Genomic DNA, 144179 nt, shown 5'->3' with positions numbered 1-144179 from the left:
GAGCCGGGTCAGGATAGGAGAGATGAGAGGAGTCAGACAAGCCGGGTTCTGTGTTCAAATCAGGTTTCAGGTAGAGTGGTCAAACAAGCCGGGTTCAGTGTTCAAATCAGGTTTCAGATAGCAAACAGGTCTCAGATAGTATCCACGTCAGAACTGCAGATCAGGCAGCAAAGACCCTGTGCTGCTGAAGTGTTTAAATAGGGCAGCCTGCTGTTAATCACTGAAATCAGTCTGCACCGTTAACCCTTAAGTGGCAGATCCATGACATTGCCCCCCCCCAAGGGGCAGCCTCCGGATGCCCAGTCGGGCTTTTTTGTCAGGATGAGCAAGGAAAAAAGCACGCAACAACCTCTTGGCATGTATATTACCTTCTGGCTCCCAAGAATTATCCTCTGGGCCGTACCCCTTCCATTTGACTAGGAATTGATTCTGGCCTTGTCGCTTCCTACAGTCCAAAATAGCTTCCACCACGTATTCTTCCCAGCCGTCAACCTGAATGGGTTCAGGAGGTCTGGACCCTCTGTTAGGAAAAGGATCAGCAACTGCGGGCTTGAGTAAAGAAACGTGAAATACAGGATGTATTTTTAACGAATCAGGTAAAGACAGTTCATAAGAAGCTAAGTTTATCTTTTTCTTGACCGGAAAAGGACCCAAAAACCTAGGTGCCAATTTTTTAGAAGGGTAAGGTAATCTGAGGTTACTTGTAGACAGCCATACCTGATCATCTGGTTTTAGATCCAGGTCACCTCTTCTTTTTCTGTCGAAATTTTTTTTGTTGTCGGCTTGAGCCTTGGTTATTGCGTCGTGCAGTAGTTGATTGTTGCGTTTGAGAAAGTCCATGGTACTCTGCACAGCTGGAACTGATGAATCTGAAAAGAAATCTGGTAAAAATGTTAAATTAAAACCATAATTAGCGAAAAAAGGAGATTGTCCGGTAGCTGAGTGATTGGCATTATTGTATGCAAATTCTGCCAGGGGTAGCAGAGAGGCCCAGTCGTCTTGAGAGATGGTAGTGAAACATCTGATATATTGTTCCAGCGTTTGATTCGTCCTCTCCGTTTGCCCATTAGATTGAGGATGGTAGGCTGAGGATAACGAAAGCTGAATTTGAAGTGTTTCACAGAGGGCTCTCCAGAATCGAGAAGTAAATTGTACCCCTCTGTCGGAGACAATGTTGGAAGGTACCCCATGTAATCTAATAATTTCTTTGATGAACACGCGAGCTGTTTCTGCGGCAGAGGGTGTGTTTTTCAAGGGCAGGAAGTGAGCCATTTTGGTGAACCGATCTACAACAACAAAAATTGCAGAATATCCTTCGGAGCGAGGAAGTTCTACGATAAAGTCCATCGCGATCATCTCCCATGGTCGGTTGGGTACTGGTAAAGGCTTTAATAAGCCCCAGACTTGATTTCGGGGTGTCTTATTTCGATTGCAAATTGGACAAGAGTTGATATATGACTTGCAGAAGTCCTCCAAATTGGGCCACCAGAAGGTGCGTCGTACCAATTCCAGGGTTTTATTGACTCCAAAGTGACCTGCAAGTGGGTGGTCGTGCAGAAGTTTCAGAACTTCTATTCTGATGTTTTCGGGTACAAAAACTTGACTTCCCCTCCAAAATAATCCGTCTCTGGACGTTAGGGAAATGTTAGAGGGTTTGGAAGAGTCGGAGGATGCTTCTCGGATCATGGAGAGTAGATCTGCATGTAATAACAGGAAGTTGCCATCCGGTAGGATGGTATCAGTGGTAGATGTGTCCTTTGGATCGTCGTGCATTCGAGATAATGCGTCTGGCTTAATGTTTTTGGATCCAGGACGGTACGTAATGTGAAAACAAAAACGAGAAAAGAAAAGAGCCCAACGAGCTTGTCGAGGTTTAAGGCGTCTGGCAGATTTCAGATACTCCAAATTTTTATGATCTGTGTAGATCAGTACAGGATGTGTAGCGCCTTCTAACAAATACCTCCATTCCTCTAGAGCGGTTTTAATGGCCAACAATTCCCGGTCTCCCACGTCGTAATTTCTTTCTGTAGGAGAAAGTTTTCGAGAGAAGAATCCCACTGGATGGATTAGATCCTTGTCCCCCAGACGTTGAGAGAGAACGGCTCCCACGGCAACTTCGGAGGCATCCACCTCAAGAAGAAAAGGTAACGCTGGATTGGGGTGTCGGAGGATTGGAGCTGACGTAAAGAGTCTTTTTAGGGTATCAAAGGCCTTCTGAGCTTCAGGGTTCCAATGAAAACGGAGGTTTTGTTTCGTAAGTTGTGTGATGGGGGCCACAATAGCAGAAAAACCTCTAATGAATTTTCTATAGAAGTTGGCAAACCCTATAAAACGTTGAACCCCCTTCTTGTCCAAGGGCGTGGGCCAATCTAAAATTGCAGATACCTTTTTTTGATCCATTTCAATTCCTGTTGGAGAAATTACTAGGCCTAGGAATTGGATAGTTTGTTGTTCGAACTCGCACTTTTCTGCTTTTGCATACAAACTGTGCTGGCGGAGGCGGTTCAGAACCTTACAGACATGTCCTCGATGCTCTTCAAGAGAACGGGAAAAAATCAATATGTCGTCCAAATAAACGATAACAAAAATGTCCAAAAAATCTCTGAATACGTCATTGACGAAATGTTGGAATGTGGCGGGCGCGTTGCATAGCCCGAAGGGCATGACCAAGTATTCATAGTGACCATAACGGGTACGAAATGCTGTTTTCCACTCATGTCCCTCTTTGATGCGTATCAAGTTGTACGCTCCCCTCAGGTCTAATTTAGTAAAAATGACAGCAAATCTCAATTTTTGGAAAAGTTCAGGTATTAACGGTAGGGGATAACGGTTTTTGACTGTGACGTTGTTGAGTTCCCTATAATCGATACAGGGACGGAGTGTTTGGTCCTTTTTTGAAACAAAGAACATACCGGCACCTGCTGGAGACGTGGACGGGCGGATAAATCCTTTATCCAGGTTTTCATCGAGGTAAATTTTTAATGCATCTTGTTCTTTTTCAGAGAGAGGGAAAATTCGCCCGAATGGAATCTCGGCTCCTGGGAGAAGTTCGATCGGGCAATCATATGGCCGATGAGGTGGAAGAGAATCAGCCCCTTTCTTACTGAAAACGTCCAAGTATTCATGGTAAGGTTTCGGAACAGATTGGAGCAGGCTCGGATCAGAGTTTAGACACAGCAAGGTAGATGATGGTTTAGGGTGTCTGGGGAAGCAATGTACTTGACAGTAGTGGGATGAAAACGAGATTTCTTTGGATATCCAGTCGATCTGAGGGTTATGTACTTTGAGCCAAGGTATCCCCAGGATCACCGGGAACAAAGGAGACGAAATAACGTCCAAAATCAAAAGTTCTTTATGATTGGAGGCAGAGATGGCAGGTAAAGGAAAGGTTTCCTGGGTGACTTGCCCGGACTTGATGTGTGAGCCATCAGCCAAAAAAACAGAAAGAGTAAAGTTCTTTGGGCGGACAGGGATGTTGTGCATATCAGCAAATGAAGAGTCAATGAAGCAGCTGCACGCACCTGAATCAACGATGGCTTTGACCGACACCGTCTTTCCTGGAAGCTGTAACAAAAGGGAGATATCGAGAAGGTTGGTATTGGTAGAGATAGCAGAAATATTACCAGGAACTGATGATCGGGACTTACGTAGTTTAACAGGGCAATTGTGTACGTAGTGCCCGGCCTCACCGCAATACAGGCATAAGTTCAGCTGGCAGCGGCGAATGCGTTCTTCTGGCGGTAAGGTAGGTCGCATCACGCCTAACTGCATGGGTTCAGAGGTATCCAAGGAAGTAGAGTTGGAAGAGACTGGTGGCTGATAACGAGAGGGAGGCAGAGGAGCTCGGGTAGTGACCCAGACTGGGCGACTTGGCTGAGAAGAACGTTCTGCTCGGCGCTCCCTTAATCGTCGGTCGATCTGCACAGCCTTATCGATCAGGTCATTCAGAGTGTCAGGTACTCCAATGCGGGCCAGTTCATCTTTTAAGGCTTCGGACAGACCTAAACGAAACTGATGACGCAAGGCTGCGCTATTCCACTGAGTGTCCGCACTCCAGCGGCGGAAATCTGTAACATAGTCCTCCACTGCCCTTCGCCCCTGTTGGAGAGCAAGTAAAGCTGCTTCAGCTGTGGCAGTTCTCTGAGGGTCGTCGTAAAGTTGCGACATGGCTTGGAAAAAGAACGGCAAAGTTTCGGTTTGGACACTGTTCTCCTCCAGCAATCGATGTGCCCAATTTAAAGGTTCCCCTTGAAGCAAAGAAACAACGAATCCTACTTTGGTGGCTTCCAAAGAAAATGTGCGAGGTTGCAAGGCAAAATACAACTGACAGGAGTTGCGAAAGTCCCGGAATTTGGTTCGATCTCCAGAAAATCGTTCGGGCATGGGAACCCTGGGTTCGGGCGGCAACATCACTACTGACGGACCAGAAGAGGATGAAGATGTAGATGGTCTAGCAGCAGATGCTGAAGTGGCGTCCCCAGATGCTGTTAAATTCTGAACTTGTCCTTCCAACCTTAAGTAGCCATCTTGCAGATTTTTCACGGCTTGGGTAAGAGATGCTAGATGTTTACACACCTCTTCCATGGCTGGGACTACACCTGCAGACTCTGTCATGGCTGCCTGATACTGTCACGTACCTGGTCTTGTAGAGTCTGATGCAGGGTAGCCTCTCTTACGACTCTGGTTCGCGAGCCACTGGATATGAGACAGCGGGCTTGGAGCACAGAGGGGTAGGAGTGCCGGGTGGTGAAGTGTAGAAGCAGGTGGGCGAATTCCTCTGGCAAGAAGATGCTGAACGCTCAGCGGAGGAAGGGTCAGCGACCCGCACAGAAGCTGCGACTACAGCGGCACAAGTTTAGTACAGTTCAGGTATACCGGGAAAGCAGGGTCAGACAAGCCGGGTCATAACAGGTGATCGTGCAGAAAGATGGCTGAAGAATAGTCGGTAAACAAGCAGGTGGATCTGGCAGCAGTGAAGTCAAGCAGGCGGATGGTCAAACGGAGCCGGGTCAGGATAGGAGAGATGAGAGGAGTCAGACAAGCCGGGTTCTGTGTTCAAATCAGGTTTCAGGTAGAGTGGTCAAACAAGCCGGGTTCAGTGTTCAAATCAGGTTTCAGATAGCAAACAGGTCTCAGATAGTATCCACGTCAGAACTGCAGATCAGGCAGCAAAGACCCTGTGCTGCTGAAGTGTTTAAATAGGGCAGCCTACTGTTAATCACTGAAATCAGTCTGCACCGTTAACCCTTAAGTGGCAGATCCATGACAAAAGGCTTCAGAAGGGAAACATGGAAGGAGTTAGTGATTTTGAGGCTTTTGGGAATCTGAAGTTTGAAATAAACTGGATTCAGCTTAGACGTTTGTTATACCTGAAGGGTTCAACATGTACTGGCACTTTAAGGCTGGCTCCACCCAGCAGTGATGACAAGGGTCAAGGGGTATAGTAGCCATCTTGGAGAGAGCACATGTAGATAACCTGTAATGTCCTGAGATGCATGTTGCAGTGTACAGCCTGTACTGAATAAACATCCATTGTTCCAGACCAGTCTTGTGTCCCTCACAACACAGAGGATATAACAACGTTATAGTGTATGGACCAATGAATCTTGGAGCAAACTTCAGAGAAGGAACTCGGAGCTTGATGTTCCTGGTGGAGAGCCAAACTTTGTCCCCTGGTTAAAGAGAAGGCGGTTTACGCCTGCGGCGGTCAGCCAAGCCTTTGAATTTGTCGGCAGCTGCCCGGAGGGAATCATGAACATCACTCCAGATGGAATTGAAGGACTCCTGAGCTGAAGCCAAAGCTGGGATATCTGGTGAACAGGTCATGGGAAGCGGAAGTTGAGGATGTCTTCCATAAACTGAGAAAAAGGGTGTTCTCTGCGAACTGGTCTTTACATTGTTATGAGAAAATTCTGCCCATGGAAGTAGAGAGGACCAATCGTCATGATGAGCGGAGACTAAGATGCGAAGAAAAAACTCTAACTCCTGAATAACCCTCTCCGTCTGCCCATTGGATTGAGGATGGTAAGAAGAGGAAAAATCCAAGGCAATATTGAGGGATTTGCAAAAGGCTCTCCAGAAGCGAGACGTAAATTGAACACCCCTGTCGGTAACAATATGAGAAGGAACCCCATGGCGACGGAAAATTTCTCGAACAAAAATCGGGACCAATGCAGGAGCAGAAGGAAGGCCGGGAAGGGGAACCAAATGAGCCATCTTGGAGAACCAATCGACTACCACTCAAATGACCGTATTACCGTCAGACAGTGGGAGATCGGTGATAAAATCCATGGCAATATGAGCCCAGGGCTCCTTTGGAATGGGCAAGGGCATGAGGAGACCAGCAGGAGCTTGTGTGGAGGATTTAGACTGAGCACAGACATGACAAGCCTTGACAAAGTCTTTGACCTCAGAGCAGAGATTAGGCCACCAATAGTGACGACTGCTGAGTAAGAAGGACTGGAGGAATCCAGCGTGGCCCGCCACCTTGGAATCATGTCTCCAACTAAGGATCTTAGCTCTTAGCTCAGTGGGGACAAACGTCTTACCAGTAGGAATTTTTGAGTCCAGGGTGGTAGAATGGGCAACAATGCATGAAGTTGGAAGAATCGGTTCAGGTTCAAGAGTGGGCTCCTCGTCCAAAGTGTCAAAGGACCTAGAGAGCGCGTCAGCCCAACCGTTGCAGGAACCAGGTTTGTACGTAATCGTGAAATTAAAACGGGAAAAGAAGAGACTCCACCTGACCTGTCTGGGATTCAGACGTTTAGCATTCTGTAAGTACTGTAGATTCTTGTGATCGGTGAAGATCGTTATGGAGTGAGGGGAACCCTCCAAAAGATGACGCCACTCTTGTAGCACCAATTTGATTGCGAGAAGTTCCCGGTCGCCGATGGCATAATTTCTCTCTGCCTGGGATTTTTTTTTGGAAAAGAACGCACATGGTTGACGTCTCTTCTCAAAGAGTTGAAGAAGCACCACTCCCACCCCCACTGAAGAAGTGTCCACTTCAATAAAGAATGCCTCCCCAGGATTTTGTCTCCTCAAGAGAGGTCCAGAGACAAAGGCCTGCTTCAGATCGTGAAACGCAGAGACAGCTTCGGAGGGCCAGTCTTTGGCATTAGCACCCTTCTTGGTGAATGCGATAATAGGCGCCGCAATGGAAGAGTAATTCCTTATGAACTGCCTATAATAATTTGTGAAGCCAAGAGAGCGCTATATGGCCTTGAGGCAAGCAGGAAGAGGCCAGTTGGTATTGGCTAAGACCTTCCCAGGATCCATACGAAGACCCAAGCTTGAGACAAAGCATCCAAGAAACAGGACCTCAGAACATTCAAAGGAAAATTTCTCCAGCTTGGCATAGATATTATTCTCTCTAAGGCGCTGGAGTACAGTGCGGACATGGTTTCTGTGGACACGCAGATTTTCTGAAAAGATAAGAATGTCATCCAGATAGATGACAACAAACTGGTACAGCAGGTCCCTGAAGATTTCATTGACAACGTTTTGAAACACGGCTGGGGCATTACACAACCCAAAAGGCATGACCAGGTATTCGTAATGGCCGCCTCGAGTGTTAAACGCAGTCTTCCATTCATCACCTTCTCGTATTCGAATGAGGTTGTATGTCCCTCTGAGATCCAACTTAGTGAAAATGGAGGCACCCCTCAACCTATCGAATAGCTCAAATATTAAGGGTAAGGGGGAAACAATTTTTAATAGTAACAGTGTTTAAGCCTCGATAATCAATGCAGGGTCTCAAGGTACCATCCTTCTTGGCAACAAAAAAGAACCCTGCTCCTGCAGGCGATGACGATTTCCGGATGAAACCTCTCTCAAGATTTTCTGCGACATACTCAGACATGGCCTGGGTCTCCGGAATGTACAAAGGGTATGTAAAGGGCACTTCGTTTTTTTTTTTTATAAATAATTACAGTGCCATTATTCACATACAGAAATGCCGTGTGGACCTTGCTCCAGGAACAAGGTCAATGGCACAGTCAAAAGACCTATGGGGAGGAAGCACCTCAGCCGATTTCTTACAGAACACTTCACGGTTATCGCTGTATGCAGTGGGAAGATCAGAAGATACCGATGTGGTAGCAACCGGAAGACTCTCCCTGGGAGTCACCTAGGAAAGACATGACGAGAAACATGAAGGACCCCAAGCCAGGATCTGCCCAGAGACCCAGTCCACATGGGGAGAGTGGAGCTGTAGCCAATGAAGGCCCAATACAATGGGGGTAGAGGCTTTGGGTAAAATGAAAAAGGATATCCACTCCCGGTGGAGAATCCCTATCGACATCCTAATAGGTAGTGTCTGGAAGCGAATAGGGCCCCCTGGGAGAACAGTGCCATCAATTGCCGAGACTACCAGCGACGTAGTGAGGGGTGAAAGGGTGAGCTTCATAGAAGAAGCAGTTCTCCAGTCCATAAAGTTGCCGGAGGCCCCGGAATCCAGATATGCAAGGATTGATTGGGGAGAAGTGCTTACATGAAGGCACACCGGAAGAAGCATATGGGAAGGTGATGTTTGTGGGTCCAATACTCCACCTTCTAAAAATATTAGACCCGAGCGTTTCCTAGGCGAAGCAAGCAGGAGTCACGAAAGTGGCCCTTGCCTCCACAATAGAGGCACAAGCCCAGAGTTCTGCGCCTAGCACGTTCTTCTAGGGTTAGTCTGGTCCAGCCCAGCTGCATAGGTTCCTCAGCAGGCAGAGGATGGTCCACGGGACGAAGTAGGGGGAGCTCAGACTGGCTAAGACCTAGGGAGTGTTGGCGTCTTTTTTCTATGGACCTCTCCTGAAAACGAATATCGATCTGGTTGCATAGGGAGATGACATCGTCCAGACCGACGGGGATGGTTCTTCCCGCTAATTCGTCCTTCACTTGGTCAGAGAGGCCATGTAAAAAGGTAGCGACCAGGGCCTCATTGCTCCAGCTCAATTCAGTTGAGAGAATACGGAACTGAAGAGCATATTGTCCCACTGAACGGGATTCTTGGCGGAGACGTAGAAGACCACTAGCCGCTGAAGAGGCCAGAGCCGGCTCCTCGAAGATGTTATGGAAGAGCTTCAGGAAGTCGGACAGGCTGGAAACTACCGGATCATTCTTCTCCCACATGGGGGCAGCCGCCCAGGCTAGAGCTTCACCGGAAAGGAGGGAAATAATATAGGCTACCTTTGCCCGATCAGACAAGAAGTTTTGAGGCTGAAGTTCAAAATGGATGGTGCACTGGCTAAGAAACCCCCTGCAGGCCTTGGAGTCTCCAGAAAAACGGATTGGAGGTGGTAGCTTCAGTGAATGTGACTGGTGAGACAGGCGCAGCCGCTGGTTGTACTTGCGGTAGCAGATTTGGGGTTCCCAACGAGGTCTGAAGCTGATCAAAGCGGGGAAGCCAGATCCTGAAGGAAACGCATCACCTGAGCCTGATTAGCTTCATGCGTCTCGAGTCTGCGAACAATGCCCTGTAATGTATCGTCTGTGGGGAGCGGCACGTCGGCCGGATTTATGGCTGTTCAAACTGTCAAGTCACCTGTGGCCAGGTGACAAATGCACCCCGTTGGGGTCAGGGATGCACCACAGGGGAGTGAACCCTATAGCCGACTGCTGCAATCAGAGAGGAAGCGTGAACGCAAGATTCACCAGGGCGCGGAGTCTAAGACCCAGCTTTGTGTTCACCAGAGCCTTTAGTGGTGAGGATGGCCTTCGCCACAGCTGGATCCAGGTCGCGACCCCTGGGATCCCCTAGGTCACGCTCCGCAGGGAGAGAGGGGAAGCAGCAACCAGGACAGGCGATAGTGATGGGTAAGTCGAGGTCAGGGCAACAGGCAAATAAGGGTAACCGAGGGACATGCAAAAGGTCAGGGTCACAGGCAAACAGGAGAAGTCAGGGACGAGCCAAAAACGGTACACAGGAAGGTAAACGTAGCACACTGCAGACAGGAAGTTAAGCTAACAACACGGTTGAACAGCAAAGCAGACCTGCAGTGCAACAGTTAATATAGACTTCCTGAGATTGCCTGGGGTGGGGCAATACAGGAAGGAGAGGTGATAAAAAGGCAGCCAGAAGAGAGTCAGGCCTCTGATGGAGACATGAGAAGAAGGTAAGCTGCCAGACATTATTGCATATCCATGACACGCAGTGTGTGTTTAGTATCACTTTAACCCCTGGGCACGGATAGTACTCAAAAATGGCACCTCTCGGCAAGTTGGTTAATTAGCCGACACAGCTGTGCAGAGAGCGCGTGCCCTGAGTGCTCCCAGGCAGAGTTAACAGCGGCTAACAGAATGCTCCCAATCGAAAGGCGCTTCCAATCATGTGATTGGTGTGACAGCCAATCATGGTGGTCTCGTGAACATGAGCCCAGTCCTGCCTCTCGGCATCTGAAACCTCTTAAAGGGCCGGTGTAAAGGGATTAAGGTCAGCACAATAAAGAATTATGTATCCTACTAATCAGTTTCTTAGTAAACTTATAGCTAACTTTACCATAAAATATTTGCTAGCTCCTGTTCAGCTGCTGGCATGTACTGTGTTAACCATGTCATTGGGTCCCGCAGCAGTCATATGGTCTGTAGTTGAATCCTGGTATGACCACACAGCAATGTAAAAAAATTACCCCATTGAATTCTCTGAAGAAGAATTTCACTATACTATCTAGGGGCTCACTTATTGTTTGTGAAAGAATCTTTATAAAGAACCAGATTTTCTCCAATTTATAACTGCCCATTATGCGTTTGCACATAATAAAGGAATAATTAATAAAGTATTATTTATTTTAGATTGTATTACCTTGCTTTGACTTTTTCCAGGTAAAGCTCGCAAAAGAGAAACCAAGCCATACTTCACAAGCCACACTCTGCTTGTCTACGGGGAGTGAAATGTAATTCAGAAAGGTCCAGGTTCCATCAAGCTCATTGGTAGAGCTCATCTTGCCCATATAGTATGCACCAGAAATGTTCCATCTTATGTAAATTCTATGATAAGCCTTTTTCACCAAACAAGCTAGCTGGACAGTAGTTGCATTATCATGCAGTATCTGAGCAGGAGCCAGGAGTTGGACTGAAACAGGGGACCTGCAGTTGCCTAAAATAACACAGATATAATTCAAAGTTTATACATTTTTTCCTCATGTGAATAAAGTTTTGAGAAAAGTAAAGCATTGTGTTAACAGCAAAATAGGCAAATGAAGTATGCATATGTCCAATTTGTGTTTACAGCACAAATGCATGGTGTCTGTTTTCTTCCTGAGCTTACCCCAAACACGTCAGAAATATTTATTACAAAGAGCAAACCACTAATTACTAATTTTCTTGCTATAAACCTGAAAACCTTTACTTTCCTCTCCCTCTCCTCCCTCTAATGCTTTCTATTGAATAAACAACAACACCTAAAAGCGGTGGTTCCCCCTTAAAACACATTTCTAACAATACATTTGGAAGACTGCTTACACTGCGGGTAGGCTGGCTTTTTTTTTTTTTTTTCCGTACATACCTCGATATCGCCGTTTCATCCCTTGACTTCCGGGTATGAATCTTGTGGCGGTGGGCGTTCCTAGTTGATTGACGTTCCTCCGACCGACGCATACTTGACGTCACGACTTTCCAAAAGAAGCCGAACGTCGCTGCGCAGGCGCCGTATAGAGCCGACTCTATACGGCGCCTGCGCAATGACGTTCGGCTTCTGTCGGAAAGTCATGACGCGCAGTATGCGCCGGTCGGAGGAACGTCAATCAACTAGGTCCAGCAAGACTCGTATCCGGAAGCCGAGGGATGAAACGGCGATATGCGATATGATCGAGGTATGTACGGAAAAAAAAACAAAAAAGCCAGCCTACCCGCAGTATAAGCAGTCTTCCGAATGTATTGTTAGAAATTTGTTTTAGGGGGAACCACCCCTTTAAGCTGTAAAACGCTTGTAATGTGCTTCTAGAATGCTTTAATAAAAGCTTGTAAAAAGCTTTAAAAAATGCCCAAAAAACACCAGTAAATCTATACGCTTAGGTGTGAAAAAAGCCTAAAAAACTCCCTTTCATCAAATTTTCATTGTCAAAGGTATTCAAAAGTAGATTAGCCTTGCTATCTTATCATAACTGTACAGTACAGCGAAAAAAGTATTTTACCCCCTGCTGATTTTGCACGTTTGCCCACTGACAAAGAAATGATCAGTCTATAATTTTAATGGTAGGTTTATTTTAACAGTGAGAGACAGAATAACAACATTTATAAATTGATTTGTATTTTAAAGCTGAGGTCCAGCTGTTTAAAAAAATAAAGTCAACAGCTACAAACACTGTGGCTGCTGACTTTTAATAAGCACACTTACCTGTCCAGGGTGCCCGCAATGTCAGCCGCCCGAGGCCGACCCATCCTTCGGATCGGGTATCAGCACCGCCATCTTTACTAAGGGGAACAGGCAGTGAAGCCTTGCGGCTTTACAGCCCGTTTCCTACTGCGCATTCGCGAGTCGCGTGGTGCTTTGTCAATGGGCGGCTGACACATAGGTCCCAGAAGACATCATTCTCCATTTCCCAGGAGGCAACACGAGGAGGAGAAGAGAGACAATCACAGCGGAATAGGAAGTGGCAAATTAGGACGATCTGCCTAGCAACAGGCATTTCTGGTAAGTATACATATTTTTTTTTCAATTTTTTTGTAGCCTTTTTGTCTATTTTTTTATTTTTTTAGGGTGGACCTCCGCTTTAATGAGTGAAATAAGTATTTTATCCCCTATCAATCAGCAAGATTTTTGGTTCCCAGGTAATGAGCTGAGATTAGGAGCATTCTGTTAAAGGGTGTGCTCCTAATCTCAGTGTCTTGGATATGCAGTAATGTTTGTGTGTCAGCTTACCTCCTCCATGTTCACCTTAGAGGGCAGTCACTCTCACCTGGCTGCTTAAATAATCTCTCCTCTAAGCATGGCTCCACCCCAGGTCCTATCAGGGAACTCTATATTAACCTGTGCACTGCAAGCCAGCCGTGGTGATCAACAGTGTTTGTTAAGCTATTGAGTGTTTGGTTTCCTGTTTGCCGTGTACTCTACATTTGTCTCTGTTACCGATCTTGGCCTGTTCCCGACCGTCCCCGCTTGCTTGTGATCCTGACCGTTGGCGCGTTCTCGACTATCCATGCCTGCTTGTGACCCTTGACCTTTGGCTTGTTCACCGTTTATCCTTGTCTGCTTGTAGCCTGACCTTTAGCTTATCCTCCTATAGCCTACCGTGAGCGTGAGCTGGGAGGCCCCAGGGGTCGCGACCTGGAGCAGCTGCAGCTAAGTCCATCCTCTCCACTAGAGGCTCTGGTGAACACCAGCTGGCTCTTAGACTCCACGCCCTGGGGAATCTCACGTTCTAGCTCCCTGTGGAATCCGTGTTGGTGCTCCAGTGGACCTGCCTTTCTGCACCACACAGGGTTCCAACCGCAGCAGTCAGCCGTAGGGTCCACTATCATAGCGGTGCACTCCTGACCCAACGGTGTGCATCTGTCACCTGACCGCAGGTGACCTGACACTCAGTTTGTTACCCGCATAAAGGACACCTGTCCACAGAAGCAATCAACCAATCAATCAGATTCCAATCTCTCCACCATGACCAAGACCAGAGAGCTGCCTAAGGATGTCAGGGACAAGATTGTAGACCTAAACAAGGCTGGAATGGTAAGAGGGTAAAAACAGTTGGTGTGATTATTTGCAAATGGAAGAAACACAAAATAACTATGAGACCGGTAAGGAATCAGCCCAGAACTCAGGGCTCAAGTCTTGCGGGAACGCGTGGGAACGGAGTTCCTGCACTTTTTTCACAGCAGGAACTCAGTTCCCTTTGCAGGACTAGAGCAGCCGAGCCGCCCGAGCCAATCCTTCACTAAGCGGTGATGCCCAGCTCAAGTCACTGTCAGGGGCAGGCGAACCTTAGTAATCCTTTATGTTACTGGCCGCTTCCTGTATATGGATTCATCGGGTAGTGTACGGGTATTCCGTCACTTCCTTGATCCCGCAATGTCTCCTGGGAGCTTTTGTCATTGTTCCCAGGAGACATTGTGGAGGTCTGCGCGAGTTATCGTGGGATTTAGAAAGATTTAGAAAAAAAAACATGCAGTTTAGTAATTATGCATATGAGCGTATCATTTTTTTTTTTTTTTGGTGGGGGAGAGGATCTTGGGTGGGAGTTTCCACACTTTTTCCCCCAGGACTTGACCCCTGCCAGAACTAGAGATACACAGGAGAATCTTGTCAATGATCTCAGGGCAGCCGGGACCATATTCACCAATAAAACAATTGGTAACACACTACACCTTAAAGGACTGAAATCCAAGGTCCCTCTGCTCAAGAAAGCACATGTACTGGCCCGTCTGAAGCTTGCTAATGAACATCTGAATAATACAAAGGAGAACTGGGTAAAGTGTTGTGGTCAGATGAGACCAAAATTAAGCTCTTTGGCATCAACTTAACTCGTTTAGAGGAGGAGGAGGAATGCTGCCTATTACCCCAAGAACAACATCCCCACCATCAAACATAGAGGTAGAAACATTATGTTTTGGTTTTTTTTCTGATAAGGGGACAGGACAACTTCACCGCATCAAAGGGACAATAGACGGAGCCATGTACTGTCAAATCTTGGGTGAGAACCTCCTTCCCTCAGCCAGGGCATTGGAAATGGGTCATGGATGGGTTATTCCAGCATGACAATGACCCAAAACACAAGGCCAAGACAACAAAGGAGTGGCTCAAGAAGAAGCACATTAAGGTCCTGGTGTGGCCTAGCCAGTCTCCAGACCTTAATTCCATAGAAAATATGTGGAGAGAGCTGAAGGTTCCAGTTACTAAACGTCAGCCTCGAAACCTTAAAGCGGTGGTTCACCCATAAAAACGACTTCCCCCTATTACACTGCCCCCCCGCATTACAATACGAATATGCCATTAATTTTTTTTTGGCTGCTGTACATACCTGGGTACAGCTATTCACCCCTGTCCTCCGGGTTGCGAGTCCCGCGGGAGTGGGCGTTCCTACCATGGCGGTGATTGACGTTTTGACTAAAAAATGAGCTCCCCCCCGCCCGTAAGCCGCGTCACGACTGGCGAAAGGAGCCGAACTGCGATGCGCAGGCACAGTATAGCGCCGACTCGCCGTTCGGCTCCTTCCGCCAATCGTGACGCTGCTTACGCGACGGGGGGAGCTCGTTTTTTAGTCAAAACGTCAATCACCGCCATGGTAGGAACACCCACTCCCGCGGGACTCGCAACCCGGAGGACACGGGTGAATAGCTGTACCCAGGTATGTACAGCAGCCAAAAAAAAATTTATGGCATATTCGTATTGTAATGCGGGGGGGCAGTGTAATAGGGGGAAGTCGTTTTTATGGGTGAACCACCGCTTTAATGACGATCTGCAAATAGGATCTGCAAAGAGGAGTGGGACAAAATCCCTCCTGAGATGTGTGCAAACCTGGTGGCCAACTACAAGAAATGTCTGGCCTCTGTGATTATCAACAAGGGTTTTGCCACCAAGTACTAAATCATGTTTTGTGAAAGGGTCAAATACTTATTTCACTCATTAAAATGCAAATCAATTTATAACTTTTTGGAAAAAAAAAAATCTCGATTATTTTGTTGTTATTTTGTCTCTAACTGTTAAAATAAACCTACCATTAAAATATAGACTGAGCATTTCTTTGTCAGTGGGCAAACATACAAAATCAGCAGGGGATCAAATACATTTTTCCCTCACTGTATATGAAATGACCTTGGCCCAGATTCACATACATTTGGGTGTAGCGTAATCCATTTACACCACGCCGCCGCAAATTACTCGAGCAAGTGCCGTATTCGCAAAGCACTTGCTCCGTAATTTGCGGCGGCGTAGTGTAAATGGCCCGGCGTATGGCCGCGTAATTCAAAGGGGGCGGCTTGTATTCAAATTAAGCGCGCCCCCACGCCGATTGAACTGCGCATGCGCCGGGCTGAAAAATAGCCCAGTGCGCATGCTCCAGCTCACGATGGGAAAACGTCAATGACGCCGACGTGAGCGTCATTGACGTAAAGTCGTATTCAAGAACGACTTAGTAAAACGACGTAACCGACGGAAAAAGACAACGCGGACCCGACGCCATACTTAACATGGCATACGGCAGACTGTCGTAAGGTTACCCCTCATATAGCAGGGGTAACCTTACGCTTACGGAAACGACGTAAACGACGACGACGCGGCACAAATTTGTTCGGGAATCGGCGTATCAGGCTCATTTGCATAGTCAAATGAGACCTGAACGTAAACGCCACCTAGCGGTCAGCGTTGTATTGCATTTAGGATCCGACGGTGTAAGGGACTTACACCAGTCGGATCCTAGCCTAATTCCGGCGTATCTTGTTTTGCGAATGGGGGGGGGGGGGGGGGGTGATCCCTACAGCTGGGAGGATGGTCCCGTGTACATGGAGCCTAAAAAAAATAAAAAAAATACAGAAGAGCGGAACTTTTTACTTTTTGGGTAACGTTTCATTTCAAAGTTAAATCAAACCTAAAGTTCCACTTTAAACTGTCCTATTGAAATGAGTAATAAAATGGAAATTTGTTTGTTGGTCAGGTATTCAGAAGCTCTCCACCTAAATACCCATTTTCTTGACAGTCTTTAATATTGCGCACACCAAAACAATGTAACATTTTATTATACATGGGTGATGTTTTAAAAGCCTCCGCCCGCCCACCCGAGTCTATGTTTTTTACGGACCTCAAGAAGCCTCTGCTTTAGGGACGGGGCTGGAGAAAATGTAATTTAGAATGTTGCTCCGCCTCCGCCCGCCCACCCGAGTCTATATTTTTTACGGACCTCAAGAAGCCTCTGCTTTAGGGACGGGGCTGGAGGCATCCTGGAGAATCCTGCTCCGCCTCCGCCCGCCCACCCGAGTCGAGGATTTTCATGGACGAAAAAAGCGTCTGCGCATGCGCTCCGATTTCTGCATAGGTCCGATGATTTTTTAGATCACCGGCAGGAATTTCGAATTACACCGGTGTATCTGTAGATACACCGGCGTTAACTCTTTTGAGAATCTGGCCGCTTATTTGTAATTACCTTATTAATTCATATGCGTATTGAGTCATATTTCATGTTAGTCATTAACGTATTACGTTTAGGAGCCCCAATATTTTACTCGGAGTGGTAAAATATTAAACAAATCCTTTACTAGACAGAGTAAGACTGAAAATGATTGTGTGACATTGCAAAACAGAAAGACAGAATTCAAAGAGTCGTGGTTAATGATTCTTACTCTGAATGGTCTAAGGTTATCAGTGGTGTACTGCAAGTTTCATGTCTGGGACCCTTACTTTTCAATATATTTATAAATGATATTGGGTCTGAAATCAAAAGTAACATTTCTGTCTTTGCAGATGACACCAAGCTATGCAGTGGAATAACGTCTTTACAGGATGTCTCCAATTTACAAGCCGACCTCAATGCTCTGTCTAATTGGGCGACTAAGTGGCAGATGAGGTTTAATGTAGATAAATGTAAAGTTATGCACTTGGGGGCTAAGAATATGCATGCATCATACATGCTAGGGGGAGTACAACTGGGGGGATCTGTAGTGGAGAAGGAACACAGGGTTTTAGTTGATCATAAGCTCAATAATGGCATGCAATGCCAAGCTGCGGTTTCCAAAGCAAGCAACGTCCTTTCTTGTATTAAGAGAGGTATGGACTCCAGAGATATCATTTTGCTCCTGTACAAATCATTAGTAAGACCTCATCTGGAATATGCAGTTCAGTTTTGGGCCCCAGTTCTCAAAAAGGATATCGGGGAACTGGAGAAAGTGCAGAGAAGGGCAACCAAACTGATAAGAGGAATTGAGGAGCTCAGCTATGAGGAAAGATTAGAAGAACTAAATTTATTCACTCTTGAGAAGAGGAGAATTAGGGGGGATATGATCAACATGTACAAATATATAAGGGGTCCATATAGTGAACTTGGTGTTGAGTTATTCACTTTACGGTCAACACTGAGGACACGGGGGCACTCTTTACGTCTAGAGGAAAAGAGATTTCATCTCCAAATACGGAAAGTTTTTTTCACAGTAAGAGCTGTGAAAATGTGGAACAGACTCCCTCCAGAGGTGGTTCTGGCCAGCTTAGTAGATTGCTTTAACAAAGGCCTGGATTATTTCCTAAATGTTCATAATATAACTGAGTACTAAGATTTGTAGGTAAAGTTGATCCAGGGTAAATCCGATTGCCTCTCGGGGGATCAGGAAGGAATTTTTCCCCCTGCTGTAGCAAATTGGATCATGCTCTGCTGTTTTTTTTTGCCTTCCTCTGGATCAACTGTGGGTATGGAGTTGGGTGTATGGGATTGTATTGTGTTCTTTATTTTGTTTGTTTATTTTTTTGTGGTTGAACTGGATGGACTTTTTTCAACCTGACTAACTATGTATGTAACTATGTAAAACACCCTGAACCCTCAGAAACCATACTTTTGAAAAGAACGGACGAGTACAAACCACAGTCCTGAAAAGGAGGGCCTTAAAAACATTACTTTCGTTTACTGTGAAGTAAGACTATTTCACTGTTAATTCCACACCAGCAAGAAATCTCTACCTCCATCTATGAAGGCTGTTCTGAGAAAAGATTGAGATGGAACTATAGAGGTCTTGAAGATCAGAAAAGGCTGCTAAGGGTTAGAACTGGAACAAGTATAAAAATTAGAAAAGGGCTGGTAAGGATTAGAACCAGAACAAGTAGAATGATTAGAAAGGGCTGGTAAGCAATAGCGTACTAAGTAGGGGGCGGGGGGGGGGAATGCCGCACCGGGTGCCACACACTCCGCTCCGAAGAGGACTTATCGGGCTCTGGGCGGCATGGCGTGGTTACAGGGAGGCAGCGGCAGTCTAGGTAACACACACAGCAGGCTGAAGCCTGGCTTTGCGGGGGGGGGGGGGTGCGAGTAGGGTTGCCACCTGTCCAGGATTCACCCGGACAGTTCGGGTTTGGGATCTTGTGTCCTGGTTTCAGTCTGCCTGAAACCCGGACACATGGGCTGTGGCTCCCCAAGTAACTGAGGTAGTCACACAAAAATCTGTTGCCATTCGGGAGATGCGGGCCGCTGTCTGGGGGCAGGTTTGGCATCACTGAGGGGGAGCCACGATGTCAGCAAGAGCAGTTTGGCCACACCCACTGTTTGCTGCAGCGCGCTGCATTACCACTGTCCTTGAGGCACCCAAAGGTGCCCCAGGTCTTTTATTATCCTATTGTGTATACTATGAAAAAAAACGTGCCTTGTGCCGCTAAAGTGTTTGGGTTTGGCTTGAAGAAAAGGTGGCAACCCTAGGTGCGAGCCACACCCGAGTGATACCCGTCGGCTCACCCGGGAGTCGGGACCCGGCCGCAATGATCCCCTTCTCTGTGGCAGCGCCGTGGCTTCACTCTGCTCGGCTGCGTGACTGTGACACCCCCCCAGTGAAGCCGCCTTTTCCTCCTCTGTACAAGTGCTTTGTGTGCGTCACACGGTGCGCTGATCATCTGAGCCTGGTGCATTAAGGGCTGAATGTAACATTGAAATTGTGCTGCTTTATTTGAAGTAGCACAATTTCAAAGCTGCAGGTCAGTGCGACTTCAGGTGCGACTTGCCTGACATCTGTGCGACTTCATGCACAGATGTCTATGCAAGTTGCACCTGAAATCACTAAAAATAGCGCATGAACCTTTTTTTAAATCAGTGCGGCACTGCAAAGTCGGAGCCGCACAGATTTGAACAGTTCCATTTCCGACAGCAGGGTGTGACTTATCATGCCATTTAAAACTGTCATTACAAGTCGCACCGGTGTCAACGGAGGCAAAGTATATGAAGTTTCCTTTTTCAAAATGGCTCCTTTCTCTTCCAGCTTCCCATGGAAGTATTCCTGCACGCAAGGACAATAGTTGCGTATTTCTACACTTTTGTGCATTAAAGTGGTTGTAAACCCACTTTTTTCACTTTTACCTACAGGTAAGCCTATAATAAGGCTTACCTGTAGGTATAAAGAATATCTCCTAAACCTGTGCGGTTTAGGAGATATTCCCCTTGCAATGCGCCGCTGATTACAGCGGCGCATGTGCAGGGGGGATCAACGGCGAAAGGACCGGCAGCCGCCGGACCTTGCCGAATTTAAATCTCTCGCACACGCGCGGGAGTGACGTCATCGCCACTCCAGCCGATCACAGCGCTGGAGCGGCGATACCCGGAAGACACGCCGGAGCAAGATGACATCTCGCTCGGCGTGGACCAGGTAAGTGTTCTTCACCTCGTTCCGAGGTAAGTATTTCATAATCAGCCAGTATGCGGTGCATACTAGCTGATTATGCCTTTTGCCTTGCAAGTTTAAAAAAAAAAAAAGTTTGCGCGGTTTACAACCGCTTTAAGCACTTAAGGACCGCCTCCTGCACATATACGTCGGCAGAATGGCACGGCTGGGAACAAGCACGTACAGGTACATCCTCTTTAAGTGCCAAGCCGTGGGTCGCGGGTTCGTGCCCACGACCCGGTCCGAAGCTCCGTGACCGCGTGACCAGCGGACCTGATCGCCACTGGAGTCCAGCGATCGGTCCCCGGAGCTGAAGAACGGGGAGAGCTGTGTGTAAACACAGCTTCCCCATTCTTCACTGTGGCGCCGTCATTGATCGTGTGTTCCCTTTTATAGGGAAACGCAATCAATGACGTCACACCTACAGCCACACCCCCCTACAGTTATAAAGACAAATGAGGTCACACTTAACCCTTTCAGCGCCCCCTTGTGGTTAACTCCCAAACTGCAATTGTCATTTTCACAGTAAACAATGCATTTTTAATGCATTTTTTGCTGTGAATATGACAATGGTCCCAAAAATGTGTCAAAATTGTCCAAAGTGTCCACCATAATGTTGCAGTCACGAAAAAAAACAAAAAAATGGCTGATCGCCACCATTAGTAGTAAAAAATAATTTTTTTTATAAAAATGCAATAAAACTATCCCCTATTTTGTAAACGCTATAAATTTGGCGCAAACCAATCGATAAACGCTTATTGCGATTTTTTTCATCAAAAATAGGTAGAAGAATATGTATTGACCTAAACTGAGGAAAAACATTTTTTTTTATATATTTTTGGGGGATATTTATTATAGCAAAAAGTAAAAAATATAGAATTTTTCTCAAAATTGTCGCTCTATTTTTGTTTATAGCGCAAAAAATAAAAACCGCAGAGGTGATCAAATACCACCAAAAGAAAGCTCTATTTGTGGGGAAAAAAGGACGTCAATTTTGTTTGGGAGCCACGTCGCACGACCGCGCAATTGTCAGTTAAAGCAACGCAGTGCAGAATCGCAAAAACTGGCCAGGTCCTTTAGCTGCCTAAAGGTCCAGGTCTTAAGTGGTTAAAGTGGTTCTAAAGGCTCAAGGTTTCTACCTACATGCATTCTATGCATGAAGGTAAAATACTTCTTCTGTGCAGCAGCCCCCCTCCCATACTTACCTGAGCCCTATTGGCTGGGAGACAGCAGCGAGTGCCATTGGCTCCAGCTGCTGTCAATCACTGCCAGTGAGCCAATGAAGAGAGAGAGGGTGTGGCGCCAAGCCATGGCTCTGTGTGTGTGTGTATATGACATGTTTGTTTTTTTTTAAAACAAAAAAAGAAAGCCTTTATTATTCCTTTACTATAAACACACAGCCTAGTGGCCTAGGATGTCAAGACACTCTCCTGCTCCTCCCTCCTCCTTTCAAATTTTCTCTAGACCGCACTGTCCACAATTAACTCTTCCTGTGAAGACTGGAAGTTCAGGGAAGCAGCACTAAAAAAGCAGGAGTCAGCAACATTGAAAGTTATAAAATGCAAGTGCTGGGGTAACAATTTTAACAGATAATTTACTTAGAAATGTTTGATTGAACTCAGTGTGTTAAGCTAAAAACTCTGAGGGATTTATACTACTTTAAGTCATAACTTCTAAAGTGGTATTAAACCCCCCCCAAAAAAATGAATATATTACATCTGCATGTTAGTCGGCTATAGTTTAATATTTCATGCCCCGCCCCACCTACTTTAGACAACTTGCTAGCCCTAGTATCACACTTACTGATCAAACATAATAGTCAGGCAAAGCATGCCAAGGCTACAAAGGGCATTTTGCACACTCATAGTCAGCACACCTAAAATGAATAAATATTTTTTTTTTAAACAGGTTATATGTACCTGTTTATCTTTTCTTTTCAATTCTCAATAAAGCATTTTGAATGATACATTTTTTTTCAAACAGTCCTCCTTCTCTGACAGCAATTTGTTTCAAGGTATACAAACCCAAAGTAAGTGACCTGTAAGATACAAGATACTATTACTCCAACAAATTGAATTAGGCTGCTTTCACACTGAGGCGCTTTGCAGGCGCAATTGCGCTAAAAATAGCGCCTGCAATGTGCCCTAAAAGAGCCCGCTCCTTTCTATTCAGTGTTAAAGCCTGAGGGCTTTCACACTGTAGTGCTGCGCTGGCGGGACGCTAAAAAAAGTCCTGCCAGTCGCATCTTTGAGGCGTGGTATAAGCGGTAAAAATACCGCTCCCATAGCACCCCTGCCCATTGAAAACAATGGGGTCGCACCTCCAACATGCCCGCAAAACGCCGCAAAGTGACGCTTTTTGCGGCCGTTAGCGGGGGTTAAAACCACAACGCTAGTGGCCAAAAATCTCGGCAAACACAACGGTAAAATGCCGCTAAAAATAGCGGCGCATTACCACCCCAGTGTGAAAAAGTAGCCTTATGGGCAGCAACAATACGGATCTGACTGGATTACACCAGACTGATGATGAGCAACATGATGTGCAGGTGGTTGTGTGCTACCCCTGGCAGTCCTGCCAGTGGCGGCTGGTGCTCAAAATTTTTGGGGGGGGCGTAAACGGAAAAAAAAATTGCAGCCTCACTGTGCCCATCAAATGCAGCCACTGTGCCATTAATTGTCACCACTGTTCCATGCCATCAAATGCAGTCACTATGCCATGCCATCAAACTCAGCCACTGTGCCATCAATTCGCACCACTGTCCCATGCCATTAAACGCAGCCAATGTGCCATGCCATCAAATGCAGCAACTGTACCATTAATTGTCACCACTGTGCCATGCCATCAAACGCAGCCACTGTGCCATGCCATCAAACACAGCCACTGTGCCATCAATTGTCGCCACTGTGCCAATTGTCACCACTGTGCCCTTTAATTGTCGCCACTGTGCCTATTGTCACCACTGTGCCCATTGATGTCACTGTGCCCTTTAATTGTCGCCACTGTGCCCATTCATGCCGCTGTGCCAATTGTCCCCACTGTGCCCATTGTCCCCACTGTGCCCTTTAATGCCACTGAGCCAATTGTCCCCATCGTCCCCACTGTGCCTATTGTCGCCACTGTGCCCTTCCTCGCCGCTGTGCCCCTTCCCCCCCGCCTGGCACTTACCTTTACTGGAGTCAGCCATCCACGTCCTCGACCCTCGATGTCTTCTCCCGCCCTCGATGACGCTTCAGCCAATCAGGTTACCGGTAGCCAGAACCGGCCAACCTGATTGGCTGAGACGCCTGTCAGTCTTATCCAAGGAACGCACCCCCGTGTGTTCCGAGGATAAGCTTCCGGGGACCCGAGGGCTGTACTCGGAAAGCCTATCAGAGCCGCTGGCTCTGATAGGCACTTCCGTACAGCCAACCAGCTGCCGTTATTCAGATGGTCGGCGCCTCATGTGCAGCCATCTGAATAGAACAGCGCAGCTGCGACAATAACATAGATTCGTGAAATGCATGAATCTATGTTATTAGACTCAGTGGCGATGAGAGCCAGAGGGGGCGGCACTCCAGCGCCCTCTATGGACGAACCGCCACTGAGTCCTGCTGACCATGGAAATCCAGCCCTGATACCCATATAGGATACTGATTCAGAAAGTTTTGAAACAAATTGATCAGCATGACAGCCTTAGGTTGCTTTCACACTGAGTTTTTCAAGCGCTTTTACATTAAATAAAGTGCCTGAAAAGCTCAAGAAATATGCTTACCTTTAAAATCAATGAATGTGTTCACACTGGGGTGGTGAGCTTCTGTTGCTGTGAAAAAAAATCCTGCTTGCAGCATCTTTGGAGCATGTTTGGGGAGCTAAAAAGAAAAACGCACCAAAAATGCACCTTCCCATTGACAGCAATGGAAAACGCAGCAAAAAGGCACCCACGATGCGTTTTTGGTGTGGTTTTTGAGTCACTTGTACTTTAAATAACGTACCACAAATCCGGTGAAATCACTGCAAAAATCGTGGAAAAAAAAATGTATATGCATTTTTGCAGCGACCAATGTAAAAGCAGTCTAACAGTTACACAGTACACAAGAAGCCCATCGTTACAAGTTTTTAAGCAGGAATATTTGAATGAGCATTCCTTTTCATTCCAGCTAACAGTAATTCCGTTATATTTGAAACAATCCATTAAGCAAAAACATTTTTTTAAAGGAGTATAACATATACAGTATCCCACAAAAGTGAGTACACCCCTCACATTTTTGAAAATATTTTATTATATATTTTCATGTGACAACACTGAACAAATGACACTTTGCTACAATGCAAAGTAGTGAGTGTACAGCTTGTATAACTGTGTACATTTGCTGTCCCCTCAAAATAACTCAACACACAGCCATTAATGTCTAAACCGCTGACAACAAAAGTGAGTACACCCCGGTGTCATGTGACTCGTTAGTGTTACACGGTCTCAGGTGTGAATGGGGAGCAGGTGTGTTACATTTGGTGTTATCACTCTCTCGTACTGGTCACTGGAAGTTCAACATGGCACCTTATGGCAAAGAACTCTCTGAGGATCTAAAAAAAAGAATTATTGCTCTACATAAAGATGGCCTAGGCTATAAGAAGATTGACAAGATCCTGAAACTGAGCTGCAGCACAGTGGTCAAGAAAATAAAGCGGTTTAACAGGACAATATAAAATGGAAAAAATTGCGCATACCGAAAGTGAATGAAAAAAATAATAATAGAAGCTGCGACTTAAAGGATGTTATACAACATCAAATACATATAAAAGAAAAGAAAGGTCCCGCTAAATGTGAGAAAATATACCCATTTGATAAATATATATAGTGAACACAATGTGATAAACAATAATATGCAGTGAACATCAAATATCATATGTAAATATAGAAATGTAAATATGATGAGAAAAATAAAAAAATGAAGTCCAAATTGTAATAAAAAAAAAGGAAAAGAAAGAAGTTCGCCAAAGGTGCAAATAATCCACAGGACGGTGTAAAGATGACGACAAAGAACCTCCACCACCATCAAACACTGACCCTTACCAGAGCCTAAGATCTCAAGGAGATCAAACACAGCAGTGCTATGAGATAGCAAACATCCTTCACAGTGGGAACACCATAGGAACATCCATCAGGATAAAAGAAGCAGCCAAATTTCCACCATATTCTCAATCATCGAGGGGTGTCAGCACTCATAGATATGTAAAAGAACCAAGGGAGACTTGCATAGTGTAAAATCCTTTGGATGTTTTAATGTATAAAAAGAAATGCGCACTTAAATCATGTCAGTAGCATTCGATCATAAAACGAATAAGCCGGCCGGCATATCAGAAGCATGTACCCATCTCTTCCGGGTCTTAACGCGCAACGCGGTGATGTCAGAACGCCGCCTCCCAACGTTTCGTCTCTATTGGGACTTGGTCACGGGAGGGTTTAACAGGACATGTTTCACTCAGAACAGGCCCTCGCCATGGTCGACCAAAGAGTGCACATGCTCAGTGTCATTTCCAGAGGTTGTCTTTGGGAAATAGACATATGAGTGCTGCCAGCATTGCTGCAGAGGTTGAAGGGGTGGGGGGTCAGCCTGTCAGTGCTCTGACCATACGCTGCACACTGCATAAAATTGGTCTGCATGGCTGTTGTCCCAGAAGGTAGCCTCTTCTATAGATGATTGGCAAGAAAGCCTGCAAACAGTTTGCTGAAGACAAGCAGACTAAAGACATGGATTACTGGAACCATGTCCTGTGGTCTTATGAGACCAAGATAACTTTATTTGGTTCAGATGGTGTCAAGCATGTGTGACGGCAACCAGGTTAGGAGTACAAAGACAAGTGTGTCTTGCCTACAGTCAAGCATGGTGGTGGGAGTGTCATGGTCTGGAGTTGCATGAATTCTTCTGGCACAGGGGAGCTACACTTTATTGAGGAAACCATGAATGCCAAGATGTACTGTGACGTATTGAAGTAGAGCATAACCCCCTCCCTTCGGAGACTGGGCCGCAGGGCAGTATTCCTTCATGTTAACGACACCAAACACACCTTCAAGATGACCACTGCCTTGCTAAAGAAGCCGAGGGTAAAGGTGATGGACTGGCCAAGCATGTCTCCAGACCTAATCCCTATTGGGCATCTGTGGGGTATTCTCAAATGGAAGGTAGAGGAGCACAAAGCCTCCAACATCCACCAGCTCCGTGATTTAGGAGTGGAGGAGTGGAAGAGGACTTCAGTGGCAACCTGTGAAACTCTGGTGAACTCCATGCCCAAGAGGGTTAAGGCAGTGCTGGAAAATAATGGCGGCCACACAAAATATTGACACTTTGGGCCCAATTTGGAAATGATGAGGGGACAGCAAATGTACACTGTTATACAAGCTTTACACTCACTACTTTACATTGTAGCAAAGTGTCATTTCTTCAGTGTTGTCACATGAAAAGATATAATAAAATATTTACAAAAATGTGAGGGGTGTACTCACTTTTGTGAGATACTGTATTTATCAGTAATAAAACACAGTATTGTATAGTATACTTACTTCTAGCAATAAGAGTGGTCAAATCAAGAACATTCAATGTGGATCTCCATAGCAAAGTGCAGTAATATACACCCGAATCTTGGCTCTGCACATCATGTATTTCTAACCTAGCACTATTTCCAACATTATCACAATTATATTTAGGTACACTCGTTCTTTTTAGGCAAGAACGGATTAATTGAGGGGGTTCTCCTATTTTGAGAGTGCGTCTGAACCAGGTTATTGCACTGCCACGATCTAGAGTTATACTGGAATGACAGAAAATGTTAGCTGTGCTTTTCTCATCCACAAACAGCGTTTTTTCAGGAGGGTAGGATGACAAGTTAACCGCCAAACCTGGAAAATAGAAGCACAAGCAAATAACAGAACTGGTATATTTTTAAATATGTTTGCATTACTCATACTGAAATACTGAAATATTTCAGTACTCAAATAACAAAATATTTCCAAATTACATTTCAAGTGTGCTTATACTAATATATTTATCAGGATGCATATACAGTAGTACAGTATATATATATATATATATATATATATATATATATATATATATATATATATATATATATATATATATAATTGGCCTGACAGCTAGAAACATGATACTGACAGACATAAGAAATAATGCGTAAATAATAGTAGGTTGTGACATTTTCACCTGTGGGGTATATTTTTTGCCATGTTGCAAAGCATCATGTCCACCACATGTATGCAACCCCATCCGGCTGTCTTTTCAGCCTAAGGCCCCATTCATACATGTGAATTTATGTGTGGTTTAGGTACAGTGCATTAAAAAAAGTCCTGCATGCTGCATTTTTGTTGCCCTTTCATCAAAATGCACATGTATTTATTACAGATACTTATATAGTGCTGTCAATTAACGCAGTACTTTACATATTATACTTTCACATCAGTCCCCACCCTGAAGGAGCTTACAATCTAATGCCGCGTACACACGATCATTTTTCAGCATAAAAAAAAAGTTGTTTTTCAGCATGTCCAAAAAACAACGTTTTCTCAACTTCATCATTAAAACGACGTTGCCTACACACCATCGTTTTTAAAAAATGATCTAGCAAAGCGCGGTGACGTACAACACGTACGACGGCACTATAAAGGGGAAGTTCCATTCGCCTTTGGGCTTCTTTAGCTGATTCCGTGTTAGTAAAAGACGATTCGCGCTTTTCTGTCTGTTATAGCGTGATGAATGTGCTTACTCCATTATGACTGGTAGTTTTACCACAACGAGCGCTCCCGTCTCATAACTTGCTTCTGAGCATGCGCAGGTTTTTTACGTAGTTTTAGCCCACACACGATCATTTTTTACAACCCGAAAAACAACATAGTTTAAAACGACGTTAAAAAATGCAGCATGTTCGAATCTTTTTTTGTCGTTTTTCAGAACCTGAAAACACACGGTCATTTTAAATGACTTTTTTGAAAAACTATGTTTTTTTCATGCCGAAAGATCGTGTGTACGCGGGATAAGGGTCCCTAACTCACATTCATATACAGTATGCATATACTGGGGCCAATTTATGCAGGAGCCAATGAACCTACCAGCATGTCTTTGAAATGTGGGAGGAAACCGGAGTACCCAAAGGAAACCCACACAGGGACAGGGAGAACTTGCAAACTCCGTGCAGCTGGTGCCTAGAGCTGCTAGGCAGAAGTGCTAACCACTTAGCCACTGTGCTGCCCAGTTTATTTGAGATCAATGTAAAACCTAAAACGTAATGCACCAAAAAACACTGTACCAATGTGAACCAGCCCTAAGAGGGCCGCCAGGAGAAGGTAAAACAGTGCTCAACCCCTGATTTTTATCACCCCTGCGGCCACAACTGTAAACAAGTAATAAGATTCACAGTACAAATATTTACATGTGAAATCTGGCATTGTGAATAACAATTGTCACCTGTATCTATAATTCTGGCTGTTATGCACCAGAAAAGTGCTGCAACAGTCACACTCAAATAAGTAGCAGTATTTGATCTTACTTTACCTTTGCAGAGCAGCACCTGCAGCATTAAACATAACCAAATCATGTCCTCAGCACAGGAGAGATACGTAACTTGTGTATCGGCGTAGATGAATCTCATTTCACAGGAAATGGTCCACTGTTAAATTTCTGACTTTCAGCATGCATCTCAAGAGCAGGATACACAAACCAAATAGTAGTAAACTTTCAGTATGATTAGCTGCAAGGTATGTGGTGAGCCTGGTCAAGATTTGTTATTGAATATGTACCTCATGGAAATGTAGGGGAGCACTTGCTTATTTCTTCACACCCCTGCTACTTAGTAATTATTACATTTCGGGTCACAGAACATTTTCAAATTCATAACACTAGGGTTATGCTGACAACTTCAGATGATTGGACACTGGCAAAAAAGGAAAAACAGGAAGTCCTCACTCAGCTCAGCTGTAACCTCTCTTCGTTAAAGCGGAGCTCCGCCAATTTAGTCAGCAACTACAAATACTGCAGATAAGGACACTTACCTGTCCAGCCCACCCGTGATGTCGGCCCCTGAAGCTGATCTCTCCCTCGGCTCTCGGGTGGAGGTGCCGCCATTTTCGGTAAGGGAATCAGGAAGTGAAGCCTTGAGTCTTCACTTCCTGGTTCCCTACTGCGCATGCGCAACTCGCGCTGCGCATTCCCACTGGTCCCTGCTGTCTTTTGGGACCTGTGTGTCTCCCAGAAAACAGCAGGGTATATTGTGGTAGTGCCATAAACGTATGAAAAAAGAGTCTCTGCCCACATCCCTAAATAAAGTACAAAATGGGAAACTTTTCCTCTGTGGGACTTTGAAAGGCAGAGAATCTTCAAAAACGATCAGATTGTATCAAAATGTTATTAGAATAAGTTAAAATGTAGTATACTTGATAATAAAAAAATAGGATGGGTATATACAATTATATAGGTGAAATATCAAGAGACAGTTACACAGACAAAAAACACCACTTGACTCTGTCCTGATAATTAGACTGGGACAGAGAATTCCGACGCATTTCAAGGTTGAAAGTGATGAAACCTCTTCTTCAGGGGCTAGTGGTTAAGTGATTTGTTGTCTAAAATTCAATAAAGAACAAAATAACAGTAAACAATCAGAATACATTACATGTGAATAGATTTTACAATAATCACAATGCAATAATATAATCTAGATTCTAACCGTTATGACGGTATGCGAGGTGAGATACTTGATAATCGCTACATCTCACCTCGCATTGTGTCATGTATCGGATAAGACCAGAACTGTGTGGAATGCTACAGAGAAAACCCAAACATGTGTAAATGAAATATAATGATTTATTAAAGATAAGTGAAATAATATAAATACAGCCACCTCCAATACCACACTGTGCACAGCAATCAATACCAAACAGAACCCACAAATAATAACAGTAACAGACAAATATATACACAAGTAATGGGGAAGACCAGAATCATAAACAGGGCCGGGCCAGGCCAGGGTTGTCAACGGGAGGTCAGCAGCTGGGGAAAGGGGGAAAAAAAGGGACAAGGAGAAGATGGATCACAGGAGGGATGGGTACAGATACAAGACTCAGGGCTCAGGGCTCAGGGTTCAGGTAACAGACAGGAGCAGGACCAGCAGCAGGTACAGATACAGAGCTTCTCATGTTCAGGGTGCAAGGAAAGATACCAGGGCATGTATGAGTGTGTCTGCCGGTATTTATACACATCTCCTGCAATCAGACTCAGGTGATGCCTGATTGCAGGAGATGATGATGGCCCCACACTGCCAGGAACCACCTGCTGGTGGACGCCAGTACTGCGGCCCAAAGATCACATAATACCACCACCAGAGGAAAGCTCCCCTGGCAGTCTGGAACTGCCAGGAGACATCTGCTGGTGAACCACAGTACTGCATGCCCAATATCAGGCAGTGTCATCAATGGATGGAACCTTCCCTGATACATTGTAAGGGACAGTGGCGGCTGGTGCTCAAAATTTTTTGGGGGCGCAAACGAAAAAAAAAAAAAAATTGCAGCCTCACTGTGCCTATCAAATGCAGCCACTGTGCCATCAATTGTCACCATTGTGCAATGCCATCAAACGCAGTCACTGTGCCATTAATTGTCACCACTGTGCCATGCCATCAAACGCAGCCACTGTGTCATCAATTGTCACCACTGTGCCGTGCCATCAATTGTCACCACTGTGCCATGCCATCAAACACAGCCACTGTGCCAATTGTCACCACTGTGCCCATTGTTGCCACTGTGCATGTCACTGTGCTGTGCCCTTTAATTGTTGCCACTGTGCCCATTGTTGTCACTGTGCTGTGCCCTTTAATTGTTGCCACTGTGCCCGTTGTTGTCACTGTGCTGTGCCCTTTAATTGTTGCCACTGTGCCCATTGTTGTCACTGTGCTGTGCCCTTTAATTGATGCCACTGTGGCCTTTGTCACCGCTGTGCCCTTTAATTGTTGCCACTGTGCCCATTGTTGTCACTGTGCTGTGCCCTTTAATTGATGCCACTGTGCCCCTTGTCGCCTCTGTGCCCATTGTCGCTGCTGTTCCGCTGGCTCTGATAGGCACTTCCGCTCAGCCAACCAGCTGCCGTTATTCAGGTAACCGGCGCCCAAGGTCCAGTTATCTGAATAGATTGACTACAGGAGTGGCCGCCACTGGTAAGGGACTGAACCAGAATCCGGCCCGGTTTTTCCAGCCTCTGTGGCAGGCTGGGTTCCGGTTAAGGTGACCACATTTCCAAACTACAATTCAGGGACACCCTCCCTTCCCAAAAACCAGCTTGTGCTGTAACAAATCACAGCACAGTGATTGGACACAAGAGGCGAGATTTATGATTTCTCCAATCACAAACAGGGAGCGGGGATTGTGCTTCTCCAGGCATTCTTGGCCAGGACATGAACTGTCAGTGAGTAAAGCGGTGATGTGGCAGCCTTTTTTTGGGGCATCAGATTGGCCTGGGGGGTGGCTGTGCCAGTTTCATTCCAATCCAGGACACGTGGTCACCCTAGTTCCGGACCACATGTGGTCGGCAGGGCCGATCCACCCTATAGGCTCACTATGCAAGCTGCTTAGGGCCCCGCAAAGCTGCAGAGGGCCCCCCAAATTACTAGAGGCCCCGCCTGGTGAGTGAGAAGTCATTTTTGGCCCCTCATCCCGCCTCTCAACTCGCTGGCTGCATGGGCGAAGAGGTAAGAATAAGAAGTCAGCCCCCCCCCCCCCCCCAGCTTCTCACTTTAATGTAAGATGTCATTCCCCCCCTTCTCAACTTTAATCTTTAATGTGACATGGCTCATTTTGCTTAGGACCCCAGGGAGGTCAGGATCGGCACTGGTGGTCGGGTCCACTGGGGTCCACAGTCAGCTGGACTTTAAAGATCCAGGGGGAGAGCATAGCAGGGCTCTGTTTTTGAGACTCAGGAGGGAATCTGAGTAAGAGGAGCTCAGTTTGTTTGGACTGGAAAATATAAGGTTTGCTTTACCTCGTGTTTTGTGGGTGACGGGGACCAGCCCCGCACCATATAGAGAGCAGCTATGTGTTTAGTTTAGCGCCGGACGGCAAGGATTTGATTTACTGTTTTTTTTTGTTTTGTTTTTACTTTGCAAACCTGTAAATAAAACTGGCATCCACCAGATTTCAAGAAACTGCCTGTACGCCGACCTTCATTCAAAAGAAAAGGTGATCCCCACAAGCTAATCTCCCACACGTGGTGGAGAATGCGGGCAATTTCTAAACATGGAGGAGATGTTAAAGGCCCTGCTACAGGCCAATGCAGCTCAGCGGGAAATCAACCGTGGGGGGCTCAGCAGGAAATGAGCAGGTAAATTGCAGAGGCCGCTGCAGCACAACAGGTGGCCCAGCAAGAGATGTACCGCCAAGTCGCAGAGGCCGCTGCAGCACAACAGGTAGGAGATGAACCGACAGTTTGCAGAGGCTCTGGAACTGAAAAAGGGGTCCACACCTCCTGTGTCAGCGAAACCAAAGTGCCTCCTGCCACCTGCAAAAAAATTACACCTGCGGATGATGTTGAGGCATAACTTGCAATTTTCGAGAGAGTCGCTGTCTGTGAAGGATGGCCAAAAGAACAGTGGGCAGATCTGTTGGCCCCATTTCTAACAGGAGAACCTCAAAAGGCCTATTTTGATCTTAAACCAGATAGGGCCAAGGACTGTGAGACATAGTCCTTGGCCTTATAGAGACACCGTATAGAGAGCAGCTCTGTGTTTAGTTTAGCGCTGGACAGCAAGGATTTGATTTACGATTTTGTTTTTTGTTTTTTTTACTTTGCAAAGCTGTAAATAAAACTGGCATCCACCAGATTTTAAGAAACTGCCTGTACGCTGACCTTCATTCAAAAGAAAAGGTGATCCCCATAAGCTAATCCCCCACACCGTGTCTTTCTTGAAAATCACCAATAGCATCCATTTGAACAAAACAGGCAGAAAATCCGCTGCCGAGAATAAGACCGATGGAGAAAACTTGTAAGGGAAGGGGGAGGCTCGTGGGACCATAATCAGGGCCAGACACAAAGGGCACCCTGTGACCGAAATGAAACCACCGACTATCAACACTGGAAAAATGTCCCTCACATTTCTAGAGTCTAGAGAAGGAGGGGAGGAAAATTAAAAATAAAGACAGCGGGGGACAGGAAGTGGCATATCTATGCCTGGGGTGGGAGCAAAATACCTGTATTATATAATCTTTATTTATTTATAGAAATATTATTTTATGTCATAACGGTCAAATACGACAAGGTACATACAGAATTGTCCAACTGTGTATCTAAACAGTATACGAAGCAATAGGCCCAATTGGCCATCCAACAAAGAGGATATAAGAGACAAAGGTGTCTATTACGTGTGTAGCGCCTATGTACTTATCAGTACAGGTGCTATCGTTAAATTTAGCGGGATGAGAGACTTACTTGCTCTCAATCATGTTGATTTATTCAAATTTGGCTGTCGCAAACCATGAACTGTTCTGTGGATCATTCTGTGTTCAGAGATGGCGTTTCATCTCTGGATGACAGGTGGCGCCAGAGGGGTCCAGGCGGGGCAGCTTCTTCCCAGCAGCCAGTTAGAGGAGTTATCCCTAGCGGAGCATGCTGGGAGGGGTATTTCTGTGGCGGAGGCCATTACTCGGGGTTCTTTGCGGGTTCCTGGTTCCACACCTTTAGGGTGTGCGCACATCACGGGCCCCGGCGATATGGCCTACCAGGCTGGGGCGCACGTGCTACGCGGAGTTCCTGACTCTGGGCTCTCATGGCCCGGAGCAAATGCTGCAAAGGGACCCCAGTGATTGACTGGGTTCCCCATCCCTCACCAAGAAGATCCCAAGCGAGTTGTGCTGTTCGATGGGGAGTCGGTCTGAGGTAAACCCTCAGACGAACCATTGGGGATCTGGTTGGCTGGACACTGACAGGTTGTATGCTGCAAACTGTCAGTCGGTGACTCAAGGACACAAGGTCTACCTGAGGGAGATTTAGACTAATCATTGACAGAAAGGATTCGCTCTACCAATCATGCTCTTGATACACCGGGCCTGTGGCAGAGGTCCTTTCCAATCCTAAAGTTCAATAGAGCTGGGTCTGTGGCAGAGACCTACAGTATTCCTCCCTCAAAAGCTATAAGTGACGCTCTGGCTGCCAGGCCTGTGAGAGGGGTCTGTCCAGGGGCACTTTACCCACTCTGGCTGGAGTGGCGACGTGACAGGTGAAATTATTTGGAGGCAGGACTGCTTCTTCTATCCATGGCCTGAATCTGTGAAGTTTATTCTCTTTTCACCAATCTAACCTGTCCACCTCAAGTTGACTGTTGGTCGTGTTGGACCAGAAATAAAGCATTGAAAACGTCAACCAACAGTCTGGACATTCTGTTACTGCTCTCATCACTATCCTACCCCTGGACACATCACCGAGGTAACTTAAATACGCCGATCTCAAATCTAATCAGCGGCTCCTTCGGGGCTGGAGCTACACGTGGTCAGAAGAACATATAAATCCTATCATTATGAGGGTGTCCCCAATCACTCTATTGGACCCAGGGGACAATTAAGGTTAGATATCACCAAGTCGGACAGGTAAACATAAACAAAAAGGGGGAAAGGGAAAAAAAGAACAAAGAAAGGTGTACTCATGCAAATTATATGAGCATATCTGCAGCAGTGAATTCAAATGTTATACCGGATCTAAAATCGTTCTGACAATTACTCCACTCCCGTTAGGGGACCAGTCCGTTGGACACGAGTACGTAGGTTCCCCCTCAACGTAATGAATCCATGTGGCCCCTATGCTATACCATTTGTCATACCTATCCTTACATTTCGCCATCCACTCCTCTGCAGCCTTAATATTATTCCGAGAGGCTTGGTATTTGGCTATTCTTCCAATAAACGGGGATCAATCTCCTAGCCGCATTCAAAAGGTGAGGCAGTACTGATTTTTGGTAAAGGCCGAGAGAAATGGGACATGAAGGAGGAAGCCCAGTGGAGAATCAGGAAGGTCAACGTCCAGTATAATTTTAGGAAGTTAAATTTTTGGGTGGAACTCCGCTTCAAGCCATGCTCAAGTTTTTTTTTTTTTTTGCTAGTGTCTTAGGTGATGTCAGTACAGTTCTCTGCACGAAAATAGCTACCGGTAGCTTCTCTATAGTTTCGGCTGGGATTAGGAGACTGGCGTGTGGGCAGGTTGCCTACTGTGTTTATTTTAGGTCAGTCAGTGTAGTCAGGACAGGTCAGTGTAGTCAGGACAGGTCAGTGTATGCAGGTCAGTGTAGTCAGGTCAGTGTATGCAGGACAGGTCAGTGTAGTCAGTGTATGCAGGACAGGTCAGTGTAGTCAGGACAGGTCAGTGTATGCAGGTCAGTGTAGTCAGGTCAGTGTATGCAGGACAGGTCAGTGTATGCAGGACAGGTCAGTGTAGTCAGGTCAGGACAGGTCAGTGTAGTCAGGTCAGTACAGGTCAGTGTAGTCAGGTCAGGACAGGTCAGTGTATGCAGGTCAGGTCAGTGTAGTCAGGACAGGTCAGTGTAGTCAGGACGGTGGGCCGATGGCTCAGTGGGCCGTTTTTTTAAAACAGAGATGCCGCTTGGAGAACTTTTTGTAACGCCCTGGCAGCGCCCCAGTGTGAAAGCACTCAGGCTTTTACACTGGGACTGCAGCGGAAGCGTTTTTCAGTCGCTTTACAGGCGCTATTTTTAGCCCAAAAGCGCCTAAAAAACGCCTCAGTGTAAAAAGGGGTTCTACACTCACCCCCTCTCTTTTACACTCACTCTCTTTTGTCTTACACTCACCCCCTCTCTCTCTCTTTCTCACCCTCTCATGGTATACAATAATGGATGTAGGGGCCTTTTGGTGGGCGTGATTTTTTTGGGGGGGGGGCAGCATTTTATTGAATTAAAGTGGGCCGGTCTGGATGAAGTCCAGGGCCAAATTTTTGTCCCAGTCCAGCCCTGGTCAGGACAGGTCAGTGTATGCAGGTTAGGACAGGTCAGTGTAGTCAGGACAGGTCAGTGTATGCAGGTCAGGTCAGTGTAGTCAGTGTAGGCAGGTCAGATCAGTGTAGGCAGGTCAGGTGAGTGTAGGCAGGTCAGTGTAGTCAGGACAGGTCAGTGTAGTCAGGACAGGTCAGTGTAGTCAGTGTATGCAGGACAGGTCAGTGAAGTCAAGTCAGTGTAGTCAGGTCAGTGTATGCAGGTTATGTCAGTGTGTGTGTGTACTGACACTCACGTAGGTCAAGGGTATGTGTGTCAGGTAGGTCCCCCCCCCCCAGTGCCGGCTTGGCTTACATCTCCTTTCACACCTGCCCCACTGCTCTACCCCCGCTTTTCTGTCCCACTCCCACCACTGAACCCCCCTGCTCATCTGTCCCATCACTGTAACTCCCTTCTCATCTGAGATTTGTAGTGGCAACCAAGCAAATCATCTTACTCCCAGATGATGAACTGGGCTAGCAGGACAGTTATTGGCTTCAGCAGTGGCCAATGACAGTCCTCCTCCTGGAAACAGGTGCAGATGCGGCGTGGGGAAATTCAGAAATTGGAATTCATTAGTATCTCACTGACACTTCCCTGCGCTGCGCTGCTGATGAGAAGGTAGTCGAGTGCCGGCAAAAGAGGCTTAGGCCTCGTACAGACGAGGGGTTATCCGCTGGAAACGGTCCGCCGGACCGTTTCCAGCAGACATTCCTCCTCCGGATTTTGATCCGATGGCTTGTACACACCATCGGATCAAAATCCGCGCGGAAAACATCCGCGGTCACGTGTCGCGACGATGACGCGGCAACGTGCGCGAAGCTGGAAGGTAAACACTTCCACCCATGCGTCGAATCATTACGACGCATGCGAGGGATGGGAGCGGACGGACTGATCCGGTGAGTCTGTACAGATGACCGGATCAGTCCGCTGGACTGGATCCCAGCGGATAGATTTTGTAGCATGCTACAAAATTTTTATCCGCTGGGAATCCGTCGGCTGGATTTTTATCCGCCGAAAATTGTCCGCTCGGGCCTACACACGACCGGATCTATCCGCTGGAACTGATCCGCGGATCAATCCCAGCGGATAGATCCTCTCGTCTGTACGAGGCCTTAGGCCCCGTACACACGACCAAACATGTCTGCTGAAACTGGTCCGCGGGCCAGTTTCAGCAGACATGTTCGGTCGTGTGTAGGCCCGAGCGGGCAGGATTCCAGCAAACATTTGCCCGCCGGGCCTTTTCCCAGCGGACAAATATTCCTTGACTTGTTTTAAAACAGTCCGCTGGAATCCTGCCCGCTCGGACATGTTTGGTCATCTGTACAGACCTACCGTACATGTCCGAGCGCCCGCCATCCCTCGCATGCGTCAAATGACTTCTACGCATGCGTGGAAGCATTTAACTGGCCGGCCCGCCCACGTCGCCGTGTCATCGCCGTGGCGACGCCGCGGACACGCCCCGCGTATTGTTTACGCGCGGATTTCTGTACGATGGTTAGTACAGCCATCGTACAGAAATCCCCGGCCAGACATGTACGGTGAAAACGGTCCGGCGGTCGTCTGTACACGGCCTTAGAGTGCCGCTTGCGGCACCAGTGCGGGGGGTTGTCTACCCCTGTTCTATCAGATTACTGCTACCCATCACATTATGTAACGGAAGTGGCGTTCTAACCAAAAATTACTTACTGCGCATGCGCTATGTGTTCCAACGCGCTATGCATTTCAAATGCTTCATGATCTGATGGGTAGGAGTAATCTGATAGAACACCTATGTGGACATCTTAATACACTTAGCTATTTCTTGAATTTCAGAGTAATTTCAGCAATAAAGCGAGCGTATATAAATAAATATACTATATTGACATCTGTGATGCTGTTTTGATGTTACATTTTGAAAGAAGCTGGACGCCAGCAGTAGGAAGGCGGCAAAGGCCATGTTGGTACACTCCACACTGCTCTGCACTAAACCTTTGGCCTTTCAAAATTATACATCCAAACAGCATCACAGATGTCAATATACTATATTTATTTACATACGCTCACTTTATTGCTAAAATTCAAGATGTAGCTGGGTGTAGTAAGATGTCCACATAGGTGTTCTATCAGACTAGCGCTACCTGTCAGATCATAAAGTGTTTGGAACGCATAGTGACATGGAACGCATGTTGGAATGAATGGTGCCTGTGCAGTAAGTAATTTTTGGTTGTAACGTCACTTCCGTTACACGCATTCTGCAGGTCTGTCCCGGGCACCTTCACTCTGGGACAATACAGTGTCCCGGAATGAAACTGACACAGGTCCCAGCATGAACCCCTCAGAGCTTAAGATGTGACACCCGCCCAACTAATGAAGAACTACAGGTCCCAGCATAGATCTGTGAAATCTATGGGGTCACACTCTTAGATCTTACGGGTTCATGCTGGGAGTTTCAAATTTGGGGGGGGGGGGTCACATCTTTAGATATCAGGTGTTCATGCTGGGACTGGTAGTCCTTTACTTTGGGGTTTGTGTGACCTCCCCAAAGTTAAGGACTATGGGTCCTAGCATGATCCCCCCCCAGAGCTGAAGATGTGAGACCCCGCCCCCCCCCAAAATAGTGAAGAACTACAGGTCCCAGCATAAACCTATGAAATCTATGGGATCACACCCTTAGATCTCAGGGGGTTCATGCTGGGTGTTGTTGTCCTTCAAATTTGGGGGGGGGGTCACATCTTTAGATATGAGGAGTTCATGCTGGGACTTGTAGTCCTTCGCTTTTGGGGGGATGTGACCCCCAAAAGTGAAGGACTACAGGTCCCACCATGAACCCCTCAGAGCTGAAGATGTGACCCCCCCCCCCCAAAAAACAGTGAAGAACTACAGGTCCCAGGATGAACCAGCGAAATCTATGGATGGTCACAAAATTTTTTTTCTTTTTTTAGGAAAGGGGGGGGGGGGGGTGTCCCTGAATGGCAGTTTGGAAATGTGGTCACCCTACCACCCACTTACCCACAAAACCCCTTGCCATCCTCTGCTCTTCTTGATGACCTCATCCTTGGTGAAAGAGAGAGAGCATAGCAACCATATTGGAAAAGGGCAAACAAACACTGCATAGCAAGAGTATACACTTGGAAAATGGGCAAAGAAATTATCACATCGCTACACATCTATTAAATCTTCTGCCCTTGTTGTTTTAACTTTGGATAGTAAAACATTTTTTTTCTGCCAATAAATACCTTCTACAGCCCTCTTCCTGTTTCTTGTCTGGTCATTAGCCTAGGCTTATACAGAAAAAAGGGGGGTCCCCAGAGAGGATTGGGACTTTGAAGGCAACCAATTAAAAATAAAACAAAATAAGTAGAACATAAATGTATTAAATAGAGTTTAAGAAGTCAATCATGTAGACACCATTAATTGACTGGTACATAAAAACAGTATAAAGATAACAAACACAGTCACAATAATTGTGGTTTGATATTGATGGTATCTCCAGAGGCCTCACCTTTAGGCTGCATTCACACCTCGGCGTACAAAATCGCGGCGTTTTGTCCCGCGAATTGCGGCGACAAATAGCGGCGTTTTGTACCGCGATTTGCGGCGACAAAACGCCGCGATTGTGAATGCAGCCTTCACCCCCTCTATGGAGATTGTTCACATCTCCTATGCCGAATTTGGCATGTCATTTTTTTTGGGGGGGGGGGGAGTGGGGGCTTCAGGAGGAGTGGGACTTCCTGTCCCACTTCCTCCTTCCGCCGAGGGGCTGCAAAGGCGAATAGTCTAATCGCCTTTTGGCAGCCCCTCCCTGTAGGCGATCGCCTGGGACACGTGACAGGTCCCAGGCGATCGCCTGTCCAATCAGATGGCGCAGCGCCGCTCGTGCATGCGCAGTGAGTGCCCGCCCGTTAAGCCGAAAGCTGTCACGGCCGGGTGCCCACAGTTAGGATGGAGATGCCGGCGGAGAGGGGGGGAGAGGAGCGGAGCTCTGTGCGCCGCGGTGCTGGACGGCATGTTTATTAAAAGCCAGCAGCTACACTTTTTGTAGCTGCTGACTTTTAATAAACATAATAAATGAGTGGAACACCCCTTTAATTTAGCCTAGGCTTATGACATCAGGCATAGCTCTCTCTCTCACTCTCCTGAGAGTTTGCCAGGAAGGGAGGGGGATGAGTCATAAGAGGGCAAATGGAAGCTGCAGAGCTGGAGGTGTGTATGTGTAAAGCCAGGAAGTGAACAGGCAGAAGATTCAGCTGCTCACGGATGCAGCCAGACTCAGTGGAGCAAAACTTCTGCAGCATATTTGGCAAGTACAGAATCCCAGTATATATAAAAAAATATGCAAAGCTGTTGGAGGGAAGCTTCAGAATGGCAAAGATGTTTTTATTACAAATTATGTGAGCAGACTGCAGTTCCTCTTTAAAGTTCAATTTGGTATCAAGACGGTATTGATAAATATTCCCAATAAATTATCAACATGTTCGCATTTCAACTCCTTTTTTCATCCCCAGTACTATACCACACTATAAATTCGGAAGTGACATTGGAGTGCACACAATAACACGCTACAGAACCAAAGCGAGTGTTGGAACGCACAAACACTCTACCCCCTACAGTTGTTGTGATTGGAGAACAATCCGGTGGTCCCGCCTCCCGTCCAGAGCGCCAATTCTGAGGCGGCTGCTGTGTGTATTGGCGGGAGCTGTCACCGGGAGAACACTATGGCTGCCGTGTCCGAGCCTCAGGTACTGGCCGCTCTCTCTATCTTTGTGTTTGTGTTTTATAGTGTTGTCATTACGGTTGCTTGTATTTGGAAAAGGCAGGAAGTAGTTGTGAGCGTCTTGGGCTACTGGAGAGTGCACGTCCAGGCTTTTGTTGCAGCTCTGTAGTGAGCCTCTTGTGGTGGGCACTGGGCAGCATGAATCCATTAGGTGCATGTGTCCTGTGAGTGTGCTTAAGGACAGGCCTTCTACATACAATAGATACAATGTTATACATTTTATGTTTTCTTTTTGAGGGGGGTGGGTAGTATCTTGTTCTTGGTGCTTGCCCTAAAAGATGTTATCCATCTAACCAAGACATATACAAGTAAAATGAGCTCTCTCCTAAAAGAAATGAGGGGGCTGCCATTCGTCTCCCCTTCAGGAAATAATAGTTTGTTGTGAAGAGTTCCACCTTCAATAGTTACACTCCAGTCTCAGTCCTTTTATCATAAATGTTCTGTACTGAGTAGGTACCCCCCCCCCCCCCCTTCTATTGGTGAGCACAATAAGGGATCCTTCACAACACTGCAGGTTAAAACACTCCATTTATATTGATATGGGGGCCTTGTCGGTGCACCTCAGTCCCATTTATATTTGGGGGGGGGGGGGTCGGTGTACCTCAGTCCCATTTATATTGATATGGGGGGGGGGGTGTCGGTGTACCTCAGTCCCATTTATATTGATATGGGGGGGGGGGTGTCGGTGTACCTCTGTCCCATTTATATTGATATGGGGGGGGGGTGTCGGTGTACCTCTGTCCCATTTATATTGATATGGGGGGGGGGGGGGGTGTCGGTGTACCTCAGTCCCATTTATATTGATATGGGGGGGTGTCGGTGTACCTCAGTCCCATTTATATTGATATGGGGGGGTGTCGGTGTACCTCAGTCCCATTTATATTGATATGGGGGGGGGGGGGTGTCGGTGTACCTCAGTCCCATTTATATTGATATGGGGGGGGGGGTGTCGGTGTACCTCAGTCCCATTTATATTGATATGGGGGGGGGGGGGTGTCGGTGTACCTCAGTCCCATTTATATTGATATGGGGGGGGTGTCGGTGTACCTCAGTCCCATTTATATTGATATGGGGGGGGGGGGGTTGTCGGTGTACCTCAGTCCCATTTATATTGATATGGGGGGGGGGGTTGTCGGTGTACCTCAGTCCCATTTATATTGATATGGGGGGGGGGGGGGTGTCGGTGTACCTCAGTCCCATTTATATTGATATGGGGGGGGGTCGGTGTACCTCAGTCCCATTTATATTGATATGGGGGGGGGGGGGGTCGGTGTACCTCAGTCCCATTTATATTGATATGGGGGGGGGGGGGGGTGTCGGTGTACCTCAGTCCCATTTATATTGATAGGGGGGGGTGTCGGTGTACCTCAGTCCCATTTATATGGGGGGGGTGTCGGTGTACCTCAGTGCAGATAAAACTGGGCCTGACCCTTTGTTGGTGAAGCAGCACACTACAACACACTGCAGGTCCGTTCAAGGAACCGTTCATACTGGGGCGATTTCTGCTCCATCTGTCACGCACAACAATGGAAATCGCACTATTAAAATACTCCGTGATGCTTCTTCACATCAATGCGTCATGGTGTCGTGAGATTTTTGGTGCAGATACAGCATAGTGCATTTTTGGCCCCATAGACTTTAATGAGTGTACATGTAAAATGCATGTACCTGTATTGTGTTAATGCATTTTAACCACTTAAGGACCGGACCAATATGCTGCCTAAAGACCCAAGGTGTTTTTACAGTTCGGGACTGCGTCGCTTTAACAGACAATTGCGCGGTCGTGCGACGTGGCTCCCAAACAAAATTGGCGTCCCTTTTTCCCCACAAATAGAGCTTTCTTTTGGTGGTATTTGATCACCTCGGCGGTTTTTATTTTTTGCGCTATAAACAAAAATAGAGCGACAATTTTGAAAAAAATGCAATATTTTTTACTTTTTGCTATAATAAATATCCCCCAAAAACATATATAACATTTTTTTTCCCTCAGTTTAGGCCGATACGTCTTCTTGTACCTATTTTTGGTAAAAAAAAAAATCGCAATAAGCGTTTATCGATTGGTTTGCGCAAAATTTATAGCATTTACAAAATAGGGGATAGTTTTATTGCATTTTTATTAATTATTTATTTTTTTACTACTAATGGCGGCGATCAGCGTTTTTTTTTTTTTTTTCGTGACTGCGACATTATGGCGGACACTTCGGACAATTTTGACACATTTTTGGGACCATTGTCATTTTCACAGCAAAAAATGCATTTAAATTGCATTGTTTATTGTGAAAATGACAGTTGCAGTTTGGGAGTTAACCACAGGTGGCGCTGTAGGATTTAGTGTTCACCTAGTGTGTGTTTACAACTGTAGGGGGGTGTGGCTGTAGGAATGACGTCATCGATCGAGTCTCCCCTATAAAGGGATCACTCGATCGATGCAGCACCATAGTGAAGCACGGGGAAGCCGTGTTTACATACGGCTCTCCCCATTCTTCAGCTCCGGGGAGCGATCGCGACTATAAACAAATAGCCGCGCCGTCGTCCCGGATCGCTCCCCGAGGGAACCCGACTGCCGCGTGTAGCGGGGGGGGGGTCCCGATCGAACCCCCGGACCCACGTCTAGGCAGGGACGTACAGGTACGCCAATGTGCCTGTACGTGCCATTCTGCCGACGTATATGTACATGCGGCGGTCGGGAAGTGGTTAAGCAGAGTTTTGTGTTTAAAATAATAAAAAAAAAAGTGTGTGAAATGCAGGATTATGCAGCAACACTAGTGTGAACCTACACTAAGGCTGGCCATAGACGGCGCAAATCTCTTTCCTGCGACCATGGGTTACAGGAAAGAAATTTGCTTGATTCCCTCGTCAACACAGACAGTGTTTACAGGGAACTCCCTCCCGGGGAGCCATTATTTACTAAAGAAAATCCACTTTGCACTGCAAGTGCAGTCACTGTAGATCTGAGGGGGACATGCAAGGAAAATAAAAAAAAATATTTTTGCTTGTACACGATTGGATGATAAAAATCAGCAGAGCCTCTCCTCATTTCAGATCTTCCCCTCAGATATACAGCTATTGCACTTCCAAGTGCGCTTGCAGTGCAGAGTGGATTTGCCTTTAGTAAGTCAACCCCACTGTGTTTTTCTGGCGTGGGAGGGGGATGGAGAGCTATCCCTGCCAGAACACAGTGGTTATTGCTAGTAGCTACACTAGCCGCTAGAAATATTGTCTAAAATTCATCAGGCTGGTTGTACCTAGTTTGATCGATCAACTTAGGTACATCCCGCCTGCCCATACATGGTTCAAGTCTCGGTTCTTGCTGCACCGGCCAAGATTTGAACAGGCTATGAACGGCTTTAGGCTAAGTTAACACTTGAAAAGTGATCCACTTCCAGGATGCCTCCTCAATCCCTTAAGGTCTGCCCTATAGCAGTTTTACGGCTACAGGGCGCAACCTGTGCACCGGATCACATATAGCAGTGGTCATCAACCCGGTCCTGCAGGGCCCACGAACAGGCCAGGTTTTATGTATTACCTTGGGGAGATGAAGTCTAGAATACTGTAATCACTGAGGAGCAAATGATATCAGCTGTGATGTATTTCAGTTATCTTGCAAACCTGGCCTGTGAGTGGGCCCTGCAGGACAAGGTTGATGACCACTGACATATAGGACTGAAACAACTAATCAACATAATAGATTATGAGAATAGTTGATAACTATTTTCATAATCAATTAGTTGGTCAGCCGATAAGTTGACCTACATTATTTGTTTACATATCCGGATATCCAGTGCAACGCACATACAGCTTAGTGCCCCATCCATACATGTCAGTAAGGGCCTGAGAACTTGTGAATGTGTGAGGAGCTATGTCTCGTGGGGCACATAGTCCTGGACAGGAAAAGGAAGTGATTTAAAGTGGTTCTAAAGGAGGTAGTCTTTTTGCCTTAATGCAGTGGTTCTCAACCTTTCTTGTGCTGTGACCCCTTGATATAATTTCCCAAGTTGTGGGGACCCCTAACAGTAATATTATTTTTATTTTTGAGAACTGTAGTGGGGACTTTTAATGGCAACTACAATCACAGTTAGTGTTACTCACTTTGTCTCCAGTCTCACTGTGTCTCCGACTTTGTGGTTTCTTCTAGTTGTGACACCTATGCCAAAATCAGGAGATAGTGTCTCCTCCTGTCCTTCACAGTACTTCCCACTTCACATTCCTCACCAGTCAACTGACCTCTAGTCTCTGTATCCAAGCCATGCCGTGAACTAAATGGGCGGCTGCAAAGAGACTGAGTGGGCGGCCATGGGCTCCAGGGACAGCGCAGCTGGGCGGCCACGGGCTCCAGGGACAGCACAGCTGGGCGGCCGCAAAAAGGCTGGGAGAGCAGCACGGCTCCAGGGACAGCCCATCTGAGCGGCTGCGAAAAGGCTGGGAGAGCTGGGCTCCAGGAACAGCGCAGCTGGGCGGCTACGGGCTCCAGGAACAGCGCAGCTGGGCGGCTACGGGCTCCAGGAACAGCGCAGCTGGGCGGCCACAAAAAGGTTGGGAGAGCAGCACAGGCTTCAGAAACAGCCCAGGATTGGGTGAACCCTGGCAAATCGTCATTCGACCCCCGAGGGGGTCCCACCCCCAGGTTGAGAACCACTGCCTTAATGCATTCTATGAATTATGGTGAAAAACGTTCTGGGAGCAGCCACCCCTACTTATTCTTTTCTGAGCCCTATCTCGTTTCAGCGATGTGCATGAGAGCAGCGGCTCTCCTAGTCTCTCCTCACTGGCTCACACAGCAGTGAGAGCCATTGGCTCCTGTCAATTACAGCCAGTGAGCCAATGAGGAGAAAGTGGGGGGCTGGGACAAGCCATGCTCTGTGTGTGAATGGAAGATGTCCATTCACAGGAGCATGACTCTGGAGTGAGCCTGGTCTAGTGCCCCTATAGGACGAGTCTAGCTATTGAGGGCACTTGGCAGTAAGGAGAAGTGTACATCTTCGGCGTGGGGACCCAAAAAGAAGAGGATCGGGGCTGCTTTGTATAACATTGTAGTAATTTTTTTTTTTAATATTTGTACAATTCTAGAATGACTTTAAAGTGATTGTAAACCCACTCTGACATGTTTTACCTACAGGTAAGCCTAGATTAAGGCTTACCTGTAGGTGTTTGCAATATCTCCTAAACCTACACGGGTTAGGAGATATTTGCCACAAAGAATGCACCGTTGTCTACAGCGCATGCGTGCCATAGACAATGGCGCACTGAGAATGCTGATTTTATCAATGGATAATGCCGGCTTTGACAGCTCCCGCGCAGTGACGTCATCACCGCTCCGGCCAATGAGCGCAGGAGCGGCGATACCCGGAAGTAACCTTCCGGAGCGATGTCTGTGGCCGGAGGGAGAGACGAGGACTGTTTTGGGGGCTTTCATCTAAGGTAAGTAATGCATAATGAGCTAGTATGTTAGTCATACCAGCTCATTATGGCTTTGTCTTGCAGTTTTTTTTTTTTTTTATCTATTTTTGGGTTTACAACAACTTTAAGTGATTCTAAAGGCATATTTTTTTTTTATTTTTTTACCTTGTTATAGGGGAACTCTAAAGGCAGGAGGAGTCAGAAGCGCTGGTGGGTGAGGAGGATCAGTGCTGTTCTGTACCAGATCCAACCTCTTATTTTGTTCCCTAACCATTATTGCTGGTTATTTATACCACCGTACATAGATATTCAAGAATACGTTTTTTTCCCCCCGAGTTAATCAAAATAATCTGCCAGCTGATCGACTATGAATGTAATTGTTGAGAGATATATGTAGCATTACCCCCGAAGGAGCTGCTGGTTTAGATTTGGACCCACCGTTGCCTTACTATTCCATACGCTCGTTTCAGTGGTTCTCCTTGAAGAGTTGTCCACAAAAATATCTGCACCAAACACAAAGTCTCTTTCAAGGTTTTTATTGAACAAAGTTCTCCAACAGAGGGGTAGAGGGGAAAGACTTGGGTACCTTTGATTTGCAGATCACGGGGTCTACTTAGATCCAGAGGATTAACTCAGCTCCACACTGGATTTCAGAAACCACCAGATAGGCCTTCTCTCACAGGCCTAGTAGCTGGTACAAAGCTCTTCAAAGTCTCTGCCACAGACTTGATAAGTATTGTCAAGCCGTCCAACGATCTTCTGCCACAAGATCGTGTAACCACTCGCACACTTTGTGCAGTTCCAATAAAGTACACAACTCAAGGTGCCAAGAATCTTTCAGCCAGGCCGGCAGCACAGTGAAGTAAATTTGCCAGGATACGTCCTTCAATTGAATCCCACTGGTTCAGCTTCCTCCCGTAGGTAAGGTAGTGAAGGACCATCCCTGGATTAGTAGGCCCCAGAAACTCCTGGGCCTACTCTGTTGCGAGGCCTCGGACCAGCCGGCCCCGAGGCTACGAAACAGCTCACGCATTCCTGAGGCCAGGAGGGCCATCAGATCAGGATCTGAAGACGAACCCGCCAAAACAGCGTCTGTCCCTTAACCACTTTAGCCCCGGACCATTTGTTTTGAGGTGTTTTTACAATTTGGCGCTGCTTTAACGAGGGTGAGTATTTTACAGCGCTCATTTATTTTTGAAAATGGAGAAAAAATATATATATATATATATATATATTTTTTTTTTTAAATTTTGAAATCTTTGTGACAAAAAGCAAGATCTGCAAAATACTCACCATACCTCTCAGCAAATAGTTTGGGGTGTCTACTTTCCAAAATGGGGTCATTTGTTTTGTTTTTTTTTGCCTTCTGGGCATTCCATGGCCTCCGAAACTGTGATAGGCAGTGAGGAGTGAAATAAAAAATGTACACCCTTAGAAAGCCTGAAGGCGGTGATTGGTTTTTGGGGTTTCGTACGCGGCTAGGCTCCCAAAAAGTCTCACATGTGGTATCTCCATACTCAGGAGAAGTAACAGAATGTATTATGGGGTGTAATTCCACATATGCCCATGGCATATATATCATTGAGTACTTTGTGCAAAAAAAAAAAAATTCTCTTTCATGCAACTTGTGTCAAAATATAAAATATTCCATGGACTCGACATGCCTCTCAGCAAATAGCTTGGAGTGTCTACTTTCCAAAATGGGGTAATTTGGGGGGGTTTTGAATTGTCCTGGCATTTTTATGCACTTTTTGTTTACATGAAGACTTTTTTTTTTTTTTTTTTTTTGCAAGAAAATTGCGTTGAACCCCCAAACAGTATATATTATTTTAAAGCAAAGGCCCTACAGATTAAAATGATGGGTGTTGCATTTTTTTTTTTATTTGAAACTGTTCCCTTTTTTTTTTTATTATCTTAGGGCATGTAAATATCCTCTATGATAGCAATAGTTAGTGACAGACCCCAATTTTTAAAAAAAAAGTACCTATCAGACCCTAGATCTCTTCTCTGCCCTCAAAGCATCTGACCACACCAAGATCGGTGTCAGGGCTCGACAAATCCCGGTTGCCATGGCGACTAGAAATAGCGTCCTGGCGAGTGGGGTCTTGGCTTGGAGGGTGGGCAAAAAAAATAAATATTTTGTTCCATAGGACCGGCGCTCCGTGGACTAGGCCGAAGCCACGGCGTCGCCTAAAACATCCTGCCTGCCGCGATCCTGGGAAAAGGATGCCGTTCCCGGCTTTTTCCCAGGATCGCGGCGGTCAGGATGTTTAAGGCGAGGCCGCGGCTTCGGCCTAGTGCGCGGAGCGCCTTTTCCCCAGGATCGCGGCGGACCAGGCCCCCGCCGCTCGATCAGGGGGGGGGCCCGTGATGTCCGGTAATTGAGGCCGCGGCCTTGTGAAGTCCCCAGCTTTTCCTTCTGTGAGCTGGCGCCATCTGGTGGTGACCGTTGGTATTACAAGTTAAACAGCAATTCTAATGTCATTTTTCACTGCCATTTTCTTTCTTCTAATTAGAACCCCCAAACATTATTTGCACAGCGGTCTTATAAGTGCACTTTTTCTTGGGAAAAAAATACACTTTTTTTAAATTATAAAATAAGACAACAGTAAAGTTATCCCCATTTTTTTTTAAATATTGTGAAAGATAATGTTACGCCGGGGAAATTCATACCCAACATGTCACGCTTCAAAATTGCGTCTGCTCGTGGAATTCCGACAAACTTTTACCCTTTAAATCTCCATAGGCGACGTTTAAAAAAAAATCTACAGGTTGCATCTTTTGAGTTACAGTGGAGGTCTAGGGCTAGAATTATTGCTCTCGCTCTAACGATCGCGGCGATACTCACATGTGTGGTTTGAACACCGTTTACATATGTGGGCGCTGCTCACGTATGTGTTCGCTTCTGCGCACGAGCTCGTCGGGACAGGGTGCGTTTTCTGGCTCCTAACAAAAGGAAAATGCCACTCATACAGCCGTCTCACTGCATTTGCGTTGGGAAGGTGGGGCACAGCACTGTCTGGAAACAGAAGGGCTGCGACGATCTCTTCCTGAGATTTTAGGAAGGCTCCAGTCCATCCTGAAGCTCTGTATAGCACATGAGCGTTCAGCAAAGCCAATTGAAACAAATAGACACTTTTTTGTACCAGCGTCTGGCCTTATGGGCAATTGGGTACGGCGCCAACAACTGTTTATTGAGGTCCACCCCTCCCATGTTAAGGTTGTACTCGTGGAGACAGAGGGGATTCTCCACAACACCAGTCGCCGTAGGAATTTGGACTGCCGTGTCTGCGTGAAGCGTGGACAGAACGAAAACATTCAGTGAATCCCTTCACTTCACTGCTAACAAATTATTACACTGTAAGCAGGCTCTCTCCCCCCGACTAAGGCAGGATTCTACAAGCCGTTGGGGGAAGCCCTGGCGATTAGGTCGCACAGTGCCACATGCGCCAATTCCATAATCAAAAAGGTGACTAAAAAGTGGCACGCTTGTGTAATAATTGTCCACGTACAAGTGGTACCCCTTTCCGAATAAGGGTGACACCAATTCCCACACTAGCTTACCAGTGCTCCCTATGTAATCTGGGCAATTCTCTGGCTCTACGTGGCTATCTTTTCCCTTGTAAACCATAAAGCTAGATGTATAGCCTGTTGCCCTGTCACAGAGCTTATACATCTTGACCCCGTATCTGGCACGCTTGCTGGGAAGCTACTGCTTGAAAGACAAGCGGCCAGAAAACTTAATCAGGGACTCATCAACGCAGACAACTTGATGGGGATTATACACGGCTGCAAAACGTTTGTTGAAGTGGTTTATGAGGGGCCGAATTTTGTAGAGCCAATCAAATCCAGGGTCTCCCTAAGGACGACAGAGTTCATTGTCACTGAAATGCATGAACCGCAAGATCTGCTTGTATCGTGTCCTGGCCATGGAGGCAGAGAAAATGGACATATAGTGAATTGGGTGCGTGGACCAATATAACCGCAGCTCACTCTTTTTAGAAATGCCCAAAAGGAGGGATCGGCCCAGAAAGATCTTAAATTCGGAAACCTTAATATATATATATATATATATATATATATATATATATATATATATATATATATATATATATATATATATATATATATATATATATATATATATATATATATATATATATATATATATATATATATATATATTTATATTTAAAAAATGTGAACCGACGCGTCCAGGTAGAGGGTGCACAAATTAAAAGTGTTTAGGTTTGACCTCCATATGGTTTTGGTAAAGCCAGATTGTATGAGAAAATTGTATAATGTGTAAATTGGATAATGTATGGCCAGCCTTAGTGTGTGGTGTTCGATCAGGAGTCGGCTTTTTTTTTTTTTCTCCAATATGTTACGTTTAAAAAAGAAATACACAAATTGTAGGCAAATCATGAATTTTGAGCAAGAAGGGCCCGCAATGCACTTGGAGCATATCAAAACATCAATATTAAAAATGAAGAGATCTGACTATTAACCACAGTCATCTACAATACTAAGGATCGCCATATAAAGCACAAGTTCAATATAGTGATGAAGAACTCTTGTAAAAACATACAACAATTCTACGCAAGGGCCCCCAACAAGGGGAGGGCATAGAATCTTAACCTCGCCACCCACCTGCCCCCCTTTTTGTTTTTTTCCTTTAGGTCTTTCCTGTTTTCTGCCCCAAATTCCCAATTGCCTTCTCCATGCTCCTGCACTGTTCTCAATTTCTTTCCTTCTATTGTGTTATTATTGTGCTTTAACTGACAATGTAGCTCCTGGTCCTGCACTGTAGATAACATTGGTTGGGGTGGGGGGGACTAGATTGACAAGAAGAATATAATACATCCTTGGATAACAAATAAGAGCTAGAGGAATGGGATGGAGGTATTTCTAATTATTTCCACACTGCCCAGAGTTAGACTTAAAAAACAAAAATGCCAACAAAAACTAAGCTTAACCAGCCCATGAAATCATGTGCTGTTTTCCAGCATCCAAACTCTTCATTGCCTTTTTTTGTTTGTTTGCCATCTTGGATTCAGGAGCCTCTCGCAGCCGGCCTCCTACTGCAAGATTTGTTGTGAAACTTCTGAAGTCTCCTGGGATGTATGACCTTTATCTTGTGGGGGAGCTACTGTATTTTTCAAGGTTTTAGAGGAGGGAAAAACCGAGATATATTCTGAACCAAATGGTGTCTGGGCCTTGTGTGTATATGTATGTATATGTGTGTGTGTGTGTGTGTATATATATATATATATATATATATATATATATATATACATATATACATATATATATATATATATATATATATATACATATATACATATATAATTTGGCTCAGACCCTTTGGTGCCTGCTTACCACAATTACTTGTAAACGCAGAAGTCTGGTTTCTGTGTTTACAAGTGACAGCTCTGCACTCTGTGTGTAACCCCCTGAACTCTGCACTCTGTATGTAATGCAATCCTGGTATTTAATGCCCCATTAAGACCCTTCTACTGTTCGTGAAATCTGAACAGGGTCGTGGTTGAGTTCCTGCACCTATTTTCTGAGAAAAAATGCTCTATAAAGTATATGTGTGTATATATATATGTGTGTAACGGATCGTCATTGATCCGTGATCCGCACGGATCAATGACTTCGGATCGGCACACACGTGATCCGTGGCGTGCCGCGGGACTGCAGAGCAAAGCGGTAAAAAAACACATTGAAATTGTCTCCGCTGTTTGCACACAGCCCCGCCTGCTCCTAACCACGCTGTGATAGACAGAATGCGTGTCCAATGCGCTGATGTGTTTTGTCTATTACAGCGTGGGCTTAGGAGGAGGTGGGGCTGTGTACGAGCAGGAGTGGAGACGGCGGTGAGTTCAGTTGGTTTCTAGCAGAGACAATGTGCTGCTGCCTGCCATCCGTTCCCCCCACACTTCTCCCTGCTGGCTCTGATAACCCCCCACCCCCCCCCTCCAGCTGCCGTCCGTCCGTTCCCCCCCCTCCAGCTGCCGTCCGTTCCCCCCCCTCCAGCTGCCGTCCGTCCGTTCCCCCCCTTCTCCAGCTGTTGTCCGTCCGTTCCCCCCCAGCTGCCTTCCGTCCGTTCGTTCCTCCTCCCCCCAGCTGCCGAGTCTCCTGTCCCTGCTGCAAATAGCACACAGTGAGATGGGTGAGCTGTGCTCTTCTTATCTCAACTGTGAGGACTGTTTTTGGAGCTGACAGGGTTAACAAAGAGAACCTGTCACCTTCAATTGCTATGACACAGAGAATTGTTTTCTCTTGTGTGATAGCAATAAAGTTAAATGTAAAAAAAAAGAAGAAACAATAATTCAATTAATAAAAAAATAAGTAATTAAAAAGTAAAGAAGAAGAAAAATATTAAAAAAGAAAATTATACAAAAATTAAAAAAGTAAAAACGACAAGCTACAAAAAAAAAAATGATAATGTAATAAAAAAAAAAAGAAGAAACAAAAAATATTTGAACTAACCATGCCGCCCCTGCCATCCAACTGCTATTCTCCGGGGGGGTGGTTAGGTTGGTGGGGAGGGGGTGCATTGCAAAACCTGGCCTTGGGGTGGCAGGGAAAGGAAATCCAGCCCTGCTGGCTGCCCTCTCACTTCTTCCACCCTGGCGAGGCGGCAATTTGGGGCACAGTGAGGCGGCAATTTGGGGCACAGGGAGGCGGCAATTTGAGGCACAGGGAGGCGGCAATTTGAGGCACAGGGAGGCGGCAATTTGAGGCACAGGGAGGCGGCAATTTGAGGCACAGGGAGGCGGCAATTTGAGGCACAGGGAGGCGGCAATTTGAGGCACAGGGAGGCGGCAATTTGAGGCACAGGGAGGCGGCAATTTGGGGCACAGTGAGGCTGCAATTTTTTTTTTTGCTGATCCGAAAAATTATCCGATCCGTGACTCCTGATCCGAGGAACGATCCGAACCGTGAGTTTTTTGATCCATTGCACCCCTAATATATATATATATATATATATATATTCAAAAACAATTTACACACTTTAAGCCCTGGTTCACACTGGGTACGATTTGGAACGATTTGAGATGCGATTTGACATGTCAAATCGCATCTCAAATTGTCGGCAATGGCACTGTCCTAATCAGTGCGACGCCGCATCTGCGATTTCAAAAAGTAGTTCCTGTACTACTTTTTGCGATTTCGGGCCGCGATTTACATTAAATTGCGGCCGAAATCGTGGCAAAATCGCAGCCGTAAAATCGTGCATTTTACCGCGATTTTGAATTCGCAGCAGTGTGAACCTAGGCTCAATGCAGGATCCCTTTTGAACACTCCTTACCTAGCCAGTACTAAATATACCACAATTACAAGCCCCTAAAAAAGAACAAAAATGTGATGGATACATATTTTCTTTGTGTGTTTTGCAATTGTGGTTAGTTTAGTACTGGTTGGGTAAGTAAAGTGTTAAAAAAAATATCAACTATACACTTTAAATGCAGTACACCTTTTGGGCACAAGAACTGTCCCTCTCACACATGTCTTATGCCATCATTTTACCTTCTACCCTTGTTCAGCATCACTTGCAGTGTGTAAAAGAGAGACCGTGGTGACCACTGACCAGACCAAAGCATGCTCTCTCATCATAAATTGTGTAAAACATAATTTGCGGTGGCCATAGATGGGTCGAAATTCAGTAGCTTCAGCAGGGACTGGCCAAGTTTCTAACAGTGTGTGACCATCCTTGTTCCACAGAAGATGATTGTTAGATTAACTTCTGTTGAATCAACACATTGGAAAGGTTTTTTCGATAAGTTGGCTTCTAATAGTCCCAGGTCCTGCTGTCAGAAGACAATGCCCTGGTAGCTAGGATTCCTCCATTCATCTTGTTTGTGTGGATAAAGGAATGGCTGGCTGGGGAGAAAAAAAAATCTTCTATGACCAGCTTTAGAATAATGGCATATATTAATTGTGAGTAAATGTCTACTTTAAGTACATACCTGTTAATTATATATTTTTGCTGCCAATTTATAAAGAATGTTTGTAAATATTAATAGTGTAGTATGTTATTTATTTTATTTTTATTTAAAAGGTACTTTTGGGTGTGAAATCAAATACCTCTGACACAAAGGCCTTGGACAGTGATTCGGATAGTGGTCAAGGCAGCTGTGAGGCGAGTTCTCCAAATCGCCAACTGGAAAGAATGGATTTTATTCAGAATGAAGGTATTTTACTGAGAAGCATTATTAAACTATATTTTCTTTCTAGAAGAAAATGATTACACGTTAAATGATGCTTTCCCGATCATTTGTTGTCTTTTTCCTACTTCTGATTTACAGACTAGACTCATTTGTAAATTACCACCTTATTCCATTGATTTGTCTCCCCATTTGAATAACACGGTTTGTAAGAGCCGGTTCACACTGGGGCTAAGCCGCCTGACGAGTCGCGTCCCATTGAATGCAATGGAACCGTTCTAATTGGAGCGACACAAGTTGCTCCGACTTAGAAAGAGGTTCCTGTACGGCTTCAGGGGTGGCTCGGGGCGACCAGCCTTGACTTCTATACAGAAGTCGTTTTGCAGGTCGCCCCTGAAGTCATCCTCAGGACGACTTGCAGAGTTGCCCCCGAAGTCGTGCCGCGGCTGTGTGAACCGGCTCTTACTGGTTGTGTATCACTTGATGTGGGTGTTTAGAATTTGTTTGGTATTTTTATCACTGTATGCCAGATGGCTATCTCCACACTTTTGTAAAAATATGTCCAGGCAGCCAAATAATGCTATTAGTAAGTCTCAGTATTTTTAATTCCTTGCTACTGTCTAATGCCCGATGCACACAATGAGATTATCAGACGAATGATCGTCCGTTTTTTTTTTTTTTTTTTTGCATGCTAATCTCAGATCAAACCTAAAGAGTTTACTAAAGTCACAAAGCTTCTCGAGCGACAGAACAAAAATTTGGAAGTGATGTCATGTGCTGTAATGCATGTGTATTTCATTTTCAAACGACCGCTATACTACTTAAACAAAATACATTTCTCTTATCGTCCATGGACGGACACAGCTCCTTAAGTCTTGACAAGTGAGTTATGTTCCCTGTTTACAGGAGAGGACTAGGCAGAAACATGTTAAATGGTTAAATACATGTTACATTAACAGAGTTGAACAGCCCCGCCCAGGGGGCGGTCCCTCCAGACATAACCCTCCTCACTGCAGCTTGCAGCCTCAGTTTCGTTCTGCCTAGCAAAGGAGATGGACGTATGGCTCCCTTTGGGCCCAGCGCCTTGAGGAGAAATTTTCTTTTCTTTTAATTTTTTCTTAAAGAATCTTCTTTCAACTGTCGGCTGAGAGACAGGCTGGATATTATAGATCCTTGTAGTCTTCTCAGTCCGACCAGCATGCGTGGACACACCTTTGCAAAGAGGCTTGGTCTGCCACGCCATACCTCATGACTCCTGAGGTGGCCGGTGAGCTTTGCTCCGAGGTCCACATATGACTGGGCTGTGGTGTTGTCTCACTCACAGTGGACCGGGCCGACAGCTACCTCCATTGCGGTTGTAGTTCTGTCAGGAATGCGTCAGCGAATGCTCGCTCTGAGGTAAGTACAGTCCCTCCCGCTTAGGTGGGTTGGTACGGCTGGGCATTCCCAGGGTTTGGGGGGCCTTTTCTCCTCCCTCCCCTGCTCCTTTCCCTCTGCTACATTGCAAACATTTGCCACTGTCGGGGGGGGGGGGGGGGGGGGGCTCCCTGAGGGGACTGTCTGGCCTGAGTTTTTCTGTGAGGTTTCTGTGTGTATTTTTTTAAATTTTTTTACACTTTTAAAAGCCTTAGAGGCTTTTGCTGTTTAAATGCTGCGTTTTTGCCGCCATTCGGCCGGCTCTGGCGCCATTTTTGGGGTGGTTTTCAATTGCATTGAAAATTCCCATTGGCGGCCATTTTGCCGTAGCCGCGCTCCGAGGACGTTCGGCGGCCATCTTGGGTGACCCCTAGTGCTGAATCCTACGGTTCACACAGGTCCCTCGGATGCCGCAGTCTCCTCACAGTATTTTTTCCTCCCCACACGCCGTGTGCTGTGGGCGGATGGCGCGCTGGGCAGTCTCCTCCTCGGTGAGTCCCCTGGGATACCCCCGACCATGCAGTTGCCCTGCATAGGGCATTGGAGCTTCTGTAAATCATTGGCAATTTATATATACACACTATGTGTATGGGTTGCTCTATTGGAGTCAGTATCTGGTCCTTCCCCACCTGGGATCCCACAGATGGTTTTTTACTGTTTGTCCTGGACACCTTGGTGTCAGGGTGGGGGACTGTGGACGGGCAGGGGTCAAAGGAGTGCCCTCCTCCCCCCCCCCCTCTTATCTCCTGGGGAATGCTCTGTCACAGATGGAGCCATGGACCAGATACCTGGGGGTGCAGGATAAGGCACTTAGAGGTGCGCTTCTCACTGCTGTACGGGACTCCCTGTAGCTGGATAGTGCAGCTGGGTTTCCGCTGAGGGCTCGGTCTTTTTTGGGATCACACAAATCAGACCGCTCTGTGTAGGTTTTCCTTCTGTGCCCTTTCTTGCTATTTAAAAAAAAAAAAAAAAGCGGAATAAGAAAAGCCACTGAGGGCTTTTGTAGTCCCTCACCGCCTGGCGGCTCGGTGCCCCTTGAGGGGAGCCTTTTTAAGAGATCAAAAAATTAGCTTAGAGCACCGTTTGGGGGCAGATTTCAGCCTTGGCTGTGTTCTTTCAGTGGCCTTTCTGCGGCCGTTCCCTGGTGGGTACCTTTTTTTGTGGAGGGGGCTTATCCGATACCTTACCCCCCCTTGGCCCATCTTTTCCCCCATGAGTTTTGACTCTGGCGCTCTCGGTTCTTCAGGAATCTTCCTTTTGGAAACATCAGAGAGATTTTCTCTTGACACTATCTCAGAAGTGGCCCCTTTAAGTGGCTTTTACCTCTGTTAGAGGGGTTTCTGAGTTGGCGCTCTTGTCTTGCAAGCCGCCATGTTTGATCCTTCATAGCCTTAGGTGGTGGTGCGTCCGCGACCTACCCTTTTTCCGAAGGTGGTTTCGGCTTTTTCGCCAGAATAAGGACATTGTTTCTCACGTCTTTCTGTCCTCGGCCGCCGCATCCTACGGAGGTTGCCTTTCATACTTTAGGCGGGGTACGCACTTTGCGGGTATACTAGCCTGCTACTGCTCATTTTCGGAAGATCTGACTCTTTAGTGTCGGTGTCTGGTCCACAAAAGGGGACTGACAATCTCGTTGCCCACCATTTCTCGGTGGATCAGGTAGGCTGTCATACAGGCCTGTGTTCTTAAGGGGCGGGCCCCCCTTTTCCGGTCCGACAACATGCGTCGGTCTCAGGTGTGCGAGGCGGCGACTTGGTCGTCCGTTCACAGCCTTTCCAGAATTTACATGGTTGCTGTGAGTGCATCTTCTGATGCCTTTTTTCGCCCGCTAGTGTTTGCAGGCGGCCGTTTGAAGTTGCATCTCCTCCGTTTGAGGAGCTCTGCTTGTTTTGGGGTGAAGTTAAAATTGGTTTTACTGATATATTTCCCACCCCTCGTTTTTTGACACTGCTTGGGGACGTCCCACTTGTCAAGACTTAAGGAGCTGTGTCCGTCCATGGACGATAAGAGAAAATAGGATTTTTTGTACTCACCGTAAAATCCTTTTCTCTGACGTCCATGGACGGACACAGCTCCCACCCCTCCTTTTTAGGTTTGTACTGCTTGTTACGAACTGAGGCTGCAAGCTGCAGTGAGGAGGGTTATGTCTGGAGGGACCGCCCCCTGGGCGGGGCTGTTCAACTCTGTTAATGTAACATGTATTTAACCATTTAACATGTTTCTGCCTAGTCCTCTCCTGTAAACAGGGAACATAACCCACTTGTCAAGACTTAAGGAGCTGTGTCCGTCCATGGACGTCGGAGAAAAGGATTTTACGGTGAGTACAAAAAATCCTAATTTTTTTTCGTGCATATCGGATAGTATCAGATGAACTGTGATGATCGGCTCTCGAATGCTCAGTACGAATGATCCGATTATCGTACGATCAAATTGAAAGCAGTATTTTTCGTACGATTTTCTGATCATGTGTACCGGGCATAAGGCTTTCGTGGTTCATGACTTTGGAGTGCGAAAAAAGTTTATCTCGGCTTCTGTTTGCCAGACCACTGTTCCTAATTTTTACTGACAGTCTACTGACTGGATTGGTACCAGTGAATTAGAGAAAAGCCAATGTAGCACCAATATTTAAAAAGGGCCCAAAATACATCCCTGGGAATTACAGACCAGTTTTTTTTCTCCCCAGCCTAACATCAATAGTATGCAAGCTCTTGGAGGGGATGAGGGACTATATACAAGATTTTAGTAATGACTGTATTAGCAGTAATCTGCATGGATTCATGAAGAATTGTTCTTGCCAAACCAATCTATTAACCTTCTATGAAGATGTGAGTTGCCACCTAGATAACGGAAGGCTTGTAGATGTGTATCTGGATTTTGCAAAAGCATTTGACACCATTCCCCATAAACGTTTACTGTGCAAACTAAGGTCCGTTGGCATGGACCATAGGGGCGAGTACATGGATTGATAACTGGCTACAAGGACGCGTTCAGAGGGTGGTGATAAATGTGGAGTACCCGGGTAAACAGTTCAATCTCTATTTGCGGACGATGCTAAGCTGGGTTATAACTTCTCTGCAGGATGTGGAAACCTTGCAAAAAGATATGAACAAATTAATGGGGTGGGCAACTACATGGCAAATGAGGTTTAATGTAGAAAAACTTAAATTAATGCATTTGGGTGGCAAAAATATGAATGCATTCTATACACTAGGGGGAGAACCTCTGGGGGAATCTAGGATGAAAAATGGATGCAATGCCAAGCTGCTGCTGCTTTGCTGGCAACAAAGCAAACAGAATATTAGCATGCATTAAAAAAGGGACCAGTCCTCAGGAAGGATGAAATGGAGCGAGTACAAAGAAGGGCAACAAAGCTAATAAAGGGATTGGGAGACATTAGTTATGAAGAAAGGTTACGAGCACGGAACTCATTCTCTCTGGAGAAGAGACGCCCGAGAGGGGATAGAATTTCAATTTACAAATACCGTACTGGTGACCCCACAATGGGGATAAAACTTTTTTGCGGAACGGAGTTTAACAACACGTGGCCACTCATTAAAATTAGAAGAAAATAGGTTTTACCTTAAACTACATAGAGGGTTCTTTACTGTAAGAGCGGTAAGGATGTGGAATTCCCTTCCACAGTCGATGGTCTCAGTGGGGAGCATCGATGGTTTCAAAAAACTATTGGATAAGCACCTGAACGACCACAACATACAGGAATATACAAGGTAATACTGACATATAATCACACACATAGGTTGGACTTGATGGACTTGTGTCTTTTTTTTCTTTTTTTTTTTTTTTCAACCTCACCTACTATGTATGTAATGTTTGATTGATTTTCTGCTTACTTGGCACTCACACCCCCCCTCCTACCCAGACCAACTTTCAGCACTCTCACTCTTTGACAATTGCGCGGTCATACAACACTGTACCCAAATTAAGTTTTTATCATTCCCCCCCCACAAATAGAGCTTTCTTTTGGTGGTATTTGATCACCTCTGTGGTTTTTATTTTTTGTTTAAAAAAAAAAAATACAGAACTTTTATATTTTGTTTTAATATTTTGCAAACGGGTAATTTTTCTCTTTCGTTGATGTACGCTGATGAGGCTGCACTGGCAGGGGGCGCTGGCAGGTGGTACTTGTGGGCACTGATGAAGCGGATGTGCCTCTTCCACTGGGGAACAATGTCCCTTACACAAAAGCCAGTGATCTGCTTTTTTTCCGTGAAAATAGGATTACCGCGCTTTGTTTACATCACGTGATCAGCTGTTGTTGGCAGCTGATCACGTGGTAAGGGGCCAGGACTGGCCCCTTATTCGGATCTGTGATCACCCGAGTCTCAGTAACTCGGTGATCACATCGCGTACTAAGGGGAGGACGTCTATTGACGCCCTCCCGGAAATTCAGGTCCGCGCTGTTGCCGTCATTCGGCTATAGCGTCAACGTCAAGTGGTTAAACATTGAATCGTGGTGAGTTGATGCTGGTTTATCATCCAAAGTGCAAGCTTAGAGTGGAGAGAATATGCACTTGGTTACACAACTAAATAGGAAATAAGAATGTCGCTTGTCTGAACTGTCCTTTTGTTAGGTTAAAATGGTTTAGTAATATGTACTTTGAGTGTGCCGTTTGCCTCACGTTTTTGCTTTCAGAAACTCAATTTTTATTCTGTATTGTCTTTAGTTGGAAAGTTAAGACAACATTAAAGAGAATAATTGTTCTTATCTTTTAGATTCCGATGATGAAATTTTGGTACATAAGAAAACAAAGAGCAAGAAACTATTTGAAGAGAGTGACAGCGATCCTGAAGCAGAGACTAGCACCATTACCGCTAGAGATGAGCTTGACCCTGAAAGCGAAGAAGACAAAGCGAACAAAACTGTAGAGAAGGGGAAGCCTCGCAGAATACTTACTGCATTGGTTGACAGTGATGATACCGATGAAGACAATGCCAGAGAACTTGCTGCAGGTCCTGATAAGTTGCTTAGTATTGGGGGAAACTCTCAGGACAGTCCACAAAAAGAGTTTTTAGCTAGCAAGCAGAAGAGAAGCCATAAATCTAAAAAACAAACAGGATTGGAAGAAAAACAGAAAGGAAAATCAGAACGAAGAAGAGAGAAGGAAAATAAGAAATTAAAAGCCGTTGAAAAGCTTAAAGAGGGGAAACCAAAAAGTTCAAAGGTAAGTTTAGGTGGACTACAAGATAAAGCACTTATGAGTAATTAGGTGCAAGACAATATTGTTATCAGTAGTTATCCATTAAAAAATGTGAGGCAGCAGCTGTAGTTATAGGATCATTATCTCATTGGCTTCTGGGATGTGTCCAGCATATATTTACAATTAAATAGAAAATCTCAATGTTTTTATTTCCAGAACAAGACTTTTTTATTTTATTTTTTTTGACAGATTCTTACTACACATAGAAAAATGTTCAGGTTGATTTCTTTATATATTTTTAAATCTATGTACCGGTAATTGCCACCGTACTGCATTTTCTGGTATTCTGTTCTTTTTTTTTTTTTTTTTTATTACCCCTTTGTATCACTTGATCCCTCCTTTTAGAGCATACTGTGCTCACAGTGATTTCTGGAAGTATTCCTGAACCCATGCAGTGATGTCCATCCCAGAATCGTGCCTGTTTTTAGCCCTGATCCTGAGCATCTATATTGTTTTTGGCCTTGTCCCATGTGCACAGAGATTTATCCAGATTGAGTATTTTGATACTCCGTACTGTAGATGATATATTTAAATTCTTTGCGATTTTTTACATTGAGTAACATTATTCTAAAGTTGTTCAAGTTTTGGATGCAGCTTTTTAGCTATTCGTGACCCTCTGCCCGTCCTTATTTCTGAGACATTGACTCTCTAAATATACCCAGTTGTTGCCAACCTTCTGCTAATTAATGTAATGTGCTATAAAATAGTCTTCCAACTCTTCCTTGTTAATGCCACTTGACAGCTTTTTGTTCTGTCTCAACTTTTTTTAGAGATGTTGCTGCCTTCATGTTTAAAAAAAAAAAAAAAAATTGTCCTTTTCTTTCATTTTAAATATTTGATGTTTTATATTTTTTACTGTGAATATAATATAGGTTTGAGATTTGCAAATTGTTGCATTCTGTTTATGTAGATTTTACACAGCTCCCCAACTTATGTAGAATTGGGGTTGTACTTGCCTGCTTTGTGCAGTGGGTTTACATAGTGGTCCTAAACCTTCTCTTGGGTCCCCTGCTGGCGATCTTGGCTCCTCCTTTTCTGTGTGTGCATAGGACTTGCTATGGGACTAGACGTGTGGGCTTGCTTCCAATTGGGTTGTGTACCATCTGTTGACAGATCCAATGGGTCCCGCTGCTGCCTTTGTGCCTATGGGAGGGGAGAGAGCAGAGCTGCTGCTCTCGGGGATAACACTGGCTTGAAAGAGGACCCAGGTAAGTACTGGGGAGGCTGATACTGAAAAAACTTTAAGCTTTTACAACCACTTTAAGTTGAGTGATATAAGAAACAGAATATTTGGAATTGCACTTTTTATTCATAAAAATATTGTTTTGTTTCAGGTGCAGGTTGAAGAAGGACCATTAATGAATGACAGTGGTTGCCTTTTAGCAGATGGGGATTTATTTGATAAGGATGATGAAAGTGATAATGAAGAGGAAGAGTCACTAGAAGCTATTCGTGCTAGCTTAAAAAACAAATTTAAGTCTGGTCATGTATGTATTGCTTATGTCTGCCAATTTGTATATTTCCTACACAGCACTGAAATATGTAAACTGTAATTTTATTATAAACCATGCGGTCAAACCTTTTTTCTTTCTTCACTAGTCTCGGTCATTTGAGGAGGAAGATGTAGTGCATGAGGGGGAGTCTGAAGGTTTTAATGATCAGTTTGAGAAGAAAAAGGTTTGTGTTTGCATGCGTGAAGTTTCGTAAAATGTTTATAGGTATGTAAAACCCTCCTAGATGAGCTGCTAGGTTTGTGTAGGCATATTTAATGCTGTGGCTCTCCTCTAACCAGCTGAGCAGTGTGTGTGATTACTTTAGGCAGCTCTGGGCTCTGCAGGCTGCAAGTTTGACTGCTTCCCTCTGTTTTCTGGTGCTTTTCAGAACATAGGTGGGAGAGTAAGATGAGCAGCCTGACTATTTATGCAGCCCAGCCAATCCCTGCGGAGGTGTGCCCAGATGGTGGTTGGCAAGTTAGTATGAAGCACCAGAGAGCAGGGTTTTTTTTCCTGGAGGAGAGACTGCCATCCCTTTATGGCCATCCATCTGAGGATCCAGCCTGCTCATCGTCGTCACAACTAGGGTTATCCCGATACCGAGCATTTGCGCGAATACTTGTGCAAATGCTCCCGATGCTTCACCCGATACTTTTTTTTTTCCAGAGAGGGGGGGGGGGGCGGAGCAGAGCAGTCATCAAAGAGAACGGCAAGCCCCCCGCGCCACCGTCTAGTTGATCAGCGCGGGGAACATTACAGCTTTCATTTGAATAGCTGTGTGTTCCCCCGCCGCGCCTCGTCGTATATAGCCCCCCCCTTGTCCGAGCACTTTGATGGACAGATATCCAATCCTGGGACTGATGATCTGTCTATCAAAGTGCCCGGACAAGGGGAAGGGGCCGTATATGGCGAGGCGCGGTGGGGGAACACACAGCTATTAAAATGAAAGCTGTAATGTTCCCTGCGCTGATCAAGTAGACGGCGGCGGGGGGGAGGGCTTGGCTTTCTCTTTGGGGACATGGCTGCATATTTGTGGGGACGTGGCTGCATATTTGTGGGCACATTTAAAATAAAGAATCGGTGAGTACATGAAAAAAAAAAAAAGTATCGGTACTTGTACTCGGTCCTAAAAAAGTGGTATCAGGACAACACTAGTGGCGACTGTGCTCCACTGATGGGTCTATCTTTCCACAAATCCTTGGGAGTCAAAGAGGGGTGCCATTAAGGATTTTTTTTTTTTTTCGGGAAAGTCTACAGATGAGTTTGCCTTCTGGGGTTTGAAGGAGACATCCAAGCCCTGGGGACACGGAGTACAGACCAGAGCGAATTGGATCCTTGTGACTTACTGCTTCTAACCCCCTGAAGCCACACTCGGTTAAGGCTTGCGTGGCCTGGGACATTGCAAATGGTGTACCAGTGCTACACACTTCATGTCCTAACACTTTGAGGACTGCATTGAGAAACTGCTTCAAAGGGGAAAAATTAAAACAAAAGCATTCAAATGAATTTTAAGTGCAGTCTTTCATCTTTAATTCAAGGGGTTAAACATATTAAGTACAAATGTTAGGAACTGCATCCATTTTTATACAGTCTCCCCCCCCCCCCCCCATTTTCAGGGTCTCCAATTGGACAAATTAAAATTAACATTTTTATGTTTTTTTTTATATTTTGTTGGCAATTCTTTACTGGCAATGACTGCCTAAGGTCTGAAACCCATGGACATTACTAAAGACTGGTTTTCCTCCTTTCTAATGCTTTGCCAGGCTCTAACTGCAGCTGTCTTTAGTTCTTTGTGGGTTGTTCTGCCTTTAGTTTTGCCTTCAGCAAGTGAAGTGCATGTTCAATTGGGTTGAGATCAGGTGATTGACTCGACCATTGCAGAATATTCAATTTATTTTCCTTCAAAAGCTCCTGGGTTGCTTTTGCAGTGTATTTTGGATCATTGTCCATCTGTACTGTGAAGCGCCGTTCAATCAACTTTGCTGCATTTGGCTGAATCTGGGCTGACAATATATCTCTGCAGAATTCACCCAGCTGCTTCTGTCTTCTTTCACATCAATAAACACCAATGACCCAGTGCCACTGGAAGCCATGCATGCCCTTGACATCATGTTTTACAGATGATTTTGTGAGCTTTTGGATCATGAGCTTTTCCAAGCCTTCTCCACTTTTTTTTTTCTTCCCATCATACTGGTACAGATTAATCTTAGCTTCATCCATCCAAAGAATGCTTTTCCAGAACTGGTCGGCTTATTGAGATGTGTTTTTGGCAAAGTCTAATCTGGCTTTTCTATTCTTCTCCTATTTTGCTCTTCTCTTGATTAGAGACTCTGACAATGAAACGCCCACCACCTGGAAAGTGTCCTTCACTTGTCTGGATGTTGTGAATGGGTTTTTCTTTACCGTAGAGAGGATTCTGTGATCATCCACCACTGTCGTATAACATTGTAGTCCAGGCCTTTCTATGTTGAGCTCACCAGTGCATTCCTTTCGTCAGAATGTACCAAACTGGTGATTTGGCCACTCCTAATTTTGCTGCTATCTCTATAAAAAGGGTTGTTTCATTTTTAAAGCCTTACAATGGCCTGTTTCACTTGCATGGACAGTTCCTTTTGAGCACATGATGTAGGTACACAGCAATAGATTCCAAATATTACTTAGAATCAACTCCAGACCCTTTATCTGCTTAATTGATGAAGTAATAACACAGGAGTAGTCCGTAACTGGCCTAGAAACGGCTTTTGATTAAATTGTCCAATTACTTTTGGTCCTAAAAGGAGGGGGGGCAGCTATTCTTAAAAGCTATAATTTCTAAACCCTTCCTCTGATTTGGATGTACATACCCTCAAATTAAACCTGAGTGTGAACTTTCAGACCATATCCATTATAAAACTGTAGCTTGAATAGGTTTTAGTAAATACATGGGGAAAAAAACTAAAATTGTGCCTGTATCCAAATATGTATGGACCTAACTGTAAATGTAAAATTAGTGCAAAGACCTAGAACAGTGCATCAATGTATTACTATTGTGTTCTTGTGTAGAGCCCAGAATATTTTTAGGACTCCTTCATAAAAAAAATAGGTCAGCAGCTACAAGTACTGTAGCTGCTGACTTCTAATATTGGGACACTTAACTGACCAAGAATCCAGCGGTGTCTTCACCCCAGACGATTTTTCAGTTGGCTCTCAGGTGCTGCTCCTGCCATTTCTTATATGGGGAAACTGCCAGTGAAGCCCTGCGGTGCTGTGCTTTGTGAATTGCCCGGCGGCAGGGGAAAGGAGGAGGGGGATCTGACTTCCGGATGACTTTTTTGCGGCGTGATCAGCCAGGAGTGGGATCAGCCAGGAACTTGGGGGGTGTTTGAGGAGGAAAATGAGCAGAACTTCCCCTTTTGAGTGTAGAACCTTTTTAAGTCACTGCTACAAAAAAGTTAAAAAATTGTAGTAGACTAGTATAGAGTGGTTTAAATTGTATACATATTCCCGAAGGAGTGAGTCGTTTTTTGAATTTTGACACCATACAAGCTCATCCTCTCTCCCCCTCCTTCCTTTGGACAGTATTTGAATATCTGATGTGCTGTTAAATATGTACACTGTTTTTTAGTCCCTATCGGTACTCCTTGTGGTTTTGTGACTAAATTCGGCAGTGTACGGCGATCAGCCAGATTTAGTTGTAGTTCAGAACTGTTTGGGTATCTTTTTCTTAAGTGTTTTGATATTATAGGAGAGAAAAGCTGCACGTGCGAGCAAGGAAGCCATAAAGCAAATACACAGTGAAACCCAGAGACTCTTGAGAGGTGAGCCATGGAATAACATTTTATTATAGAACGCTCAGCTAGTGGATGTAAGCTTTATGTATGAATTTAAATTGTCTTTCAGAGTCAGCTGTGTCTATGCCATACCACTTACCGGAACCCAAAACTATCCATGACTTTTTCAAGCGTCGTTCAAGACCACTTTGCCAAGGGAATGCCATGCAACTTATTAAGTAAGTCCTAATACTGCAGACAGAGAAAAGTGGGCTGTTCATATGTTTAATCTGTCTTTCTGAGATTTATATTAATTTTTTTGAAAACTTGGGTTAACTTTTTTTTTTTTTTTCTTATATTAAATAGGTCCTCAAAGTATCAGCCTTGTAGCACAGATGACAAGGTTGAGTCAAATCCTACTGAGCCTGTTGAAAATGGTTTTCCAGTTGCGCAAATTGCACCACAACTAGAAGTTCCCCTCCAGGATCCTCAAGTGTCAGAAGAATCTGGTTTAGACAACCTAGTAGCCGAGCCTGAGATAAATACAGAATTGCATGTTAAAGAAAACAAAGCAAATGATATCTGTAATTTTGATAAAACACCAGAGCATGTATGTATGGGTGATTCAAGCCAGGCAATTTCTAATTCAGAAAACAAGGACCCTGTTAAAGTAACAACTGATGATCTACAGAATGTTCCTGCAGTAGAGGTTAAGAATTCTACATGTGAACAAAGTAAAGTTACAGAAAACGCCTGCACAAATGAGCCGCCAGCTCAGGTTAAACCCAAATTATCAAAAGTGGAAAGACTACGTGCTCTTGGAATTGATCTATCTGTTAAACCTCTCCTCAGGCCAGATGATGGAACATTTGTGAATTTAGAGGAGCCTAAGCCAAATAAAGGTATTTGCCAACGTGTGAAATGATTTTACTGCTTTATTTTCATATACTTGATGCAGACTTTAATAAGTGATGTGGGAATGGGTTAGAAGCCACCATCTGCTTGGTTTCGTTTTTGGTAGTGTTAGTATGTAGTTTAATATAGCTTTATTTAATGTGTTCTGAGATTGCTGGGTTATTAAAGTAGAACTATGTACTCCAATAAAAATATGTGCTGCAGGGCTTAAAGGATAAGTTCACCTTTGAAACATGTTGCATGCTCCACCCATATTTAGCAGGCGGGAGATCTCTTTGCAGCACGTTTTTTTTTATTTAATTTTAAAAATGCGTGGCCTTTCAGGGCTCTGCTCACACGCAGGGCCGTCTTTACCGCAGGGCAAATGGGGCAGGTGCCCTGGGCCCTGTCACTGTTGGGGGCCCAAAGCAAACCCCTTTGAAAAAAAAAAAAAAAAAAACATTTTTTTTTTTTTTTTTTTTTTTTTTTTTTTAGGGGTCCGGAGGCCCCTAGGGCCCCAGATGGCAACCCCCCTTTTTTTTATTTATTTTTAAATTTAAAAAAATATTTATTTTTTATTTTTTTTTAAATAAAAAAAAATATTTTTTTTAATATATTTTTATTTTTTATTAAAGGGACAATTTTTTTTAGGGGTCCCCAAGGGCCCGGAGGCCCCCAGATGGCAACCCCCCTTTTTTATTTATTTTTAAATAAAAACATTTTTTTTTTTAATATATTTTTTTTTTATTAAAAGGGCCAATTTTTTTTTAGAGGTTTGGGGGTCCCCAGGGGCCCGTAGTTCCCCAGGGCCCCGGATGACAACCCCCCTTTTGTTTATAAAAAAATATTTTTTTATATATTTCATATATATATATATATATATATATATATAAAATATAATATAAATGTTATTATTATTATTATTATTATTAAAGGACCCAGAGGTCCCCAGGGCCCTGGATGGCAACCCCCCCTTTTTTTTTTTTTTATAAATGTTTCTTTTTTTATATATTTATTTTTTATTAAAGGGCCCAGAGGTCCCGGATGGCAACCCCCTTTTTAAAATATATTTTTTATATATATTTTTTATTTCTTTTTTTTTTTTTATTAAAGGGCCCAGAGGTCCCCAGGGCCCCAGATGGCTACACCCCTTTTTTTATATATATTTTTCTTTATTTCTTTCTTTATTTCTTTTTTTATAAAGGGCCCCCGCTTCTAAATTCGCGGCAGCCCCCCCCTGCTTCTCAATTTCAGGCGGCAGCACCCCCCATCCCGGTTCTCTGCTCCAGGGGGCCCATGCCTGAAGCTGTGTAAGTGGCCCTATAATTCCTGATGGCGGCCCTGCCGCCCGTTAAGGGTGCATTCACACCACGATTTTATCATCCTACTTGTTCTCACGATTCTTAGGTTTGAAATCGTACAAATCTGTATGGCAAAACGTATCCATTCACTTCCATTCATTAATGTAGGTCCCCAAGTGAATCCGATTTGATCCGCATCAGATTTGATACGATTTAAAATCGCATCAAAAATCGTGTTTGACCACGATTTTTGGTCCTGATTTGAAATCGTATTAAAATCGTGTCCGATTTGTTTTATATTGTGGTCAATCTAAATCGTAATAAATCGGATGACTGTGCGTTTTTATCCGATAAATCGTACCCGATTTTTTATTACGCATGCGCACTAGACACTGGAACGAGCTAGAAACTTCAAGAATCTTCTTTTTCCCAGAAAGCACCTCTCTACATAATACTTTATGGCCATTGCCAGACATTATTTAAAATCAGGATCCGATTTTTTAGTGAAAATCGGATGGAAAATTTAGCTGTGCGATTTATGAATCCGATTTAAAAAATACATTTTGACATACGATTACATACGATTTTGTCATATACGATTCCATTCGATTTAACGGTCCGATTATCGGATGTAAAAATCGTGATGTGAACCTAGCCTTAGCCCCTGTGCTGCCCACAAATCAGGCTGAAAATCATCAGCGGCACGCAGCCAGTGACAGTACTGCTTCCCTTCCCAGTGTTTTAAAATGTACAGCACCCCTGGCTTCCCTTTAGACGTGCACTTCTCCATTCCTGCCACTGGGTGCTGCTTGTATATAAAAGTGAATTAGAATGTGATTTTATAACATCCCCAGTTTGCTCTTCCCGAGGCTGACTTCTTCATGTCCTGCTCCTCAAGGTATGTCACTGTTTGCTAATCTGTATTGTAAATAGAAGTTTTCTGTAGAGTGTGCCCAAAGTCTTTATAATATTTGATGATTCACTGCAGGTCTGGTCAGTGTTTTAAAAAGTTCCTCTATTTTACACATGGCATGGCATGGGGTCACAGCACCGTCTGTCCATTCTGCTTTAGCACCATGGGACCCCATGCCATGCCATGTGTAAAATAGAGGAACTCTTTAAATCACAGACCAGACCTGCAGTCCAGGCTGAGTAAAGCCTCAGAGCACATGGCATTACTGTCTGTATTTAACTGCTTGATGGGCTTATTTTGGGCCTGGCTGGTTCACATGTATGTGTTTTGGCGGCCCACATTTGCGCAGGCACAGCAGCCCATTCATTTGAATTTGCCGCCATGCCTGTGTTTCCTGCAAAGAAAAGCGCATGCCTCATGTAATAGGCTGCGCACACGGCAAGCCTATGCCCATCAAGCACTGAAATACAGCACTGTCTGTCCATTCTGCTGTCTGCTGTGACTTATCTGCAGTTCCCGCACTGTCAAACTTGCTGCATTTTTAGACGTTTAGGTCACGCTTTTAAAAACACAGTGCGTTTGTGTGTGCAAGAACTGCAGGTAAGTAGCATGGTGCAAAAGCAGAATGGATTTAAAGGCAACTGTATTTTTAAAATGCTGAATGCACCTTTTTTCTGCAGGAAATAAAGGCATGGCGGCCCATTCAAATCAATGGGCTGCTGTACCTGCACAAATGAAGACCGCCAAAACATACATGTGAACCAGCCAGGCCCAAAATAAGCTGGAGGGGGGCCCAAAAAAAATGTTTGCCCAGGGCCCAAACCATATTAAAGACGGCCCTGCTCACACGATTGTCATTCATTCACAAAGTTCTGTGAATGACCTACAGGTACCATTCATGGTGGCCAACAGCTTGTAGTTCTCAATGGAGGGTGCTGGTGTGCGCCGTCATAGTCCATTGATTCATCTTGCCATTCAGTGACTTCCCATATCTGAGATACAGGCAGACAGTGTACTGAGGGTCTGCAAGATCCAGGCCCTGCTGATCACTGATGCACTAGCCTTACAGACTGCAGAGTAAAATAAATACATTTCATGTAAAAAGATGTGCATGTATTTATTTTTCAAAAGGTGAGTTTAGCCTTTAATTATAACTCATCTGCACTTAGTCCCCCCCCCCCCCCCCCCGAAAGTCCCATAAACAACTGTTGATTTTGCCAATGAAGTCCACTTAATGCAGCTTCTTGTGACGATGTGGCAACATTTCTGAACTGCTTCTCTGATGTAGGCTGTGCTTTCATTCACTACAATGGGATGAGAAGATGTTGCAGAGAGGTATAGTTATTGCCATTGTTAATGCAGATTCACAAGCCTGTAGCTTGTCTGTCTGCACCTCACCATACCTAGTCTTCCTCTGCTTTCTGCCTTGACAGCACTGGCTCTGTAGTTAAGACCCTCACACTGAGCTGAAGTGTATGGGAGGGAAGCTTATAAGACTCGAATGATTTGACTTTGGGAAGGTGGAAGGTTATTGTAACTGCATTTGGTACTTGTTTAGAAGGAGCCTTTTTAGTTTTACTTTTAACAGTCCAGCAGTAGCTCTGCACTTGTTTACTGCTACAGACTGAAAATCTGGACATAACTATCTGAGAGGACTTCATCCCTTCCAACAGTCTTACAGGTCACTGATTTGTGGAAGGAGGGCATTGGGGGTAGTGTGTGCAGTCTGGAATCCTAATAAGATTTATGTTCTCAGCACGCCAGTATTTTAAGGTATAGTAAACCCCTGGTGTACCAGACTCATACTTGCTACCTACTGGATAATTTTGAGATTATATGCAGTAGGTCTTGCTTACTAAACATAATCACAATCTTTTTTTTTTTTTTCTCATGCATATTTTTTCTTATGTGATCACTATTTTCTATTTAAGAAGCTAGGGAAATTGCATTCCAAAAGGCATAACAGAAGTGAGTTGTGGCTTAGGTAGGGTTATAGGAGTTGAAGATTACTTGAATGTTTTTTATGATTTCTGCCAGAACTTGAAGCACTGAAGGAGAGATTCCTCAAGCATAGCTTGCACAAGGTAAAAGCAGCAGCTGAAAAAAAGGTTAACCTTCATATCGTTCGCAAAGAGAGAACAGCGGATGGTAAAGAAGAACTGAAAACTGATGTTGTTCCAGTCACTATAGAAGCGGAAAACCTGGAGGAAAAAATGAATGTTAAGCCAGGTAATTTTAAAGGAATGACAAAATATTTGCTGTGTCCAAAACTGGAGCTGTCATTTTAAGTGTTTGTTTTTTTTCTCTGTCAATGTTAAGGTGAAAAGCTGCAAGTGTTAAAAGCAAAATTGCAGGAGGCCATGAAGCTGCGTCGGGATGAAGAACGTCAAAAGCGTCAGGCCCTGTTTAGGCTGGACAATGAAGATATGGATGGAGAGGAGGAAGAGGAAGAAGAAATGACAGATGAGTCAGAAGAGGAATATGAGGATGGAAATGAAGAAGAAATGGAACATGAAAAGGAGGGCAATGTTGAGGTAATATTGAAATTAAAGCAGAGTTCTGCCCACACTTTTAAAAACTAAGTCATCAGCTATACATACTGTAGCTGCTGACTTTTATCATTAGGAAACTTGCCTGTCCTGTTGTCCAGCAATGTCGGTACCGCAGCCAATGTTTACTTGGCTGGTCGGCTGATGCTCCCACCATTGCGGATAAGGGAACCCGGCAGTGTAGCCTAGCTACTGACTTAATTTGCTGTGGCACAGTCTCCCGGAAGTGGGGACAGGGTACCTGTAAACCCCCCCGAAAGGTGCCAAATTTGGCATCGGAGGGAGGAATCTGATAACCAGAAGTTCCACTTTTGGAACTTTTATCTTAATTGTTGTGTACAGTTCACCCATGTTCTTGGTTTTAGCTGCCTCCCTACTGCTATATTGTGCGTGTATGCGTGTAAGAAAAAGAAAAAATAGATGTTTATAAACATCATTCGCGAAATGTAGCTACATGTAATACATTTTTTTTTTTTTTTCATTTGTATCCAAATGCGGCTTTCACACTCCCTATGTGTTGGCATTGAGTAACAGATTCACTTCCAGACCTGATGTCTACTTGAGCATATGGATTACTCACTCTTCTCCTCCTGTGCTGACCAGAGCCAAAGAGCACTGACAGTCCTGAACCCAGATTGTGCGCATTGCTAATTGGCACAATGATTCTAAGCGCAGCCCCCATCAGAGTTTCCCACCACAATGCCAATCAGTGCCCACCCAAATCGCCAGTGCCCATCAGTAATTCCTGTCAGTACTTCATTGGTGCCCATCAGTGTAGCCTCTTGGTAGTGCCTATCAATTGTACATATTGGTGCCTGCTCATTAGTGCAGACTCATCAGTGCCCGTCAGTGAAGGAGAAAACAATTGTATAACAAACAAAACAAAACTCAGTGGTGATCAAATACTACCAAAAGAAAGCTATATTTGTGGGAAGAAAATTATAAAAATTTAGTTTAGGAACAGTTTTGTATGAACACACAATTGTCTTTCAAAGTGTGACAATGCTAAAAGCTGAAAATTGTCCTGGGCAGGAAAGGGGGGTGGAGTGTGCCCTGTAATGAAGTGGTTAGAGGTCGTAAACCTCAGAGGGGGAAAAAACCTGCACAACAAAGGCATAATGAGCTAGTATGCATTGCTTACTGTAATGCTTACTAGGGTTGCACCGATGCTAGTGTCAGTGCCGATATCGAGCATTTACAGGAGTACTTGTAGTCATGCAAATGCTCCGATGCTTGGGCAGTCAACAGGAGCACTGACCTCCATGTATAGATTTCAATAAAGCAGCTGAAACCCAGTTTGGGTGGTTAGAGAGGAGGAGATGTGGCTGTCCGCTGCTTTATTTAAATCTATACATGGAGATTGGTGCTTGTACCTCCAATCATCCCGACTGTCCCCACTCCGTGCTTCCCTGGTCCCCGCCATGTCCTCCTTGCTCCTCTGGTTTCCCCTCTGTGCTCCTTCCATTCCCTCCCATCCCGGATCTGTCAGGATGGAGAGCAGAGGAAGGAGCCAGTAAATGTAATTTACCAGCCCCTTCCTTTTCTGAATGCACAGTGTCAGTATCCATTCATAACGGAGCATCGTAAACTGTTTACGATGTCTCCGTTTTTATGAATGGAGAGGAGCCTGTCTCATTTTCAGTGAAAGGGACTGAGAAAATCTGTGTCCTTTTTAGTCCCTTCTCTGTCTCAAAGGGGAGATGTTTGGGATCTGTTTAGATATATATATAATTTGTATTAAAAGGTAAAAATAAAACTCGCTATTTATGCGCCCCCCCCCCCCTTAAAAAAAAAAAAGAGGCAAAAAATATAAATTTGTAAACAAAATAAACTACTGACAGTCTACTGTCACATGACAATAAAAAACAGTATCTGTAATTGTTATCGGCGAGTACTTGGGGCGAAAAAAAAAGTATCGCTACTTGTACTTGGTCTTAAAGTGGTATCGGTGCAACCCTAATACTTGCCTTAGAATGATGCCCTTCAGTGCTGCCCGCAGTCCACTCCCACGGCTGGCACCTTTCACCGGAGTTACTTCACAGGCTCAGGCGCAGTGATTGACTGGAGGCACAATGTCACTGTAAGTTTAGGAGATATTTACAGTACTTGCAGGTAAGCCTTATGCCGCGTACACACCATCACTTTTTCTGATGGTGGAAAAAAACGACATATTTTTAAAAACGTCATTTAAAATGACCGTGTGTGGGGAAAACGTTGTTTTATGTCTTCTGAAAAACGACAAAAAAAATTCGAACATGCTTCAATTTTTTGTGTCGTTTTATGCAAGTTATGAAGCGAGCTTCAATGGAACAGAGTGCCGCCGTACGTGCTGAACGTAACTGCGCTTTGCTAGAGCATTTTGAAAAAAACGATGGTGTGTATGCTTCGTCGTTTTTGAAAATTAAGTTTGAAAAACGTCCTTTTGTTTCATGATTTAAAACGTTGTTTTTTATTTCATCACAAAAAACGACCGCGTGTACGCGGCATTATTGTAGGCTTATCTGTAGGTACAAGTGGTGTAACAGAGTTTACAACCACTTTAGAAAGTAGTCTGGAAAACGTGTAAAGGAATAATGAGCAATATTTATGTTCCTGTTTACAAAAAAAAACTTTTCTTAATATATTTTCTGTGTTATGGTCAAAGCTAAATGCAAGGATGAAGGATGTTGGAAGACATGTTTAGTGAGGATTTTTTTAATTTATTTTTTTATAGACCCAGGAGGATCTCCTTGGAGATGGTGGAAATGAGGAAGATGAGGCTAAAGATGAATTACAGAACAGTAGCCTACCAGACAGAAATATCCCTGTGGCTACAGAGTCCACCATGATGTTGTTCAAAGACAATTCAACAAAGATTGAGTAAGAAATGCCTTACGATGCACAAGCTGGTTTTTGTGTGTATTGTCATTTGCATTAGTTTACATTTTGTTGAGTGCCACGCTGTTTACTATTGTAATTGGGTAGAATAATATATTACCATTTTTATATTGAGTCTTGCCATACAATATTTGTGTTTAATTTGTCAAGCTAGCTTTTTGGCAGAAAAATCATTCTATTGGCTTCCTAGGACTGAAAATTATAACACTGGGAACAGTTCACTGTTGGCTTCCAAGTAAACAAAAGTCTGCAAAAAAACTAATTGACCCTGTCTAATGCCACGTATACACGATCATTTTTCAGCTTGTAAAAAACGTTTAAAAAATATATAATTTAAAACGATCATGTGTGGGCTTCACATTTTTTACGTTTTAAACTATGTCGTTTTTCGGGTTGTAAAAAAATTATCGTGTGTGGGCTTAAACGACGTGAAAAACCCACGCATGCTCAGAAGCAAGTTATGAGACGGGAGCGCTCGTTCTGGTACAACTACCATTCGTAATGGAGTAAGCACATTCATCAAGCTGTAACAGACAAAAGCGCAAATCGTCTTTTACTAACACGAAATCAGCTAAAGCAGCCCAAAGGGTGGCGTCATCCGAATGGAACTTCCCCTTTATAGAGCCTTTGTACATCACGGCGCTTTGCTAGAGCATTTTTTTTAACGATCGTGTGTGGGCAACGTCGTTTTAATGATGAAGTTGGAAAAAAACTTTGTTTTTTCGAGAGGCTGAAAAACGTGTTTTACAAGCCGTAAAACTATTGTGTGTACGCGGCATAACGGTTCACGTTAAGGTGTTTTTTTTTTTTTTTTTTAAACATTAGCAAATTAAGGGTAGGTATGCCTGGAAGGTATAGAGATGCACTGGACACCCAGCAAAAGCACAATAGCAGCAAAGGTATCCAGTGTGTCACCAACAGCAAATAAATGGCAACCACCCCAACCTATAACTGGCCTTTGCAGCAAGGAGCACATGGAAGGGTGGTGCATTTCAAAAATCAAATACATTTCCAGCTCACTTGCCAACTTGCAACAAACTAAATTGACCCTAACAGTTAAAAAAAAATAAAAAAGAATAAAAAGTGTTTTTATTTCCTACTTTTGAAAATGTGTAAGCTCAGCTGCAGTGACCACATCACGGCACCCCAGTATTATCTGCAGTCCTAACTCTCTCATTTTGAGTCTGCCAAGTTGGGGCACAGGTATAGCGGTTGAATAGATGAAGGGCTGGTATGCCTGGAGAGAGAAAGGGGTTGTAAAGGAAAATTTTTTTTTTTTTCATAATAAGCATCCTTTACCTGCAGACATTCCTTTTCTCACTTCCTCATTGTTCGTTTTTGCTCAGAAGTTGCTCTATTTCTTCTCTGTTCTGTTCACTTCCTGCTTGTCTGATTGTTACTCACCACCGTGATGGGAGGCTTTACTGCAGTGGTCAGTGACGTGCTCGCCCCCTCCTGGGAACTACATCTGTGCAGCAGGACGCTCTCTACGTGTTAGAGACTTCAAGGAGGTGTAAATTACTGGGCGTGCCGCAATTCATACTGGGAAATTTAGTCCTTACATGAACGAGCGCCGCAAACCAGGAAGTGATGAGAGAACAGAAACTAGAACGCCAGAGGTGATATAGATGAAGGAATTTAATAGGTATTCGTTTTTTAACAGAATCGATACACTAGTCTGTCTACCTTGCAGACATAAATTTTAGGCAAAATGTTTTTTTTTCCTTTACATCTCCTGGACACCCAGCCAAAGCACAATGGTATTGAAGGTACCCAGTGCGTCCCCTCAACTCCCAGGTATTGCCTACCCTAATTTTTATGTTTTGGAGTACATCATAATTTTTATGGAATTTTTCATCTGTTTTTCTGCCTCCTGGGTATGATCTTGCTGTAGTGCACTGTTAGAAACAGCACTGGTGCAAATGATGGTCTGTATTTTAAAGAAGTTTATTTTTGCAGTACTTATCAGTGTTGTGTGAAGTTTTACTCTTTAAAGACCAATTTCTTAATAAAAGTTTGATGTACTAAATTTGCATTTTAATCTTTGTTTCATCGCATTGGGCTATTCTTGTTGGTGTAAATCAAGCCATGTCTTGGAATATTTAAACATAATATAAATGTAGATTTTTTTCTGTTTATCACAGTGACTTCATTCCTGATAAGATTGATCACAGTGGATCAAAGGAAAATTACAAGCTAGGTAAATATATTGGACATTATAGATGTTTGAGTACCTGAAGATATAGATGTTGGAGTACCTGATGATTTGTAATGACAAACACTTTATCCTTCTTTTTTTTTTTTTTTTTTTTTTCAAATTTGTATTTAATCCTTACAGGAGATGAAGAAGATTTCCTTCTGCCTTTGACGAAAGACAACAGTCACAATAGCAGCTTTGAGCTGATTGGTTCTATGCTTCCTTCTTATCAGCCATTTAGTAAGACTGGAAGAGGATCCCTGCAGCCTTGTACCGGTGACTTCCGTTCCCCTTCTCCACTCAACTTTAAAGCAAATTTTGTCAGCTCTGCATCGAAGGTAAAATGCTTGTAATTATCTTTTTCATGTTGCAGCTGTATAAAAAAAATTAGATGAAACTTCACTTTCCCCATTAAAGAGCCTGCAAAGCATTGCACCTGTGATCAGTGGGTTGTGGGTGCATTTTCAGACTTCTGCAGACACTGTCTCCAGTTTTCTTGCTTGCACCTCTGTACAGGCCTTTTGTTAGAAAGCTGGAGAAAGTGTCAATGAACTACGAGGGTTCTCAACATTGCCCTTACAGTTTGAGATCTACAAGCCACCTGGCACTGTTGCGGACGGAACTTGTAGTTATAAATGACATGGCTGTGTGGGTGGAGCTCCCACGCAGCTGCCTTGATTTTGATTTGACAGCAGCTGTGGCGGAGAGAAACCACTGTTACAGGGTGGAGATATGTGCTAGAGCATGTTACACCGTATATACAGATGTAACATGCTCCAAACTGTGGACTTCATAAGGGACATGACAGTCTTTTTTTTAATTTAATTTTTTCCTAGAATAGCATTCTAAAGTAAATGATTACTGGTCCCTTTTCTTATTTTGCTGAGCCTGTGCAGGAAGCTATATAAACTGTTTCGGAACTTTCTGGAATAAATGTTCACTTGTGGATTTTACAAAACCGCTATATGACCTTGGGTACAGAATCCATGATTGGAAAACGAAAGCTGTCTGAAATGATCAAGGTGTCTGTTGCTGATATTAAATATGGAACCTAAAAATGAGAACAAATCCCTGAAATGTATCCAACTCAAACTGTAATTTAAGTATGAGTATTGGCTAGTCTTCATGAAATGTCCTCCCTGAGCCTATCATTGCATTCAAGAAAACTTTTACCTTTTGGTAAAATCATAATAAATGCACATGACTTTGCAGGTAAAGAAATTGAAGTTTTTTATTTTTTACAATGTAGCAGTGGATCACAGTTGCAATGTCAGGCTCCTGCAGACACTGCCCACAACTTTTAACCCATAACTTCCTTATGAGCAGACATTAGCATTTTTAGGTATTTTATTTTTCTACTGTGCTTTCCTCTAGCTATATACATTACACAGTGTGGCATAACATGTTAATTAACTGTCTTCTAGAGTTCTGGTAAGATATCTGAACCATCTCTACCTGTGGAAGACTCTCAGGATCTGTATAATGCTTCACCTGAGCCCAAAGGATCTTACCTCGGTGCTGGTGGAGATTCACAGTTTCAGTTCTCTTTGGAGGATGACACACAAAGTCAGCTGCTGGATGCTGATGGGTAAGAGGGGTATCTTGCAGATTGTTCTGATGACTGTAGCTTAATGTGTGTAAATACTGACTCCAATGCTTGGCGGACCAGACAAAGTTAATTTGGGTGCAGATTTCTTATGGCTTGAAAAGACTTATTAGTTGGTGTGGAACACAGAAACAAAAATAACCCCCTCCCCCGTTACATTGAGACTTTATGGGCAGATATTCAATATTAGAACAAATATGATCTAAAAAATATAAAGTTTATTAATATACAGTAGAGATAAAAACATCTTGCACCACCACGTCATGACACAGCTGGAGCATGCGATGAATTGGCAAAGCTGGCAGCGACTGCAGTGCACATGTGCCGACGTCCCCACCACTATATAGAGTGACGCAGTTGCTTCTCTAGATGCTTCTACTCATGGGTTTATGTCTGAGGGGTAGTATCCACAATATGGTCATCATAAGGTATGTATCTAGCACTCTGTGCTATTTAGTCATTTGACTGCATATGCACTTAGTGCATTGGAGGGTGGAGCTTTACATATGCAATGTCAAATTGGTTTTCTAAATTGAGTACACACTATTAAGCTATGGTCACTAAGTTTCATGGCTCTCTCTCTCCTAACCTACTGATTCCAGTTTGGTCATAATCTAAGTAGTCGTATAATCACTCACAATAAGAGTCCTGTGTGTCCACCTGGATATCATTGCTGGGGTCTATTGCTATTATATAGAGAGCTCTGAGGCCTCGGTTCTTTGTCATTCTTGTCTATTTATATTTTAGGTTGGAGAGGCGGTTTCCATTGATATGTGCCTTAATCCTCAGCATCGCTGCATCTCCTCTCCCCTCCCTCTCACTTCATATCTCCAGGCTGTGCATCTGGGTCTTCTTTGAGATCCTTGTGAGATGCATTCGAGGCCCTGGTGGGTCCATCTCTCTCCCACCATGGGGATACTAGTTGGGGGACAGTTTGAACCCTGGTGCAGATATATTTCTGGCTGTTTTTAGCTGCAATGAGCCCTCTGTGGGCAAATCTGATGGTATGCAAATTTCTCTTTTGTTCATGGACGGACACAGCAGCATTTACCTTAAGGATATATACCTTTCCTTCTAGGAGAGACTAGGCAGAAATAAAACAGCATTTTAAGTATTAAAACACTTCTCTCAGTACAACACCTCACAGGGGGCGTGTACCCCGGGTACATCCCACTCTCTGGAAGCATCCAGCCTCAGTTTTAATCTGCCTAGCGTCAGGAGAGCATGGCCTTTCTGGAGCCCATGTGCTCTGGAGATTTTTTATTTTTTTTTCACCTTTATTTGTTGTTTGTTCCTGCATTTTTAGATCTTGGAATCTACCATCAACTGCCGACTGGGTGACAGGCTGGATCTTGATCCTTGTAGTCCCCCCATGTTCGGCCATCGAGCGTGTGCCGGTCTTTAGCTAGGCCATCCACGACATGCCCTGTTGCTCCAGGCGACCGGTGAACTACAGGTTCCAGGGCACACATGATCGGTCTCTATGGCTGTGTCACAGTGTGCCGGGCCGACAGCCATGCCGCAAGTGGACGTTGGTTCTGTCTGGAATGACTCCAGCCGGTGGTCGCAGGATGGGTAAGTAGTATCCCTTTGCCTCAGCAGGATGTTTTCGGCTAGTGCATTCCTGGGGAGGTCGACTGAGGGTCCACCCTGCTTTCCTCTCCCTCCTTCCCCGTTTCTGGGTGGCGCCGGTGAGGTGGGGGGGTCCACCTGAGGGGGGGGGGGCTCTGCTACTACCGAGGGGGCTGTGGGGTACTGTATTTTTTACTGTACTGGTGCTATAGTTTTTATTGTGAGGTGCTGTGTCAGTGTCTGCTGTGTTTCACTGTGTGTTTTACACGTGTACGGCCGCCATTTTGCCGGAGCCGCGGCTCTATATGTCGGCGGCCATTTTCTTGTAGCCCGCATGCTGTTTTTCTGAATGTCGGCGGCCAGTTTTAGAAATGTTTTGGCCTCTAGTGTCTGGAATAACGGCACCAACATCGCAGTTTTTTCTTCCTGAGGAAACGACACGGCACAGGCAGCATTCTCAGCTCTACACAGTGGTACAGCCTGGTTCTGGGTGGCGAGTCCCCGGGGGTCCCCTGCTCTCTGTATCAGCTGGGAGGGTGACCGGTGGGTCCTGTTTTTTTGTCTGCAGTACTAAGGTGGCATTTTTAGGTGGGACAGCATGGAGTCTGAACCATAAGGGCCCGCATGTGAGGCTTCTTCCCAAACCATGCCAGAGTTGACCCTTAGTGCCCCTGCTCCTGTGGCCTCGTTGGATGCTATGACGGCAGTCCTGGAGGCGTTTGTTACCAGGATTGAAGCAGCAAGTGGCCGGAAGGGGGGGTGAAAAGCGCCCCCTCACTAAACCTGCTTCTGGGGATGTCTGACGCAGAATCAGTTGCTGCTTCTGCATTTGGCCCTGATTCTGTCATGTCAGATGATGCAGACTTAGCCCACGTGGACAGTGAGGATGACTCTGCTTCAAGGTCAAAGCAGGATAAGGAATTTGTTGGAGCTCTTATCACTGCGGTGCGGGATACTCTGAAACTTGAGGATTTGGGGGAGGCATCGGACATGCTGGTCCCTTTTGGGTTCCCGCAAGCCAGCCCGCATAAGTGTTTCCTTGTGTTCCATATCTGGACGACTTGTTATACAAGGAATGGGATCAACCGCAGAAAGCTTTTGCTGTACCAAAATACTTTGCGGTCCGTTACCCACTTTTTTGGAAATCCTCCCCAAACGGGTATCTCCTCCGTCAGTGGTCCCTCCGGTGTCCAGGCTGAACGTTGCCTGTGGAAGGGGCTCCCGCTTTTAAGGACCCCGCAGATAGGAGAGCTGAGGCCCGCTCGTTATTCACAGTGGTGGGGTCGGCGGTGTGACCGGTCTTGGCCAGGGCTCTGTCGCAGACACTTACTGAACGGGCTAAGTCCCTGGTACGGGAGCTGGAGGCACATAATGCTCCTGAGCTCTGTGTGGACCTGACCAACCGATTGGTGCAGGGTCTGAAATTTGTCAGCCCTGGATACGCTCCCCTTGCTCTCCAGGGCCTCCGTTGTGGTACTACGCCGCCTTGTGTGGCTAAAGTTTTGGTCTGCGGACCAGTCCCCTAAGAAGTCCCTGGTGGACTTACCCTTTAAGGGTGAATGGTTTTTTGGGGCGTCGCTGGAAGACATAAAAGATGCCACAGGCGGTAAGAGCACTCTGCTCCCGCAATCTAGGAAGGGTAAGGAGCCTCGCCGTAGGCAAGGACCCTTATTTACTACCCCCAAGCGTTTTTTCGCCCGCCAAGTGCGACAGGAAAACGTTTCCAGGGTGCTAAGGCGTCCACTGAAGGGCAAAAGCGCCCCAGGTACCGCAAGCCTGCGGACAAGCCTGCCTCCGCATGAAGCTTTGCCCCGCCCACATCTCGGGTGGGGGCCGACTTCGCAGCTTGGAGGAGGTCTCTTCTTTCCGACCGTTGGGTTTGCGAAGTAGTTTCCTCGGGGGTACAAGATAGAGTTTCTCTCTTGTCCACCAAACAGATTTTTTTCCCTCCAACCTCCGGCTTCCTCTGGTTTGCCTGAAGGACCTGTCAGGAGCTGTCCAGGACCTGCTGGTCAGGGGAGTGGTTGTACCGGTTCCCTCAACGGAACGGTTTCAGGGGTTTTACTCCAATCTGTTTTGTAGTTCCCAAGAAGGATGGGGTCCGTCCGGGCCTGGACCTCAAGGCCCTCAATTGCTTTGTCAAAGTGCAAAAATTCAGGATGGAATCGATTCGCTCAGTAATGGCAGCGCTCCATCAGGGGGATTTCCTAGCATCCCTGGATATCAAGGATGCGTACCTGCATATCCCCATATGCGCAAAACACCAGAGGCTTCTGCGCTTTATGGTCGAGGAGGACCATTTTCAATTTGTGGCCCTCCCGTTCGGCCTGGCTTCGGCACCACGGGTTTTCACAATGTGCTCGCCCCGATTCTGGCCCTGCTGCGGCAGCGCAGGATCGCTATCGTGCGATACCTGGACGACCACCTTCTGAGAGCTTCCTCAAGCTCAGAATTAGAAGAGGGCGTGTCTATCACCTGTCGGACCCTCCGAGAATTCGGTTGGCTGCTGAATATCCAGAAGTCAGTACTGGTACCGTCTCAGCGGCTGGAATATCTGGGGTTGGTCCTGGATTCCTCGGAGGCGAGAGTTTTCCTCCCAGCGGAAAAACTGCAGACTCTGCAATCTGCGGTGCAGCAGTTGGCGAACCAGAAATGGGCGTCGCTTCGCTTTTGCATGAGTGCTGGGTCTGATGGTGGCCTCTTTCGAGGCAGTCCCGTATGCCCAATTCCACACTCGAGTGTTACAGAAGGAGATTCTGTCACGTTGGAACAAGCTTCCTTAGTCTCTGGATTACCAGATTCGGGTGAGTCGACTGACCAAGTCCCCCTTAGTGTGGTGGCTGACATCTCCGGTACTCCGGACCGGGAAATTGTTTATGCCTTGTCACTGGACAGTGATCACGACGGATGCCAGCCTCTCCGGCTGGGGGGGTCTCTGGGGTGTCCAGTCAGCCCAGGGGCGCTGGACTCAGGAGTACCGCCTTCCAATCAATGTACTGGAGCTCTGAGCGATCAAAAGTGGTCTGTCTCTCCAAGTGGTCTCTGGGTCTGCAAGGCCGGCCCATCAGAATCCAGTCCGACAATGCCACGGCTGTGGCATACGTCAATCATCAGGGGGGAACACGAAGGTCGGCTGCAGCGACGGAATCCTCCGGTGGGCCGAAAGCTACGTTCCAGCTCTGTCGGCGCTGCACATTCCGGGGGTGCTGAATTGGCAAGCCGACTATCTAAGTCGTCAAAGGCTAGACCAAGGAGAATAGTCGCTACACCCGGAGGTGTTTCAGACTCTGTGCCAAAAATGGGGCACTCCAGACATGGACCTTATAGCGTCCCGTCTCAATCTGAAGGTGTCACGATTTGTGACCAGATCGAGGGACGCCTCAGACGCGCTGGTGGCGCCTTTGGGTCACTATCGCCTAATATTTGCTTTCCCTCCCCTGCAGCTTCTTCCCCGCCTGCTGCACAGGGTGGAAGCCGAGGGGATACAAACAAACCCGATTCGCCGCGCCGTCCTTGGTACGCGGACCTGGTGCATCTGGTGGCAGATGTTCCCTGGCGTCTACCCCTGAGAGAAGACCTTCTGTCGCAAGGTCCTATCTTTCACCCTGCTTTACAGTCGCTGGCTTTGACGGCGTGGCTGTTGAGAGCCAGGTGTTGAAGGACCGAGGCCTGTCGGGCTCAGTGATTTCTACCATGCTACGAGCACGGAAGTCCACTTCACGGAAGATTTACCATCGTACGTGGAAGGCCTACATCTCTGTGTGAAGAGATGAAATGGCACCCCTGTACATACGTGATGTCCCGGATTCTGCTGTTTTTACAGCGCGGAGTGGATCGGGCTCTTGCCTTGAGTACGATTTAAGAGTCAGATCTCGGCTCTAGCTGTTTACTTTCAGCGACCCTTGGCGGCGCACTCCTTGGTGCGTACGTTTGTGCAGGGGGTCCGGCATGTGGTCCCTCCTGTGCGTCCTCCACTCCCTCCCTGGGACTTGAATTTAGTTCTTTCGGCGCTTCAAGAAGCTCCGTTTGAGGACATTCGGGAGATTCCCTTGTTGACTCTGTCTCAGAAGGTGGTTTTTCTGGTGGCAATTACTTCGGTCAGACGAGTATCTGAGGGGGGGGGGGGGGGTAAAATCCATTTCTCTGAGTTCATGGACGGACACAGCACCCACCCCTCGTTTGTACTGCTTGTCTACGAACTTAGGCTGAATGCTTCCAGAGAGTGGGATGTACATGGGGGACACGCCCCCTGGGAGGTGCTGTACTGAGAAGTGTTTTAACACTTAAAGTGTTTTTTTTTTTTTTTTTGTTTTGTTTTTTCTGCCTAGTCTCTCATAGAAGGAAAGGTATATAACCCTAAGGTCAATGCTGTGGTGTCCGTCCATGAACTCGGAAATGGATTTCACGGTGAGTACAAAAATCCTATTTTTTCCCATCTTTAATATCTGTGATATATATCCACCTGTCTCGTGGTTCTTAAGAAATGTTATGTTCGGGTTATAGAGTGCTGATAATCTGTGATCTTCACTTACAAATGTCCCTGAAGACGGGATTCACATTTGTTCCCGAAACGCATTGGGGATGACTAGAAGATAATTGTGCACAACATTGCGTAATCCTTTTTGGGTGTTATTTGTACTACGTTCTGTCATATTTAACTCTATGGTGATGTATGCACCAATGTTATGATCTCTAACTGTATATTAAACTTTGATTTTTTTTTTTTTTTTTTTATATCATATTCTAATGTAAATCTGCCCATAAAGTCCCAATGTACTGGGGGGTACTTCTATTTGTGTTCTATACCTTAGGGATGTTGGCATCAATTACAATAGTGGCTGTATTTATCTATTAGTTGGTGTAATGCACTCTAAAAAAATTTAGTTACAATTTACATATTTTATTTCCTTCATAGCTTTCTAAATGTTGGCCGCAACAGGAGCAAGTACAGCTCTGCCAAGCAAAGACTTGTGATGGACAATATGGATGAGAATGCTATGGATGCAAATATGGGCGAACTGTTAGATCTCTGCTCAGGAAAGTTTAAGGAATCACAGTCTAACACCAGCCAGCCTGATGCAAATGGCTCCAAGATGAGAGCTATGGATGAGTTGCTGGGACTCTGCTCTGGCAAATTTGTCTCTCAAGGTATATTTGGCACTTAATATTTGAACATGCTTCATATTTAACCACTTCAATACATGGCATTCTCCCCCCCCCCCCCCCACAGCGCTATCGCACTTTGATCCCCCCCACACAAATGGAGCTTTCATTTGGTGGTATTTGATAACCTCTGCGTTTTTTATTTTTTGAGCTATAAACAAAAGAGCGACAATTTCCTCTTTACTGGGAACACACATCGGTCTCCTCTCCTCTGATAGGACGTGGATCTGTGTGTTTACACACAGGTCCACGGTCCTGCTGTAATCGCGGGTGCATGGGGGACGTCGGGCACGCGCACCGGGTCCGGAGCTATGTGTGCGAGCGCCCCCTAGACGGACGCGAAGCCCAGGACGTCATATGACGTCCAACCAGTAGTGGTGCCGAATTTTAATTGATGCATCGCGATTCGGGGATCCCTGATGCGGCATCGATGCATGCGACCGGCAAAATCGGAGAGCGCTCCGGGTGCGGCTGTCAAAATAACTGCATTTCTAAAAAAGATGTTATAATCCATTAAGTGCCCACCGCTGAATGTGCTTTTTTAAATATATGGTGCTTCATACCTCATTTCTGTATACACGATATATCCCGCTCATGTGACTGCCTGGCTCGGCCTGCCTCTCTCCTCGCACATCTCTTCTGACGTCAGCCCCGCCCACCTCTCTTCTGATCTGATAGCTTGCTAGTCGGTGAGCGGGCCTGAGAACTCTCACTGACGTCAGGAGAGACGAGACCAGAGACTTGTGAGAGAGGCGGGCCGGACCATGCAGGCACATTAACGGGATATACAGGCTAAATGAGGTATGAAACACAATATATTTTAAAAAGCCCATACAGTGGTGGGCACTTAATGGATTTGTACTGCATTTATTACAGCACATTTATGTCATAAGCAGTAACTAGAGTACAAATGTGTTTGTACTCTGCTTACCCCGGCTCCTACACGTGCTATGTGCTGACATTTCCCGGCTTTCTGTTTGCACATTCCATTTTGTTAACCACTAGTGTACTGGAAAGTGCAAACAGGGAAGCCCAGGGGAATTGCCAGCACAGATACAGTAGTACAGGGAACTTCACAGGGCTGTTTGCTGTGAATTCTAATCCCTCCTGACCTCCCAGCAGCAGCTTATGTGAATTCCTGTACCCTGTAGTGCACCAGATTAGTGCACTTTTTAAAGCTGAGTTCCACCGTTTTTTTAGTTTATTAAAAGTCAGCAGCTACAAAAAGTGTAGCTGCTGACTTTTAATAAACAGACACTCACCTGTCCCACAGTCTAGCGATGCTGCCGCACAGAGCCCCGCTCCTCTCCCTCTCCTCGGCGCCATCAAATCTACTGTTGGCACCCGGCTATGACAGCTTACGACTTCACTGCCGGGCAAGCACTACGGGAGCCGCACTGCGCTCTGCCATTGGCCAGACAATCTTCTGGGATCTGTGTTGTGTCCCAGGAGATCGCTGACAGGGAGGAGGCGCCTAGGGTGAGAGGAGTCGTCGCCTAGGCGGCCCGGGGCAGGAAGTCCCACTAAAAAGAGGAAACGCACGACATAGCCAGGCAATCTTCTGGGACCTGTGATGTGTCCCAGAAGATTGCTTGGAGGAAGGGCCGCCTAGGTGGCCCAAGCGGAGGTGGGAGCGCGTCAGTAAATATTGATGCACCGTGATATCGAATTGAATCGCTGACCAAATAATAGTAATCGAAACGTGAGGCCAGTGAAGATGCGCACCCTTACCACCCAGGGAAAGAAGGTTCCTGCCGACATCATTTTACTATGGCTCGGTAAGGAACTGGTTAAACAAACTAAAATTTTATTATCTAGCTTTTCATGTGAAAGTGGTTACTGTGGAGGTTTTCATTTATTTTTTGAAATTGGGAAAGGAATCAACAGTTACCGTATTTATCGGGGTATTGCGCGCACAGGCGTATAGCGTGCACCCCTAAAGTGGACCCGCATTCCTGTAAAAAAAAAAAAACATTTTTGTACTTAGTTTTGGTGTCTTGCGCGGCGTCCATCGGCGGCCTCGTCGGGTCCGGCGTCTGTCTGCGGCTTCGGTGGTGTCCTCCTCGTCGGGTCCAGTGTCCTTCCCGCGCCGAGTTTGAACTACTGCGCCGGCATATACCGAGCGCAGTACACTCGTGTATAGTCGGGCAGGCTCGGCTCCTCTCGCGGTCACGTCCTGTACGTCCAGGACGTGACTGCGAGAGGAGCCGAGCCTGCCCGACTATACACGAGTGTACTGCGCTCGGTATATGCCCGCACAGTAGTTCAAACTCGGCGCGGGTATCGGCGTATATCGCGCACCAACGATTTTGCCCTGAATTTCAGGGCAAAAAAGTGCGCGGTATACGCCGATAAATACGGTACATTCTGTTTACTTAGAGGACATTCCAGTTCCCATATTGTTATAAACTGTATATGCCTACCAGTGTGTTGAGATCTTGCTATTACAGTGGATAAAGATTGGCGGACATTTCTGTGAAAAAGGACAGCAAGAAGTTAACTACTGACTGACAGCAGTGCATGGTACCACTTGCCACCATGCCTTTTAAAAAAAACAGTTTTCACTATCTTCTTCCCTCAGCACTACACATGCACACCTAAACCCACTCTCATCACTACACCTGACCCTCATCCTTCACCCTGCTTTTACACCTCTCCCACATGCACTCACTTCACCAATGCTCAGCTCTGTACTTGACACCAATTTACCAATGTGCACTTCTGTGACCCCCCCCCCCCCACCACTGCAATGATGTGCTCCTCCTACACATTTAGTCTGTTAAACAAATTGGCTTGCTTTTCCTAGTTATGTTTCATAATCAAAGTTCAAAGGGGCATCTTGTGTATTTATCAGACCATTTATAGCCAGCTTTTGTGTATAGCTTGACAGGTGAGATTTGCAGTAAGAGGACTTTTTTTGGTTTGATTTTCCCCCTCCTATTGTTTTGGACTTATTCTAGTACAAATTTTTTGGTCACATTTGTTTAAAGCACATGTTGAATATTAAATTTTATAGTGTTATTGTACTTGGCATTTTAAATGTAATTTGTTTCTGTCCAGATGATGGTTCAAATCAAGAATCTTTTGGTTGTACGAAGGCTAATGCTGAAAATGAGAAAAATGACCTAATGTCTGAGGCAGTTGCTCTCTGTTCTGGTTCTTTCACCAACAGGTAACTATTGAATGTCCTTGCTATATTTTCTCAAAAATTGCAAACCTTGCACTTTATATTGGGAGTTGGGTTACAAGGACAACGTTTATGGATTCCAATGATCTTAAATCTCTTGGATACCACAATAATTTTTTTTCCCCACTGCCGTGCTTTTCTAGACCTTGCTCGGCTTTTTGCAGTGTCTCCTAAACCCCAAGACTTTATAAGTAAAGATTTTTTTTTTTGTTTAAAATGTTTCTCTACTGAACTATGTATTTTCTCCGGTGCAGTGACTTTAAATATTAAAGCCTAAGTTTACCTGTGCTTCTGTCTTCTAGTTCATTAGAAATCTTTTGTCCTGATGATCCATTCTCTCCTGTGCATTTTGCTGGGGGTTAATAGAACTGAGGAGCTGTCAAAGGCTTTCATCAAAAATTCCCAACTATGCCTGCCCTTTCTGTCCAACTCTTCCATTCAAAGAAGCCCATAGTTTGAATAGAGGAGCTGTGTGGAAAGGGTGGGCATAGTTGGGCACTCCTGATGAGGGCCTGTGACAGCACCTTGGTTATGTTAACCCCTGCCACACTGGAGGATTGCAAGGCTAGGCGTATTGAAGAACGTAAGATTTCTACTGAACTAGAAACCCGTACAAGCGACGAGTCACTCTGAGGGTACAGTAAGTAATGTGCTATATTTTTATTAAATTTGTTTGCAGGTGCAGTTGTCCCTTATGCACACTTGAGCTAAAGAAAAACAAAGCTGCTTCTACAGGCGTTTTGAGATTTATTTCCTCCCTCTAAACTCCCTTACATGTTGGCCTGTGTGTCAATACACTCTCTATTTATAAGTGTTTACAGGAGTTTAGAGGCTGGAATAAAAAATATTACCGTGTGTTCAAGAGATGCGTGTTTTAACAGAAATAATCATAATTTTTATTTCAATGTCCAAAATCAATAAATATTCTGGCCAAAGAAATTAATAAACGCCCAAGTGATTGACATGCCTAAACGTGCTTGGAAACAACGTGGCTTTGGAGCGTTTTTGCAGCTGCTTTTCTCCTGTCCTAAGAAAAGTGTTTACAAGCTCCCCTGTGTATGAGGCCTTAGGCTTTAACATCTTAATGCCGGGGAGTACGCATACCACTTTCCATGCTGAGAGCGCGCTGCATGCTCAGTAGCCGGCAGGGATTGGTAAGCTGCTGATTGCATACTTGCAATTGGGAGCTTTCTGGTCATGTGATAGCCAATCCTCTGCCTCCCAGCTTTTAGAACTCTTAAAGGCGCGGTTGGCACAAAGGGGTTAAATAAGTAGCACTGTTCATAGATTTGCTCAAACTTCACCCCGAAGAACAACAATTCTCACCAGCATGATTGGTAAAACTACCTGGTCTAGTTGAACAGGTAGTCCAGGGAACTGCAGTGACATTACACTCTGGTGGGGTGTATGTACTTTTACACTCCCACAATTTTTTTCTATTTTATTTTACGAATGCTGCACTGTATCATGCAGACCACATGTGTTTTGCACGTAAAATTGTTTGGTCTTAAAGTCCACCTTATAAGTAAGCACTTGTACAGACGAGACACATCTAAGTTTCTTATTGATGTCTATTTGTGCCTCTTGAGCTGTTATATACCTACAATCAAGCAGATCAGAGAAGTGAGAGATAAGTCAGAAGTCCTTATTTGCATATTTGTTCTGGGTCAGTGATTCAGTATAGTTAAGTGGATCAGAATGACAGCTAAGCAGCTAGCATTTTCAGAAGAGCTGAGCAATGAAATTAAGATTTTCTCATGAAGCAGGTATAGAAATGTATTTCTATAGCAATTTTTCTATGTATGCCGTATGTCTGTAAGCTGTGATTTAATAAAAAAAAAAAAAAACCTTGAGAACCGCATAAGAGACTTCTGTTTCAGCTAAGAGGGATGTGTGTCAGCCATTGGGTGTATTTGTTGCAAAAAATTACAAAAACAATCCCTCACAAAACTCTTGCCATCTTGTAGAAATATAAAAAGATTCTATTTATCTTAAGGTATTCCATATTTGTAATCACAGCTGCTCCAATTACCAGTATAACGCATATCTAATCATCTTTTTACACAGAGAAAATGAAGAAAACGAGGCAGAGCTTGAGGATTTCCATCTTCTACCATGTGATGATTCTGACAGCGAAGAGGTTAGAAAAAAGCTCATAGAGCAAGAATGATCATTTTTGAGGTTAAGATTTCCGCTTGCCATCACAAAGTCCTATTTGATCTTTTCACATTGAATTTAGGGGAACTTATGCCAGTGAACAATTGGCAGCAAAGGCTTGTGTGTCCAGCATCTCGGTAATATTGGGTAGTTATTACCTTTTTCTATACGGAGCAGGCTCTTAGCCAGTTTTCTGGTTGTCACAAATGCCTTGCATTTTGGGCCATCCAACTGGTCTGTTTAACTGCTTCAAGCCCGGCCACCATACATATACTGTTAGGCAGAACATTTGTCAGTCTGAGAGGATGTATGCGTATGTCCTTCCAGAAGCATGCCCTTGGTACGATCTGTGACCACTGGACACAGCAGATCACAGAATGGGGTACAGGGATGTTGTGACTGTGGTCTATGTCATAATCACATAAATTGTTAGGCATGAACTGCATTCAGTTTATGCCTAACTGGCGTGAGCTCGTGCTGATACTTAATATACTATTTTGGAGTGTCAGGGATGGTTGTTGCTGCCTACAGCAAAACACAGCAGTTGGCTAGTTATTCCTTTAACTTTTTCCCACATACAATAATGAGGTCTGTTTGTCGGTGTATAACTCTACCTCCATTACTTCTTTAGTGACTATTTTCATACCCTCGTGTGGTGAGTTCCCATGGACCAGTAGGCCTGATCCCCATTTGGAGACCTGTTTTTTGTTTTGTGTTTATTTTTTCCTTCTTTGATGGCATACCTAACAGTTGTTTATCTTTGCTAAAATTCGGTCCTTGGAGCTGGCGTGCTAACTATAAGTAGCCGGCTGTGACTGCTTGCGGCGTCACAGCTGGCTGCGCTATTTAATTAGTCATGCAGGTTTCTGTGCCCTGTGACATGTCCCAGAAGGTTTTGAAGGGGGGGGGGGGGGGGCAGAGGTGATCTGATCAAAGGTGGGGGAGCGGGTACCTGTCAACACAGGTTCGCTCCCACGGCGGAGACTACCTCTCTGCCAATTGTCTCGGCTCTTGATTGGATAGATTGATGGCAGCACAGCCATTCTCCCACTGCTGTCAATCAAATCCAATGACGTGGGCGCCTGGGGGTGGGGCTGAATCCTGCATTCTGTGTGACTGGACACAGAAGCGGGACTCGGGAGCGCGCCCGCACAGGTGTCCACCTTTTAGGAATGCTTTCTCCAACTTGGGCACTTGATGTGGGGATGAGCTACCAGCGCTGCCGGGGGACCCCAGAAGAGGGGCCCCACTGTGCAAATTTAACTGCACAGTGAAGGCAAGTATGACATGTATGTTTAAAAACAAAAACGCAGAACAAGGGTTTACACCGCTTTTTAAATCAACTTTATTTAAATCATTTTTAAAGAGCAACTGTCATCTCTGTCACACAGTACAAGGAAAAAGGGGGGTGGAGGCGCCAACTGTGATATTCCTAATAATTCTAGATAATGTAAGTTTAGTGTATATACTCACAGGTTCACTTGGCGATGTAGTCCATCAAGGATGGGGGTGTCCTTAGGTCTGTGGATGCTGGTCTGCAGGCTCTGGTGGTGTTTCCCTGGCTTCTCAGTGGTATCGCATACAGGAAGCTCCACGCTGTCCAGTGTGGAACGTGGAAGCGGCTGTGAGTTCCTACGGCACGGCAGGGTTGGCAATCCGACAAGAGGTGGAGAGTGTCGCATCACATCACTATGAGCGCCAGAATACCCCCTCTTTATCTCTGTCACACAGTAGCTCCTCCTCTGACCCGCTGTTGACTCGCCCACAGTCCAATTCACTTCAATAGGATGGCTGGTGATGCAGCAGTGACACAACAAGGTGAGGGACATGGCAGCAGCAGGTGAGTGGATGCCCGCTACCAGGCTCTGCCATGATGGATCTGAAATGACAGGTGGTCTTTAAGAGTAAGGTTTCATTCCTGCTGGTAGTTAATACAGCGATGTCTGAACCGATTCAATCATACCAGTTTATGTACATAAGTTTTCTAAACAATGGGATAAAGGAAAATTCATGAACTTTGGTTTATCTCATTTCTATGTGAAATTGTGTGAATGCATCAATGCAGTGCATGTTATCTCCGCTTGCAGAACTTGGATTCATTGAATGAGTTTACCAAAAATGTAAATATTGCAGAATATACAGCCTCATGCTACATAACCAAGCTCCATTTCATGCTGAATAAACTAAATTTATTAATGTAACTTAAATAGAAAACTTATGTTAGATTTTTACTCCAAAAGCATTTTATTAAAATTTGACAAAAATCTAAAACTGTACAACTCGATTTTGAAAAACAAACTGAAATCTTTTAGGTTGAGGGAAGTAAAATAAATGTGGTTGCAGAAGTGTGCACATCCTCTTATAATTGGGACTGTAGCTAGGTTCAGAATGAAGCAATCGCATTCAAACTCACGTTGTATAGGAGTCGGTACACACCTGGCATTTTTAAAGTGCCTTTTGATTAACCCTAAATAAAGTTCAGCTGTTTCATTAGGTCTTGACCTTTTCTTAGTCGCATCCTACAGCAAAAGTCATGGTCCGCAGTGAGCTTCCAAAGCATTAGAGGGATCTCGTTGTTAAAAAAATATCAGTCAGGAGAAGAGCACAAAATAATTTTTAGGGCATTAGATATACCATGGAACACATGAAGACAGTCGACATCAAGTGGCGAAAATATGGCACAACAGTGACCTTACCAAGAACTGGACGTCCCTCCAAAATTGATTAAAAAAAGTGAAGGAAACTGGTCAGGGTGGCTACCAAGAGGCCTACAGCATAATTAAAGGATCTGCAGGAATGTCTGGCAAGTACTGGCTGTGTAGTACATGTGACAACAATCTCCTGTATTCTTCATATGTCTGGGCTATGGGGTAGAGTGGTGAGATGGAAGCCTTTTCCTACGAAGAAAAACATCCAAGCCCAGCTAAATTATGCATAAACACATCTGCAGTCTCCCAAAAGCATGTGGGGAAAAAGGTGTTATGGTCTGGTGAAACCAAGATTGAACTTTTGGCCCGTAATTCCAAAAGATATATTTGGCGCAAAATCAACACTGTAAATCACCAAAAAAACACCATACACACAGTGAAGCATGGTGGTGGCAGCAGCACCACCATGCTTTGGGGCTGTTTTTCTTCAGCTGGAACATGGGCCTTAGTCAAGGTAGAAGGAATTATGAACAGTTCCAAATACCAGTCAATATTGTCACAAAACCTTCAGGCTTCTGCTAGGAAGCTGAACGTGAAGAGGAACTTTATCTTTCAGCATAACGACCCAAAGCATACATCCAAATCAACAAAGTTGGGAGCATGAAATTGTCCAAAATGTCTTGGTATGCTGACGCTTTAGGAGTTCCCTTCGCTGTAACTAAGGGGCCTGAAAAACAACCCCACACCATAATCCCCTCCCACTCCCTCCACCAAATGGTTTGGACCAGTGCACAAAGCAAGGTCCATAAAGGCATGGATGAGCGAGTTTGAGGTGGAGGAACTTGACTGGCCTGACCTAAACCTCTTATTGGGTTTCGACTACATATGTATATTTTGTTCTAAGGCTATGTTTACAATTTTATTATGCTTTGTACTTGATAAAAGTGGCATCATGTTGCTTTTTATTTAAACCAACTCTAATAGATTTTCTAAAGTCCAAGGGGGCTGCCCCATTTGCAACCTTGATGCATGTTTTTTTTCTACTTTTGACAATATAGTATATTTTAGAGCTGCATGATTCTGACAAAAATGAGAATGAACGATTTTTTTTGCTTAGAAGATAGATTGCGATTCTCTCACTATTCTCGCGGTGTAACATTTCACATTAAAACAAAAAAAATTGGGCAAACTTGACTGTTTCTTTTACTGTTTCTAATTTTCTAGCAAAAAATATTGATTTTAACTTGAACAAGTGTCAGAAAAAGATTTGGACTTTAAGTGGTTAAACTTCCTACATTTAGGCCCCTTTCACACTGGCGCAGGATTTGCAGTGGTGGTAAAGCGCCGCCATTTTTAGCGGCACTTAACCGTCGGAATTGCCATGTTTTTTTTTTCTTTTGACAGCTGAGTGAGCAGATAAAGTCTCTTCACTTGTTATATGAAAGAATCGGCAGGGGGTTGAATCCACTTTTGCAGCTCTAGTATATATACCATAGTTTGTAGACGCTTTCAAACCGACTAATATGCACTGATTGGGGTTATGTTTATCAACAAAATTTAGCAAAATTTAATTTTGGCCTAAATTTACGATGAAAGATTTGCAAACTTTGACCATTCACTTTTATTTTTTTAGTTTTATATAGCAAAAAAGAAAACGATTATGATTCAATGCCACCAAAAAATGGCCCCATCTTATACTTTTTTTTTTTTTTTTTTTTTTTATTTAATTTATTTGGGTACAGTGTTGCCATTGTCATTCAAAGTGTGACCATGCTGAAATCTGAAAAATTGCCTGGGCAGGAAGGGGGTGGAGTGTCCAGTCTTGAAGTGGATCAAATGGCGGCACTACCTCATCATGCAAGGGGTTAGGTCAAAGCCCTACAGTGTTTTTTTCTAGTTTCTCAAATTTTCTTCATTTAGTAACGTTACGTAATTTAACAGTTGTTAACTTGTTGGAGTTACAAATTGAATATAATTTAGCTTGCAGAAATTGAAAGTGGTGCAGAAGATGAAGAGGAGGGAGAGGATAATGAAGAATGTGTGGAAGATGACGATGATGAGGAGGAGGCAATTCTTAGAAAGCAAAGCAAGAAGAGAAAGCTGTGAGTAATTTGCAGGAGCTCCAAGATGAACAAAATCAATTCTAAACTTTTGTGTAATGCTGTTAATCAGAATGTGAATGAGTTTATTCCTTTTTTTTTTTTTTTTTGGCTGAGAGATCAGGTTATGAAACCGATTTTCAAGTTTAATTTTTTTGGATTTTATTTAGAAACTATCATCGCACTGAGCGGTTGACAGCTGTAATTTGATTAGATTTATGTCTGACATACTACTAAATGTTTGAAGAGGCTCTGTCCTAGACAGTTTAAAAAGTAATTTTTTTTTTATATTGCAGAAACCTGCAGGACTTCATGGAAAATGAAGCTGAACTTTCTGGAAGTGATGTTGGAAGTGAGGATGAGGATGAAGGAGATGAAGATGAGTATGAAGAAGAAGCCATTGATGAGGAGCTTCCTTCAGATGAAGAGCTACAGGATCAAATCAACAAGATTCATATGTTAGTATATACTAGTGTACCTAATAAGCAAGACTTTAAATTGGAGCTATACTCTTCTCAGCTCCAGCGATGCACCGTCCCCAAGCCCCTCACCCATCCGCAGACCTCTTTGGGTGGCCTGCTTCTGAGTCTCCATCGCCGACCACTGCCATTGGCTGGGTGGGGATGATGTCACTTTAACACATGTAAAGGATGGACTGGTAGTTAAGCAACTTTAATGCAGCAAAAAACAAAGTATGTCTTTTCTGTATTAAAATTTCTGCCTTTTCGCCGTTTTACATTTTCACTAAAGTTCCTCTCTAAAGCCAATGTCAAGACAAAAAAATTAATAAAAAATCCGTTCATCTGTTATATGTTCATCTTTTTATCACTTTAAAGAAATTATACTGAAAAATACCTGTCAGTCCTTCAGAATTGCTCTTACCTCCTTGTTCTGGGTTGGCAAGGGTGGTGACAACTCTCCCAGTGTCTTTTACTAAACTATTCAAGCACTTCCACTTTCTGATCTCTACAATATAAAGGCTAATCATTGTGTAGTCCATGATTAGAACTAGGAGGGCTCACTAGCATCTTTGCACAGACACAAGAAGTCTACACAGGACAGCTCCTGAGTTTTGAAAAGAGCAACAGATATTCTTTGCTTTTATCAAAGCGATATAACAAAATTCTTCCAATAGTATATTTAGCAGACCAAACGGGACAAAATAAAGGCAGTTCTATGTTAGGGTTTATATACTGTATTTATCTCGGTTTGTTTCACTAGACACTGACTTTGCTTTACCATATCAGGAAAGTCACCATGGATGAAGACAAACGCAGACTCCGGCTCTATCAGGAGCGTTATTTGGCTGATGGAGACCTTCACAACGATGGTCCTGGCAGGATGAGGAGATTCAGGTGGAAAAACCTTGGTATGAATGATAAATCGGCTATTGATTTGAAATGTTTGAAATCAGATAGTATTGCCCTTTTGAGATATTTAATATTTCTCTTCCGTTCATGGACGGACACAGCAGCCTTTGACCTTAGGGTTATGCACCTTCCTTCCAGGAGAGTTTTGCAGAAAAACGGCACTTAAAGTGTTAAAGAACACTTTCCTCATTACAGCTCCTCCCCGGGGGCGTGGTCCCCCGTGTACAACCCACACTCTGCCTCAGCAGCCCCATTTTTTTTCTGCCTAATGTCAGGAGAGGACAGGCCTTCTGGAGTCCCTGTACTTTGGAATTTGTTTGCGATTTTTTTCGCTTTTTTGTTTTGTTCCTGCATTTTTTGAATCCTGAGATTCTTCTATCAACTGCCGACTGGGTGACGGGCTGGGTCTTGACTCTTGTAGTCCCCCCCCCCCCCATGTTCGGTTACCTCAGCTCAGCTCTGGGTCGTCCACGACAGGCCCCATTGCTCCAGGGGCGGCCGGGGAACTACATGTTCCAGGGCACACATATGACCGGTCTCTATGGCCTTGTCACAGTGTGTCTGGCCGACAGCCATGCTGTTTAGCGGATGGTGGTCGAAGGACGGGTAAGTAGGCCTGCGGACCAGTCCTCCAAGAAGGCCTTGGTGGATTTACCCTTTAAGGGTGAACGGCTTTTTGGGGCGTTCCTGGATGACATCATAAAGGATGCCACAGGTGGGTAAGAGCACACTGCTCCAGCAGTCTGGGAAGGGCAAGGAGCCTCGCCGTAAGCAAGGGCCCTCCTTTACTACCCCCAATCGTTTTTTTTTTTTTTGCCCGCCCAGTTCAGCAGGAAAAAGTTTTCAAGGTGCTAAGACCCCCGCTGCAGGGCAGAAACGCACCTGGTACCGCAAGCCTGCGGACAAACCTGCTTCCGCATGAAGGTCTGCCCCCGCCTGGGTCTCGGGTGGGGGGCCGGCTTTGCGAATTTGCGGCTGGAGTTCTCTTCTTTCCGACCGGTGGGTTTGCGAAGTAGTTTCTTCGGGGTACAAGATAGTTTCTCACTCTGCACTCTGCTCCCGCAATCTAGGAAGGGTAAGGAGCCTCGCCGTAGGCAAGGGCCCTCATTTACTACCCCCAAGCGTTTTTCCGCCCGCCAAGTGCGACAGGAAAACGTTTCCAGGGTGCTAAGGCGTCCACTGAAGGGCAAAAGCGCCCCAGGTACCGCAAGCCTGCCTCCGCATGAAGCTTTGCCCCGCCCACATCTCGGGTCGGGGGCCGACTTCGCAGCTTGGAGGAGGTCTCTTCTTTCCGACCGTTGGGTTTGCAAAGTAGTTTCCTCGGGGGTACAAGATAGAGTTTCTCTCTTGTCCACCAAACAGATTCTTTCCTTCCAACCTCCAGCTTCCTCCGGATCGCCGGAAGGATCTGTCAGGGGCTGTCCAGGATCTTCTGGTCAGGGGAGTGATTGTGCCAGTTCCCTCGATGAAACGGTTCCAGGGGTTTTGCTCCAATCTGTTTGTAGTCCCCAAGAAGGAAGGGGTCCGTCCAATCCTGGACCTCAAGGCCTTCAATTGCTTTGTCAAAGTGCAAAAATTTAGGATGAAGTCGATTCTCTCGGTGATAGCAGCGCTCCATCAGGGGGACTTTATGGCGTCCTTGGATATCATGGACGCGTACCTGCATGTTCCATATGCACAAAGCACCAGAGGTTTCTGCGCTTTGCTATCGGGGAGGACCATTTTCAATTTGGCACCACAGGTTTTCACCAAGATGCTCGCCCCGATACTAGCCCTGCTGAGGCAACGAGGGATCGCTATCGTGGGATATCTGGACGATCTTCTCCTGAGAGCTTCCTCAGGCTCAGAATTGGAAGAGGACGTGTCTATCACGTGTCAGACTCTTCAAGAGTTCGGCTGGCTTCTGAATATCCAGAAGTCGGTGTTAGTTCCGTCTCAGCGACTGGAATACATGGGGCTAGTCCTGGATTCCGCTGAGGCGAGAGTTTTTCTCCTAACAGAGAAACTTCAGACACTGCAATCAGCGGTGCAGCAGTTGTCGACCCAGAAGTGGTCATCTCTTCGATTCTGCATGAGGGTTCTGGGTCTGATGGTGGCCTCTTTCGAGGCAGTTCCGTATGCCCAATTCCACACCCGAGTGTTACAGAAGGAAATTCTGTCACGTTGGGACAAGCTCCCTTCATCTCTGGATTACCAGGTTCAGTTGAGTCATCTGGTCAAGTCTTCCCTGGTGTGGTGGCTGACGTCTCCCATGCTTCGGACCGGGAAGTCGTTTCTGCTGTGCCATTGGACAGTGGTCACGACGGATACCAGCCTCTCCGGTTGGGGGGGCGTTTGGGGCACCCAGTCAGCCCAGGGGCGCTGGACTCAGGAATCTCGCCTGCCAATCAATGTACTGGAGCTCCGAGCAATGAAGCTGTGCCTTGCCAGGTGGTCCCTGGATCTGCAGGGCCGACCGGTCAGGATCCAGCCCGAGAACGCCACGGCCGTGGCGTTTGTCAATCATCAGGGAGGCACACGGAGCTCAGCTGCAGCGACGGAGGTCGCGCACATCCTTCGGTGGGCCGAAAGGTCTGTTCCGGCTCTATCGGCCGTGTACATTCCGGGAGTACAGAATTGGCAAGCCGACTACCTAAGTTGCCAAACACTGGACCAAGGAGAGTGGTCGCTCCACCCGGAGGTGTTTCAGAGTCTGTGGCAAAATTGGGGCACTCCAGACGTGGACCTTCTAGCGTCCCGTCTCAATCGGAAGGTGCCACGGTTCGTGGCCAGGTCAACGGACCTGTGGGCGGACGCGTTGGTGGCACCTTGGGGTCATTATTGCCTAATTTACGCCTTCCCTCCTCTGAAGCTTCTTCCTCGCCTGCTGCGCAGAGTGGAAGCCAACGGGATTCCAACAATCCTGATCGCCCCAGATTGGCCGCGCCACTTTTTGTATGTGGACCTGGTGCGTCTGGTGGCAGACACCCCCTGGCGTCTACCCCTGAGAGAAGATATTCTGTCGCAGGGTCCGATCTTCCAGCATGCTTTACATTCGCTGGCTTTAAAGGCGTGGCTGTTGAGAGCCAGGTGCTGAAGGACCGGGGTCTATCAGGCTCGGTGGTTTCTACCATGCTGCGTGCACGGAAGCCTACTTCAAGGAAGATTTACCATCGTACGTGGAAGGCCTACATTTCTGTGTGAGGAGATGAGATGGCACCCCAGTGCATACGTGGTGTCCCGGATTCTGCTGTTCTTACAGCGGGGAGTGGACCAGGCTCTCGCCTAAAGTACGGTTAAGAGTCAGATTTCGGCTCTAGCTGTCTACTTTCAGCGACCCTTGGCAGCGCACTCCTTGGTGCGTACGTTTGTGCAGGGGGTCCGGCATGTGGCCCCTCCTGTGCGCCCTCCACTGCCCCCATGGAACTTGAATTTAGTCCTCTCTGTGCTTCAAGACGCTCCCTTTGAGGACATTCAAAAGATCCCTTTGTTGACTCTGTCCCAGAAGGTGGTTTTCAATTACATTGATCAGACGGGTGTTTGAACTGGCGGCCTTGTCCTGCAAGGCTCCCTACTTGGTCATCCATGAGGATAAGGTGGTGCTGCGGCCGCAGCCGTCTTTTCTCCAGAAGGTTGTTTCGGCTTTTCACATTAATGAGGACATTGTTCTTCCATCCTTATGTCTTCGGCCGAAGAACCCTAAGGAGGCCACCTTACGTTCCCTGGATGTGGTTCGGGCCCTACGTGTGTACTTATCTGCCACGGCTCCGTTCCGGAAGTTGGACTCACTGTTCGTGTCGGTAAACGGTCCTAAAAAAGGTCTGGCGGTCTCGTCGGCCACCATTTCTAGGTGGATCAGACAGGTTGTGCTTCAGGCCTATGCCCTGAAGGGGCGGGCGCCTCCCTTTCAGGTTACGGCGCATTCGACCAGGGCGATCGGTGCCTCTTGGGCTTTCCGTCATCAAACCTCTGTGTTGCAGGTGTGTAAGGCAGCGACCTGGTCGTCAATCCACACCTTCTCAAAATTTTACAAGGTGGATGTGGGTACATCTTCGGATGCCTCCTTCAGCCGCAAGGTGTTACAGGCTGCAGTTTAAGGTTGGAGAAACTCCGGTTTTGTTTGGGGTGTAGCTTGGTTTGCTGTGTTGTTTTCCCACCCCTCGAATTTTTTTGACACTGCTTGGGGACGTCCCTAAGGTCAAAGGCTGCTGTATCCGTCCATGAACGGAAGAGAAAATGGGATTTTTGTACTCACCGTAAAATCCATTTCTCTGAGTTCATGGGCGGACACAGCACCCACCCCTCTTTTTGTTTGTGCTGCTTGTTACGAACTGGGGCTGCTGAAGCAGAGTGTGGGTTGTACACGGGGGACCACGCCCCCTGGGAGGAGCTGTAATGACTTAAGTATTAACACTTTAAGTGATGTTTTTCTGCCTAACTCTCCTGGAAGGAAGGAAGCTGCATAACCCTAAGGTCAAAGGCTGCTGTGTCTGTCCATGAACTCGGAGAAATGGATTTTACGGTGAGTACCAAAATCAATTTTTTGGGGGGTATGGGCCAGGTATGATGTTTCCAGAAAGACATCATGATTGCATCATACTGTTTCAAGAAAAGCTAATTTGTTACCCTCTTGAGTTCTATGCATTGCATTCCCAACTAAAACCGAGAAGCATTGAAGAATGCATTCAAAACAGAAGACAAAAACACAGAATTCAGTCATACAATGAGACGGAAGCGTCGATACGTAGGATCAGATGGTTCATAATTGCAGTACTAAACAAATGATCAGAAGATGGCCAATGGTTAAATTTTAGAATCTGTCGGATGTTGGCGCCTACATTATCTGGATGTCGCTAAAACCAGACTGGAATGCAAGTAAATCGCACAAAAGGAAGATTTTCATTGCACATCTTGGGAAAGCACTGACTGGAGTATCTGAGAGGCCTGACGTTCCTCAAACTTCTACTTTTACACTGGAGAGACAGCAGCGGCTGTTTCAGGACAGTTTGAAGGCGCTATTTTTAGGGCAATAGCGCCTGCAATACGACCTAGAGTGAAAGGTCTTAATTTATGTGCAAAATTATATAAGACGAAAAGCTCTTCACAGTTGGTGCTCAATATATGGAGAATACACTTTATCACCAAATGAGTAATCATTGCTTAGTATTTTAAAACTATAATCGCTATGTTTCACAATAAAAAATTATACAAAATTTTTTTTTATTCATTAAATGTATCAAACTATAGTACAGGCCCCATTGGATCCTGGCGGTGCAAGGTGGTACCAAAAAAAAGCCAGTAAACCGAGGGTTAAAGTATTTGTTTTGTGTATCTTCAGATGATGCCTCCCAGTTTGACATGTTTCGAAGAGATTCTGATCTGGAAGATCAGGAAGGGGAAAATGAAGATCTGGAGGACACTGATCTCAAATGGAGAAAGGAGAGATTTGAGCGAGAACAGTGGCTGCGTGAGCAGGTATAATGGCACACACAATTTGATTAACGGAACTCTTTTTTTTTTTTTTTTTTTTTTTTTTTTTACGCTGCTCAAGTTAACTTGTGGTAAATGGTTGTCTTGAGATTGATTTACACTAGACTGCGTTGTGGCAATATTTGGGCACTCTGCTCTGAAAAAAGTACTATACTGTATAGTATAGTGGCCGATTGAACTTTATGAAATGTTTGTGACAATTCAGTAAAGTTTAAAAAAAAAAAAAAAAGCAAACCGTGTGATCCCATCGGGCCACACCACACATGAGCTACTGAGTTAAAACACAGTGGCTGGTGTGAAGAACTCTTTTTTTTTTTTTTTTTTTTTTTTTTTCTGTTCCGCCTCAGAGAACTATCAGGAGACTTAATCAATTTGCGTTCATTCGCAGTCTCCTTAGTTCACATCATGGTGGGAAACTTTTTTTTTTTGGTTATTTTGTTATTGCAAAAGTGCATTTAAATATATTGTGTGAAGAACTCTTGACCTAACAAACTCCCATAATATGCATTTTACTGTACACACTGAGATTGAAAGTAACTTCACTAGTATGCTGGCTAGCGCTATCTGCCATTGCACAATTGTATTTCCTAGCTTCAAGGGGACAAACAGTTAGTGATATGCAGCAAAGTCGAAAAATGCCTTTTTAATTTAGCTAATGGAAAGCCAAGCGTATGGCCAGCGTAAGTACACAAATGACAGTGACATGCAGCATTAAGGAGTAGCACAAATGTTTTCTCATATCAGGGCTACCTATTAACATATTGCATTTGTCTACCTACACTGTAGTCTAAAAGTGGCAGCCTTGACAAAAAGGAAGAGGAAGAAGATATTGGAACAGATAGCCAGTTCATGAAGCTGGCCAAAAAAGTTACTGAAAGAACTTTACAAAGAAAAGGTAAGACAATGTTCTTCATGTAGTTCATTAGTTTAAACTTCCTTTGAGCTGTACACAGATGTATACCACTAAGAGAAACATGTTTGTGTAACCACCTCCGCTCCGGAAGGTTTTACCCCTTTCATGACCAGGCTATTTAGCACTGCGTTACTTTGGTTAGTGTTGCATGACCTTGCAATTACTAGTTAAACAACATTTATATAAAAAAAAAAATTCACACAAATAGAACTTTGTTTGGTGGTATTTGATTACCACTGGGATTTCAGGCAGGTAGTCAGCAAGTGGTTAATGTAAAATTAAATATTTTTAGTCATAAGGATACAGCTCTGACTAGGAATTGAACCCCTCTCCACAACAGGACTATGTGGATCTATAAATAAACAATGGAAGTTTGTTTTAACCACTTCCGAAACGTTAAGCGTGTATATACGTCGCTGCTTTGACGTTTACACAGTGGGTGATCCTCTTTCACATAAAAGTGGTCCCAGCGGTGGATTCACCATGGGATCACTTTTATGCAGGGTGGATAAAAATCAATGATTTTTTAAGAAAAAACGGAAAAATAATTTTTCTTTCAATTTTTTTTTTTTTTTACATTTACCTGTATTTTAACCACTTAAGGACCGCCTCCTGCAGATATTCGTCGGCAGAATGGAACGGCTGGGCACAAGCACGTACAGGTTCATCCTCTAAGTGACCAGCCATGGGTCGCGCTCCGCGGGACCCGCGGACCCAATCGCCGCTGGAGTCCCGCGATCGGTCCCCGGAGCTGAAGAACGGGGAGAGCTGTGTGTAAACACAGCTTCCTCGTTCTTCACTGTGGCGCTGTCATTGATCGTGTGTTCCCTGTTATAGGGAAACATGATCAATGATGTCACACATCCAGCCCCGCCCCCCTACAGGTCACACTTGACCCCTTCAGCGCCCCCTAGTGGTTAACTCCCAAACTGCAATTGTCATTTTCACAGTAAACAATGCATTTTTAATGCATTTTTTTCTGTGAAAATGACAATGGTCCAAAAATGTGTCAAAATTGTCCGATGTGTCCGCCATAATGTCGCAGTCATGAAAAAAACCGCTGATCGCCGCCATTAGTAGTAAAAAAAAAAAAAACATTTATAAAAATGCAATAAAACTATCCCCTATTTTGTAAACGCTATACATTTTGCACAAACCAATCGATAAACGCTTATTGCGATTTTTTTTTTTTTCTTTTTTTTTTTTTAACCAAAAATAGGTAGAAGAATACGTATCGGCCTAAACTAAGGAAAACATTTTTTTAGGGGGATATTTATTATAGCAAAAAGTAAAAAATATTGCATTTTTTTCAAAATTGTTGCTCTATTTTTGTTTTATAGCACAAAAAATAAAAACCGCAGAGGTGATCAAATACCACCAAAAGCTCTATTTGTGGGGAAAAAAAGGATGCCAATTTTGTTTGGGAGCCACTTTGCACGACCGCGCAATTATCAGTTAAAGCGACGCAGTGCCGAATCGCAAAAACAGGCCGGGTCCTTTACCTGCCTAAAGGTCCGGGTCTTAAGTGGTCAATAAAATGCATTTAGAGTAAAATCTATCTAAATCTTTTCTATTTAAAAATGTTGTTTAAGCTCATTTTTATGTTGAATAGATATGTAGCATGAGGCTGTATATTCTGCAATTTTTTTTTTTTTGTAAACTCATTCAATGAATCCAAGCTCTGCAATTTCACAGTAACCATAAGATAAAACAAGGTTCAAGAATATTCCTTTATCCCATTGCTTTGCAAATATACACTACAAACTGTATTATTTGAATTGGTTCTGATCTCGTCTTACTGACAGCTTATTTTGTTTGCAAATATTAAAGATTCTAACTACCAGCAAGAATGAGTCTTTACATTTAAAGAGCACCTGTCATTTCAGATCCATCATGGCAGCGCCTGTTAGCGGTCAGAAGGAGAGCCGCTGTGGGACAAAGATGACAGTTGCTTTTTAAAAATGATGATTTAAATCAATCCTGTTTACTAGGGATCTAAATCAAATTAATTTAAATCGACTCCTCCCTGCTTTTTTGGGCAGCGGCATAGCTTCCCAGTCTTTCTAGCGCTTACTGTAGCGACCAGCGGTGGAAACAATCTGATGAAGTGATGAGCAGGAAGTCGAGCGAGGACAAGATGTGCCCCCACTCGACTCTATGCCCTTGGAGGACCAAAGTGACGTCAAATGTCACTTTTGCCCACCGTCGTTTAACATCGATATTTTGAAGAGGAATATCATAATAGTAGCAGCTAGCTTCCATAACCCCGGTATCCTCTTCTTCAGCAGGCGGTCCGCTTCTAGATAAGTGGTCTCAGTAGCGAAATCGGCGGAGACCATCTCGTCTGCTCCCTGGCATGGCATGGAGACCATCTCGTCTGCTCCCTGGCATGGCATGGAGACCATCTCGTCTGCTCCATGGCATGGAGACCATCTCGTCTGCTCCATGGCATGGAGACCATCTCGTCTGCTCCATGGCATGGAGACCATCTCGTCTGCTCCATGGCATGGAGACCATCTCGTCTGCTCCTTGGCATGGAGACCATCTCGTCTGCTCCTTGGCATGGAGACCATCTCGTCTGCTCCATGGCATGGAGACCATCTCGTCTGCTCCATGGCATGGAGACCATCTCGTCTGCTCCCTGGCATGGCATGGAGACCATCTCGTCTGCTCCCTGGCATGGCATGGAGACCATCTCGTCTGCTCCCTGGCATGGCATGGAGACCATCTCGTCTGCTCCCTGGCATGGCATGGAGACCATCTCGTCTGCTCCCTGGCATGGCATGGAGACCATCTCGTCTGCTCCCTGGCATGGCATGGAGACCATCTCGTCTGCTCCCTGGCTTGGCATGGAGACGAGTGAGGGGAAGATGGCCCCCACACGTCTCCATATCATTGCAGGGTGGAAGCGAAGTCAAAACTTCACTTCCACCCATAGCTCTTAAAGGGCCTTTTTTCTTTTAATGACTTTTTAATATATTTTTATTGCATTTTAGTGTAAATGCCTTTTTGACCCCAGATCTCATATTTAAGAGGTCCTGTCATGCTTTTTTTTTTCTTATTTATTACAAGGGATGTTTACATCCCTTGTAATGGGAATAAAAGTGACAGTGTAAGAAATAAGAATTTAAGGTAAAATAAGATTATTATTTTTTTAAGCGCAGAGAGTTTGCATGCAGAAACGAACGCATACGTGAGTAGAGCCCGCATATGAAAACTGGGTTCAAACCACACGTGGGGTATCTCCGTGATCGTTAGAGCGAGAGCAATAATTCTAGCCCTAGACCACCTCTGTAACGCAAAACATGCAACCTGTAGAATCTTTTAAACGTCGCCTATGGAGATTTTTAAGGGAAAAAGTTTGTCACCATTCCACGAGCGGGCACAACTTTGAAGCATAACATGTTGGGTATCAATTCACTTGGCGTGACACCTTTCATGATAGAGATATATATATATATATATATATATATATATATATATCTCTATCTATCTCTATCGTCTTATTTTTTTTATTAAAAGTGTTTTTTTTTGTTTTTTTTTTTTACAAAAAAAGTGCACTTGTAAGACCGCTGCTCAAATACGGTGTGACAAAGAATTGAAATGACTGCCATTTTATTCTCTACGGTGTTGGAACCCCCAAACATTTGTTTTCAACTTGTAAACCAAATCTCGGTCCTTATGTGGTTAAAGGGCACTTTTTTTTTTTTTTCTTCTTTTTGTGTGTGTTTTATTCTTTTTTGAGATCTGAGGTCTTTATGACCCCAGATCTCACATTAAAAGGATGTTTACATTCCTCGTAATAGGAAATAAAGTGATCATACATTTTTTTGTATGGGACAGTCTAAATTTTTTTTTAAAAATAGTAAAATAAATCCGAAAAAAAAATTAAAGCTAATTAAAGCACGCTGTACCTCCGAGCTTGCGTGTAGAAGGAAACACATAGGTAAAATGCGCCACATATGTAAGCAGTGTTCAATACACACATGTGAGGTATCGCTGCGATTGTTGGAGTGAGCAATAATTCTAGCGCTAGAAACCGGTAACCTGTAAAAAAAATTGCTTATGGAGATATTTAAGTACTGTTGATTGTTGCCATTCCACGAGTGTGCGCAAATTTAAAGCATGACATGTTGGGTATTTATTTTACTTGGCGTAACAAAATCTTTCACACTTTACAAAAAAAAATGCGCAGTGGTCTTACAAAGTATTGCAATGATCTCCATTTTATTCTCTGGGGTCTCTGCTACAAAAAAAATAAAAATATATAGATCTATATATTAATGTTTGGGGGTTCTAAGTAATTTTCTAGCAAAAAAATACTGATTTTTAACTTGTAAACAACAAACTTTAGAAATGGGCCTGGTCCTTAAGTAGTTAATCTGGCAACAGAGATCTTGCATATTTATTCAATCATTGAAAAAAATACTGGAGAGGGAGGAATAGCACAAGGAGCCAATGTGCTGCAGTGCTCATGTGCTTAGAGGAGTATAAAGCCGTGTGATGAGAGATGGGCACATCAGTGCATATTCTCCTTTACTATCTATTCACAGGTAGGGGCAAGACCTAGTTGCCTGAACTGCAGCAAAGAAAATCAGATCTGTGTGGCTGTGCTGTGTAGACAGAAATACAATCGTACAGCTTATAAACGGTCCCCTTTTTCGTTATTTTATTTGTGTTTTAATGCTGGGAGTTCCGTCATAATTTTTTATTTTTTTTTCCAGCAACTGTAGAAACAAAAGAGCCAAATAACACTACCAGCAAAAATCCATTTGGTGTAAACCAGCCATTCAGTCTCCCCAAGGTGAGTTATGCTCTGAGATCAGAAAATAATTATTATGGTACTTTTTAGTCTGGATTTGGGAAACCAAACTTTCTCAGATAGGATACGTTTTGGAATGCTGCTTTTTTTTTTTCAAAATAAGGTTTCTTCATGTCAAAACAAAAGGTGAAATGGAAAATTGTACTGACGCATACAGAGTAGTGTCTACCTGCTCATAATGTCTTTACCATGTACCCCATCCCATAACCTGTGAGACGTGAGAACCCCTGCTTGTAATGCAAGAGGGAATTTCTAAAATGCACAATCTACTGTACCCTACAAAAGTGCCTATTAAAATCTTCCTTCTCATCTAGGGGCACCAAAAATCATACACTGTCGCCTAAAGTAGCATAAGCAAAAAACGCAAAACAAATCTGTAGGCCAGCCCAGGATAACCCCTCCTATTCCAGTATGCCTTTGTTTTTTTTCATAGTGTTCTAAGAGGGAAAGATGCATTTTTATTTTTCAGTTTTAAGTAAAAGAGGTAGCATATTTTCTACAGTCAAGACTTTTCATGGTTTGTAATCACTCTTTGAGCTGATTAGTCTAGCTTTAGCTTTAGGGTGCCTCGATGGACTGGATGTTGTGGGACTTGGCCTGAAAGCTACCATTTAGGAAACTGGGGTCCTGGTTGGGGTGCTTTCCAGATCCCATTCTGGTAACCACTTGGCTTTGGAGTTCTTTCCATATGCAGGACTGTTGGTATTGCCTCTACATTCCCCTTGTCTCTAAAGACTCTGTGAGGTAGCTCCCAGTGCTCAGCCTACTCATTGTTGCCTTGTTGGGCACCACTTTTTTGCTGTGGAAGTGGTTAATGTTGAGGGACTAAGCCTTGACTTGATCGATTTGGTGTATTGTTGGGTTCGCTCTGCACTTTTTACTATCTTAGCTGTAGCATTTCCCAAATGTTGCTCCTGCTTTTCAAAGGAGCCCAGCATAACGCCAATTCCTAATCCATTTCTATTGCCTGTCTACAGTCATTTAGGTCACCTCCAGCTACTACCCCCATCAGATGCCAGTGTTTCTGTAAATGGCGTAGTTTCATCATCGCCACATGATCTGTAACTGTCTGCATCTAGACACAAAAGAGGTGGTCCCACTATAACAGTTAATTTTAGCCCATACTCTATTAATGGTTTCTGTAACCGGAAATCTTGCTACTCTAAGGTTTTACAGTCTACCTCATTGGAATCCTCCTTGGTTTTACTGGATGAGGCAGAGTGCCCTACCTTATCGTCAGAATTCTTTATTGCAGTTGCACAACACTTTGTAAAAGGGAACACAAGGGGGCACCAACTAAGTGCAGTACTGTATTTAAAACACAAGTTAATTAAAAAGCCAATAGACATCTCGCACTTATAAAAACCGCCGAGGTGATCAAATACCACCAAAAGAAAGCTCTATTTGTGGGAAAAAACGGACGCCAATTTCGTTTGGGAGCCACGTAGAACGACTGCGCAATTGTCAGTTAAAGCGACGCAGTGCCGAATCGCAAAAAGGGGCCTGGTCATTGAGCAGCAATATGGTCCAGGGCTGAAGTGGTTAATAATAATTTAAAAAGGTTAAAATAGGGAAGGGGAACAAAAAAAGCACTCACATTTGCCAACATCTGAAATATTGAATAGAGGAAAGGTTACTGCTAAGGGCAGTGACAAGGCGGACTTTTTAGGCAAAACGGGGACATAAGGTTTAAAAAAATATAAACTTTTAATTACAAAAATACAATGAAATACAGAGTATACGGTCAAATGCAAAAATTCCTTTTCGTCTCATCTACGCGTTTCGCCTTTTGGCTTCCTCAGGACGAGGTTAGGAGAATTTGACAGTAAGATATTACTTATTTCATTAATCTGGAATGAAATATAATAGATTGTAACATTCGACAAACAATGGTATTTTAATGGTTAAAACAATAATGAACGTAAGCATGTAAATAAGGTCTCTGCAAATACCGGAATGATTGTTAGCCATCCAATTGTACCGGGGACATTTAAGGTTGCAAGTGTGCCATCAGTATTTACCAATAAATCGTTTTGTTAGCAGTACCAATAAATCGTTTTGTTAGCAGTACTACTCTGTTTGCCCTTTTTGTCTTTAGTCCTGGGTTCAACGCATGAGTGCGTTCTGGCTAAGGACTATCCATTTATTCCATCTGGTGTGGAGGAACCTAGCTGGGGAACGGAGGTTATCTATCAGTGCTACATGTGATTTATTATTTGGTGTTCGGTAAGCAGAATATTTACTTGAGGTGGAGGTGCTTCAATCAGCTATCTTACACTTGCTGTGGATTTTCTTTCTAACACAACTCGGGTGCTTACATGAAGATTTTACGTTCAACCATTTTTTAGCTGACCACAGCTATAAGGACTATTTATTTCAGTGCACCATTTTACTCTTGATTTTTTTTTTGCACATTTAAGCACTTTGTTTATTGTGGTGTGTATAATGTTTACCCCATCATGTTGGTATTGATTCACTTACACACACCATACTAGCAGCGCAGCATTCATTCCTTTTACATTCTATATTTGTTCATCTAACATTTTTTTGCTGCAGCAGCCACATTCATCAATTTAGTTTGATATCACGTCATTATAAATCATATTCACAGACCTGCGCTGTATTTCCCACATATTAAAATACCATTGTTTGTCGAATGTTACAATCTATTATATTTCATTCCAGATTAATGAAATAAGTAATATCTTGCTGTCAAATTCGCCTAACCTCGTCCTGAGGAAGCCAAAAGGCGAAACGCGTAGACGAGACAAAAAGGAATTTTTGCATTTGAACGTATACTCTGTATTTTTTCTATGTATTTCATTGTATTTTTGTAATTAAGTTTATATTTTTTTAAACCTTATGTGCCTGTTTTGCCTAAAAAGTCCGCCTTTTCACTGCCCTTGGCAGTAACCTTTCCTCTAATAATTAAAAAAAAGTTTTGAATGAAGGAAAGCACTTGTAGAATAATTGCTTTGTCTTTACAACAGCAGCACTGAAGAAAAAGACGTCCGTTGTCCTAGGATATTGGCAAAAAAAAATAAGTGACGCATGCTGGTAGTAGGAGAGGTTATGCTGGGCTGGCCTACAGTTTTTTGCTTTCTTTTTTTTTTTTGCCATTGTTCAACCCTCCTGTAGGTGGCAGTAAAACCTGAATGTTCAAGACTTTTCCTATCCTGAGTGGATGAAAATAAAATTAATTTTACTTTATCTAAAGGCATCACACTGGTCCACTTTATACACTTTGCTGTAAGTTATACAGTATACTATACACTGCCCAGATTTTTATACTCTACTTTTTATACTGCTTTATTTTATTCTCCATTCCTCTGAGATTCGTATATTATGCTGTGCACTATGTGCCAGACATTTTATACATTTTGTTTGTGTGTGTATACTGTATATAGCATACCGCATGGTTGCACACTGTCGTACAATTATCTTCAGTACACTAATTGTCTATACACAGTGTTGTTCATTTCAGCAGGTGTAACTGCTGTGCACAACTATTAAATACAAATTTTCTGTCTTTTTGCCTGTTTCTGGGGAATGTCTTTTAACACAACCAGCTTTCCATGGCTTATGCAAATGGGTTCATCAATCGGCTACTGACAAGTGTTACATGGCTATATATTTTTTTCAAATGTGAATTTTTTGTTTTTCAGATGAAGACAGGTTCTATGTTAAACATGCCTAAAGAAGTCCTTCAGAAATTAGCTGCAATGTCAACCCTAAATCCTAATGCACCCAGGAACTCGAGGAACTTTGTTTTCCAGACTGTTTCTCCACAAAAGCAAGATAGATCTACAGAGAAACCTAAATCTAAGGTATTGTGAGCTTTTACTTGAAGCCTGTGTGCATATTTTTTGCTAGTTTTTATTTTGCGTAAGAAAGTATACCACATACAAAAACATCGGCTAGGTGTTGCAGCAAAGTCATTGGGCAACAAATACCCATCAATACAGAGAATAGTGCCAAGCTCAATCTCCCATAACTGAACCATTCGGGTCCCTGACCCTATCCAGCACTGCAGTGTAGCAGCTTTTTTTTTTTTTTTTAACCGGTAAAAAAAACACAAAAGAAAAACAGAACCCCCCTCCCCCCAGGGATTTCCACATTCAGTTTTGCAAGTAGTAGGATAAGAGAACAGAGCCCATTTTTCTCAAGAATATCATGCCCACACTCTCCTCACCAAACTGAAAATCTTGCAGTAAAGTAAAAAACACTTAGTCACTTCTAATAGTCTGACCACTCTTCCTCCAACATACTAGAGAATCCACCCATCTAAACCACACCTTCCTAAACTTTTTGGGAGCCCCTCTAGCCTCAGCGGTTATCCTATACAACAGCACATTCGCATTCACAATCTTTATTCACATCCCAAGTGTCAACTGTTCTCCATGAATCCAACTCTTGGCAATAAGTTTCCACACTCCAAAAAACAGGATCCTATGGAACAATTTTGTGTAGATATTATTCTCCTCCTGGTCAAAGACCCCCAGGAGGCAACGTAAGAGAGAACAGATATTGGGCAGGCCAAATTTATCCAAGATAAATTCAGTTACCTGCGACCATAAAGGTCTTTTTGGCATTCCCACACCATACACTTATGGCAGATCGCAGACTCCCTTCTACGCATTTTGATGAAGTCTAGTTGGCATATAGTACAGCTGGTGAAGGTAATGAAATCGAATAATTTTATCCATGGAAGAGATAAGACACCAGATAAGTATCAAGTACCTCCTGCCACTGCTCCTCTGATGGCTCCTGGACAATTGCCACCCACGGAGCCTTGGCCCTAGAAGTGGAGCCCATCTCCCCAGGGCCAACTGCCCTATAGTATCTAGAGATCCGTTTTGAGGGATCCAGATCAATCAAAACCTTTTCCAGGTCAATTGCTGCTGTGTCTGTCCATGAACGGAAGAGAAATATGGTTTATAGGAAGGAGATTCCAGGGAGGCAGTTGGCATCTGTTATGGCGCTTCCTTGGAAAGTATTCCATCTTTGTCCCCAGCGGCGAGGGTATGGGCCCTTGTGGCCATCTTCAAATAACCCCTTATGGTGTAATAGTGGCCCAAATTGGGAAGGGTGAGGTTCGGGTACAAAATATTTACCTGGAAAAGGTTTTGATTGATCTGGACCCCTCAAAACGGATCTCTAGATACTATAGGGCAGTTGGCCCTGGGGAGATGGGCTCCACTTCTAGGGCCAAGGCTCCGTGGGTGGCAATTGTCCAGGAGCCATCAGAGGAGCAGTGGCAGGAGGTCCTTGATACTTATCTGGTGTCTTATCTCTTCCACGGATAAAATTATTCGATTTCATTACCTTCACCAGCTGTACTATACGCCAACTAGACTTCATCAAATGCGTAGAAGGGAGTCTGCGATCTGCCATAAGTGTATGGTGTGGGAATGCCAAAAAGACCTTTATGGTCGCAGGTAACTGAATTTATCTTGGATAAATTTGGCCTGCCCAATATCTGTTCTCTCTTACGTTGCCTCCTGGGGGTCTTTGACCAGGAGGAGAATAATATCTACACAAAATTGTTCCATAGGATCCTGTTTTTTGGAGTGTGGAAACTTATTGCCAAGCGTTGGATTCATGGAGAACTGTTGACTTGGGATGTGAATAAAGATTGTGAATGCGGATGTGCGGATGTGAACTGCTGAGGCTAGAGGGGCTCCCAAAAAGTTTAGGAAGGTGTGGTTTAGATGGGTGGATTCTCTAGTATGTTGGAGGAAGAGTGGTCAGACTATTAGAAGTGACTAAGTGTTTTTTACTTTACTGCAAGATTTTCAGTTTGGTGAGGAGTGTGTGGGCATGATATTCTTGAGAAGGATGGGCTCTGTTCTCTTATCCTACTACTTGCAAAACTGAAAACTGGAAATCCCTGGGGGGAGGGGGGTTCCGTTTTTCTTTTGTGTTTTTTTTTTTTTTTATCGGTAAAAAAAAAAAAAAGCTGCTACACTGCAGTGCTGGATAGGGTCAGGGACCTGAATGGTTCAGTTATGGGAGATTGAGCTTGGCACTATTCTCTGTATTGATGGGTATTTGATAAGGTATTTGATAAGGTTGTTTCGGCTTTTCATATTAATGAGGACATTGTTCTTCCATCCTTATGTCCTCGGCTGAAAAACCCGAAGGAAGCCACGTTGCATTCCTTGGACGTGGTTCGAGCCCTACGGGTGTACTTGTCTGATACGACAGGTCAGATTCACTGTTCGTGTCGGTGACTGGTCCTAAGAAGGGTCTGGCGGTCTCGTCGGCCACCATTTCTAGGTGGATCCGACGGGTCGTGCTTCAGGCCTATGCCCTAAAGGGGGGGCCCCCCTTTCCGGTTACGGCGCATTCGACCAGGGCGATTGGTGCCTCTTGGGCTTTCCACCATCAAGCGTCTGTTTTACAGGTGTGTAAGGCAGCGACCTGGTCGTCGGTCCACGCCTTCTCAAAGTTTTACAAGGTGGATGTGAGTGCATCTTCGGATGCCTCCTTTGGCCGTAAAGGTTTTACAGGCGGCTGTTTAAGGTTGAAGTTCCTCCGTTGAGGAACTCTGGTTTGTTTGGGGTAAAGTTTGGTTTGCTGTGTTTTCCCACCCCTCAATTTTTGACACTACTTTGGGACGTCCCTAAGGTCAATTGCTGCTGTGTCTGTCCATGAACGGAAGAGAAAATAGGATTTTTGTACTCACCGTAAAATCCATTTCTCTGAGTTCATGGACGGACACAGCACCCTCCCCTCCTTTTGTTTGTACTGCTTGTTTTCAAACTGGAGCTGCATGAGGCAGAGAGGGATGTACCCGGGGGACCCGCCCCCTGGGAGGTACTGTGAGAAGTGTTTTGAACACTTAACGTGCTGTTTTCTGCCTAGTCCATCTCCTAAAAGGAAGGATAATACCCTATGGTCAATTGCTGCTGTGTCCGTCCATAAACTCTGAGTACAAAATCCTATTTCTCTTATCGTCCATGGACGGACACAGCTCCTTAAATCTTGACAAGTGGGTTATGTTCCCTGTTCACAGGAGAGGACTAGGCAGAAACATGTTAAATAGTTAAATACATGTTACATTAACAGAGTTGAACAGCCCCGCCCAGGGGGCGGTCCCTCCAGACATAACCCTCCTCACTGCAGCTTGCAGCCTCAGTTTCGTTCTGCCTAGCAAAGGAGAAGGACGTATGGCTCCCTTTGGGCCCAGCGCCCTGAGGAGAAATTTTATTTTATTTTACTTTACTTTTTCTTGAAGAATCTTCTTTCAACTGTTGGCTGAGAGACAGGCTGGATATTATAGATCCTTGTAGTCTACTCAGTCCGACCAGCAAGCGTGGGCACACCTTTGCAAAGAGGCTTGGTCTGCCACGCCATACCTCATGACTCCTGAGGTGGCCGGTGAGCTTTGCTCCGAGGTCCACATATGACTGAGCTGTGGTGTTGTCTCAATCACAGTGGACCGGGCCGACAGCTACCTCCATTGCGGTTGTAGTTCTGTCAGGAATGCGTCAGCGAGTCCTCGCTCGGACGGGTAAGTACAGTCCCTCCTGCTTCGGTGGGTTGGTACAGCTGGGCATTCCTGGGGTTCGGGGGTCCCTTCCCCTTACTTCCCTGCTCCTTTCCCTTGCTGCATTGCTAACATTGCCGCTGTCAGGGGGGAGGGGGCCTTCCTGAGGGGACTGTGTTATCTGGCCTGTGTTTTTTCTTTTTTGTATTGGGCTTTCCTGTGAGGTAAAAAGCCCTGTGATGAGCACAGATGTTTATGATTATACTTCAGCAGACGCTGACTGATTGGTGACACCTGTAATGGTTTTGCTTTTTATGCTGTATCTGTGACTTGTCCTTAAATAAAACAGCCCTATGAGGCTTTTCCTGTTTAACCACAGGTCCCTGCAAAAGTTACCTCACGGTTCTTTTCCTCACAGGCAGCGCTGTGCAGTCTCCTCCTGAGGGAGTCCCCTGGTTACCCCTGGTCAGCGCAGCAAGTGGGTGAGAGGCCCTGAATAGGGCTCTAGGAGCTTTTGTCTATTTGTAATTGGAGTCAGTATCTGGGTCCTTCCCCACATGCTGGTGGTGGCAGCAGGTGTTAGCACCTGTGATTCCCACAGAGTTTTTATTGTTAGTCCTGGACACAGTTTGTGCCAGGGTGGGGGTGGACTGCGGGCGGGCGGTAAAAGAGTGCCCCCTTCCTCCGTTATCCCCTGGGGAATGCTCTGTTATGGAGCCATGGACTAGGTACCTAGTTGAAAAAAAAAAAAAAAGGCAGAATAAGGCATTTATGGGTGCGCTTTTTACTGCTGCAAGGGACTCTCCTAAGCTGCATAGTGCAGCTGGGTTTCCGCTGAGGGCTCGGTCTTTTTTGGATCACACAAATCAGACCGCTGTGTAGGTTTTTTCCTTCTGTGCCCTTCTTTGATAATTTCTGAGATGCGGAATGAGAAAAGCCACTGAGGGCTTTTGTAGTCCCTCACCGCCGGGCGGGAACCCCTACTTGTATGGATCTGACTGATAGAAGATCCGAAGTACTGACCCGTTCCATGTTTACCATGCTGGGGTCTGGCTTGCGGCCTATTGTGGCCACTACACTGGGGTCTCAGTGGTCGCTGGCGCTATTTTTTTGGGAGATTTTTCAATTACATTGAAAACCCCCATTGGCGCCCATTTTGTCGTAGCCACGCTATGGCGCAGCTTACATTGTGCTGGCCTTTTTCCTGTGGCCGCGTTCTGAACGCTCGGCGGCCATCTTGGAGTAGTCCTGACCCCTAGTGCTGTATACAACTCACAGAGTGAGCATTTTGCACCAGACAGTGGAGGAGCACCGACTCTCTCCTGAGGTTATTAGCCTAGCGGACCAGCTGGTCCAGGGCCTCATATAGGTCTGTGATGCTTCATTGAATGCTGCGCCCTTGTTATCCAGGGCGTCTGTTTCAGAATGGTTTTATGCACACGGTGGTGTAGTGCTTAACTCCATTACTTGGCAGCAAAAGAGTCATTGGTTCGAATCTGCACACTGACGCCAATCTGCACACTGACGCCAATCTGCCTGGAGCTTGCATTGTCGCTCCCTGTGTCTGTGTGGGTTTCCTCCGGGTACTCCGGTTTCCTCCAAAGACATAATATACATACACACTATGTGTGTGTATTATTTAGGGGCAACCCTCCCAGGCCGTCAAAGGCCCAGCTGGGGGACTAATCTGTCCCTGGGTGCATAAGCCGATCACGCCGGCACCCAAATCCTGCCAATGTATATAGCCTTCCCTCCCTGTCTCTAGGTGGGAGGGGCGGCTTGCAGGTTCACAATTCAGTGAAACCTCCCTGCTCTCCGACTAGTGGGTCTGCGAGGTGGTCTCTTCGGAGTACTAGATAGGGTTTCCTCCTATCCACAGAACAAAGTTCTGTCCTTGTGTCTTCCCCTCCCGGCACGTCGGTCTGCCTTGGGCAGTGTGGGATTTGCTAAGCTGCAAGGTAATTTTACCTTTCCTGCAGGACGAGAGTTTTGGGGTTTTCTATGGGCCTCAGGCCCTAAATACCTTTGTGAACGTCGGGTAGTTCCGCATGGAATCCATTTGTTCGGTGGTAGCTGCGCTTCATCCGGGGGATGTCCTGACGTCCTCGGACATCAGGGACGCATACATGCATGTCCCGTTTTGCACATGTCACAGTGTTTTTTTCTGTGCTTCGTGATGAGAGAAGGGTCTCTGTCAGCCTGTGGCCCTCCCTTTTGATCTGGCGTCAGCACCATGGGTTTTCAGCTAGGAGCTCGCACTTATTTGAATTTTGTTGGGACAGCGAGGCTTTGCCTCATTGGCTACTTTGACGACTTTCTTCTGAGAGCAGCTTCTGTCTCCGACCTAGTGGATGGGTTATTCCCATTCAGACCCTCCGAAGATTCGGGTGGATGTTAAACGTTTAGGCCAGAAAGTGTAGCTCAGTGGCAGCAAGCCTGCCCTACATGTGTGCGACCCAGGGTTCAAATTATGGGCATGCTAGGTTCCGACTCAGCGTTGGAGTATCTAGTGTTGATCCAGACTCCTCAGTGGCAAAGGTCCTTCTTCCCCTGGAGAAATTGCAGACTCTTCAGTCTGCGGAGAAGGTATTGGCATCACGCAATCGGTCTTCTCTCCGGGCGCCTGCTGGTTCAGGGTCTGTGGGTAGCCTCCTTCAAGGTGGTACTGTATGCCCAGTTCCACACCCTGGTTTTCCAGTGGAACTACTGTCCAGGTGGTAAAAATCTCTTGTCTCTGAAATCATTAGATTCCTGTGCGCCACCTAGTCAGAGTCTCTCTGAGTTGGTGACAGAGATTCCCGACTCTTCGGTCCGGGAAGTTGTTCCTTCCTTCCAGTGGTCGGTGTTTACGACGAATGCCAGCTCACGGGTTGTGAACCTGGAGGTTCACAAAACTGGGGGGTCCAGTCGGCCCTGAGTCGCTGGACTTGCGTGGACCTATGACCACACCTCCTTGAATGTGTCTGGTCTCGGTAGCTACCCAGGGTCGGGCCTGGCTAGTGCCTGGTGGAAGACCGCCTGGGAATACCAGGTGCTGTCTACTGTTCATTGTCCTACTATTTTAGGCGATCAGGCTATGCTTCTCCTTGTGGTCGACCAATCTGGTTTCAGCCGGACAACGCCACGGCCGTGGCTTCAGTCTACCATCAGGTATGCCGGCAGGCAGACTACTGGAGTCGCCAGATGCTGGACCAGGGCGACTGGTCTTTGTGCTTGGGGTGTTTCGGCTCCCTTGCAGGAGGTGAGAGCCTCACATGGCATGGATCTCATGGCAGCTTGTCTCCGCCGCAAGGGTGTCAGTTAGTGGCCAGGTCTAGTGATCTTGTACAGACGCGTCAGTCGCGCTGGTGGCCCTGTGTTGTCTGTATCGGTGATTTTTTGCCATTCCTCCATGGTAGTTGCTTCCTCGGCCGCTCCACAGAGTGGATGCTGAGGAGATCCCGATGATTCTAATCGCTCCAGATTAATCTCGGCGTCCTTGGTACGCTGATATCGGGCCCTGGTAGCGGAGGCACCCTGGCGATTGCCAGGGCAGGAGGCTCCTGTCTCAAGGTCCCATACTTCCTCCTGTTGTACAGTCACTGACTTGCTTAACATGGTTATTGGAAGCCAGACTTTAGGTGACCAGGGTCTGTCTGACTCGGTCATCTCAACAGGGCACCGTAGTCTTCTTCCGGAGGATCTACCGTCGCACCTCTCTTGGTGCGAAGGGATGGAGTGACGTCCACGGGCGTACTTTCAATGTCCAGGGTCCTGCTGTTTTTAAAGCTTGGATTGGATCTAAAAAATTGCTTAAAGCACCGTTTGGGGGCAGATTTCAGCCTTGGCTGTGTTCTTTTAGTGGCCTTTTTGCGGCCCGTTCCCTGGTGGGTCCCCTTTTTTTTTTGTGTGCAAGGGGTTTGTCATATACTTTCCCCTCTTGGCCCATCTCTTCCCCCATGAGTTTTGACTCTGGTGCTCTCGGTTCTTCAGGAACCTTCCTTTTGGAAACATCAGAGAGATTTTCTCTTGACACTATCTCAGAAGGTGGCCCCTTTAGTGGCCTTTACCTCTGTTAGAGGGGTTTCTGAGTTGGCGGTCTTGTCTTGCAAGCCGCCATGCTTGATCCCCCATAAGGATTAGGTGATGGTGCGCCCGCGACCTTCCCTTCTTCCGAAGGAGGTTTCGGCCTTTCATACTTTAGGCGTGGTACGCGCTTTGCGGGTATACCAGCCTACTACGGCTCCATTTCGGAGCTTCTGACTCTCTTTTGTGTCGGTGTCTGGTCCACAAAAGGGCCTGGCGGTCTCGTCGACCACCATTTCTCGGTGGATCGGGCAGGCCGTCATACAGGCCTATGCTCCTAAGGGCGGGCCCCCCTTTCCGGTCACGGCACTTTCGACCAGGGCAATTGGTGCTTCCTGGGTTTTTTTTTTTTTCCCGACATCATGCGTCGGTCTCACAGGTGTGCGAGGCGGCGATTTGCTCGTCCGTTCACGCTTTTTCCAGAATTTACATGGTTGCTGTGAGTGCATCTTATGATGTTTTTTTCAGCCGCTAGTTTTTGCCGGCGGCTGTTTAAAGTTGCACCTCCTCCGTTGAGGAGCTCTGCTTGTTTTGGGGTGAAGTTAAAATTGTTTTTACTGATATATTTCCCACCCCTCGTTTTTTGACACTGCTTGGGGACGTCCCACTTGTCAAGATTTAAGGAGCTGTGTCCGTCCATGGACGATAAGAGAAAATAGGATTTTTTGTACTCACCGTAAAATCCTTTTCTCTGAAGTCCATGGACGGACACAGCTCCCACCCCTCCTTTTTAGGTTTGTACTGCTTGTTACGAACTGAGGCTGCAAGCTGCAGTGAGGAGGGTTATGTCTGGAGGGACCGCCCCCTGGGCGGGGCTGTTCAACTCTGTTAATGTAACATGTATTTAACTATTTAACATGTTTCTGCCTAGTCCTCTCCTGTGAACAGGGAACATAACCCACTTGTCAAGATTTAAGGAGCTGTGTCCGTCCATGGACTTCAGAGAAAAGGATTTTACGGTGAGTACAAAAAATCCTATTTTTTGCAGGGTTTCTTGTGAGATGGCAACCGCTGCCTCCAAAAAAAGTAGTGGCGTTGGGTGTCTGGGGAGAAAAATCAACCAACCAATGTGAAAAGGATAATTGTGAGGCTAGAAAATAGGAACCCATTGTAACCAGCAACTTTAAGACCGCCAGAGAAACTCCTGGGTGCTTGCGATCCCTACAGAAATCCCACAATGATGGAATCAATGTGTCTGAAGATTCATATTGTCACAAAAAACGGAGAGTTTGAGAGGATATAAAGAAACTTGGGGAGAAAGATCATCTTAAACAAATGTATTCGTTCCATCAATGTAATCTGTAAATTCTGCCATTTCTGTACCTTCTCCTGAAAATTCCCAATCTGACAAATTGGTCTCCAAAAACCTTGACATAGGAAGCTGAACCTCAATCCCCAAATATTTGAAAGAAGTGGATAAGGAAAAAAGGGCAGTCCGGCGGAATTGCCACACGTCGTCCGTGGCGAAGAGGGACGATTTTGCCCAGTTTATTTGAAAACCGGAGAAATCTCCAAATTCCTGTATCAGTTGGAAGGTCCTGGATCCTGCAGATACAGCAACATGTCATCTGCATAGAGTGGCACCCGCTCCTCAAACATCCCAATCCATCAACCAGTCAAAGTGGGAGTAGATCGTAGTTTAACTGCTAGGGGCTCTATAGCCAAGGGGCGAAAGCAGACACCCCTGCCTGATCCCCCTGACTATAGAGAATGGGTCTGACATAATGCCATTATTCTTCAGTCTGATTAGCGGATCCGTGTACAGTAGCCGCACCCATGAATTGAAAACTGGGCCAAAGCCACAGGACTCCAAGCGGTGAAACAAAAATTCCCAATGCACGGAGTCTAATGCTTTTTTTTTGTGTCTAGGGAGGCTACTATTCTAGTCCTGGAGTTGTCATGGTCAGTCTGGAGATTCACAAAGAGTCTCCTGACGTTCATCTGAGCACACCTACCCTGGATAAAATCCTGTCTGATCCGCATCAACCAATTTAAGGATAACGGTTTGTAACCTCCCAGCAAGTATTTTGGTATTGACATTCATCAGCGAGATCGGACAATAAGAGTCACACTCCCGAGGGTCCTTTTTTCCCATAGGAATCAAAATGACCAATGCTGCGCTCATGGAGGGAGGTAATCTACCGTCCAACCTAGCTGCATTGAACATTTTCAGCAGGCGAGATGCCAAACCATATCGAAAGGTGTGGAACCATTCCGAGGGGAGGCCATCTAAACCCGGAGACTTTGGAGGGACAAAGGAGGCAATCTCCTCCTCCACAGTAATACCTGATTCCAAGGCAGCACTTTCGTCTTCTGTCAGCATAGGTAGGTCAATGTCCGTCAGGTAAGTCTCCAATGCCCCCGTCCCCGCAGAATACAGGATCTATGAAGTTCCTTATAAAATTGGACAAACGTGTTTAGAATCTTGGCTAAATCAGAAACCTCCGCTCTACGCTTGTCATCTACACCGGGACATATTCCGGCCTTGCCAGGTATGCCAGTAGCCTACCATTCTTGTCCCCAAATTCAAAAATGCTCCTGCGCTGTGCGAGACTAAGTTTTGTGGTTCGAACAGTCTGGTATTCCCTGGTCCTCGCTCGCAGTGTCAACAATCTCTCACTAGTAGGGTCCTGAACATATTCTGCCTCTGCGAGTGTTGCCTCATCCTCTTTAAGCTGCACTGTGGAGGCCAACTGTTTCCATTTTCGGCCCAAAAAAGTTTAATGGCCTCAGCACATTTAATCTGCACATATTTCTCCTGTAGCCAAATGGGCTCCATCCGCCATTTACGTTAACCCCGGTTTCGGCCCTAGATTAATTTCCAGCAACATGGGATAATGGTCAGATAGGGCTCTATGTAGATAGGAAACCTTCCTGACCAGCTCCATACCCTCCCCCTCAGTCAGGATAGTATCTATTCTGTAGAGTGTCTTGTGCGTTCCCAAGTAGCGGGAGTACTCTCTAGTATCAGGATGATGAAAACGCCAAACATCTATAAACCCATGAATAGACCGCCACCCTGCAAAGGGAGCTGGAGATCTAGATGTCGTATCCAGCCTGTCCAAGGCCGAGTCCACCACTGAATTAAAATCGCCTAGAATGAAAATTCTCCCCTCCGCCACCTCATACGTGGCCTGTATAACGTCATCCAGATGAGAGAGCGAGAAGGGAGGCGGTACATACAAATTCACAAATGCTAGAAATCTGTCCATCACCTGCACCACCAGTAATAACATATCTCCCCTTGGCATCAGTTCTAACTGTGTGTATAGAGATGGGCATAGCTTTGGTGACTCCTCGCATTGGCGGAGTAGCTGGCATTGTGGGCCCCAGCAATGTGGCCCCGTTTTTTAGGGAGAGAACCGTGGAGCCCTGCAAGTGAGTCTCTTGTAGTAGAATTAAAAATGTGGTTTATACTCTTGTATAATGAAAGACCAGTGAACGTTTAAATTTGGAATTTAGGCCTCTAACGTTCCAGGCCAAGAGCCTGAGATTCACCTCCATGACCCAGGGGCATAAAGCAAGGGACCACTCCACTGGAAGAGAGTCAACCAAAAAAAGCAGGGCTCCAACCTGTCGTTCTGACACCCCTGTATAGCCACCATTATCTTTTTTCCCCTCCTCCACCTCCCTGCCAGTCTTGTGTATACGCGGCGGTCCCTTTGTGGTCTCTGACTTACCCGATGTAGCAGTGTGGATGCCGGCTGCGCCAGCTCAGCAGGCCTCTGGAGCGGCGGCCATTTCTCTTTCGTTCATAGACGGACACAGCATTCTTTGACATTAGGGTTATATCCCCTTTCACTAGGAGAGTTTAGGCAGAAAAAAAGCACTTAAAGTTTTAACAAACACAAACCTCAGTGCAGCTCCTCCCAGGGGGCGTGGCCCCCCGGTATAACCCACACCCTGCTCTAACAGCCTCAGTTTTTTCCTGCCTAACGTCAGGAGAGTCAGGCACTCTGGAGTTCCTGTACTTTGGAGATTTTTTTCTTGCGATTTTCTCACTTTTTATTATTTTGTTCCTGCATTTTTTTTTTGAATCCTGTGATTCTTCTATCAACAGCCGACTGGGTGACAGGCTGGGTCCTCGGCCCTTGTAGTCCCCCCAGGTTCGGCCTTCGAGCGTGTGCCGGCCCTTAGCTCAGCTTTGGGACGTCCACGACAGGCCCCATTGCTCCAGGGGCGGCCGGGGAACTTCGGTTCTAGGGCACACATATGACCGGTCTCTATGGCCTTGTCACAGTGTGTCTGGCCGACAGCCATGCCGTTTAGCGGACGTTGGATCTGTCTGGGATACCTCCAGCCGGTGGTCGCAGGACGGGTAAGTAGTGGCCTCTTGCTCAGGTAAGTGGTCTGGCTGGAATTTTCCCCTGGGGAGGTCGACTGAGGGTTTGCCCTGCTTTCCTCTCTCCCTTTTTTCCTCTCCCTCCTTCCCAGTTTCTGGGTGACTGCCGTGAGGTGGGGGCCCCGCTTGGGGGGGCTCAGTCTGACCTGGGGGCTGCTACTGCTGTGGGTGCTGTGTTTTTCTGGGCTGCCATATGTGCGGAGGGGGTCCTGTGGGCCTGTGTACTGCGTGTGTCACTGGGGCTTTGCTGTGTGTTTTTTGAAAAAAACGCCGTTTTCGGGCGCCATTTTGCCGCTGACGGCGGTGTTTTATGGCGCAGTTGTAATTGCGGCGGCCATTTTCTCGGAGCCCGCAGACATATCGGCGGCCATCTTGATACAGCTCTTGTGCCTAGGATGACGGCGCGTACGGCTCTGCACATTTTCCTTTTGGATGGCGCGGCACAGGCAGTGTTTTTGGCTCTCGGCAGCGGCGGTCTGGTCGGACGGTGAGTCCTCCGGGGGGGGGGGGGGGGTTCCCTGTTCTCTGTGGCGGCTGGGGGGGATGTCCTGTGGAGCCTGCCAGTACTAGGGGATGTTAACCCTTAGTGTCCCTGTTCCTGCGGCCTCCAGGGATGCTGTGCTGGCAGTCCCTGAGGCGTTTTGGGTCAGGATGGGAGTGTTGGAGGGATGTGGGAATTGCACTTGTTCCCCCCCCCCTCTGCCTCTCTCTGGGTATTTTTTCTGACAGGGAATCAGGCCTCGCTGAGGCGTCTGGTTTTGTTTTTTTGTCAGTAGCTGCTGGCTGAAGTCCACACGGACTGTGAGGATGGCCCTGTTTCAGGGTCAGCACTTGATGGTGCTGTTGTTGGGGCTCTTAACACTGCGGTGCGGGTTACCATGGTTAGCTATGGTGGTTTCGGAGGTGGCATCAGTGGTGTCAGTCCCTTTTGGGTTCCGTGCCGCCCCGCACCGCAATATGTGTTTTTTCCTTGTGTTCCATGTCTGGAATATGTTGTGCAAGGATTGGGATCAGTCGCAGGGTACAAAATGCTTTGCGGTCTGTCCCCTCTTTTTTGGGGAGGATTCCTGTATCAGGGTGTCTCTCTCTCTCTCCCCCCCGCCCCCTGTGTTCAGCTGGGTAGCTTGTTTTTGAAACAAGGCTGCCACATTACCTGGGGAAGGGGCTCCCGCTTTTGGGGACCCCGCTGATAGGGGTGCTGTGAATGTGGTCGCTCCATATTCACAGCGGGGGGGGGGGGGGGCGGTGGTGAGTCCGGTTTTGGCCGGGACTCTGGTGTCGCAGACGTTTCCCGGACGGGGAGCTGGAGGCGCAGAATGCTTCTATGACCTGCGTGGTCCTGACCGACCAGTTGGTACTAGGTCAGATATTTGTCTGTGTGTCGACCCCGGATATGCTCCCCTTGCTCTCCAGGGCATCCGCCTGCGCCATGTTTTCTGCCCTGCCTTGTATGGCTGGGGGTTGGTCTGCGGACGGTCTTTTCAGTAGTCCCTGGTGGTATTGCCCTGTGGGGGTGTACGCAGGGGTGTCTCTGATTGTCATCATAAAGGATGCCACGGGCGGTGTGAGCACTCTGCTCCCGCAATCTAAAAAAGGGTAGGTGCCTCACTGTAGGCGAGGGCCCTCATTTACTGTTTCCCATGCGTTTTTTGGTTTTCGCCCGCCAAGTGCGGCAGGAAAACATTTTCAGGGGGCTAGGACGTCCACTGAGGACACAGGCGCCCCGGGTGCAGCAAGCCTGCTTCCGCTTGGAGGTTTGCCTCCGCTCGCATTTCGGGTGGGGGGCTGGCTCCGCGAATTCGCGGCTCGGTGGAGGTCTCTCCTCTCTGACTGTTGGGGTTGCGAGGTAGTTTCCTCTGAGTGCGAGACAGGATTTCTCTCTTGTCTACCAAACGGGTTTTTTTCCTCCATCCTCTGACTCGCCGGTTGGCTCTGTCAGGGGCTGTCCAGGATCTTTTGGTCAGGGCAGTGATTGTGCCAGTTCCCCTCTTGGAACAGGCTCCGGGGTTTTTCTCCAATCTGTTTGGTGGTCCCCAAAGGAGGACGGGGTCCGTCCAATCCTGGGCCTCAGGCCTTTGTTTGTTTTTTTGTAAAAGTGCAAACTTTAAGGATGAGGTTTTTCTGGCGTCCTTGGACGCGTACCTGCATGTTCCCATATGCTCAAAGCACCAGTTTCTGGACTTTGCGGTCAGGGAGGACCATTTTTCATTGTGGCCCTCCCGCTCGGCTTGGTGTCGACACCACAGGTTTTCACCGAGGTGCTCGTTCCGATACTGGCCCGGCTGGGGCAGCGGGGGTTTGTTATTGTGGGATGTCTGTACGACATTCTCCTACGAGCTTCCTCGAGCTCTGAATTAGTGGAGCCATGTCTGTCACGTGTCAGACTCTCCAAGAGTTTGGCTGACTTCTGTTTTGTCCAGAAGTCAGTGTTGGTCCCGTCTCAGGGACTGGAATTCCTGGGACTAGTCCTGGATTCCGCCAGGGCAAAAAATGTTTCTCCTAACGGAAAGAATTCAGACTCTGCAATCTGCTGGGCAGCAGTTGTCGACCTAGTAGTGGTCATCTCTGCGATTCTGCATGAGGGTTCTGGGTCTGACGGTGGCCTCTGTCGAGGTGGTTCCGTATGCCAAATTCCACGCCAGGGTGCTACAGAGGGAACTGCTGTCTCGTGGGGACAAGCTTCCGTCATCCCTGCATTACCTGGTTCAGTTGAGTCACCTGGTCCCTGGTGTGGTGGCTGACTTTTCCGGTGCTTCGGGCTGGAAAGGCATTTCTGCCATGTCACTGGACGGTGGTCGCGACGGATGCCAGCCTCTCCGGTTGGGGAGGGGTTTTTTTGGGGCACCCAGTCAGCCCTGTGGCGCTGGACTCAGGTGGAGTCCCACCTACCAATCGGTGTTCTGGATCAGGCTTTGCCTTGCCTGGTGGTCCCTGGATCTACAGGGCTGACCATTCAGGACCCTGTCCGACAACGCTGTGGCGTACGTCGACCATCTGGGAAGCACACGGAGTTCTGTTGCAGCGACGAGGGTCGCGCACATCCTTCGGTGGGCCGAAAGGTCCGTTCCGGCTCTATCGGCCGTGTACATTCCGGGAGTATGGAATTGGCGGGCCGACTCCTGAGTCGGACTGCGCTAGACCAAGGAGAGTGGTCTCTCCACCCGTAGGGGTTTTCAGTGTCTGTGCCGAAAGTGGGGCACTCCATGCGTGGACCTTCTAGCGTCCCGCCTCAACCGGAAGGTGCCATGTTTTTTGGCCAGGTCAAGGGACCCATGGGCAGACGCGTCAGGCGCGTTGGTGGCTCCTTGGGGTCACTGTCGCCTACTTTAAACCTTCCCTCCTCGGTAGCTTCTTCCTCGACTGCTGCGCAGAGTGGAAGCCGAGGGAATTCTATTAATCCTGATTGCCCCAGATTGGCCGCGTCGCTCATGGTACGCGGACCTGGTGCGTCTGGTGGCAGACACCCCCTAGCGTCTTCCCCTGGGGGTTGATCTTCTGTTACAGGGTCCGATCATCCACCCTGTTTTTTACAGCCACTGGCTTAGCGGCGTGGCTGTTGAGAGCCTGGGGCTGTGGGCCCGCGGCCTATTGGGCTTAGTGGTCTCTACCGTGCTGCCTGCACGGAAGTCTACCTCACGTAGGTTTTACATCATACGTGGAAGGCCTGCATCTCTGTGTGTGAGGAGATGAAGTGGCACCCTCGGACATACGTGGTGTCCAGGATTCTGCTGTTTTTTACAGCAGGGAGTGGATCAGGCTCTCGCCTTAAGTACGGTTAGGAGTCAGTTTTCTGCTCTGGCTGTTACTTTCGATGAGCCTTGGCGTCGCACTCCTTGGTGCGTACGTCTGGTCTGGGGGTCTGGCATGTGGCCCCTCCACTACCCCCATGGGACTTGAATTTAGTCCTTTCGGTTCTTCTGGATGCTCCCTTTGTGGACATTCGGGAGTTTTTTTTGTTGACTGTCACAAAAGGGGAGCAGGTTTAGCTCAGCGCTAGAGTACCTGCCCTTCATGCATTTGACTCTGGGTGCTAGCCCAGGAAGGTCTGCGTCGTCACGTGGCCATGGCTCAGCGTGGGCATTTCCACTGTGATTTTTTTCTGGTAGCAATTACCTCGATCAGACGAGTGTTTGTCTGTTCTGGCGGCCTTGTCTTGCAAGGCTCCCTACTTGGTCATCCATAAGGATGAGCTGGTGCTGCGACCGCAGCCGTCTTTTCTCCCCAGGGTCGTTTCGGCTTTTCAGGTTGATGAGGACATTGTTCTTCCATCCTTATGTCCTTGGCCGAAATGCAGGGAGGCGGCCACTTTACATCCTCTGGATGTGATTCGGGCCCTACGAGTGTACTTATCTGCGACGATTCCGTTACGGAAGTCGGACTCACTGTTCGCGTCGCTGGCTGGTCCTACAAGGGGGCCTGGTAGTCTCGTCAGCCACCCCTTTTTCGGGGTGGATCCGACGAATTGTGCTTCAGGCCTATGCCCTGAAGGGGCTGGCGCCTCCCTTTTGGGTTACGGCGCATTCGACCAGGGCGATCGGAGCCTCTTGGGTTTTCTGGCATCAGGCCTCTGTGTTACAGGGGTATATGGCAGCGACCTGGTCGTCGATCCTCACTTTCAAGGTCTTACGAGGTGGATGTGTGTGCATCTTCTGATGCCTCCTTCGGCCGCAGATGTTACAGGCGGCGTTTTATGGTAGGAGTTTCTCCGTTGAGCAACTCCTGGTTTTGTTTGGGGTGTAACCTGTTTTGCTGTGTTATTTCCCACCCCTCGAATTTTTTGACACTGCTTTGGGACGTCCCTAATGTCAAAGAATGCTGTGTCCGTCTATGAACGAAAGAGAAAATAGGATTTTTGTACTTGCCGTAAAATCCATTTCTCTGAGTTCATAGACGGACACAGCACCCACCCCTCCTTTGTTTGTACTGCTTGTTACGAACTGAGGCTGTTAGAGCAGGGTGTGGGTTATACCGGGGGGGCCACGCCCCCTGGGAGGAGCTGCACTGAGGTTTGTGTTTGTTAACACTTTAAGTGCTTTTTTTCTGCCTAAACTCTCCTAGTGAAAGCGGATATAACCCTAATGTCAAAGAATGCTGTGTCTGTCTATGAACTCAGAGAAATGGATTTTACGGTGAGTACAAAAATCCTATTTTTTCCTCCTCGTTCTCCAGCCGGGCGCCGGCACCACTTGGGATCCCCAGGCGAAGCGGGCCAGCCGTTTTTGGCCAGGGTGGCTCGTACTTCACCCTCCACAGATGAGCCTGTGGGGTGCCTACACACATACCCCAGCAGTCCCGGGCAAAATTCGAGCAATTGGCTCACAGCAGAATGAGAAACCTGCAGAGAGCTCCGTCCCCAACATCCTCGCATGCTGCGCGCTAGCTCTGCCCCATAGCCTGTGTGCATATTATGTGCACATCATATCTCTCATCTGGGTATTGGTGGCACAGTTCTTGTTCTTCCAGAACATGGTCTTTTTAAGAACAATGCTATTCCTTAATTTCATTAAATGGTACAAAGGTACACACACCCAATATTAGTGCTCACTTTAGTGACAGGAATGTCTGCATAAAAATATTGGTTATAGTGTTTTTGTGCACATTTTCTGTTTTGTTTTTTTATTAAGATTAAAATCATATATTTAAAAAACAATTTAAAAAAAGCTGCAAGATAAATGTGAAATGCTGCATATCAATACTATGTAGTATTTTATTCAGCCAACAGATGGCGTTCTAGACTGCTTTTTTTTTTTTTTTACTTAAACAATTGCTTAAAGATCCCAGTGAGAAATTACATGTTAAAACATTTTTTAGGGACACCTATCATATCAGACGTCTTCGATAATGTTATATGTAAACTCTTAATAGTGAAAGCATTTTGATGTTTTCCTATCTGTCCTTATTAATGCTAATACAATTACTTTTTCTTCATGTAATGTCCATTTTGCAGCAACTTGCCAGTTCCCTTGTCTTTAGCTGCCTGGCCCACACCAAGCACAAAAGCAGATCTGTGCTGGCGTAGTCAGTTTGCACTTTTTGTCCTAAAATGGAGCTACAGGAAGCCATGCAGATACACAACTAGTTTTAATCACCCTAGCATGCACCCCACCCAGCTTGATTGACAGCAGCTGCTAACGGAACACTTGCTGCCACAGGAGCTGCTGCACATTGGTATTGTCCTGCAAAGATTTTTTTTTTCTGCATCCTGACTAAGAAACTGCAACACAGACTTCATCTGCTGTACTTTTTTAATTTTGGCTGCATTTGCTGACTCGGCCAGCCTGCCAGTTTTTCTGTGCAAATATTGCTAGCAGCTGTTATAGCCGCTAGCAATAATTACTGTGTTCTCCTGGCGGGGATGCCTCCCTATCTCTTTTGATGGTGGAATTGAGTAACTTTCTTTCCAGCAACCTGCGGTTGCCAGAAAGAAAATCGATCTGCAATTGGCCGGCCTTACTCTGTCGTTCTTTATCTGTTTGCATATTTCAGGTCATTGTTTCAAAATAATAAAGGCCAAGAGAATGGAGCTATTTTAGAATGCAACAATAGCAATAGCGGTTTTTGTATTTTTTTTTTTTTTTTTCCCTCAATCCAGTCTTCCAGACAAGGAGCTGAGTGCAGAACTTGAGGCACTAATTGGGGAGTACTATGTATTTGCTCCCACTGTTTTCATGCCAACAGATTTTGTATGATCTCTTGTTTATTATGGTTAGACATTTTGCTGTTAACACCCTGTCTTTCTGTGCAGGTAAGAAAGAATATCGGTGCTGCTATGCCTTCTCCCAAACGTTTCAAATCGGACAGCTCCACTTCTGCCAACAGCAAGAGCCGCAGTATTTTCCCTCTCTTGGAGAACTAGTCTTGGCACTTTACTTCTACCACCTTCATAACTCAACTGAACCTATGGATTCACAGATAAACATTTCAGACCTTGCAACTCAATGTTACCTGAATGGTGGTTTAATTTTTTGCATTCAAACAAATTGTAGATTAATCCTGTTTGTGTATATTTGTAAAGGTATGTTTGTTTTTATTGGTATGCGTGTGTGTTTGTGTGTTAGGAGTGGCATAAAGAACTATTTAATTTTAGGCTTTTTTCTTGTTTTGTTTGTTTTTTTAAATTATTTGCAATGTGATTCAAAAAGAAATTAAAGTGCCAGAGCTGAACTACCAGTATGGTTTTAAATTGCTTAGAATAATTAGTTTTAGCCTCATTTTAAACCTACTGACAACATTTTGTAAATAAAACATTTAAGCATGCTTATGTCATGCTACTGGTCAATAAAAAAAAAAATCCCTTTTATTTAACTGAACGACAATCGGGCATTTGATCTTTTGTCATGCTTAATGGGAAATATCCTGGCTGAATTTTTTACGATGAGAAGTACATATGAAATAATGTCTTCACATTTATTTTGACTGTCATATATTGTGTGTATGTTGTTTTTATTTTTTTTGCTCTACTTTGAGTAGTGGCAACAGTATGAGTAGTAGTTTTTGAAAAATAAGCCTAAGCAGGCTGCAGCCTTTATCACTAATATATCTTTTCCATTGTATATAGCCAGAAGGGTCTGCTCACTTGTACAAATATTCTCTCCTTAAAATTGGTGTATAACCGTAATTTTCTTTGTATATTGAATTTGTCCTGTGTGAAATATTGTGTTCCTGTTGTAAAGTATTTTATTGTAAAATTGTATGAAGGTACTTTATATGAATATTTTATAAATAAAGATTTTTTTTATTAATGCTTTTTTTTATTTTTAAAGATGTCACTAGATGGAGCCAAAGTAAACAAACCTAGTAAACCTTTTGCAATCTATAGTTTGCTGCCAATTTCTAGGTTTTACAAAATATAATGGTCACCTTGATTTAAGTTTTTCCTATGTGTATGGAAAGCTTCATTTTAATTCTGGACCCTTATGTGGTGTAACGGAATGTCCCACACTCCGCTTGAGTGTTTCCGTCATATACTGCTTCCTATAAGTCTGGATATAGATATCGGATATTCCAGCTGCTCTCAACACACGAGACTTGTTTGTGTGCTAAACATGGAGTGTTTATTAGAACCAATAATGCAACCTTATATACAGTTTAAAGAGAAGGTAACCAGAACATAAATTAACATGAGCTAATTAACTAATCATTTACCCAGACTAGGCGACACAGATATGACCTTTTAGAGAAGACATTGCGTCTCCGCTCACCTGCTATACAATACACATTATCATAAGTGTAAACACAGGACATCTTCACACACTAGCAGGGTCAATTAGCACAGAGAACAGACAGATGGCTGGAGGTGATGGCATTAGCATCTAACAGTATGAAGGAGTCACTCTTACAATTAACTCGTTGAGTTCAGAATCAACAAACAGTAAATAGTTCTTTACAGATATCCTGGAATATATTGTGGATAATAATCCCATCTCGGGTAGTCCAAGATATCATTCCTCAGTCATCCTATGCCCCTAGTGGACATAGGATGATTTTAGACATAAGAGGGTCCGGTGATGACCCTGGTGAGTCTGTCACATGTGGGATCTGCTATATGTATATTTAATCAAAGTAATTTTCATGAGAACTGCCATTGCTCTGCTTCTGAAAGTTTGTTAGACGACCATGCTGATCCTTGTTCAGTATAGTTGCTCTGACCTAAACCAGCTATACAGACCAGGAACTCTGGCTTCGCTTTCTCTTGCTTTTCTGCGTTCAAGTTGGCGACTCAAAGTTCTGAAGCCCAGACCAAGTAACTGGCATATTTTAGAAAGGCAACAGTGGCCATCCACACATTTCTCAGCAAGTTTCCTTTTTTATTTTGCTGCTTTTGGGGGGAAAATAGACAATTTGAAAGTAGAGACCGACGCACAGCAGAGCCAAGACCCACATAAAAATGTATATTTTTACATAATGGATACATAAAGTAAGCACATTTAAATGCATGTAAATTGTGGATAGCAATTGGCATTAGATTTGTAAAGTATATTGTTTGACGATGTGCCCAAAAAGGATCAAAAAATTTACAGTTTTTCAGCAATACCGCAAACTTGAGATGACTGGTTACATAAAAAGCAGGCAGATTGTTTTTCTTGTCCATGGAGGCACACGGTATGTAATATACTGTTTGGGTTATACTGCTGTATATAGAGGGATTAGACACTCGGATACAAATGTTGACCAGCTCAGGATAGACCCTCCTAGAACTAACCAACCTCAGTTTTTTTTTTTTTTTTTTAAAGCGTTGCTGTGAAAAGTCGAACTATTTTTGCTAGCATTTTTGTTCCTTTTTTTTTTTTTTTTTCTTGCATTCAAAATCCTTTGCTAGAGCTTGAGTTGGTCCCTACAATTGCAGATAATCTGATTTCTCCCTTTCCCAGCCTAGTTCTGCAGTGGCTGCACCCCCTGCTGGACTGGATATTGTGTAGCTGGCCTGGAAGTGACCTTTGGGCACAGGGTTCCACACAAAGGCAAGTTTCAGAACCTGTACTGGCAGCAAGCTATCCACAGACCGCGTTCCAGGTCCAGAGAAGCCGGATATTGCTCAATGCTTGCCTTGTCTATGAAGATTCACAGATTTTGGGTTTAGCCTAAAATTCCTGTGTTTTTCCATTGTTCTTGCTGCAGAAAGAGGCACTAGGCACCAACATCATTTTCTGGGGTATCATGTCTGCTTTTTCTGGCCATTCAGTTTGGAGGAAACCTTTTCCAGCTGCTGCTCCTGCTTTGCAAAGAGCCACATGGAACTCTGGTCAGTTCTTACAGCCTCCTTAATGTGTTCCTTTTAATTTCTAGCTATTAAACCCTTAAAGCAGGGGTGGGCAATTATTTTTTCAAAAGGGGCCACATGAGAAACTAAAAATATTTTGGAGGGCCGGGCCAAAAGGCTAAACTCAATACTGCATAAAATCAATTGTATTTCTTTATAAAAAGCAGTAAATATCATTGTTGGACAACTGGTACGAGTACTTGTTACAGACATGGCACAGGAGGGGGACAGAGGCTGGGGACATGGCACAGGAGGGAGACAGAGGCTGGGGACATGGCACAGGAGGGGGACAGAGGCTGGGGACATGACACAGGAGGGGGACAGAGGCTGGGGACATGACATAGGAGGGGGACAGAGGCTGGGGACATGACACAGGAGGGGGACAGAGGCTGGGGACATGACACAGGAGGGGGACAGAGGCTGGGGACATGACACAGGAGGGGGACAGAGGCTGGGGACATGACACAGGAGGGGGACAGAGGCTGGGGACATGACACAGGAGGGGGACAGAGGCTGGGGACATGACACAGGAGGGGGACAGAGGCTGGGGACATGACACAGGAGGGGGACAGAGGCTGGGGACATGACACAGGAGGGGGACAGAGGCTGGGGACATGGCACAGAGGCTGCAAATAAATTATCATATCACTTCTTCACATCAGTATGCTGTGTCTTCCTCCTGTGCCCCTTTCACCTCTCCACAGATCTGACCTGTGGAGAGGTGAAAGGGGCACAGGAGGAGGACACGGCATACTGATGATGTCTAGGTAGAATAGCACTTCACACTCTGCTGCTGGACTGAGGAGGACTCATCAGACAAGGGCAGGCAGCAGGCGTCGCGAGGAGTCCTACTCCAACGAAGAGAGTGGAGACCAGGGTCCACTCCAGGTCCGGGCACCAGCATGGCGGCTGGCCGACTGCTACAGTCAGTCGGGCAGGCAGGCAGGCGCACTGGTCGGTCTCCGTCTGCCTTCACTCAGTCCACTCCGTCACAGTGGGGGTGCGTCTGCAGTGTGTCCACTACATCTGCTGCTGTGTGCTATCCCGCCGGTGCCGCTCTCCACAGAGTCCACACATTCTACGATGTTCCTCAGTTTCCCCGCGCTGCTCTTTTGAATAGGCTGGCAGCAGTGTTGTTAGTGCGAAAATGCGCTTTGATAGTTGGCTGCGCGGCGGGTGGTGGTGGGCTGGGCGGTCAGAGAGGGCGAGGCTATGCATAATGTAGGAGGACTACACGCTGCCTGCGCTGCGGCTCACATTCGGATCTTTTTACGGGCACATTTCCCTTATTACGGACTTTTACGAACAGGGAAAAAGTGCCTTTTATTTACGTACTGTCCGTAATTCTACGGACGGTTGGCAACACTGCCCGGGGGCCGGATTAAAAGGTCCGCCGGGCCGTAGTTTGCCCAGGTCTGCCTTAAAGGATAGGGTTACCTTTTTAAAAAATATTTGTTTCACATTTTATAAATGCATCTTTTACTGCAGATAAAGCAAATTCTAAGTGTAGTGCCAAGCTCCTGCAGACTGTCTAGCTGTCTGCTCATACTGTTCCTGCTTGTGGGCTCTACCCTTTTTTCTTTTTTTTTTTGCAGTATGCTGGCTGTGACCTTAAGCTGTCAAACAATTGCAGAATGGGCTAAATCCCTCCAAAGGATTACTCTACCACAACCGTGGATTATTTTTCTGTTGTGAAGGCATGCTGGAAGCTACTTGGCTAGTCTCTTGTATGGGCCTTTTGTCCATACAAATGTGCAGAGACAGCCCAAACCAGCTTGGTCATGTGGTATAGGAATCCTCACTGCTTCTTCACCCTTATGTCCTATACCAGCGGTCTTCAAACTGTTGTCCTTTTGCATACTTTTATCCTCCTATTCCTCCCACTGATACGAGACACCATTCCTCCAGCTGGCACCACCGATGGGGCACCCCTCTAGCTGGCACCAATGATGGGGCACCACTTGCACCTCCTGGTGCCAGCACGTTTTCTTCTGCCACTGGGAACAGTCTGCCCCCCCCCCCCCTAAAGTCTGAAGTATAGTAAACTGGCTCTTTTGTTTAGAAAGTTTGGAGCGCTCTGTCCTATACCTTAATGCTAAAAAAAACGAACTGCGCTAATTAAAAAAAATGTAAAATGTCAAGCTGCAACTTAAAGTGGTAGACAACACAAACTGGGGGAAAAAAAAAAAATTAAGGCAGTTCTGTCTACTTCCTTGACAGGGTGTCTCCTGGATGAAGCTGAGGGGGTTGAGGTTTCCTCTGTGGTTCCTCCCCCCCCCTCTCTCTGCAGCACACTGCTACCTGGAGACAGGGACCCCAGGCCTCTGGATCCTGGAATCTCTCTACATGTCCAGGCCCCACCATATTTAAGGGCTAAATCCCCACCTTCTGGGCCATTCTCACCCGGGGAGTGGCAAAGCTATCTTGAATATTAAGGTCCTGGTCTCTGCCCCTCCGCCCACTATGTTCTAAAACCTTGAGGAAGCTTCTAGAAGCCAGGGGGTGGTGACACTCCACCTGCAGAGCCCGCCAGCTAACTGAACACAAACCAATTAACCCTGACTACAGTGAAGCCTAAACTAAATTTACCTAATCTACACGATGTCGATTAGGTAAAAAAAAAATTTCATTCAGCCGAATGAAAAAAAAACAGCCAATATGGAAAGGGGATGTGGTCCACTCCGGGTGCTGCCCATTGTGGGAGTGTCATCCTGGATCGCCCTGTCCTCTACCCCTTGCCGCAATCTCAGTGTTTCACGGGCCAAAGTAAGTGTCCTCCCCCTGTGATAGAAGACACACTGATCCAATGCTGGGACATTGAATCAGCATGATGTGATTACAGGAGGTGGGACATTGTTACTGCGGCCCAGGCAATTCAAAATGCAGCTCCGTGACACAGAGATCGCCTCTGATGCGGGCACTGGTAGGCTGCATATGACGGGAACTGGCAGGCTGCATATGACGGGAACTGGTGAGGCTGCTGGGCACTGGTAGGCTGCATACGATGGACACTGGAGAGGCTGCATTGATCTGCTGTATCATGTCTGCTAGAGGTGCACCGAATGAAAATGTTAAAGCGGAGGTTCACCCAAAAAAACAAGTATATAACATTACATTCTGTATACCTCAAACATGTACAGTATGCCTTTTTTTTGGGGGGGGTACATACGGTATTATCGGTATTTTCCTCCCGGGTACTCGCTCCCGCGGGAGTGAGCGTTCCTGTGCAGTGCCGCAATGTCATCTGGGACTTCGCCCATATGATTGACGTGCCTGAGAAACTCCCCCCGGCTGATGAGGCGCGTCACGACTTTCCGAAAGTAGCCGAACCACAAGTCGGCTCTATACGGCGCCTGCGCACCGACTAGGAGCCGTGTAAAGCTGACTGTGCAGGCGCCGTATAGAGCCGACTCGCGGTTTGGCTACTTTCGGAAAGTTGTGACATGCCTTATCGGCCGGGGGGAGTTTTTCTCAGGCACATCAATCATATGGGCGAAGTCCCAGATGACATTGCGGCACTGCACAGGAACGCCCACTCCCGCGGGAGCGAGTACCCGGAAGCCGGGAGGAAAATACTGATAATACCGTATGTACACCCCCCCCAAAAAAATAAAAAAACTGCATACTGTACATGTTTGAGGTATACTGAATGTAATGTTATATACTTGTTTTTTGGGTGAACCTCCGCTTTAATAATATTAGCAGTTTGTTTAAAGTGGTTGTAAAGGTTCCTTAAAAAAAATAACAAACATGTTATACTTCCCTTCTCTGTGCAGCTCGTTTTGCACAGAGTGGCCCCGATCCTTGTTTTCTGGGGTCCCTCGGCGGCTGTCTCGGCTCCTCCCCGCATCAGCTAACCCCCGTTCTGGGAAGCGCTCTCCCAAGGGGGTTAGCTTGTGGGCACGCTCCCGTGATACAGTCGGCGGCTATAGCCGCCGACTGTATCACTTGGCCCTGCCCCCCGGCGTGCCGTATCATTGATTTGATTGACAGTAGCGGGAGCCAATGGCTGCGCTGCTATAATTTATACAATGAATGAGCCAAAAAGCCCGGTCGAGAAGCCTGCGTGTTCACGATGCAGGACTTTCGAGGGCTCGGGTAAGTAAACGGGGGGCCGCTAATCGTCTGATGTTTTTTCACCTTAATGCATTAAGGTGAAAAAACATGAACCTTTACAACCCCTTTAAGCTTAAGCAAGAGATTGCAGATATGATACAGGAGAATGGTTAGAGACCGAGGACCTGATACAAGAGATGGTCGGAGACTACAGACTGCATTTCTCTGGACCTTTCTTGCGCTAAAGGTGCCAATAATGGGCAACAATTCATATTTATTTAAATTGATGATGTTTTCCTCCTAGGAATCCTTCATTTTCGATTTCGGCACCAACATTTCCATTCGGTGCATCCCTAGGTTTATTGATATTATTTATTGTAACGGTCACCACCGTTTACGACCTTCCATCCCATCCAAGACAGCTTATCGACACTCCAACCAACAGGCAGACCCGATCCATTCCATAAGAATTCCCTCAATAACGAGACTGACAAGCTCTGTTACTGCGTCAAAATATGAACTGAACTTTTAATGGTTTCTTCTCAGCTTTTTATGCAGTACAAGGCATGAAAGGAACAATCAACTCCCCACCCACACATCACACCGTGGGGGGCTTCAATCACATTCTTTGAGCTAATTACTAAACATTCTTTCATTAACAGAACTCAAACAAAACACCATCACACAATGATCTCTTCAATCCACATTGTTAGGCAGACGTTCTGTCTCCGACAGACAGGTTGACAAGTTTCATTATTCCACACACAAAACAGTATTTAGCATACATAATTAGAGGTCTGGGAGCAGACCTGGATTAACACCTTTACAGCCTTACACAATGGACAATGAAATGTCTAGGAGTATATGCAATTAACACCTTTCAAAAGAATGTGTCCCCACATTGAATAGCCAACAACTTGTGATATCTCAAGACATCCTGCAAACATGATTTATTATTAACGTCCCATTTCATGTAATACAGGAATTATGATTAGCCACCCTATGCCCAAAAGGGGCACAGGGTGAACGTAGACCCAAGAGTTCTTAGGGACGCTGGCACAGGAGTATCACCCATCCCTCAAAAGTCTCTGGGTGTCACGGGTCATCCTGTTACATTTATCATTTATTTTGATTGTTGCGAGTACAGCTACCTGGAAGTTGTCAATTCAAAACACTGATGCTATGTATTTTTACTATGTATATTTTATTTCCTATGCATATTTTGTATCTGAAATGGCTGAAACTGATTATAAAATGTAGGGCTCATTCGCATGGGTGAAATGGCCCATATGTTGTCAACAGTTGTTCTTCCACCCTGAGCAGCATGGAGCTGCGCGCAAGCAGCCATGTTTTGTCAATAGAATCATAGCAAGTGTAAAGACTCACCTGGAGCTCTGATTTTGACAGGTACGCAAGGACAAATGCACATACCCAGTGTGCAATCAGAGAACGCCTTATATTCACTGAAGAAAAATAATGTTCTGTGAGTGCCAGCAGAGCGAAATTCTCTTGGCACAGGACCTAGAAGATTCCGGCAATCACTGTAACCGTGCACACTACTACAGTAAACGTCAGCTTCCCCGGCGGTTCTTTAGGCATTGGATATGCATGCTTTCATTGGTCCCTGCTGGACCAATGTAAGTATGCAATTAAGATGATGCCTAGAGTTCAGCTTTAAAGTTTTTCTGCTGATAGGCTGGGCTCTCGCATGAAATAATAGGCATCACATTGTATCAATATTTACAAGGGAAACAACTGAGACTCAGGCGATCATTTTTCAGTATGAAGACTTTGTTTTCCGCATGACTTATCACATCACCTGGTAAGTTAAAATCAAATGTGTTATACGACAATATTAATGTGTATATGAGGATCTTCATTCTGCAAAGGGCTACCATGTACTGTTATTTATTAAATATATAAAAATACTTTAAAAAGCAGTCACCTGCTGAGGCTAAAGCCCACAGCCATAATGATAAAATGTAAAATGAATACTTAAAGACTGGCTAATTCATGAGTGCCCCACTACCCCACAGCTTGCAGTGAGAAAATCACATTATATCAAGCTTCTAACCACTGCCTCATTCTCTTAACATCTCATTAATTTAACACAGATTAGCACAGACGGTTAGCCTCACTGTGTGTGGTTCAGTATCTACAATAGGGTTAATGGGTGCTGGGACATCATTTCAGCCTTTTGATCTAAAAGTTACCGTTTTTGACACTTTTTTTTTCTATTGCATCCCTTATTAGTTCACCTCAGGTACAGATTACTTATTAAAAAAGAAAAAGGAAAAATACATTAACTCCTTCTTGATCAGATTCCTTTATTGCCTTCCTGATTAGACTTGTTCTGGCCAGGATATTTTAATTAACTGTAAAATTTCAGTGTCTACGTATGCTGATTAAAAGGGGGTGAGTACTTTTAAATAACCATTCAAATGCAGTTAATTAATCCTTAACAACAGCCCTAGTTTTTTTTTTTTTTAGGAATGTATACAGCAAAAGCCATTTTGGAATCAAATGTTTCTAAAAACGACAATTGTATAATGTTTAAAAATAGGTAAATCAATACTTTGGAAAAGATTGGGCAAAAATATCCCCATTCCTGTAACTGCCTCACTGCTTTATTTCCAGAACTAAGCACAGAGCTGGAAGCAAAAATACAGGAATCCATGATAAACTTGAGAAACATTTGCAACTCTAAAGCCTCGTACACACGATCCGATTTTTGGCCAACTGAGCGTCAAACTTTTGTCAGAAGGATTTTGTCTTGCATACCAACGGCACACAATTGTCGGCCAACAAAAACGAACGTAGTGACGTACTACATGGAATTTCAGCTCTTGAGCGCCACCCTTTGGGCACCTTCTGCTAATGTCATGCTTGGTGAGCATTGATCCCGAGCATGCGTTTTTGGACTTATATTTTGGACTTATATTTTTCAAATATAAATTTTATTGAGAATTGCAAAAGAAAAGAATAAAAAAAAAGGGGGAGGGGGTACAGAAAAGATACAGTACAACTGTGGTCAAATTTGATAGTGCCACAGACTTGGAGGTCTTCAATAGAAGGCTTGCATTCAGTCTCCTGTGAGGGTAGCCTACCATATATTAATCCAAAGAAAAGGACGTGGTAGTACATTACATAGATCATAACATGTGACCCGAAAACTAGGCTATACCATCTATACAGATATACTTAATAATGCTATAATTACTGGGCAATATACACAGTGTACTTTTGACTTTTGTGTGACGGACTTGTGTACAGACGATACGAAAATCTGACAAAAGACCGATGTCCGCCGAAAATTTACTAGCCTGCCATCCAACATTTGTTGGCTGAAAGTTGGACAACAATTGTCTGAAGGAGCGTACTAACGGTTGGAATTTAGACCAACAGTCTGTCATCACACAATTCCCTGCCAATAATCTTATCTTGTGTACGAGGCTTAAGGCTGGGTTCCCACTGCAGCACGCTCCGGCTCACAGCAGGAGTTCGGTGTGTCTCTATTTACCCATTTCAGGTCCGACTTGTTCATTCCCTGACTTGGTTGGGGTAGGCCAGGGGTCAAGTCCTGGGGAAAAAAGTGTGGGAACTCCCACTCAAGATCCACTCCCCCACCAAAAAAAAATTATACGATCCACTGTAAGCAAGTTCTTTCTAAATCCCGTGATAACTCGCAGCCGACCGCAATGTCTCCTGGGAACAATGACAAAAGCTCACAGGAGACATTGTGGCATCGAGGAAGTGACGGAATACCCGCACACTACCCGATGAATCCATATACAGGAAGCGGCCAGTAACATAAAGGATTACTAAGGTTCGCCTGCCCCTGACAGTGACTCGAGCTGGGCATCGCCGCTTAGTGAAGGATTGGCTCGGGCGGCTCGGCTGCTCTAGTCCTGCAAAGGGAACTGAGTTCCTGCTGTGAAAAAAGTGCAGGAACTCCGTTCCCACGTGTTCCCGCAAGACTTGAGCCCTGGGGTAGGCGGTACACTTTGGTGGGGGTGGGTCAGCCACGCCCTGTGATCTTTGACCCCTGGGAACCTGCCTTCTGATCTTTGACCTCTGGGGGAGGTCCCTGTTCCAATTCCTGAGTCCTAGCCATATTCTTCAATAGGAAACCCTAACCCTAGCCCAACCCCTAAACCGGGCCTCTGTGCAGTCTTCACCGGAGCCGCTTCAGCGATGTTTGAACCGACTCCATAGAGGGCCGGTCACAATGTCCTGTTATGTGAATTGGATGCATTCGTAATAGTGTGAAACCAGCCTAAGGGGATGTTAAAAATAACTATTTTTCCAGAAGCTGTTGCGGACTTACTTTGAAAATGCTAGTTGTCTAGCTGTTTATGTTATGCTGACACGCAATATTCTGATTTGCTGATTCAAGTACTAAACGGCATACTTGTTCTAGATCAGTGATTCAAAAGCAATAGGGTCAGCATGATTGCCAGGCAATTCGTATTTTCAGAAAGATTAGTCAGCAATGTAATTTTCTGTGTCTTAGTTACATAGTTAGCCAGGTTGAAAAAAGACACAAGTCCATCTAGTTCAACTAATGAAAGAGAGAGAGATATAGATAAAAAAAACATACAATCCCATATACTCAATCCTATACCCACAGTTGATCCAGAGGAAGGCAAACAAAAAAAATACAGCAAAGCATTCTCCAATTTGCTACAGCAGGGGTAAAAAATCCTTCCTGATCCCCCCCCCCCCAAAAGGCATTCAGGTATTCCCTGGATCAACTTTACTTATAAATGTTAGTACCCAGTTATATTATGTACATTTGGGAAAGAATCCAGGCCTTTTTAAAAGCAATCTTCTGAGCTGACCAGAACAACTTCTGAGGAAGTCTATTCCACATTTTCACAGCTCTAATTGTGAAGAAACCTTTCCGTATTTGGAGATGAAATCTCATTTCCTGTCTGGGATTGATTTCCTTTAATACACTTCTCTAGCAAAAGTACTGGCACGGCCTATTAATGTATCAGTAAAACAGAAAAAGGAAAGGACCTGTAATTATTGACTAAACTGCTTGGAATGTACACTGTAAAACTGCAAGTCTGATTGAAAAATCTAAAAGCAGCCAAAGAGCAAGGTGAAGCAGTTTGTCATTAGGAAGGTATAAGTAGTAAAATTAATACCAGTGGAATGGAATACAATGCTTTTTATTTATAAAAGTAGACTCCCTGGGCTATTCAAATGATAGAGGAATGCCCCAACTGAACCAATAAATCAATATGAAGAAAACAAGCAAAATAAAATGCTATTCACTCTGATTGAAGCCAGACCAATGTTTCCTAATAATATTGCGTTAGGGGGAAAATGCCCCCCAACTTAGTCTTCCTCTGGATATGCATTTACTTTCCTTATTATTGTCTTTGAATATTATTAATGAGCTATGCCAGTGAGATGTCCTTGCATGAATTCTCCTACAAACACAAGCCACATTAAATGGCGGACATTGTCCTGAACCCAGACCGAGTGATAGTCACATCCAGACCACCAGCCGATTAGTCCCCAGGGCATGTTCCCCTATCCAAGCAGTCATTGATTTTTAGAACTGCAGACATCCTAACTGTAACGGAACGTCCCACACTCCGATTGAGTGCTTCCATCATATACCTCTTCCTAGCAGTCCTGTGCCCTCAACACACAACGAGATGAGACTTGTGTGCCAAACATGGAGTGTTTAATAGAACCAAGAATACAATCTTATATACAGTTTAAAGAGGAGGTAACCAGAACATAAATTAACATGAGCTGATTAACTAATCATTTACCCAGACGAGGTGACTCCGAGATATGACCTTTCAAGGTAGACATCCCATCTCCTCTCACCTGCTATACAATACACATTATCATATGTGTAAACACAGGACATCTTCACACAATAGCAGGGTCAATTAGCACAGAGAAATGGCTGGAGGCAGGGCCGGACTGGCCTACCGGGATAGCGGGAAAATTCCCGGTAGGCCGCCTGCTGTCAGTCAAATTTATCAGCTGTGTGGGCTACGGCGGCCGCCGGCCGCCATTGCGGCCGCACTTTACAATTGTGCAGGGCTGGATGGCTGCCCTATGCCTAGCTGCAGTCAGTCCAGTGTCATGCATGTCACATTATGTCAGTGAAGCAGCGGCGGGCCGGCCGCCGGTGAGTTGCGGCCGCCATGCTCGCCGCCGCACTTTCCTTCCCAGCATCTAACCCGCTGTGTGGACTGACTCACTCACTGGACTGGAGCGATCATGTGACTGA

General features: G+C 45.4%; 1 protein-coding gene across 1 annotated transcript; it reads left to right on the top strand.

Moving 5' to 3' along the window:
* Positions 1-40880: 40880 nt before the first annotated feature.
* Positions 40881-131843, top strand: CLSPN (claspin). Its single transcript, XM_040337316.1, has 25 exons — positions 40881-40982; positions 54483-54615; positions 60739-61187; positions 62558-62710; positions 62823-62900; positions 66441-66513; positions 66596-66704; positions 66832-67367; positions 71611-71802; positions 71893-72107; positions 74836-74981; positions 77144-77199; positions 77338-77534; positions 78621-78784; positions 85290-85522; positions 88598-88709; positions 90792-90864; positions 95510-95631; positions 95925-96086; positions 96876-96997; positions 102316-102452; positions 103254-103362; positions 108105-108184; positions 111868-112029; positions 130847-131843. The coding sequence occupies exons 1-25, from the start codon at positions 40959-40961 to the stop codon at positions 130955-130957; spliced, it is 3948 nt and encodes a 1315-aa protein (XP_040193250.1). The 5' UTR covers positions 40881-40958; the 3' UTR covers positions 130958-131843.
* Positions 131844-144179: the final 12336 nt, after the last annotated feature.

Source organism: Rana temporaria, chromosome 2 (genome assembly GCF_905171775.1).
Source record: "Rana temporaria chromosome 2, aRanTem1.1, whole genome shotgun sequence".
NCBI lineage: Eukaryota > Metazoa > Chordata > Amphibia > Anura > Ranidae > Rana > Rana temporaria.
Note: the sequence above shows the minus strand (reverse complement) of the source record. Positions and strands in the feature narration are given on the sequence as shown.

Coding starts and splice junctions, on each gene's coding strand:
- CLSPN (XM_040337316.1), top strand. CDS start 40,959: ATGGCTGCCGTGTCCGAGCCTCAG. Junction 62,711..62,822: donor ACAAATTTAAGTCTGGTCAT/GTATGTATTGCT, acceptor TTTCTTCACTAG/TCTCGGTCATTTGAGGAGGA. Junction 66,705..66,831: donor AATGCCATGCAACTTATTAA/GTAAGTCCTAAT, acceptor TATATTAAATAG/GTCCTCAAAGTATCAGCCTT.